This window comes from Heptranchias perlo, chromosome 20 (assembly GCF_035084215.1).
Source record: "Heptranchias perlo isolate sHepPer1 chromosome 20, sHepPer1.hap1, whole genome shotgun sequence".
Classification (NCBI taxonomy): domain Eukaryota; kingdom Metazoa; phylum Chordata; class Chondrichthyes; order Hexanchiformes; family Hexanchidae; genus Heptranchias; species Heptranchias perlo.
The window spans coordinates 2181551-2323504 of NC_090344.1; the positions used below are offsets into that span (position 1 = coordinate 2181551).

General features: G+C 47.8%; 1 protein-coding gene and 13 non-coding genes across 14 annotated transcripts; 10 read left to right on the plus strand and 4 right to left on the minus strand.

The window, feature by feature from the left end:
* Nucleotides 1–306: 306 nt before the first annotated feature.
* On the minus strand, nucleotides 307–91629 carry LOC137335560 (zinc finger protein 850-like). Its single transcript, XM_068000876.1, has 3 exons — nucleotides 91587–91629; nucleotides 27888–29836; nucleotides 307–378 (listed from the first exon to the last, which is right to left on the minus strand). The coding sequence occupies exons 1-3, from the start codon at nucleotides 91627–91629 to the stop codon at nucleotides 307–309; spliced, it is 2064 nt and encodes a 687-aa protein (XP_067856977.1).
* trnas-uga (transfer RNA serine (anticodon UGA)) lies at nucleotides 1056–1137 on the plus strand. Its single transcript has one exon. It is a non-coding gene; the product is annotated as a tRNA-Ser (tRNA).
* On the minus strand, nucleotides 5291–5364 carry trnat-agu (transfer RNA threonine (anticodon AGU)). The gene has a single exon. It is a non-coding gene; the product is annotated as a tRNA-Thr (tRNA).
* trnay-gua (transfer RNA tyrosine (anticodon GUA)) lies at nucleotides 81515–81608 on the plus strand. The gene is made up of 2 exons: nucleotides 81515–81551; nucleotides 81573–81608. It is a non-coding gene; the product is annotated as a tRNA-Tyr (tRNA).
* Nucleotides 91630–96343: 4714 nt separating the features above from the next.
* On the minus strand, nucleotides 96344–96429 carry trnak-uuu (transfer RNA lysine (anticodon UUU)). Its single transcript is given in 2 exon segments — nucleotides 96344–96379; nucleotides 96393–96429. It is a non-coding gene; the product is annotated as a tRNA-Lys (tRNA).
* Nucleotides 96430–104014: 7585 nt separating this feature from the next.
* On the plus strand, nucleotides 104015–104086 carry trnaw-cca (transfer RNA tryptophan (anticodon CCA)). Its single transcript has one exon. It is a non-coding gene; the product is annotated as a tRNA-Trp (tRNA).
* Nucleotides 104087–107950: 3864 nt separating this feature from the next.
* trnar-ucu (transfer RNA arginine (anticodon UCU)) lies at nucleotides 107951–108043 on the minus strand. Its single transcript has 2 exons — nucleotides 108007–108043; nucleotides 107951–107986 (listed from the first exon to the last, which is right to left on the minus strand). It is a non-coding gene; the product is annotated as a tRNA-Arg (tRNA).
* An 11722-nt stretch (nucleotides 108044–119765) lies between these two features.
* trnak-cuu (transfer RNA lysine (anticodon CUU)) lies at nucleotides 119766–119838 on the plus strand. The gene has a single exon. It is a non-coding gene; the product is annotated as a tRNA-Lys (tRNA).
* A 1017-nt stretch (nucleotides 119839–120855) lies between these two features.
* Nucleotides 120856–120928, plus strand: trnaf-gaa (transfer RNA phenylalanine (anticodon GAA)). The gene has a single exon. It is a non-coding gene; the product is annotated as a tRNA-Phe (tRNA).
* A 2839-nt stretch (nucleotides 120929–123767) lies between these two features.
* trnak-cuu (transfer RNA lysine (anticodon CUU)) lies at nucleotides 123768–123840 on the plus strand. The gene has a single exon. It is a non-coding gene; the product is annotated as a tRNA-Lys (tRNA).
* Nucleotides 123841–124843: 1003 nt separating this feature from the next.
* Nucleotides 124844–124916, plus strand: trnaf-gaa (transfer RNA phenylalanine (anticodon GAA)). Its single transcript has one exon. It is a non-coding gene; the product is annotated as a tRNA-Phe (tRNA).
* A 3928-nt stretch (nucleotides 124917–128844) lies between these two features.
* trnaf-gaa (transfer RNA phenylalanine (anticodon GAA)) lies at nucleotides 128845–128917 on the plus strand. Its single transcript has one exon. It is a non-coding gene; the product is annotated as a tRNA-Phe (tRNA).
* Nucleotides 128918–132855: 3938 nt separating this feature from the next.
* On the plus strand, nucleotides 132856–132928 carry trnaf-gaa (transfer RNA phenylalanine (anticodon GAA)). Its single transcript has one exon. It is a non-coding gene; the product is annotated as a tRNA-Phe (tRNA).
* Nucleotides 132929–135777: 2849 nt separating this feature from the next.
* Nucleotides 135778–135850, plus strand: trnak-uuu (transfer RNA lysine (anticodon UUU)). Its single transcript has one exon. It is a non-coding gene; the product is annotated as a tRNA-Lys (tRNA).
* Nucleotides 135851–141954: the final 6104 nt, after the last annotated feature.

A 141954-nucleotide genomic window follows, 5' to 3' on the forward strand; every position in this document is an offset into this window, starting at 1 on the left:
TAATACAACTCGCACATTCGAAACGAATGTGGTAAAGAGAGGCTAATATTGTTGATATGAAATAGTTAATGTACGTCTTCACATTGCCGTACATCGGAATAGAAAAAGTGATAGGATGGACAGAATGGTGGCCGATCGGCTGTGGGTGGCACAGAATTCAGCATTGGTTTCACCCCTCTGTTATCAGTGGCTCGTTGGTCTTCGGGTATGATATCTCGCTTTGGGGATTTGCCGATTGTGATGTGAGAGATCCCGGACGAGCCCTGCGGTGTTACCATTTTTAGTCCAAAATCACTAATTGGCTTCTCACGTCTTGTCAGCGGTGTAGTCGGCAGGATTGTCTTCATTCCAGTTCATGGAGGACAGAATGCCGAGGTTCTGTCGACGACAACACACATGGAGAAAGGAAAATGTCACAAGATGGTGTTCAAATTCAAGCTGAATGTGAACGGATCCGAATTCACGTGACCACATGAATGGAGAATGAAAAATGCTCCTCTATTGGGCGGTGATCGAACTCGGGCCTCCCGCGCAGAAAGCAAGAATTTAATCACTGAAATAACAAAGTCCGCAAAGCAGCCGGCGGTCTGCGCTCAATTCGAAACCTGTCTAAAAGAACATACAGTCTCAAAGTTCTCCTGTCATAACCTTCTTCATTCTCTTCTGCAGCGGTGTCGGATTTGTCGCTTGCAGCTGCGATGACCCAATGATTAAGGCGTTAGACTTGCAATGTGATTTTCCAACCCAGCTTCGACGCAACACAAGTGGAGAATGGAAAATGTCTCAAATGGTGCGCAGATTTAAGCTGAGGGCGAATGTTGCACAATTCACGCGATCTTATGAATGGAGAATGAAAATAATCCGAAACGAACCGGAAATCGAACCCCGGTTTCTCACGTGATTAATGAGAATTCTATCACCGAGACAGCAAAGTCAGCACATGAACAAGCTGGAAGTTTCCAGTTGGAAACCTGTCTGAGAGAACAAAGTGTCACAGATCTCGTGTGATAACCCTCCGCATTCTGATTTATAGCTGTGCATCATCGGTGTTCGCAGCTGCGATGGCCGAGTGGTTAAGGCGTTGGACTTGAAATCCAATGGGGTTTCCCTGCACAGGTTCGAATCCTGTTCGCAGCGCTACTTTTTAATGTTTGTTCAGTGTTCAAATTAATATGAACTTGAACGAACGGACCTTGTTCGCTCCCTCAGAGAGGTGCTCCATCGCCAACGACGCTTTTAACTCGGAGCCCAATGATCTCTCGCAAAATTGCAAGACACGTGAAGGAATCTCTCCCAAGCTCCATTCTAAATTCTGCTCGTTCGCAGAAGTTGACATTGATACAACTTATTTCTATGTTTTAATCTCTCCCTATCTCTGTCTCTTGACTTTGCCTGTTTTCTCCTGATGGACTTCTCAGGCATCGTGAACAGCGAAGAATGATGGAACCTGCAACACCAGCAGAGAAGGGTAAAGATGGAAAGACTGAGACGGTAGGAAAAGAAAAGGTGCAACCCAGCTGATGAATTCGTAATTAATGTCCACACGTTTATGTTTCTTCCCCTCACAATGAAAAAATCAGCAATTTGAGTACAGTACACTTATGGTAGAGTGTATAATATGCGGATGTTGAGACCGACAATCGAACCATTGCCGTGGTGATGAAAGCGCCGAATCCTAGACACTAAACCCCAAGGAAACGCTGAAAATTCGTTGCTGCAAACAAGCAGAGCAACGCGGCCTTTCCGACTTGGCCCTTTGTAATTCAGGTCATTTTCCTGCCAGACAAACTGCTCGCACAAAATGGCATTTTCTGTTCGAAATAATATCGCGACAGAGGTGATGTTCAGGCAATGACATCACCAAGTGCAAGTAGGCATGTACATGAAATGGAAAGTGAGGTAAAATACCACCACAAGCTGCTGATGGACATGTTTCCATTTCCAAAATTCACGAACCTGAATGCAGCTCCTTGGAAAACTGCAAGGCCACGCAGGTCCATCGAGAATCGTTTGAAGCAACTGACAATTTAAAGTGACATCTCCTGCTGCTTCTGTGGGGAGTGAGAGAGAGGCACTGTCGGTATTTGCGTACAGTTTGATTTTGCACAGAACTGCACAGAGAAACAGCAAATATACCGGGGCTGTGAGATGTTCTATATTATTCATATTTAGACACAGGAATATCCGCAGTCAGAAGCTGAAAAGAAGGGAGAGATAAGAGGCCTGAGAATAAACACAGAGCTGAATGAATCATGAAAGAGCGAAAGAAAAACTAATGTCATCATTTCCACTTTCTCTCGTGCGCAATCTTGGGAGTACCCCAATGGCCTGGTGGTGAGAATTCGGTCCTCTCACCGCCGCGAGGTTCGATTCCCAGTTAGGGAATTAACTTTAAAAAGAGTTAGGAACTTATAAAATTGATTACATGAAGCTAATTAAATCCTGTTCGTCGTTGAATCCCTGTTTTGATCACCATGAATCAATCGATAACTTTCTATTTCAGACTGAAGGAGATGTTGACGTGGTTACCGAGAGACAGTCAAAACTTTAATAAGATTTTATGCTTTGAATGTGATGATTTTTTTTCATTTTATAGACTGCATCTTAAGAGTGGGATTTAAAACGCAGTGGAGTCGTTGTTAAATTTAACATTAACTGGCAATTGTCGCTGTTTATCACAGGGACGCCCGAACTGGTTCTCCGATCAAGGTGAAAGTAACGCAACGAGGAACATCAGATACAACAGGAGAGGCATTGGGCTATGACAAAAATCCCCACAGTTTTGCTTTTCCAAAATAAAGGGTGTGAAATTTATTCTCTGAACATAGGAACAGTCTGGTCTCACTCACTACAGAAATCTCCATGTCACAGCGAACCAGCTCTCCTGCTGCGAATGCGGCCTCCCTTCGGGCCTTTCGGGGGCTTGTCTGTCAAGGAGAATTGTAATTACCGTGAAGCCAATGTTCCATTCCTTTATATGATTCATGTGCCTGATTCCCGACCGCAGGGTAAATGGTGGAATATCAGCCCTGCACAGCTGGCAATGATTCCGGTACATTTTCTTGATTCCAAAACATGCGTTGAAACCCTGGAACTTTGAGACGATGAATCCTGAGGATAAATAAAATAAGGGCTCGAACAATCAAACTTTCACGCTAACGGATAACACCGCCGAGAACAGGTGAAGAGATCACCTGCTAAACCAATAATTCACTGGGCTAAACTTTGAGATTGCTGCGACCAATATAACAACTGTCTACAGTCAGTGAAAAATGAATGATTAAAGCTTGTTGGAGTGAAAATCCAACCAGCCAGTCTTCACTCTTAAACCAGCAACTATGAAGAAAAACATGCCGGAGAAATACTCGATTTCAGTGCGGCGACACTGGGCCAGAGTAAAGTTCATTCAATATGATTGCCGAGTGGCTGGAGGGTGGATTTGGAACTACTGACCGATTGCACCACGCATTTTCCAGATCTGCTTGGATCACCAATCCCTTCAGCTCATCACTTAGAGGGACAACTAGATTCTCGGTTTCTTTTTCCTGACGATTGATGAAATTTTACAAATTGGAAGCGATCAATATCAAATGTAAAGACGCCACCGACATGCTCACAGATGCAAAGCGGCCACACTCTGCTTCAGTGAGATGAAAGTCAAGAGCGATTTTACGGTCGAATGCAATGGCTAACACAATTCATTCAACGAAAGTTCAGGTCGTTGAGGTGCCTTTAAAGTCCTGATTGTTTCTATTGGACTTCTTCCCAAAGCATTTGAGATTCACGTGGGACGATTTGGGGACGTTATTTTCTTTTGTGCAAAAGTTTCAACTGCAGTTCAAGATCATAAATTCCTGGGACGACAGTTGTTCACAATTTATCGGTGCTGGGACCACTGCTGTTCACAATTTATTGGTGCTGGGACCAAGGTTGTTCACAATTTATCGATGCTGGCACAACTGTTGTTCACAATTTATCGGTGCTGGGACCACTTTTGTTCAAAATTTACATTCATGATTTGGACACGGGAATCGGAAGTACAATTTCAAAACTTAGGGACGACACCTAATTGCGAGCTGTCGTTAATACAAAGAAAATGCGAATAATAAAGGAAGACATTAGTAAATTCGCAGAATGGGCGTGTAAATGGCAAATTAATTGCAATATTTATTATATACTCCCTTGCCTTTTTGCCCCCCCCCACCAAATGCATTACCTCACATTTCTTCAGATTGAATTGCATTTGCCACTTTTCTTTCCACCTGTCTGCTCTATGGATATCTTCCTGCAGTCGACAGCTTTCCTCCTCACTCTCAACCACAGGAACATTTTTTGTATCATCTGCAAATTTCTTCATCATGCCCCCTACATTTAATTCTAAATCAATGATCTGTCCCATGAAAAGCAGGGACCTAGTACGAAGCCGCATGGAACCCCACTCGAAACACCCTTCCAGTCACAAAAGCACCCGTCGACCACAACCGCTTGCTTCCTGCTACTCAGCCAATTTTGGATTCAACTTGCCAATGTCCTTTGCATCCAATGGGCTTTTACATTTTTGACAAATCTGCCCTGTAGGACTTTGTCAAAAGCCTCGTTAAAATCCATGTTGATTTCATCAATCGCGATACCCTCATCGATCCTCCTTGATACCTCCTCAAGTAATTCAATTCAAACGACCATCCCTTAACAAATCCACGCTGACTGTCCTTGATTAATCCGTGCCTTTCTAAATGACGATTCATACTTCAGCTCGAGTTCAGGCCGACTGGCCTGTATTTCCTCGATCTATCCCTGTCTCCCTTTTTCAACAATGGTACAACGTTAGCAATCCTCAAATCCTCCTGCACGACACCTTTTGCCAGGGTGGATTGGAAAATGATGGTCAGAGCCTCCGCTATTTCCTTCCTTGCTTCTGTTAACATCCTGGGATATATTTAATCTGGGCCTGCAGATTCAGGTCGAGCGATTTGAGGACTTCTTTTTCCTCTTTGCAAACGTTTGTCCGGCAGGTCAAGATCACAAGTCTTGGTCCAAATTCGGACGACGTCCGGCTTTGAACCTCAAATCGTGAATTATACCCCGATCCCAACGAGCCCAGAAACAAGAACGTGTCCTTTCATTAACGTGTTGCAGACACATTCTCTGAGAGGTCTGTCTGTGGAATGAAAGGGCGTTTTTGAACAGTCATTCTGTTATCCGTTTCCTCCTGAAACCTGAACAAACACGAACACCACATTGTTATTTTGTCGCTTTATTGCATAAATTAGGTAAAGTAATGAGCTGCACAAGGCGCTGCTGGGAGTTGAACCCAGGATCTCCTGTTTACTAAACAGATGCTTTAACCAACTAAGCCACAGCGCCAATTGATGACAGGGTGCCCCCACCTCCTCACTAATATCTATCAGCGACACTTCACTGTTGGGGGTTCAGGCCGTTTTATCTCTGTCCATTTCGCTTGTCCGTTCACCTGTGCATCCCGACACTGACTGCATTTCTCGCTGTGTTTATCTTTGTGTATCCTTCAGTGCGTTGATAAATGGATGATTATGTGTGATTGTATTTGTGACATTAAATAAATCAGGGCTTCAGAGAATTCTCGCTCTGACATTGGAGAACTATTGAGCCGAACTTTACAGCGGAGTGTTGTTTATTGTGGTGCTGAAACTAAAAAAAAGCGTAAGAGGAGCAAAAAGGGAAAAGGAGAAAAACTTGTGAGGGAAAATGTGGACAACTCTCAAGGTTTTTACGAGTATATTAAGAGAAAGAAGGGAGGCTGAGAGTAATGTGGGCTGCTTAAAGACAGATGGAGGTGATATTGTAATTGAAAATCAGGAAATGGCAGAGTTGCTAATTTTTTACTTTGCATCGCTCGTCACAGAAATGGATGACGCTAACATACCAGAGACACGAGGAAAACTGTTAATAAATCAAGGGGATTCAGTAAAAGTAAAATAATGGCAATGGAGAAAAAGAGGAGGCGAAAGATCGACAAATCTCCAGGACCTGATGGTTTCCACCCCAGGGGATGAAATGGAACAGGTGAGGAAATTGTACACACTTTAGTCATGATCGATCAAAACTCTCTTGATTTAGGAATTGTTATTTAACGAAGCGCATCTTGATTGGAGGCTTCTGTTTGAGAAAGATCTCGAAGTGATAATTGAGAGACCGAAAATAAAGCTGTTTGGCAGGAGCGCTGATGCTGTCGGTTGTTCGCTGCTCTCGTATTGTACAATTGTTAAGCGTGCGTTACTTATTTATAGCAGTATGGGCTCCAGAAATGACCAGGTTGTGAGTTCGAGCGTCTTCTAAAACAATCAAACCTTTTTCTCTGAACATTTTGATCGGAGTTCAAGGTACAAATGGTATCTTCCATAACGCATCTTGTTAACAACCAGTCGTTTTTACAACACGCCCTTGTGGGACAAACGTATGGAGGTCAACAATCGGCTTCTTAGTTTTCCCATGTGGGCACTTGGGTTCCTCTGGCCTACCGTCTTTCAATAGCAAGTGCCAGTTTACTTGTTCAAAGGGGGAGAGGGGGCTTTTAGCGGCAGCTCATATGGCAAAGGGGCCGGTACAAGATCTTTAAATCTAAAGAACCAAACAAACAATTATTTTCTTTAAGCCGATTTTGATCGGTTGGAAGTTTCGTGTGGGGAAAATTTGGAAGAAAAATATGCTGCCTGGTTTCACTGTGTAACGGGTGAAATTATTCAGCTCACAGATGTTAATACGCTGAAAGGTCGAGAGGCCGTTTCCAGCTCCCGTGTGGGACAAGTTCAGCTTTTGAGCCGGTGGGTAAAGTGTTATTTTAATTGCTGCTAACGAATGACAAGACATTTGGCACAAACAAGAAGAATTGTAAACTCACGAGTTCACTGTTCATGTTTCTTACATCTTGTTCAACAGAAACAAGGATTCTCCTCAACACGTTGCTGAGAATTTTATCAAACGGTCCTCACCCTTGCTCGACGGCTGCAGGGTTAATTCAGAGATCTCCCATGAATATGTACGATGGGAGCTTATGTAGTATCGAGCCTGGGTAGCTCAGTCGGTAGAGTATCAGACTTTTAAAGTGGGTAGTGAGCTGAAGGTCCAGCGTTTAACTCCATGTCCAGGCTCCAAATTTCGGAACAGCTGGCAAGCTGTGTCTTTGCAGGGGGACCTGCGATGTGTTGTCAAAGTTTCGATAGTATCTTGTTTCCCAGGGATGGGCAGTAATGCGCTGTCTGAGGCGGTTTCCGATCAGGAATTGAACTTTATTGTGTTAGTTCACTGTATTAATTTCGCAAAACTCATTCAACTCTGTAAAAAAGACGAATATTTGTTCAAATCGCCATTGATCATCCAGTAACTTTCTGTTTCCGGCTGAAAGAATTGCTTACTTTTTTTATCCGCTCATTCACCAGGCCGAATTTAGGGAGTTCAGTGGGGAAGTGAAAAAGGAAATGAGAGGCAAGGAGAATTATGACTATAGACTGACGGCCAACATAAAAGGGAACCCAAGAGACTTCGACAGGCATGCAAACAGTAAACGGGTAGTCAGAGGAGGGGTGAGGCCGATTAGGCACGACAAAGGAGATCTACTCCTGGAGGCAGAGGGGATGGCCTTGGTACCAAATGAGTACTTTGCATCTGTCTTTACCAAGAAGACAGATTCTCAGCAAAGGAAGTTATCGTTGAGATACTGGATTGTCTAAAAATTGATAAAGAAGAGGCACTTGAACGGCTGGCTGTACTTAAAGTAGATAAGCCACCACGTCCGGATGGGATGCATGCTCGGTTGCTGAGGGAAGTAAGGGTGCAAATTGCAGAGGTACTGGCCATAATCTACCAACATCCTGAGATATGTGTGTGGTGCCAGAGGACTGGAAAGTTACAAAGATTACACCCTTGTCCAAAAAAGGGTGTACGATTAAACCCAGCAACTATAGGTCAGTCAGTTTAACCTCAGTGGTGGGGAAACGTTTCGAAACGATAACCCGGGACAGAATTAACAGCCACTTGGACGAGGGTGGATTGATTAGGGAAAGGCAGCACGGATTTGTTAAAGGCAAATTGTGGTTAACAGGCCTGTTAGAGTTTTTTGATGAGGTAGCAGAGAGGATAGATGAGGGCAATTTGGTTGATGTGGTGTATGAGGACTTTCAAAAGGTGTTTGCTGAAGTGCCGCATGGTCTGCTTCTGATCAAGATTGCGGCCCATGGAATAAACGGGGCAGAAACAACATAAATGCAGAATTGACGAACAGAAGGAAACAGATTACTGGTGAACGGTTGTTTTTCGAACTGGAGAGAGTTGTACAGTGGTGTTCCCCAGGGATCATTGCTGGGACCACTGCTTTTCTTTTATATATTAATGACTTGGACTTGAGTGCACAGAGCACAATTTCAACATTTGCAAATGAAACAAAACTTGGAAGAGTCGTAAAAAATGATAAGGATAGCGATGAACTTCAAATGATATAGACATACTGGTGGCATGGGCGGAGACGGGTCAGATGAAATTTAACGCAAAAAAAATGCGAAGTGATACATTTCGGTCGGAAAAACGAGGAGAGGCAAAATAAACTCCAGGGCACAAATGTAAAAGCGGTAGAGGAACAAAGAGGGGTTTATGTGTACAAATCGTTGAATGTGGCAGGGCAGGTTGAGAAAGCGGTTAAAAAGCATACGGGATCCTGGGCTTTAGAAATAGATGTATAGAGTACAAAAGTATAAAAGTATAGAAGTCAGGATGAAACTTTATAACACACTGGTTCGAACACAACTGAAATTTTGTGTGGGGTTCTGGACACCGCACTTCAGGAAAGATGTGAAGGCCTTCGAGGGGGTGCAGAAAAAAAATACTATCATAATTCCAGGGATGAGGGACTTTAGTTATGTGGATAGACCGGAGAATCTGAGGTTGTTCTCCTTGGAACAGAGACGGTTTTGTAGAGATTTGATAGAGGTATTCAAAATCATGAAGGATCTGGGCATGGAAGATGGAGAGAAACTGTTCCCATTGGCGGAAGGGTCAAGAACCAGAGGACATAGATTTAAAGTGATTGGCAAAATAACCAAAGGTGACATGAGGAAAAACTTTTTTACACAGCGAGAGGTTCGGATCTCAATGCACTGCCCGAGGGTGTGATGGAGGCAGATTCAATCATGGCCTTCAAAGGGGAGCTGGATCAGTACTTGAAAGGAAAAAAAATGCAGGGATTCGGGGAAAGGCGGGGTAATGGTTCTAGCTGTATTGCTCTTGCAGAGATCTCGCACGGACTCGATGGCGCGAATGGCCTCTTTCCGTGCTGTAAGCTTTCTATGATTCAATTCTATGTGTTGGTTGCAATGCAAAGGGAACAGAGCGTGCCATAAATCGACACGACTCTGAGTTACCTCACAAGCAATGTATTTTAAGAGCAACTAATTCTGAAACGTCTTACTTGATATCTCAAGTCGTGCACTCGAAAGCAATTTGGTAAAGGGAGACTAATATTGGTGAATGGAAATAGTTAGTGCACAACTTGATATTGCTGTCCACCCGAACAGAAAACGAGATTGAATGGATCGATGTGGTCTGAAAGGATGGCCGATCGGCTGTGAGACGCAACCAACTTTTACACTGGCTGCACAACTAAAGCAACAGCGGTTCGTTGGTCTAGGGTTATGATTCTTGCTTAGGGAATTTCATTGAGTGATATGCGAGTGGTCCCGGGTTCAAATCCCGGACGAGCCCTCATGTGTTTTTCCTTTTAGTGAAAAGTCACCAATTGTCTTCTCACATCTTTTCAGTTTTGCTGTTGGTGGAACTGAATTATATCCGGAGGATGTTTGAGCTCCAGTGGACTGAATGCCGAAGTTTCGTCGACGCAATACACATGAAGCAAATAAAATGTCTCAAGATGACGAGGAGATTGAAACTGAATTTGGATTTTTCCCAATTCAGGCGGATATTAGATGACGGGATAGAAAGCCACATATCCAAGTTTGCCGATGACACCAAGATGGGCAGCATTGTAAGCAGTGCAGATGAAAGCATAAAATTACAGAGAGGCATTAATATAATAAATGAATGTGCAAAATTGTAGCAAATCGATATGAATTTCGTCAAGTGTGAGGTCATCCACTTTGGAACTAAAAGGATAAATCAGAGTACTTTCGAAATGGTGAAAAGCTCGAAACAGTGGAGGTCCAAAAAGACTTAGGGGTCCATGAACACACGTCATTAAAATGTCATGGACAGGTACAAAAAATAATCAAAAAGGTTAATGGAATGTTGGTCTTTATATCCAGAGGACTAGATTCCAGGGGATAGGGATTATGATACAGTGACAAAACTCTGGTTCGACCACACCTGGAGTATTGCCTTCAGTTCTGGGCAACGCACCTTAGGAAGGATATATTGGCTATGAAGGGAGTGCAGCGTCGATTTACTAGAATGTTGCCTGGACTCCACAGTTTAAATTACGCGGAGAGATTACATAAACTCGGGTTTGCTTCGAATTCAGTAGATTAAGTGCTGATTTGATCGAACATTTCAAAATATTAAGGGGAACTGATGGGGTAAATAGAAAAAAAAAGATTTCCGCCCGTTAGCGTGTCTCGGACTCGGGGAAGCAGCCGAAATATTAGGGTCAGGACTTTCAGGAGTGAAGTTGGGAAACACCTCTGCAAGCAAAGGGAGGTAGAAGTTTGGAACTCTCTTCCGCAAACGGCAGTTGATGCGAGCTCAATTGTTAATTTTAAAACTGAAATTGATAGATTTTTGTCAACCAAAGGCATTAAGGGACATGGGGCTAAGGCGATAATATGCAGTTAGGTTAAATATCAACCAGGATCTCACTGAATTGCGCATAAGGCTCGAGGGGCGAAATAGTATACTTTTGCTCCTCAGCTCCTCATTGTTACAGAATGATCCTGCATTGTATCGGGAATCGAACCAAGGTCTCCAGCGTAATAAGTAAGAATTCGACCCCAAGCACCATCAATGCGCGCGTTTGTAACAGCAACATGTGTCCATTTGGAATCCGATCTGAATGAACATGCCGTTTGCAGCTGCGGTGGCCGAGTGTTTGAAGCGTTGGATTCAAAATTCAATTGAGGTTTTCCTGCCCAGGTTTGAATTCTGATCGCAGAGCTACTGTTTAAAGATCCCTTCAGTGCTGAAATAGATTAATTGGAGTTAATTGTCCGCATTTATCTCCCTCCAAGAATGAGAGATTCTCCAGCGTGGCGGGTGCTTTTAATTCGTGTCAGATCTTCTCTTGCAAGATTTCAAGACCAGAGAAGGAATCTCTCCCAATCTGTAACTTAAATTCTGGTAGTTTGCAAAACCTGACATTTATACTCTTTATTTTCTTTGCATGCATCTCTCTTTCTCTCCCTGTCTCTGTCTCTTGTCTCTCTGTGTTGTCCCCGATGGACTTCTCAGGCTTCCTTGATCGGCGATGGCTGATCCAACCTGCAATAATAGCAGAGAAGGGTAAAGAAAAAAAAGACTGAGGTAGTAGGAAAAGGAAAGGTACAACCCAGCTGATAAATTCATAGCTAATGTATCCACATTCATGGATCTTCACTCTCATAGTGAATGAAAGCAGCAATTTGAGTAAAGTATACTTATCGTAGAGTGTAAACTATGACCGTGCCGAGACAGACGACAATGTCGTTTCAGAGCAATTCATTCTGTAAAGTGTTACTTGATAATAAAAGTCGTACATTCAAAACGAATTTGATAAAGAGAGACTAATATTGTTGATTTGAAATAATTAGTGTGGAATCTGAAATTGCTCCACACGGTATATCGTACAAGAAAGCGAGATTGGATGGCCATGGTGTGCTGAAAGGATGGCGGATCGGCTGCGTGGCAGCGAAATTTTACACTGGCTGCACGGCTCTGTTGCCAGTTGATCTTTGGATCTGATTCTCGCTGAGGGAGTTTTACTGGCTCAAATCCAGGATGACCCCTATTGTGTCCCCGTTTTTGCTCAAAAATCACCAATTGGCTTCTCAGCGATGCAAAAGGCAGGTTTGACTTATCTCCAGCAGAGCATGTTTGAACACGAGAGGAGAGAATGCAGAGGGTTTGTCCACGAAAGACACGTGGACGAAATGAAGATAATCTTTCAAGAAGTTGGACAGATTGAAGCCGGCACATGAATTTATCCCAATTCAGGCGATCTCATGGGTACAGATGCAAAAGGTAAAGGAAGCTGCATTGGCCTGGAACCAAACGCCTGGTTTCGCCGTCGGCAGGCGAGGGTTCTACACTCAACCACCAATCCACACACGGCTGCAGGCTGCACGTGTAGCGTTGGATACAAGTCTGGAACATGCAGTCTGGCAGAGTTCCTGTGATGAGCCTGCGCAGTCTCCAACCGCGTGCTACCTGTGGGTGACCAAACGAGTGGGTCAAGCATGGTCTTGAAATTCACTGAGATTCGAAATCACTTCACACCGCCACTGTAAAATGGTTAAATCAATAAGAGCTGTAGTTACCAGGCAGTATTTACTTCTCTCAGAAATAAAGTTATAATCCAGCCCTACATACACCTCTAAGATTTCACGACATGCGAAGAATTTCCTTTAAGCTGCAGCTGAAATTCTGTTGAATCACACAATTGGAGATTTATACTATTTTTCTTTTCATGTATCTCTCTATCTCTGCGTTTCTTCACTTTCGGTTTTGCTCCCTAATGGACTTATCAGGCTTCCTTCAACGGCCAGGTCTGGAAACCCCGGATGGGAAAAGGCTTGTCGGATCTTCGTCCAATTGTTGGATTTCGACGGAATGAGTTTTGCTATTTTCCGTCTCCGTTTGCGGAAAATATAAACCCAGATGGGATTTCCCCTCCTCGGGTCCCGTCACCTTCGGGTAATGGGAATGAACCCGATCGATCACTCGGTCTTAATATCTGTATTCTCATTGTTTAACAATAAAATTACTGGGTTACAGTTAATTTCAGGACACATTTTAGAAATTAATACATAACAGACATATTCGAAAACTAGAAGCACGTGGGATTAAAGGGTCGGTGGTAACGTGGGCAAGTAATAGGCTGAGGGATAGGAGGCAGAGGTTAGTAGTGAACGGATGTTTTTCTGACTGGGGAGAAATATGCAGTGGAATCCCCTCGGGGTCGGCATCAGGACTATTGCTTTTCATGTTATATTTAAATGACTTGGATGTGGGAATAGGGAGTACAATTTCAAAGTTTGCGGATGATACAAAACTTGGCAACGGAGTAAATAGTGACGAAGATAATAGCAGACTTCAGGAGGACACAGACAGACTGGTGAAACGGTCAGTCACGTGACAGATTTAACGCCTATCAGTGTGAAGTGATGCACTTTTGGATGAAGAACATGGAGAGGCAGTATAATCTGAATGGAACAATTTATGGGGGTTCCAAGAGCAGAGGGACCTGGGAGTTCATATTCATAAAACAGGGCAAGTTGATAAGGCGGTTAAGAAAGCGTAAGGGATACTTGGCTTTGTAAATAGGGGCATTGAATATAAAAAAGGAAATCATGCTAATCCTTACAAATCAGTGGTTAGGCCTCAGCTGAAGTATATTGTACAGGTCTGGGCACTACACTTTAGGATAAAAAGGCATTGAAGAGGATTCAGAGCAGGTTGACCTGGATGACACCAGTGATGAGGGACTTCAGTTATTTGGAGAGATTGGAGAAGCTGGGATTGTTCTCCTTACAGCAGAGATGGTTAACGGGAGACCTAATAGAGATATTCAAAATAGTGAGGGGTTTTGAAAGAGCAAGTAGGGAGAAACTGTTTCCGTCTGGCAAGTGGGTCGGTAACCAGAGATCACAGATTTAAAATAATTGGGAAAAGAACGAGAGGGGAATTGAGGAGATTTTTTTTCACACAGAAGGTTGATAAGATCTGGAACGCACTTCCTGAAAGGGTGGTGGAAGCAGATTCCATGGGATCACTCAAAAGGCAATTGGACATAATTGAAGAGGACTAATTTGCAGGATTATTGGGAAAAATCTGGGGTGTGGGTCTAATTTGGACAGGTCTTCGAAAACGCCGACACTGGCACGACGGCCAAATGGCCTCCTTCTGTGCTGTAAGATTCCATGATTCTATGATTACCTGATGAATCATTGCAATTGATGCTATTCAGCGTTGAGCAACCAAGAAAATTATAACCGTGATATTCGGCTTCTCCATTCCCTTATGAATATCGCAGCTTATAATGTCCAGGCGGGGGTGGGTCTGAATGGGGGATAGAGTGCGGAGATTGGAATGGAAGTCCAGCAGAATGAACTTGGCCTCATCAGTTTTTGTTACTTTTCCAACCAGTTGCCCGAAGCAGGCGGTGAACCTTCTTCTCGAGAGAGGATCGTCATTTCAGTTCAGAAGGAAAAAGGTATCAAGAAAATCGGGTAAAACGCACACAGAATGATCCGGGGCTTTTTGCACATCCCTTTTAAACAGACACAGACACGGAATAATCCGGAACTTTCAGGACGTCCCTTTTTAACAGATACAGACACGGAATGATCCGGGACTTACAGCACATCCCTTTTTAACAGACACAGACACGGAATGATCCGGGACTTACAGCACATCCCTTTTTAACAGACACAGACACTGAATGATCCGGACATAAATCATCATGATGGTACATACGTTTCTCTTAGGTTGAACATAAGATTTACTCTTTTTACAATGACACCACTGTACAATCTGATACTTCGCGACCTTACAATCTCAACACCTTCCTGGAAGGAACTGTTGCTGATTTCAGCAAATAATGCAAAACCCTCTGTCTGCCGTTTCGAGAAGGATGGGACTTTGACCAGACCTTCTGTGTGGATTGAAGGAGAGAAACAAAACTTAAACACGGTGTGCGGATATTACACAGTGTGCTGAGTGTTCGGTTAGTGTGGGAGTTGAAGGGTTAATCTCTTTAAATCTAGTGCATATTGCTTCAACTGTTTAAGGTCAATTTAAAAGTTTAAATTTCTAAGTTTCTGTCAGGCTTCAGCAGAGAGCTGCTGTAGCAAGTTAATTGGTTAGCTAGATTCAATTGGTCCCTGAAGGTGGGGCAGGCCTGACTCATCTGAGTCTCAACTGTAGAAATACAGGGGCCTGTCAGTGCGGACTGCACGGTGTGCGGATATTACACAGTGTGCTGAGAGTTCGGTAAGTGTGGGAGTTTGGTGAAGTGGGGGAAGGAGGTGCTGCTTTGCCTTGCTTTTCCAAACTTTTCCTGCAGAGCGGTAGTGGACCTGAGAGTAGAAGACTGAGATTGTGGAATAAAAGCAGCAGCAGACCTGCACCAAGAGACAACTACTGTGCGACATCACAGGGACTTAACTCCTGGACCTGAGATAAATAAGAAGCAAAAAGTAATCCAAGTGGGACTTCACCAAGGAAGAGGTAAGTGATTGGCTGGTGAGTATTTTCCTGCTGAACTTGTCTTAGGTTAGAGTTTGTGGATTCTCTGGTCTCTGTTGTGTAGTGGGGGACTGCTGTTCAGCAAGGGCCCTTGAGTATACCTTTTTAATTGAAGTGAAATTGGTGGGATTCATTTAATTTGAATTAATTAGTGAAAGGGTAAGTCATGTCAGGACAGCCCAGCCCCGTGTTATGCTCTTCCTGCTCTATGTGGGAAATCAGGGACCCTTCCGGTGTCCCTGACGACCATGTGTGCGGGAAATGCATCCAGCTGCAGCTACTGACAAACCACATTGCGGCACTGGAGCTGCGGATGGATTCATTATGGAGCATTCGCGATGCTGAGAACGTCGTGGATAGCACGTTTAGTGAGATGGTCACACCGCAGGTAAAGGTTGTACAGGCAGGAAGTAATTGGGTGACCACCAGGCAGAGTAAGAAGAGCAGGCAGGCAGTGCAGGGGTCCCCTGTGGCCGTCCCCCTCTCAAACAAATATACCGCTTTGGATATTGTTGAGGGGGATGACTTATCAGGGGAAGGCAGCAGCAGCCAACTTCCTGGCACCAGGGGTAGCTCTGCTGCACAGGCTGGGAGGAAAAAGAATGGAAGAGCTATAGTGGTAGGGGATTCTATCGTAAGGGGAACAGACAGGCGTTTCTGTGGCCGTAAACGTGACTCCAGGATGGTTTGTTGCCTCCCTGGTGCCAGGGTCATGGATGTCACTCAGCGGCTTCAGGGCATTCTCAAGGGGGAGGGGGAGCAGGCAGAGGTCGTGGTCCACATTGGGACCAACGACATAGGTAGGAAGGGAGATGAGGTCCTGCATCAAGAATTTAGGGAGCTAGGTAGCAGATTAAAGAGCAGGACCTCAAAGGTTGTAATCTTTGGATTACTCCCAGTGCCACGGGCTAGTGAGTATAGAAATAGGAGGATAGAACAGATGAATGCGTGGCTAAAGAGTTGGTGCAGGAGGGAGGGTTTCAGTATCCTGGATCACTGGGCCTGCTTCTGGGGAAGGTGGGACTTGTACAAGTCGGACGGGTTGCATCTGAACCGGAGCGGAACAAATATCCTTGCGGGGAGGTTTGCTAGCACTGTTGGGGGGGGTTAAACTAACTTGGCAGAGGGATGGGATACAGAGTGGAGCTACAATAGGGGGTGATGTGCAGCCAAATATAGAGAAAAAAACAAGTCAGCTTGGAAGACACGGCAAATATGTAAGAGCAAGGCTGGATGGCATCTATTTTAATGCAAGGAGTCTTGCAAATAAGGTGGATGAACTGAAGGTGTTGATAAACACATGGGAGTATGATATTGTTGCTGTCACAGAGACAGGGTTGAGGGAGGGGCAAGACTGGCAGCTCAATATTCCGGGGTACAGAATCTTCAGGTGAGACAGAGGGGGAGGTATAAGAGGAGGGGGGGTCGCAATATTAATTAAAGAATCAATTACTGCCAGAAGGAGGGATGATATATTAGCAGGTTCCTCAAATGAGGCCATATGGGTGGAGCTTAAAAACAAAAAGGGGGCAAGCACTTTGATGGGAGTGTACTATAGACCCCCAAACAGTCAGGGGGAGATAGAGGAACAGATATGTAGGCAAATCTCAGAAAATTGTGCAAATAATAGGGTAATAATAGTGGGGGATTTCAACTTCCCCAATATTAACTGGGATACTCAGAGTGTAAAAGGCTGAGAGGGTACAAAATTCTTAACGTGCATCCAGAAGAGCTTTTTGAGCCAGCATGTAGAAAGTCCTACAAGAGAGGGGGCGGTACTGGACCGAATTCTAGGGAATGTGGCCGGCCAAGTGGAAGAAGTGCTAGTAGGTGAGCACTTTGGTGACAGTGACCATAATTCGGTGAGATTTAAGGTGGTCATGGAAAAGGACAGGGAGGGGCCGGAAATAAAGGTTCTAAATTGGGGGAAGGCCGATTTTAATAGGATAAGGCAGGATCTGGCCAAAATGGACTGGGATCAGCTGCTAGTAGGAAAATCCGCATCGGAGCAATGGGAGTCTTTCAGAAGGGAGATTGAGACCATACAATGGCAACATGTTCCCGTAAAGGTCAAGGGTGGTTCCAAGAACTCCAGGGAACCTTGGATGTCAGGGGATATACGAGAATGGATTAGGAAAAAAAGGAGGGCTTTTGGCAGATACAAAAGGCTAAAGACGGAGGAAGCCCTAGAGGAGTACAAAAAGTGCAGGGGGATACTTAAAAAAGAAATTAGGCGATCAAGGAGGGGCCATGAAATAACACTGGCGAGCAAAATAAAGGAAAATCCTAAGATGTTTCACAAGTATATTAAGGGTAAGAGGATGACTAGGGAAAAAATAGGGCCCATTCGGGACAAAAATGGCAATCTGTGTGTGGAGCCGGCAGATGTAGGAGGGGTTCTAAATGAATTTTTTGCATCTGTTTTCACTATGGAGAAGGACGATGTAGACATAGAAATACGGCAGGGGGACTGTGATATACTCGAACATATTAACATCGAGCGGGAGGAGGTATTGGCAGTTTTAGCAGGCCTAAAAATGGATAAATCCCCAGGCCCGGACGAAATGTATCCCAGGCTACTGGGTGAGGCAAAGGAGGAGATTGCGGGGGCTCTAACACATATATTCAGAACCTCTCTGGCCACAGGGGATGTGCCAGAGGACTGGAGAACCGCTAATGTAGTACCATTATTCAAGAAGGGGAGTAGGGAAAAACTGGGGAACTACAGGCCAGTGAGCCTAACATCAGTGGTAGGAAAATTATTGGAAAAAATTCTGAAGGTCAAAATTAGTCTCCACTTGGAGAAGCAAGGATTAATCAGGGATAGTCAACATGGCTTTGTCAAGGGAAGATCATGTCTGACTAATTTGATTGAATTTTTTGAGGGGGTGACTAGGCGTGTGGATGAGGGTAACGCAGTGGATGTGGTATACATGGATTTCAGTAAGGCCTTCGATAAAGTCCCCCACAGGAGACTGGTCAAGAAGGTACGAGCCCATGGAATCCAGGGTGCCTTGGCACTTTGGATACAAAACTGGCTTAGTGGCAGAAGGCAGAGGGTGATGGTCGAAGGTTGTTTTTGTGACTGGAAGCCTGTGGCCAGTGGGGTACCACAGGGATCGGTGCTGGGTCCCTTGCTGTTTGTGGTCTACATTAATGACTTGGATATGAATGTGAAAGGTATGATCAGTAAGTTCGCTGATGATACAAAAATTGGTAGGGTGATAAATAGCGAGGAGGATACCCTCAGTCTGCAGGACGATATAGATGGGTTGGTCAGATGGGCGGAACAGTGGCAAATGGAATTTAACCCGGAAAAGTGCGAGGTGATGCACTTTGGAGGGACTAACACGGCAAGGGAATACACAATGAATGGGAGGACCCTAGGCAAGACAGAGGGTCAGAGGGATCTTGGTGTGCAAGTTCACAGATCGCTGAAGGCGGCGGAACAGGTAGATAAGGTGGTAAAGAAGGCATATGGGATACTTGCCTTTATTAGCCGAGGCATAGAATATAAGAGCAAGGAGGTTATGATGGAGCTGTATAAAACACTGGTTAGGCCACAGCTGGAGTACTGTGTGCAGTTCTGGTCGCCACACTACAGGAAGGATGTGATCGCTTTGGAGAGGGTGCAGAGGAGATTCACCAGGATGTTACCAGGGCTGGAGCGCTTCAGCTCTGAAGAGAGACTGGGAAGATTGGGTTTGTTTTCCTTGGAGCAGAGGAGGCTGAGGGGGGACATGATTGAGGTGTACAAAATTATGAGGGGCACAGATAGGATGGATACTAAGGCGCTTTTTCCCTTCGTTGAGGGTTCTATGACAAGGGGACATAGATTCAAGGTAAAAGGCGGGAGGTTTAGAGGGGATTTGAGAAAGAACTTTTTCACCCAGAGGGTGGTTGGAGTCTGGAACTCACTGCCTGAAAGGGTTGTGGAGGCAGGAACCCTCACAACATTCAAGAAGCATTTGGATGAGCACTTGAAATGCCATAGCATACAAGGCTACGGACCAAATGCTGGAATATGGGATGAGAGTAGACAGGGCTTGATGGCCGGCGCGGACACGATGGGCCGAAGGGCCTCGATCCGTGCCGTATAACTCGAAAAGTCATCACTGTAAATACAGGATCGAAATTCAGAACAGACAATTCTAGTTTTTATGGAAAATCCTTTCCTCTCTTGTTCCCCAAAGCTGTAAATCCCCGTCCCACACACTCTCCCTCCTCCCTGTGCTGAAATCCAAACCCATCCCACCATCTCCAATATTTCTTCCCTCCACTCCCAGTTTTCTCCCTCCCTCTCCTCTGGTTAGGTTCAGTTCTAAACCCGCTGTGGGCAGAGTGAGAATAAAATAAATGAGGCACTGGCACCCTGAAGCCCCGCCCACTCTTTGTTCCCGGTCACTGGGACCCTGAAGCCCCGCCCACTCTTTGTTCCCGGTCATTGGGACCCTGAAGCCCCGCCCACTCTTTTCTCCCGGTCACTGGGACCCTGAAGCCCCGCCCACTCTTTGTTCCCGGTCACTGGGACCCTGAAGCCCCGCCCACTCTTTTCTCCCGGTCACTGGGACCCTGAAGCCCCGCCCACTCTTTGTTCCCGGTCACTGGGACCCTGAAGCCCCGCCCACTCTTTGTTCCCGGTCACTGGGACCCTGAAGCCCCGCCCACTCTTTTCTCCCGGTCACTGGGACCCTGAAGCCCCGCCCACTCTTTGTTCCCTGTCACGGGGACCCTGATGCCCCGCCCACTCTTTGTTCCCGGTCACTGGCACCCTGAAGCCCCGCCCACTCTTTGCTCCCGGTCACTGGCACCCTGAAGCCCCGCCCACTCTTTGTTCCCGGTCACTGGGACCCTGAAGCCCCGCCCACTCTTTGCTCCCGCTCACTGGGACCCTGAAACCCCGCCCACTCTTTGTTCCCGGTCACTGGGACCCTGAAGCCCCGCCCACTCTTTGTTCCCTGTCACTGGGACCCTGAATCCCCGCCCACTCTTTTTTCCCGGTCACTGGGACCCTGAAGCCCCGCCCACTCTTTGTTCCCGGTCACTGGGACCCTGAATCCCCGCCCACTCTTTTTTCCCTGTCACTGGGACCCTGAAGCCCCGCCCACTCTTTGTTCCCGGTCACTGGGACCCTGAAGCCCCGCCCACTCTTTGTTCCCTGTCACTGGGACCCTGAAGCCCCGCCCACGCTTTGTTCCTGGTCACTGGGACCCTGAAGCCACGCCCACTCATTATTCGTGGTCACTGAGTCCCTGAAGCCTTGCCCACTCTGTCACCTGTCACTGGCACCTTGATACCCCGCCCACTCTTTGTTCCCGGTCACTGGCACCCTGAAGCCCCGCCTACTCTTTGTTCCCGGTCACTGGGACCCTGAAGCCCCGCCCACTCTTTGTTCCCGGTCACTGGCACCCTGAAGCCCCGCCTACTCTTTGCTCCCGGTCACTGGGACCCTGAAGCCCCGCCCACTCTTTGTTCCCGGTCACTGGGACCCTGAAGCCCCGCCCACTCTTTGCTCCCGCTCACTGGGACCCTGAAGCCCCGCCCACTCTTTGTTGCCGGTCACTGGGACCCTGAAGCCCCGCCCACTCTTTGTTCCCGGTCACTGGGACCCTGAAGCCCCGCCCACTCTTTGTTCCCGGTCACTGGCACCCTGAAGCCCCGCCCACTCTTTGTTCCCTGTCACTGGGACCCTGAAGCCCCGCCCACTATTTATTCCCGGTCACTGGGACCCTGAAGCCCCGCCCACTCTTTGTTCCCGGTCACTGGGACTCTGAAGCCCCGCCCACTCTTTGTTCCCGGTCACTGGGACACTGAAGCCCCGCCCACTCTTTGTTCCCGTTCACTGGGACCCTGAAGCACCGCCCACGCTTTGTTCCTGGTCACTGGGACCCTGAAGCCCCGCCCACGCTTTGTTCCTGGTCACTGGGACCCTGAAGCCCCGCCCACGCTTTGTTCCTGGTCACTGAGTCCCTGAAGCCCCGCCCACTCTGTCACCTGTCACTGGCACCTTGATGCCCCGCCCACTCTTTGTTCCCGGTCACTGGCACCCTGAAGCCCCGCCTACTCTTTGCTCCCGGTCACTGGGACCCTGAAGCCCCGCCCACTCTTTGTTCCCGGTCACTGGGACCCTGAAGCCCCGCCCACTCTTTGCTCCCGCTCACTGGGACCCTGAAGCCCCGCCCACTCTTTGTTGCCGGTCACTGGGACCCTGAAGCCCCGCCCACTCTTTGTTCCCGGTCACTGGGACCCTGAAGCCCCGCCCACTCTTTGTTCCCGGTCACTGGCACCCTGAAGCCCCGCCCACTCTTTGTTCCCTGTCACTGGGACCCTGAAGCCCCGCCCACTATTTATTCCCGGTCACTGGCACCCTGAAGCCCCGCCCACTCTTTGTTCCCTGTCACTGGGACCCTGAAGCCCCGCCCACTCTTTGTTCCCGGTCACTGGGACTCTGAAGCCCCGCCCACTCTTTGTTCCCGGTCACTGGGACACTGAAGCCCCGCCCACTCTTTGTTCCCGTTCACTGGGACCCTGAAGCACCGCCCACGCTTTGTTCCTGGTCACTGGGACCCTGAAGCCCCGCCCACGCTTTGTTCCTGGTCACTGGGACCCTGAAGCCCCGCCCACGCTTTGTTCCTGGTCACTGAGTCCCTGAAGCCCCGCCCACTCTGTCGCCTGTCACTGGCACCTTGATGCCCCGCCCACTCTTTGTTCCCGGTCACTGGCACCCTGAAGCCCCGCCCACTCTTTGCTCCCGGTCACTGGCACCCTGAAGCCCCGCCCACTCTTTGTCACCTGTCACTGGGACCCTGAAGCCCCGCCCACTCTTTGTTCCCAGTCACTGGGACCCTGAAGCCCCGCCCACTCTTTGTTCCCAGTCACTGGGACCCTGAAGCCCCGCCCACTCTTTGTTCCCGGTCACTGGGACCCTGAAGCCACGCCCACTCTTTGCTCCCGGTCATTGGGACCCTGAAGCCCCGCCCACTCTTTGCTCCCGGTCACTGGGACCCTGAAGCCCCGCCCACTCTTTGTTCCCGGTCACTGGGACCCTGAAGCCCCGCCCACTCTTTGTTCCCGGTCACTGGGACCCTGAAGCCCTGCCCACTCTTTGTTCCCGGTCACTGAGTCCCTCAAGCCCCGCCCACTCTGTCACGTGTCACTGGCACCTTGATGCCCCGCCCACTCTTTGTTCCCGGTCACTGGCACCCTGAAGCCCCGCCCACTCTTTGTTCCCTGTCACTGGGACACTGAAGCCCCGCCCACTCTTTGTTCCCGGTCACTGGGACCCTGAAGCCCCGCCCACGCTTTGTTCCTGGTCACTGGGACCCTGAAGCCCCGCCCACGCTTTGTTCCTGGTCACTGAGTCCCTGAAGCCCCGCCCACTCTGCCACCTGTCACTGGCACCTTGATGCCCTGCCCACTCTTTGTTCCCGGTCACTGGCACCCTGAAGCCCCGCCCACTCTTTGCTCCCTGTCACTGGCACCCTGAAGCCCCGCCCACTCTTTGTTCCCGGTCACTGGGACCCTGAAGCCCCGCCCACTCTTTGTTCCCGGTCACTGGGACCCTGAAGCCCCGCCCACTCTTTGCTCCCGGTCACTGGGACCCTGAAGCCCCGCCCACTCTTTGTTCCCTGTCACTGGGACCCTGAAGCCCCACCCACTCTTTGCTCCCGGTCACTGGGACCCTGAAGCCCCGCCCACTCTTTGTTACCAGTCACTGGGACCCTGAAGCCCCGCCCACTCTTTGTTCCCGGTCACTGGGACCCTGAAGCCCCGCCCACTCTTTGTTCCCGGTCATTGGGACCCTGAAGCCCCGCCCACTCTTTGTTCCCGGTCACTGGGACCCTGAAGCCCCGCCCACTCTTTGTTACCGGTCATTGGGACTCTGAAGCCCCGCCCACTCTTTGCTCCCAGTCATTGTGACCCTGAAGCCCCGCCCACTCTTTGTTCCCGGTCACTGGGACCCTGAAGCCCCGCCCACTCTTTGCTCCCGGTCACTGGGACCCTGAAGCCCCGCCCACTCTTTGTTACCAGTCACTGGGACCCTGAAGCCCCGCCCACTATTTGTTCCCGGTCACTGGGACCCTGAAGCCCCGCCCACTCTTTGTTCCCGGTCATTGGGACCCTGAAGCCCCGCCCACTCTTTGCTCCCGGTCATTGGGACCCTGAAGCCCCGCCCACTCTTTGTTCCCGGTCACTGGGACCCTGAAGCCCCGCCCACTCTTTGTTCCCGGTCATTGGGACCCTGAAGCCCCGCCCACTCTTTGCTCCCGGTCATTGGGACCCTGAAGCCCCGCCCACTCTTTGTTCCCGGTCACTGGGACCCTGAAGCCCCGCCCACTCTTTGTTCCCGGTCACTGGGACCCTGAAGCCCCGCCCACTCTTTGTTCCCGGTCACTGGGACCGTGAAGCCCCGCCCACTCTTTGTTCCCGGTCACTGGGACCCTGAAGCCCCGCCCACTCTTTGTTCCCGGTCACTGGGACCCTGAAGCCCCGCCCACTGTCTGCTCCTGTACCAAGATGGCCGCGCACGCGCAATAATTCCACCATGACTTCCTCTCGCACGATGGCGGCCAATCACACTGGTAATCGGGGCGGCCGCCGGACGGGCCTCGAACCGAAGTGCCAACACGGGGCATTTTACTCTTATTTCTGGCCTCAAGCCGCCTCCAGGTGTTTGTGAAATTTCCACGCCCACTCACAGATCCAATTCCTCCCCGGCCTCCGACTCGACTGTTTCCACCACTCGCACTGCGCATGCTCATATCGCAGTCCAGTCCTGCCCCTGGGCACTGGCCTCCTGTCGTCATTGATAGGGCACATTCTGAACCGCGGGGGATTCTGGGGAAATACCCCGCCATTGCAAGCCGGAATTGCTGAACAGAAAATTAATTATTGTCATCCCATCGAGGTTGGCGCCATAGAAGCAACAAACAAAATAATTAAATAAATTGTGCAGAAACCCGAGTGCTCGGGCCCTCCCCCGTGGTGCGAAGTTAACTTGCCGCCACCTTTCCGTTACTAATTCGCACCCCAGGCCCGCACCGCCCAATCTGGTTCAATTGCTCAATGTTCTCAAACTTGAATTCAGACCTGTCATTCTCAGGGAAACTTAGGAGGTCACATTTTTTCTATGCCCTACCAGAGAGCCAGTTAATGGCTTTAATAAGCTGGTAACAATTTTTGTAAAGGTGGAAAGAGGAGAAAAATACCACGAGCGATGCCTCAAAACACAAGGGACCACTTACACTGTGACACCAAATCAAGGGACCACTTCACTGGGACACCAAATCCGGGGACCAATTACACTGGGACACCAAATCCGGGGACCAATTACACTGGGACACCAAATCCGGGGACCACTTGCACTGGGGCACCAAATTAAGGGACCACTTGCACTGGGACACCAAATTAAGGGACCACTTACACTGAGACACCAAGTCCAGGGACGACTTCCATTGGGACACCAAGTACAGGGAAAACAAAGATGGTGACATCCATTTGAATCCTTTTTTTGCACCTTCTCCAGTGCCTCTATATCCTTTTTTTAATATGGAGAACAAAACTTTTCACAGTACACCACGTGCAGTCTAATCAAGGTTCTCTCCAAGTTGAAGATAACTTCTCTGCTTTTCAACTATGCTCCAGAAATGAACCCCAGTGCTTGGTTTGCTTTTTTGTGGCCTTTTCAACATGTGTCACTACTTTTAGTGATTTGTGTTTCTGTGCCCCGAGAACTCTTTGCTCTTCTAACCCCCTTTTAGACTTATTATCCATGCATTATGTGGCCTCCTTGATCTTGCTACCAAAATGCTCGACTTCACACTCATCTTTTCAAAATTCCTTTGCCAATTACATCCCCATTCTGCAAGTTTATTATTGTCTTCTTGTATTTTGTCTTAGTCTTCATCAGTATTAATTATACCCACCCCTCCAATCAGGTGTCATCTGTAAATTTTAAATTGTACATCCGATTCCCGAGTCCAAATCGTTTATATAAATTGTGATCATTGTGCAACACCAACTTCCACCTTTTACCAGTCTGAGTAGAGCAGTGATCAAGAGAAACTTCTTTACAGAGGGAGTTGTGAGACTGTGGAATTCACTTCCAAAGTTCTGTCATGACAAGTTCTCCTCGTGTTTTTATCCAAAGCAGGCCTCAGCCCAGTCATTTACTCCAAATGTTGATGGAATGATTCAAGCTAAGAGGCACCAGGTATCGGGAGCAGCAGCAGCTGTAAATAAAATCTAAATGTAATTAAGTACCAATATAGTTCATCATCATCTATTTCTAGTTGAATAACTTTTGCTGAATGTGGCCCAGGCCAAGTGCCAGGATATCGGGTCAGGCTCACCATAGAAAATGAGTTTGACACCCCTGAGATAGACAATGTGAACCAGATTACCCTCATACACTAACCCAGCAACTTCTTCAAAAAACTCAAGCAAGTTTGAAAGACACAAACTTCTTTTCCAGAAGCCGTGTGGAGCATCTCGAATGGTCCCTTCTCTTTCCCCGTGATCATAAACAGCATCTCTTAGGATCCATTCAAGCATCTTCCCTCTGATTGAGGTCACACTGATGGGCCTGTCATTCCCCGGCTCTGACTTATCCCCTTTCTTGAAAATGGGAACTACGTGAGCTACCTTACAATCTCAGGGGACAATCCCTGACTCTATTGAGCAGTTGAAGATACAGGCATGGGGCTCACAGAGCACCTGTCCCATCTCTTTAAACACCCGTGGGTGGATATCATCTGGATCTGGAGCACAAAGTATTTTGAGATTTCATATTTTATCCAAGATGACATCCCGCTATTATTCCCACAATTGTGCACCATCTTCTTTTCCAAAAATCTCTGAGTTTCTCCAATGGCTGCTTGTGTCTCCCTCGATTGTGGGTGGTATTTGTCCCAATTCTCCTGTAAACTGAATTCATCCTGATCCGTTCTGGGTTAAATGTAAGACAGTTCAGGGAGTCAGGAATCATTCACCCCGAGACCCACACTGAGAGGTAAAATCCCAGACGGTTCCTTAGTAAGGATTCCTCTTGTTCCTCAGCATATATTTGTCAGGACACTGAAACCCAGCTTTCTTACAGTCCACTCCTGGAGGCCCCACTCCCTGAGTCTGCAACCTTGAGCAGGGTCAGTGGTGGAGTTCTGCAGTGGGAGTGATCCCAGAGTAACTGTCGGGATCGCCCCCACCCTATGGATGGTCCGGGTTGTGTATTTTTAGTGATCCTGGTGTCGAACACGCACACAGCAATAAAACCATGAATTCTGGAAACACACTGCAGGTCCTTCTTTATCTGGAGATCGAATGACTGTTGTATAATTGTACCAGCAGTTAACAGGCTCCTGTAAACTCCTCCCTCTGCTATTTTAATGCAGACTTTAACATTTATTTTTAACGGGTTTATTTTAAATGAGTTAACGCCTGCCTTAAATTGTAGACTCAGGACTGTCACACAAACAGTTGAAATCTCCATAGAATAATTACCACAGTCATTTTTAGACTAGACGCCGCACAGTGACTTTGCTGTCAGTGAAGAGAGATGAGAAAGACCAAAGTGCCGTTTGCCCCTCTCAGTGTGCCCTGAAGGACTGTGTCCAGGCTGAAGTTCTGCTCCCCCCGGACGATCCTCCCCCCAGATGGTCCTTTCTGAGCTCCAGTCAGGTGATGCTAAACACTCAGGTGGGAAAGACCAAAATCTACAACAAGGGTTTAAAATAAAGCTGATTTATTTTGCAGATATCCAGAATATTAAACTCCAGCCCAGTTATAGCGGTTATTAACATCAGCAGAAACAAACCCCAACTGTCAGAATGAACATGGTTCAGTCCTGGATGTGATTAACAGCAGAATCCAACCCCTGCAGTCATATGTGAACTCGCTGGTGTCTCAGCACGTGTGATGACTGAGTGAATCCCTTCCCACACACGGAGCAGGTGAACAGTCTCTCCCCAATGGGCGTGAGTTGATGTGTCAGCAGATCATTTCTGCTTTCAAAGCTCTTCTCACAGTCAGTGAATTAACAGGTCACTCAATAGTGTGAACAAGTTGATGTCTCAGAAGGTGGGATGAATGAGTGAATCTCTTCCCACACACAGAGCAGGTGAACAGTCTCTCCCCAGTGTGAGTGTGTTGGTGTTTCAGCAGATCATTTGTGCTTTTAAAACACTTCTCACAGTCAGAACATTTAAAGGTGTTTCCCCAGGGTGAGTACGTTGGTGTGTCAGAAGGTGGGATGACCGAGTGAATCTCTTCTTACACACGGAGCAGATGAACGGCCTCTCCCCAGTGTGAGTGCGTTGGTGTCTCAGCAGTTCGTTTCTGCTTTTAAACCTCTTCTCACAGTCAGAACATTTAAAAGGTCTCTCATCAGAGTGAACTCGCTGGTGTGACAGAAGGTGGGATGACCGAGTGAATCTCTTCCCACACACAGAGCAGATGAACGGCCTCTCCCCAGTGTGAGTGCGTTGGTGTCTCAGCAGTTCGTTTCTGCTTTTAAACCTCTTCTCACAGTCAGAACATTTAAAAGGTCTCTCTTCAGAGTGAACTCGTTGGTGTGACAGAAGATGGGATGACCGAGTGAATCTCTTCTTACACACGGAGCAGCAGAATGGTCTCTCCCCAGTGTGAGTGCGTCGATGTCTCAGCAGTTCGTTTCTGCTTTTAAAGCTTTTCTCACAGTCAGAACATTTAAAAGGTCTCTCATCAGAGTTAACTCGCTGGTGTCTCAGCAGGGTGGATGACCGAGTGAATCTCTTCCCAAACACGGAGCAGGTGAACGGCCTCTCCCCAGTGTGAATGCGTTGGTGTGTCAGCAGATTAACTTTGCTTTTAAACCTCTTCTCACAGTCAGAACATTTAAAAGGTCTCTCATCAGAGTTAACTCGCTGGTGTCTCAGCAGGGTGGATGACCGAGTGAATCTCTTCCCAAACACGGAGCAGGTGAACGGCCTCTCCCCAGTGTGGGTGCGTTGGTGTGTCAGCAGATTAACTTTGCTTTTAAACCTCTTCTCACAGTCAGAACATTTAAAAGGTCTCTCATCAGTGTGAACTCGCTGGTGTCTCAGTAGGTGGGATGACCGAGTGAATCCCTTCCTACACACGGAGCAGGTGAACGGCCTCTCCCCAGTGTGAACTCGCTGGTGTGACAGAAGGTGGGATGACCGAGTAAATCTCTTCTTACGCTTCGAGCGGGTGAACGGCCTCTCCCCAGTGTGGGTGCGTTGGTGACTCCACAGTTCGTTTCTGCTTTTGAAGCTTTTCTTACAGTCAGAACATTTAAATGGTCTCTCATCAGAGTGAACTCGCTGGTGTGTCAGCAGGGTGGATGACCGAGTGAATCTCTTCTTACGCTTAAAGCGGGTGAACGGTCTCTCCCCAGTGTGAGTGCGTTGATGTCTCAGCAGTTCGTTTCTGATTTTAAATCTCTTCCCACAGTCAGAACATTTAAAAGGTCTCTCTTCAGTGTGAAATCGGTGGTGTGTCAGAAGATTGGATAACTGAGTGAATCTCTTCACACACACAGAGCAGGAGAACGGCCTCTCCCCAGTGTGAGTACGTTGGTGTGTCAGCAGATTACTTTTGCTTTTAAAACTCTTCCCACAGTCAGAACATTTGAAAGGTCTCTTATCAGAGTGAACCCGCTGGTGTATTAGCAGGATGGATGACTGAGTGAATCTCTTCTTACACACAGAGCAGGAGAACGGCTTCTCCCCAGTGTGAACTCGCTGGTGTTTCAGAAGGCTGGATAACTGAGTGAATCTCTTCCCACACACAGAGCAGGAGAACGGCTTCTCCCCAGTGTGAACTCGCTGGTGTGTCTGCAGTTCCTTTCTGCTTTTAAATCTCTTCTCACAGTCAGAGCATTTAAAAGGTCTCTCCCCTGTGTGAACTCGCTGGTGTGACAGAAGGTTGGATGACTGAGTGAATCTCTTCTTACACACGGAGCAGGTGAACGGCCTCTCCCCAGTGTGAACTCGCTGGTGTGTCAGAAGATTGGATAACTGAGTGAATCTCTTCACACACACAGAGCAGGAGAACGGCCTCTCCCCAGTGTGAACTCGTTGGTGTGTCAGCATATTGTTTCTGCTTTTAAATCTCTTCCCACAGTCAGAGCATTTAATAGGTCTCTCAACAGAGTGAACTCGTTGGTGTCTCAGAAGGTGGGATGAATGAGTGAATTTCATCTTGCACACGGAGCAGGTGAACGGTCTCTCCCCAGTGTGAACTCGCTGGTGTGTCAGCAGCGTGGATGACTGAGTGAATCTCTTCCCACACACGGAGCAGGTGAATGGCCTCTCCCCAGTGTGACTGCGTCGATGAATTTCCAGCTGTGACGGGGAATTGAATCCCTTCCCACAGTCCCCACATTTCCACGGTTTCTCCGTGGTCCGGGTGTCCTTGTGTCGCTCCAGGTTGGACGATCAGTTGAAGCCTCGTCCACACACAGAACACGTGTACGGTTTCTCCCCGCTGTGAATGGTGTGATGTTTTTTCAGGCTGTGTCACTGGTTAAAGCTCTTTCCACAGTCAGTGCACTGGAACACTCTCACTCGGGTGTTTGAAATCTTCTCCCAGAGACAGAACAGACGAACATTTCTCCTTCCACATTCAAAGGCCGATGATATTCAGGTGCTGATGATTCGAATGACTCTGTCAGATCTTGACATGAAGAGGTTTAAAAGTCATCACTGTAAATACAGGATCGAAATAAAGAACAGGCTGTGTTAGTGTCTACGGAACATTCTTTCCTCTCTTGTTCCCTCAAAGCTGCAAATCCCCCATCCCGCGCACTCTCCCTCCTCCCTGTGCTGAAATCTAAACCCATCGCATCATCTTTCAGTGGTCCTAAACCATGAGTGAAAGAAAGAGAGGGTGAATGTGAGAGAGTGAATGTGAGAGGGTGAATGTGAGAGGGTGAATGTGAGAGGGTGAATGTGAGAGGGTGAATGTGAGAGGGTGAATGTGAGAGGGTGAATGTGAGAGGGTGAATGTGAGAGGGTGAATGTGAGAGGGTGAATGTGAGAGGGTGAATGTGAGAGGGTGAATGTGAGAGGGTGAATGTGAGAGGGTGAATGTGAGAGGGTGAATGTGAGAGAGGGAATGTGAGAGAGGGAATGTGAGAGGGTGAATGTGAGAGGGTGAATGTGAGAGGGTGAATGTGAGAGAGGGAATGTGAGAGAGGGAATGTGAGAGAGGGAATGTGAGAGAGGGAATGTGAGAGAGGGAATGTGAGAGAGGGAATGTGAGAGAGGGAATGTGAGAGAGCGAATGTGAGAGAGCGAATGTGAGAGGGCGAATGTGAGAGGGGGAATGTGAGAGAGCGAATGTGAGAGAGCGAATGTGAGAGTGAAAGTGAGAGAGCGAATGTGAGAGCGAAAGTGAGAGAGCGAATGTGAGAGTGCGCATGTGAGACGGCGAATGTGAGAGGGCGAATGTGAGAGGGCGAATGTGAGAGGGCGAATGTGAGAGGGCGAATGTGAGAGGGCGAATGTGAGAGGGCGAATGTGAGAGGGCGAATGTGAGAGGGCGAATGTGAGAGGGCGAATGTGAGAGGGCGAATGTGAGAGGGCGAATGTGAGAGGGCGAATGTGAGAGGGCGAATGTGAGAGGGCGAATGTGAGAGGGCGAATGTGAGAGAGGGAATGTGAGAGAGGGAATGTGAGAGAGGGAATGTGAGAGAGGGAATGTGAGAGAGCGAATGTGAGAGGGCGAATGTGAGAGGGCGAATGTGAGAGGGCGAATGTGAGAGAGGGAATGTGAGAGAGGGAATGTGAGAGAGGGAATGTGAGAGAGGGAATGTGAGAGAGGGAATGTGAGAGAGCGTGAGAGAGCGAGTGTGAGAGAGCGAATGTGAGAGGGCGAATGTGAGAGGGCGAATGTGAGAGGGCGAATGTGAGCGAGCGAATGTGAGAGGGCGAATGTGAGAGGGCGAATGTGAGAGGGCGAATGTGAGAGAGCGAATGTGAGAGTGCGAATGTGAGAGGGCGAATGTGAGAGAGCGAATGTGAGAGAGGGAATGTGAGAGTGCGTGAGAGAGCGAGTGTGAGAGAGCGAGTGTGAGAGAGCGAATGTGAGAGAGCGAATGTGAGAGAGCGAATGTGAGAGGGCGAATGTGAGAGAGGGAATGTGAGAGAGGGAATGTGAGAGAGGGAATGTGAGAGGGTGAATGTGAGAGGGTGAATGTGAGAGGGCGAATGTGAGAGAGCGAATGTGAGAGAGCGAATGTGAGAGGGTGAATGCGAGAGAGTGAATGCGAGAGAGTGAATGTGAGAGAGGGAATGTGAGAGGGCGAATGTGAGAGGGCGAATGTGAGAGGGCGAATGTGAGAGGGCGAATGTGAGAGGGCGAATGTGAGAGGGCGAATGTGAGAGGGTGAATGTGAGAGGGGGAATGTGAGAGGGTGAATGTGAGAGTGCGTGAGAGAGTGAATGTGAGAGAGGGAATGTGAGAGGGTGAATGTGAGAGGGTGAATGTGAGAGGGTGAATGTGAGAGGGTGAATGTGAGAGGGTGAATGTGAGAGGGTTAATGTGAGAGGGTGAATGTGAGAGAGAGAATGTGAGAGAGAGAATGTGAGAGAGAGAATGTGAGAGGGTGAATGTGAGAGGGTGAATGTGAGAGGGTGAATGTGAGAGGGTGAATGTGAGAGGGTGAATGTGAGAGGGTGAATGTGAGAGGGTGAATGTGAGAGTGCGTGAGAGAGTGAATGTGAGAGGGCGAATGTGAGAGAGTGAATGTGAGAGAGAACGTGAGAGAGAGAACGTGAGAGAGAGAACGTGACAGTGCGAATATGAGAGAGTGAATGTGAGAGGGTGAATGTGAGAGAGGGAATGTGAGAGAGGGAATGTGAGAGGGTGAATGTGAGAGGGTGAATGTGAGAGGGTGAATGTGAGAGAGTGAATGTGAGAGAGCGAATGTGAGAGTGAATGTGAGAGTGAATGTGAGAGGGTGAATGTGAGAGGGTGAATGTGAGAGGGGGAATGTGAGAGGGGGAATGTGAGAGGGGGAATGTGAGAGAGGGAATGTGAGAGGGTGAATGTGAGAGGGTGAATGTGAGAGGGTGAATGTGAGAGGGTGAATGTGAGAGAGGGAATGTGAGAGAGCGAATGTGAGAGAGCGAATGTGAGAGAGCGAATGTGAGAGAGCGAATGTGAGAGAGCGAATGTGAGAGAGTGAATGTGAGAGGGTGAATGTGAGAGGGTGAATGTGAGAGGGTGAATGTGAGAGGGTGAATGTGAGAGGGGGAATGTGAGAGGGGGAATGTGAGAGAGCGAATGTGAGAGGGTGAATGTGAGAGTGAAAGTGAGAGAGCGAATGTGAGAGTGAAAGTGAGAGAGCGAATGTGAGAGGGCGAATGTGAGAGGGCGAATGTGAGAGGGCGAATGTGAGAGGGCGAATGTGAGAGAGCGAATGTGAGAGGGCGAATGTGAGAGGGCGAATGTGAGAGGGCGAATGTGAGAGAGCGAATGTGAGAGAGGGAATGTGAGAGTGCGTGAGAGAGCGAGTGTGAGAGAGCGAGTGTGAGAGAGCGAGTGTGAGAGAGCGAGTGTGAGAGAGCGAGTGTGAGAGAGCGAGTGTGAGAGAGCGAATGTGAGAGAGCGAATGTGAGAGAGCGAATGTGAGAGAGGGAATGTGAGAGAGGGAATGTGAGAGTGCGTGAGAGAGCGAGTGTGAGAGAGCGAGTGTGAGAGAGCGAGTGTGAGAGGGCGAATGTGAGAGGGCGAATGTGAGAGAGGGAATGTGAGAGAGGGAATGTGAGAGGGCGAATGTGAGAGAGAGAATGTGAGAGAGAGAATGTGAGAGGGTGAATGTGAGAGGGTGAATGTGAGAGGGTGAATGTGAGAGGGTGAATGTGAGAGTGCGTGAGAGAGTGAATGTGAGAGAGGGAATGTGAGAGGGTGAATGTGAGAGGGTGAATGTGAGAGGGTGAATGTGAGAGAGAGAATGTGAGAGAGAGAATGTGAGAGGGTGAATGTGAGAGGGTGAATGTGAGAGGGTGAATGTGAGAGTGCGTGAGAGAGTGAATGTGAGAGGGCGAATGTGAGAGAGTGAATGTGAGAGAGAACGTGAGAGAGAGAACGTGAGAGAGAGAACGTGACAGTGCGAATGTGAGAGAGCGAATGTGAGAGCGAATGTGAGAGAGTGAATGTGAGAGAGTGAATGTGAGAGAGTGAATGTGAGAGGGTGAATGTGAGAGAGGGAATGTGAGAGAGGGAATGTGAGAGAGGGAATGTGAGAGAGGGAATGTGAGAGAGGGAATGTGAGAGGGTGAATGTGAGAGTGCATGAGAGAGCGAATGTGAGAGTGCGTGAGAGAGCGAGTGAGAGAGCGATTGTGAGAGGGTGAACGAGAGAGAGTGAACATGAGAGAGAGAACGTGAGAGAGAGAACGTGAGAGAGAGAACGTGACAGTGCGAATGTGAGAGAGCGAATGTGAGAGCGAATGTGAGAGAGTGAATATGAGAGAGTGAATGTGAGAGGGTGAATGTGAGAGAGGGAATGTGAGAGGGTGAATGTGAGAGGGTGAATGTTAGAGAATGAATGCGAGAGAGTGAATGCGAGAGGGTGAATGTGAGAGGGTGAATGTGAGAGGGTGAATGTGAGAGGGTGAATGTGAGAGGGTGAATGTGAGAGGGTGAATGTGAGAGGGTGAATGTGAGAGGGTGAATGTGAGAGGGTGAATGTGAGAGGGTGAATGTGAGAGGGTGAATGTGAGAGGGGGAATGTGAGAGGGGGAATGTGAGAGGGGGAATGTGAGAGGGGGAATGTGAGAGAGCGAATCTGAGAGGGTGAATGTGAGAGTGAAAGTGGAGAGCGAATGTGAGAGTGAAAGTGAGAGAGCGAATGTGAGAGGGCGAATGTGAGAGGGCGAATGTGAGAGGGCGAATGTGAGAGGGCGAATGTGAGAGAGCGAATGTGAGAGGGCGAATGTGAGAGGGCGAATGTGAGAGAGGGAATGTGAGAGAGGGAATGTGAGAGAGGGAATGTGAGAGAGGGAATGTGAGAGTGCGTGAGAGAGCGAGTGTGAGAGAGCGAATGTGAGAGGGCGAATGTGAGAGAGCGAATGTGAGAGGGCGAATGTGAGAGGGCGAATGTGAGAGAGGGAATGTGAGAGAGGGAATGTGAGAGAGGGAATGTGAGAGAGGGAATGTGAGAGTGCGTGAGAGAGCGAGTGTGAGAGAGCGAATGTGAGAGGGCGAATGTGAGAGAGCGAATGTGAGAGGGCGAATGTGAGAGGGCGAATGTGAGAGAGCGAATGTGAGAGAGCGAATGTGAGAGAGCGAATGTGAGAGAGGGAATGTGAGAGTGCGTGAGAGAGCGAGTGTGAGAGAGCGAATGTGAGAGGGCGAATGTGAGAGGGCGAATGTGAGAGGGCGAATGTGAGAGAGGGAATGTGAGAGGGTGAATGTGAGAGGGCGAATGTGAGAGGGTGAATGTGAGAGGGCGAATGTGAGAGGGTGAATGTGAGAGGGTGAATGTGAGAGAGCGAATGTGAGAGAGCGAATGTGAGAGGGTGAATGTGAGAGAGGGAATGTGAGAGAGGGAATGTGAGAGAGGGAATGTGAGAGAGGGAATGTGAGAGAGGGAATGTGAGAGGGTGAATGTGAGAGGGTGAATGTGAGAGAGTGAATGTGAGAGTGCATGAGAGAGCGAATGTGAGAGTGCGTGAGAGAGCGAGTGAGAGAGCGAATGTGAGAGAGCGATTGTGAGAGGGTGAACGAGAGAGAGTGAACATGAGAGAGAGAACGTGAGAGAGAGAACGTGACAGTGCGAATGTGAGAGAGCGAATGTGAGAGCGAATGTGAGAGAGTGAATATGAGAGAGTGAATGTGAGAGGGTGAATGTGAGAGAGGGAATGTGAGAGGGTGAATGTGAGAGGGTGAATGTTAGAGAATGAATGTGAGAGAGTGAATGTGAGAGGGTGAATGTGAGAGAGCGAATGTGAGAGAGCGAATGTGAGAGGGTGAATGTGAGAGGGTGAATGTGAGAGGGGGAATGTGAGAGGGGGAATGTGAGAGGGGGAATGTGAGAGGGGGAATGTGAGAGGGGGAATGTGAGAGGGGGAATGTGAGAGGGGGAATGTGAGAGAGCGAATGTGAGAGGGTGAATGTGAGAGTGAAAGTGAGAGAGCGAATGTGAGAGTGAAAGTGAGAGAGCGAATGTGAGAGTGCGCATGTGAGACAGCGAATGTGAGAGGGCGAATGTGAGAGGGCGAATGTGAGAGGGCGAATGTGAGAGGGCGAATGTGAGAGAGTGAAAGTGACAGTGCGTGAGAGAGTGAATGTGAGAGGGTGAATGTGAGAGGGTGAATGTGAGAGGGTGAATGTGAGAGAGAGAATGTGAGAGGGCGAATGTGAGAGGGCGAATGTGAGAGGGCGAATGTGAGAGGGCGAATGTGAGAGGGCGAATGTGAGAGAGTGAAAGTGACAGTGCGTGAGAGAGTGAATGTGAGAGGGTGAATGTGAGAGGGTGAATGTGAGAGGGTGAATGTGAGAGAGAGAATGTGAGAGGGTGAATGTGAGAGGGTGAATGTGAGAGGGTGAATGTGAGAGGGTGAATGTGAGAGGGTGAATGTGAGAGGGTGAATGTGAGAGGGTGAATGTGAGAGGGTGAATGTGAGAGGGTGAATGTGAGAGGGTGAATGTGAGGGAGGGAATGTGAGAGAGGGAATGTGAGAGTGCGTGAGAGAGCGAGTGTGAGAGAGCGAATGTGAGAGAGCGAATGTGAGAGGGCGAATGTGAGAGAGCGAATGTGAGAGAGCGAATGTGAGAGGCTGAATGTGAGAGGGTGAATGTGAGAGAGTGAATGTGAGAGGCTGAATGTGAGAGGGTGAATGTGAGAGAGTGAATGTGAGAGGGTGAATGAGACAGTGCATGAGCGAGTGAATGTGAGAGAGCGAATGTGAGAGGGCGAATGTGAGAGAGCGAATGTGAGAGGGCGAATGTGAGAGAGCGAATGTGAGAGAGCGAATGTGAGAGGGCGAATGTGAGAGGGCGAATGTGAGAGGGCGAATGTGAGAGGGCGAATGTGAGAGAGCGAATGTGAGAGGGTGAATGTGAGAGAGCGAATGTGAGAGAGCGAATGTGAGAGAGCGAATGTGAGAGGGTGAATGTGAGAGAGTGAATGTGAGAGGGCGAATGTGAGAGGGCGAATGTGAGAGGGCGAATGTGAGAGGGCGAATGTGAGAGGGCGAATGTGAGAGGGCGAATGTGAGAGGGCGAATGTGAGAGGGCGAATGTGAGAGGGCGAATGTGAGAGAGCGAATGTGAGAAGGTGAATGTGAGAGAGTGAATGTGAGAGGGCGAATGTGAGAGAGGTAATGTGAGGGGGCGAATGTGAGAGGGCGAATGTGAGAGGGCGAATGTGAGAGGGCGAATGTGAGAGGGCGAATGTGAGAGGGCGAATGTGAGAGAGTGAATGTGAGAGGGCGAATGTGAGAGGGCGAATGTGAGAGAGCGAATGTGAGAGGGCGAATGTGAGAGGGCGAATGTGAGAGAGCGAATGTGAGAGGGCGAACGTGAGAGGGCGAACGTGAGAGGGCGAATGTGAGAGGGCGAATGTGAGAGAGCGAATGTGAGAGGGCGAATGTGAGAGAGGTAATGTGAGGGGGCGAATGTGAGAGAGGTAATGTGAGGGGGCGAATGTGAGAGGGCGAATGTGAGAGGGCGAATGTGAGAGGGCGAATGTGAGAGGGCGAATGTGAGAGAGCGAATGTGAGAGAGTGAATGTGAGAGGGCGAATGTGAGAGAGCGAACGTGAGAGGGCGAACGTGAGAGAGCGAACGTGAGAGAGCGAATGTGAGAGGGCGAATGTGAGAGAGCGAATGTGAGAGGGCGAATGTGAGAGGGCGAATGTGAGAGAGCGAATGTGAGAGGGCGAATGTGAGAGGGCGAACGTGAGAGGGCGAACGTGAGAGGGCGAATGTGAGAGAGCGAATGTGAGAGGGCGAACGTGAGAGGGCGAACGTGAGAGAGGGAATGTGAGAGGGCGAATGTGAGAGGGCGAATGTGAGAGGGCGAATGTGAGAGGGCGAATGTGAGAGGGCGAATGTGAGAGAGCGAATGTGAGAGGGCGAATCTGAGAGAGCGAATGTGAGAGGGCGAATGTGAGAGGGCGAATGTGAGAGGGCGAATGTGAGAGAGGGAATGTGAGAGGGCGAATGTGAGAGAGCGAATGTGAGAGAGGGAATGTGAGAGAGGGAATGTGAGAGAGGGAATGTGAGAGAGGGAATGTGAGAGTGTGTGAGAGTGCGTGAGAGAGCGAATGTGAGAGAGCGAATGTGAGAGAGCGAATGTGAGAGAGCGAATGTGAGAGGGCGAATGTGAGAGGGCGAATGTGAGAGAGCGAATGTGAGAGGGCGAATGTGAGAGGGCGAATGTGAGAGAGCGAATGTGAGAGAGGGAATGTGAGAGTGCGTGAGAGAGCGAGTGTGAGAGAGCGAATGTGAGAGGGCGAATGTGAGAGAGGGAATGTGAGAGAGGGAATGTGAGAGAGGGAATGTGAGAGAGGGAATGTGAGAGGGCGAATGTGAGAGGGCGAATGTGAGAGAGAGAACGTGAGAGAGAGAACGTGAGAGAGAGAACGTGAGAGAGAGAACGTGACAGTGCGAATGTGAGAGAGCGAATGTGAGAGCGAATGTGAGAGGGTGAATGTGAGAGGGTGAATGTGAGAGGGTGAATGTGAGAGGGTGAATGTGAGAGGGTGAATGTGAGAGGGTGAATGTGAGAGGGTGAATATGAGAGGGTGAATGTGAGAGAGCGAATGTGAGAGTGAATGTGAGAGGGTGAATGTGAGAGTGAAAGTGAGAGAGCGAATGTGAGAGTGAAAGTGAGAGAGCGAATGTGAGAGGGCGAATGTGAGAGGGCGAATGTGAGAGGGCGAATGTGAGAGGGCGAATGTGAGAGGGCGAATGTGAGAGGGCGAATGTGAGAGGGCGAATGTGAGAGAGAAAATGTGAGAGGGAGAATGTGAGAGAGGGAATGTGAGAGAGCGAATGTGAGAGAGCGAATGTGAGAGAGTGAATGTGAGAGAGCGAATGTGAGAGAGCGAATGTGAGAGGCTGAATGTGAGAGGCTGAATGTGAGAGGCTGAATGTGAGAGGGTGAATGTGAGAGAGTGAATGTGAGAGAGTGAATGTGAGAGGGTGAATGAGACAGTGCATGAGCGAGTGAATGTGAGGGAGCGAATGTGAGAGAGCGAATGTGAGAGGCTGAATGTGAGAGGGTGAATGTGAGAGAGTGAATGTGAGAGAGTGAATGTGAGAGGGTGAATGAGACAGTGCATGAGCGAGTGAATGTGAGAGAGCGAATGTGAGAGAGTGAATGCGAGAGGGTGAATGAGACAGTGCATGAGCGAGTGAATATGAGAGTGCGTGAGAGAGTGAAAGTGACAGTGCGTGAGAGAGTGAATGTGAGAGGGTGAATGTGAGAGGGTGAATGTGAGAGGGTGAATGTGAGAGGGCGAATGTGAGAGGGCGAATGTGAGAGAGTGAATGTGAGAGAGCGAACGTGAGAGGGCGAACGTGAGAGGGCGAATGTGAGAGAGTGAATGTGAGAGAGCGAATGTGAGAGAGCGAATGTGAGAGAGCGAATGTGAGAGAGCGAATGTGAGAGAGGGAATGTGAGAGGGCGAATGTGAGAGAGCGAATGTGAGAGAGGGAATGTGAGAGAGGGAATGTGAGAGGGCGAATGTGAGAGAGCGAATGTGAGAGAGCGAATGTGAGAGAGGGAATGTGAGAGTGTGTGAGAGTGCGTGAGAGAGCGAGTGTGAGAGAGCGAATGTGAGAGAGCGAATGTGAGAGGGTGAATGTGAGAGGGTGAATGTGAGAGGGTGAATGTGAGAGAGCGAATGTGAGAGGGTGAATGTGAGAGAGCGAATGTGAGAGGGCGAATGTGAGAGGGTGAATGTGAGAGAGCGAATGTGAGAGGGCGAATGTGAGAGAGCGAGTGTAAGAGAGCGAATGTGAGAGGGCGAATGTGGGAGAGGGAATGTGAGAGAGGGAATGTGAGAGAGGGAATGTGAGAGAGGGAATGTGAGAGGGCGAATGTGAGAGAGTGAATGTGAGAGGCTGAACGTGAGAGAGTGAATGTGAGAGAGGGTGAATGTGAGAGGGTGAATGTGAGAGGGTTAATGTGAGAGGGTGAATGTGAGAGAGCGAATGTGAGAGGGCGAATGTGAGAGGGCGAATGTGAGAGGGCGAATGTGAGAGGGTGAATGTGAGAGGGTGAATGTGAGAGAGCGAATGTGAGAGGGCGAATGTGAGAGAGTGAATGTGAGAGGGCGAATGTGAGAGGGCGAATGTGAGAGGGCGAATGTGAGAGGGCGAATGCGAGAGGGCGAATGTGAGAGAGTGAATGTGAGAGAGTGAATGTGAGAGAGTGAATGTGAGAGGGCGAATGTGAGAGAGGTAATGTGAGGGGGCGAATGTGAGAGGGCGAATGTGAGAGGGCGAATGTGAGAGGGCGAATGTGAGAGAGCGAATGTGAGAGAGTGAATGTGAGAGGGCGAATGTGAGAGAGCGAACGTGAGAGGGCGAACGTGAGAGAGCGAACGTGAGAGAGCGAATGTGAGAGGGCGAATGTGAGAGGGCGAATGTGAGAGAGCGAATGTGAGAGGGCGAATGTGAGAGGGCGAACGTGAGAGGGCGAATGTGAGAGGGCGAATGTGAGCGAGCGAATGTGAGAGGGCGAACGTGAGAGGGCGAATGTGAGAGGGCGAATGTGAGAGGGCGAATGTGAGAGGGCGAATGTGAGAGGGCGAATGTGAGAGAGCGAATGTGAGAGGGCGAATCTGAGAGAGCGAATGTGAGAGGGCGAATGTGAGAGGGCGAATGTGAGAGAGGGAATGTGAGAGGGCGAATGTGAGAGGGCGAATGTGAGAGAGGGAATGTGAGAGAGGGAATGTGAGAGTGTGTGAGAGTGCGTGAGAGAGCGAATGTGAGAGAGCGAATGTGAGAGAGTGAATGTGAGAGAGCGAATGTGAGAGGGCGAATGTGAGAGGGTGAATGTGAGAGAGCGAATGTGAGAGGGCGAATGTGAGAGAGGGAATGTGAGAGTGCGTGAGAGAGCGAGTGTGAGAGAGCGAATGTGAGAGGGCGAATGTGAGAGAGGGAATGTGAGAGAGGGAATGTGAGAGGGCGAATGTGAGAGGGCGAATGTGAGAGGGCGAATGTGAGACGGCGAATGTGAGAGGGCGAATGTGAGAGAGTGAATGTGAGAGGGCGAATGTGAGAGAGTGAATGTGAGAGAGTGAACGTGAGAGAGTGAACGTGAGAGAGTGAATGTGAGAGAGGGAATGTGAGAGGGTGAATGTGAGAGGGTTAATGTGAGAGGGTGAATGTGAGAGAGAGAATGTGAGAGGGTGAATGTGAGAGGGTTAATGTGAGAGAGAGAATGTGAGAGGGTGAATGTGAGAGGGCGAATGTGAGAGAGGGAATGTGAGAGGGCGAATGTGAGAGGGCGAATGTGAGAGGGCGAATGTGAGAGGGCGAATGTGAGAGAGCGAATGTGAGAGAGCGAATGTGAGAGAGGGAATGTGAGAGGGTGAATGTGAGAGGGTTAATGTGAGAGGGTGAATGTGAGAGGGTGAATGTGAGAGAGAGAATGTGAGAGGGTGAATGTGAGAGGGTTAATGTGAGAGGGTGAATGTGAGAGAGAGAATGTGAGAGGGTGAATGTGAGAGGGTTAATGTGAGAGGGTGAATGTGAGTGAGAGAATGTGAGAGGGTGAATGTGAGAGTGCCTGAGAGAGTGAATGTGAGAGAGGGAATGTGAGAGTGCGTGAGAGAGCGAGTGAGAGAGCGAATGTGAGAGAGCGATTGTGAGAGGGTGAACGAGAGAGAGTGAACGTGAGAGAGAGAACGTGAGAGAGAGAACGTGAGAGAGAGAACGTGAGAGAGAGAACGTGAGAGAGAGAACGTGAGAGAGAGAACGTGAGAGAGAGAACGTGAGAGAGAGAACGTGAGAGAGAGAACGTGACAGTGCGAATGTGAGAGAGCGAATGTGAGAGGGTGAATATGAGAGGGTGAATGTGAGAGAGCGAATGTGAGAGAGCGAATGTGAGAGGGTGAATGTGAGAGTGAAAGTGAGAGAGCGAATGTGAGAGTGAAAGTGAGAGAGCGAATGTGAGAGGGCGAATGTGAGAGGGCGAATGTGAGAGGGCGAATGTGAGAGAGAAAATGTGAGAGGGAGAATGTGAGAGAGCGAATGTGAGAGAGCGAATGTGAGAGAGTGAATGTGAGAGAGCGAATGTGAGAGGCTGAATGTGAGAGGCTGAATGTGAGAGGGTGAATGTGAGAGAGTGAATGTGAGAGAGTGAATGTGAGAGGGTGAATGAGACAGTGCATGAGCGAGTGAATGTGAGAGAGCGAATGTGAGAGAGCGAATGTGAGAGGCTGAATGTGAGAGGGTGAATGTGAGAGAGTGAATGTGAGAGAGTGAATGTGAGAGGGTGAATGAGACAGTGCATGAGCGAGTGAATGTGAGAGAGCGAATGTGAGAGAGTGAATGCGAGAGGGTGAATGAGACAGTGCATGAGCGAGTGAATACGAGAGTGCGTGAGAGAGTGAAAGTGACAGTGCGTGAGAGAGTGAATGTGAGAGGGCGAATGTGAGAGGGTGAATGTGAGAGGGTGAATGTGAGAGGGCGAATGTGAGAGGGCGAATGTGAGAGAGTGAATGTGAGAGAGCGAACGTGAGAGGGCGAACGTGAGAGGGCGAACGTGAGAGGGCGAACGTGAGAGGGCGAATGTGAGAGAGCGAATGTGAGAGAGCGAATGTGAGAGAGCGAATGTGAGAGAGCGAATGTGAGAGAGGGAATGTGAGAGGGCGAATGTGAGAGGGCGAATGTGAGAGAGCGAATGTGAGAGAGGGAATGTGAGAGAGGGAATGTGAGAGAGGGAATGTGAGAGGGCGAATGTGAGAGAGCGAATGTGAGAGAGCGAATGTGAGAGAGGGAATGTGAGAGTGTGTGAGAGTGCGTGAGAGAGCGAGTGTGAGAGAGCGAATGTGAGAGAGCGAATGTGAGAGAGCGAATGTGAGAGAGCGAATGTGAGAGGGTGAATGTGAGAGAGCGAATGTGAGAGGGTGAATGTGAGAGAGCGAATGTGAGAGGGCGAATGTGAGAGGGTGAATGTGAGAGAGCGAATGTGAGAGGGCGAATGTGAGAGAGCGAGTGTGAGAGGGCGAATGTGAGAGGGCGAATGTGAGAGGGCGAATGTGAGAGAGGGAATGTGAGAGAGGGAATGTGAGAGGGCGAATGTGAGAGGGCGAATGTGAGAGAGCGAATGTGAGAGAGTGAATGTGAGAGGCTGAACGTGAGAGAGTGAATGTGAGAGGGTGAATGTGAGAGGGTGAATGTGAGAGGGTTAATGTGAGAGGGTGAATGTGAGAGAGAGAATGTGAGAGGGTGAATGTGAGAGGGTGAATGTGAGAGGGTGAATGTGAGAGAGAGAATGTGAGAGGGTGAATGTGAGAGGGTGAATGTGAGAGGGTTAATGTGAGAGAGAGAATGTGAGAGGGTGAATGTGAGAGGGTGAATGTGAGAGTGCGTGAGAGAGTGAATGTGAGAGAGGGAATGTGAGAGTGCGTGAGAGAGCGAGTGAGAGAGCGAATGTGAGAGAGCGATTGTGAGAGGGTGAACGAGAGAGAGTGAACATGAGAGAGAGAACGTGAGAGAGAGAACGTGAGAGAGAGAACGTGAGAGTGCGAATGTGAGAGAGCGAATGTGAGAGTGAATGTGAGAGAGTGAATGTGAGAGAGTGAATGTGAGAGGGTGAATGTGAGAGGGTGAATGTGAGAGAGCGAATGTGAGAGAGCGAATGTGAGAGAGCGAATGTGAGAGTGAATGTGAGAGGGTGAATGTGAGAGTGAAAGTGAGAGAGCGAATGTGAGAGTGAAAGTGAGAGAGCGAATGTGAGAGGGCGAATGTGAGAGGGCGAATGTGAGAGGGCGAATGTGAGAGGGCGAATGTGAGAGGGTGAATGTGAGAGAGGGAATGTGAGAGAGCGAATGTGAGAGAGCGAATGTGAGAGAGCGAATGTGAGAGGCTGAATGTGAGAGGCTGAATGTGAGAGGGTGAATGTGAGAGAGTGAATGTGAGAGGGTGAATGTGAGAGGCTGAATGTGAGAGGGTGAATGTGAGAGAGTGAATGTGAGAGAGTGAATGTAAGAGGGTGAATGAGACAGTGCATGAGCGAGTGAATGTGAGAGAGCGAATGTGAGAGAGCGAATGTGAGAGAGTGAATGCGAGAGGGTGAATGAGACAGTGCATGAGCGAGTGAATATGAGAGTGCGTGAGAGAGTGAAAGTGACAGTGCGTGAGAGAGTGAATGTGAGAGGGTGAATGTGAGAGGGTGAATGTGAGAGGGTGAATGTGAGAGGGTGAATGTGAGAGGGTGAATGTGAGAGAGCGAATGTGAGAGAGCGAATGTGAGAGGGTGAATGTGAGAGGGTGAATGTGAGAGGGTGAATGTGAGAGGGGAAAGTGAGAGAGCGAATGTGAGAGGGCGAATGTGAGAGGGCGAATGTGAGAGGGCGAATGTGAGAGGGCGAATGTGAGAGGGCGAATGTGAGAGGGCGAATGTGAGAGGGCGAATGTGAGAGGGCGAATGTGAGAGGGCGAATGTGAGAGAGTGAATGTGAGAGAGCGAATGTGAGAGAGTGAATGTGAGAGGGTGAATGTGAGAGGGTGAATGTGAGAGGGTGAATGTGAGAGAGCGAATGTGAGAGTGCGTGAGAGGGTGAATGTGAGAGGGTGAATGTGAGAGGGCGAATGTGAGAGGGCGAATGTGAGAGGGCGAATGTGAGAGGGACGAATGTGAGGGAGTGAATGTGAGAGGGCGAATGTGAGAGGGCGAATGTGAGAGGGCGAATGTGAGAGAGGGAATGTATGAGAGGGAATGTGAGAGGGTGAATGTGAGAGGGTGAATGTGAGAGGGCGAATGTGAGAGAGTGAATGTGAGAGGGTGAATGTGAGAGGGCGAATGTGAGAGAGTGAATGTGAGAGGGCGAATGTGAGAGAGGGAATGTGAGAGGGCGAATGTGAGAGGGCGAATGTGAGAGGGCGAATGTGAGAGGGCGAATGTGAGAGGGCGAATGTGAGAGAGCGAATGTGAGAGGGCGAATGTGAGAGGGCGAATGTGAGAGGGCGAATGTGAGAGGGCGAATGTGAGAGGGCAAATGTGAGAGGGCGAATGTGAGAGGGCGAATGTGAGAGAGCGAATGCGAGAGGGCGAATGTGAGAGGGCGAATGTGAGAGGGCGAATGTGAGAGGGCAATTGTGAGAGAGGGAATGTGAGAGGGCGAACGTGAGAGGGCGAATGTGAGAGAGGGAATGTGAGAGGGCGAACGTGAGAGGGCGAATGTGAGAGAGGGAATGTGAGAGGGCGAACGTGAGAGAGGGAATGTGAGAGGGCGAATGTGAGAGGGCGAATGTGAGAGAGGGAACGTGAGAGGGCGAACGTGAGAGGGCGAATGTGAGAGAGGGAATGTGAGAGGGCGAATGTGAGAGGGCGAATGTGAGAGGGCAATTGTGAGAGAGGGAATGTGAGAGGGCGAACGTGAGAGGGCGAATGTGAGAGAGGGAATGTGAGAGGGCGAACGTGAGAGGGCGAATGTGAGAGAGGGAATGTGAGAGGGCGAACGTGAGAGGGCGAACGTGAGAGAGGGAATGTGAGAGGGCGAATGTGAGAGAGTGAATGTGAGAGGGTGAATGTGAGAGGGTGAATGTGAGAGGGTGAATGTGAGAGAGTGAATGTGAGATGGCGAATGTGAGAGTGCGAATGTGAGAGGGTGAACGTGAGAGGGCGAATGTGAGAGGGCGAATGTGAGAGGGCGAATGTGAGAGAGTGAATGTGAGATGGCGAATGTGAGAGTGCGAATGTGAGAGGGTGAACGTGAGAGGGCGATTGTGAGAGAGTGAATGTGAGAGAGTCAATGTGGGAGCGTGAATGTGAGAGAGTGAATGTGAGAGGGTGAATGTGAGAGGGCGAATGTGAGAGAGCGAATGTGAGAGAGTGAATGTGAGAGCGAATGTGAGAGGGCGAATGTGAGAGAGCGAATGTGAGAGAGCGAATGTGAGAGGGCGAATGTGAGAGGGCGAATCTGAGAGTGAATGTGAGAGAGTGAATGTGGGAGGGCGAATGTGAGAGAGTGAATGTGGGAGCGTGAATGTGAGAGAGTGAATGTGAGAGGGTGAATGTGAGAGGGTGAATGTGAGAGGGTGAATGTGAGAGGGCGAATGTGAGAGGGCGAATGTGAGAGGGCGAACGTCAGAGGGCGAATGCGAGAGGGCGAATGCGAGAGGGCGAATGCGAGAGGGCGAATGTGAGAGAGCGCATGTGAGAGAGTGAATGTGGGAGGGCGAATGTGAGAGAGTGAATGTGGGAGCGTGAATGTGAGAGAGTGAATGTGAGAGAGTGAATGTGAGAGGGTGAATGTGAGAGGGCGAATGTGAGAGGGCGTGAGAGGGTGAATGTGAGAGGGCGAACGTGAGAGGGCGAACGTGAGAGGGCGAACGTGAGAGTGAATGTGAGAGGGTGAATGTGAGAGAGTGAATGTGAGAGGGTGAATATGAGAGAGTGAATGTGAGAGAGGGAATGTGAGAGTGAAAGTGAGAGAGCGAATGTGAGAGAGGGAATGTGAGAGAGGGAATGTGAGAGAGGGAATATGAGAGAGGGAATGTGAGAGAGCGAATGTGAGAGGGTGAATGTGAGAGAGGGAATGTGAGAGTGGGAATGTGAGAGGGTGAATGTGAGAGAGCGAATGTGAGAGGGCGAATGTGAGAGTGAAAGTGAGAGAGCGAATGTGAGAGTGAAAGTGAGAGAGCGAATGTGAGAGGGTGAATGTGAGAGAGGGAATGTGAGAGGGTGAATATGAGAGGGTGAATATGAGAGGGTGAATGTGAGAGAGCGAATGTGAGAGGGCGAATGTGAGAGGGCGAATGTGAGAGAGCGAACGTGAGAGGGTGAATGTGAGAGAGGGAATGTGAGAGGGTGAATGTGAGAGAGCGAATGTGAGAGGGTGAATGTGAGAGAGTGAATGTGAGAGAGTGAATATGAGAGAGCGAATGTGAGAGGGTGAATGTGAGAGAGGGAATGTGAGAGAGTGAATGTGAGAGGGCGAACGTGAGAGGGCGAACGTGAGAGGGCGAACGTGAGAGGGCGAACGTGAGAGGGCGAATGTGAGATGGCGAATGTGAGAGGGTGAATGTGAGAGGGTGAATGTGAGAGGGTGAATGTGAGAGAGCGAATGTGAGAGAGGGAATGTGAGAGGGTGAATGTGAGAGAGTGAATGTGAGAGGGCGAATGTGAGAGGGCGAATGTGAGAGGGCGAATGTGAGAGGGCGAATGTGAGAGGGCGAATGTGAGAGGGCGAATGTGAGAGAGGGAATGTGAGAGGGCGAATGTGAGAGGGTGAATGTGAGAGGGTGAATGTGAGAGGGTGAATGTGAGAGGGTGAATGTGAGAGGGTGAATGTGAGAGAGGGAATGTGAGAGAGGGAATGTGAGAGAGGGAATGTGAGAGGGCGAATGTGAGAGGGCGAATGTGAGAGGGCGAATGTGAGAGAGTGAATGTGAGAGAGCGAATGTGAGAGGGTGAATGTGAGAGGGCGAATGTGAGAGAGTGAATGTGAGAGAGTGAATGTGAGAGGGCGAATGTGAGAGGGCGAATGTGAGAGGGCGAATGTGAGAGAGCGAATGTGAGAGAGTGAATGTGAGAGGGCGAATGTGAGAGGGTGAATGTGAGAGAGTGAATGTGAGAGGGCGAATGTGAGAGAGTGAATGTGAGAGGGCGAATGTGAGAGGGCGAATGTGAGAGGGCAATTGTGAGAGGGTGAACGTGAGAGGGCGAATGTGAGAGAGGGAATGTGAGAGGGCGAATGTGAGAGGGCGAATGTGAGAGAGGGAACGTGAGAGGGCGAACGTGAGAGGGCGAATGTGAGAGAGGGAATGTGAGAGGGCGAATGTGAGAGGGCGAATGTGAGAGGGCGAATGTGAGAGAGGGAACGTGAGAGGGCGAACGTGAGAGGGCGAATGTGAGAGAGGGAATGTGAGAGGGCGAATGTGAGAGGGCGAATGTGAGAGGGCGAATGTGAGAGGGCAATTGTGAGAGGGCGAATGTGAGAGGGCGAATGTGAGAGAGCCAATGTGAGAGGGCGAATGTGAGAGAGTGAATGTGAGAGGGTGAATGTGAGAGGGTGAATGTGAGAGGGTGAATGTGAGAGAGTGAATGTGAGATGGCGAATGTGAGAGTGCGAATGTGAGAGGGTGAACGTGAGAGGGTGAACGTGAGAGGGCGAATGTGAGAGGGCGAATGTGAGAGGGCGAACGCGAGAGGGTGAATGTGAGAAAGCGAATGTGAGAGAGCGAATGTGAGAGGGTGAATGTGAGAGGGTGAATGTGAGAGGGCGAATGTGAGAGGGTGAATGTGAGAGGGTGAATGTGAGAGGGTGAATGTGAGAGGGTGAATGTGAGAGAGTGAATGTGAGAGGGCGAATGTGAGCGGGCGAATGTGAGAGGGTGAATGTGAGAGGGTGAATGTGAGAGAGTGAATGTGAGAGGGCGAATGTGAGCGGGTGAATGTGAGAGGGCGAATGTGAGAGGGCGAATGTGAGAGAGCGAATGTGAGAGAGCGAATGTGAGAGGGCGAATGTGAGAGGGCGAACGCGAGAGGGTGAATGTGAGAGGGCGAACGCGAGAGGGTGAATGTGAGAGAGCGAATGTGAGAGGGTGAATGTGAGAGAGCGAATGTGAGAGGGTGAATGTGAGAGGGTGAATGTGAGAGGGTGAATGTGAGCGTGAATGTGAGAGGGTGAATGTGAGAGAGTGAATGTGAGAGAGCGAATGTGAGAGGGTGAATGTGAGAGAGCGAATGTGAGAGGGTGAATGTGAGAGAGTGAATGTGAGAGAGTGAATGTGAGAGGGCGAATGTGAGAGGGCGAATGTGAGAGGGCGAATGTGAGAGGGCGAATGTGAGAGAGCGAATGTGAGAGAGCGAATGTGAGCGGGCGAATGTGAGAGGGCGAATGTGAGAGGGCGAATGTGAGAGGGCGAATGTGAGCGGGCGAATGTGAGAGGGCGAATGTGAGAGGGCGAATGTGAGAGGTCGAATGTGAGAGGGCGAATGTGAGAGGGCGAATGTGAGAGGGCGAATGTGAGAGAGCGAATGTGAGAGGGCGAATGTGAGAGGGTGAATGTGAGAGGGTGAATGTGAGAGGGCGAATGTGAGAGGGCGAATGTGAGAGGGTGAACGCGAGAGGGCGAACGCGAGAGGGTGAATGTGAGAAAGCGAATGTGAGAGAGCGAATGTGAGAGGGTGAATGTGAGAGTGAATGTGAGAGGGCGAATGTGAGAGGGCGAATGTGAGAGGATGAATGTGAGAGGGCGAATGTGAGAGGGCGAATGTGAGAGAGCGAATGTGAGAGAGCGAATGTGAGAGGGCGAATGTGAGAGGGTGAATGTGAGAGGGCGAATGTGAGAGGGCGAATGTGAGAGGGTGAACGCGACAGGGCGAACGCGAGAGGGTGAATGTGAGAGAGCGAATGTGAGAGGGTGAATGTGAGAGGGTGAATGTGAGAGGGTGAATGTAAAAGGCGAATGTGAGAGGGTGAATGTCAGAGGGTGAATGTGAGAGGGTGAATGTGAGAGGGTGAATGTGAGAGGGTGAATGTGAGAGAGCGAATGTGAGAGAGCGAATGTGAGAGGTTGAATGTGAGAGGGTGAATGTGAGAGGGTGAATGTGAGAGAGCGAATGTGAGAGGGTGAATGTGAGAGAGCGAATGTGAGAGGGTGAATGTGAGAGAGTGAATGTGAGAGAGTGAATGTGAGAGGGCGAATGTGAGAGGGCGAATGTGAGAGGGCGAATGTGAGAGGGCGAATGTGAGAGGGCGAATGTGAGAGAGCGAATGTGAGAGAGCGAATGTGAGCGGGCGAATGTGAGAGGGCGAATGTGAGAGGGCGAATGTGAGAGGGCGAATGTGAGCGGGCGAATGTGAGAGGGCGAATGTGAGAGGGCGAATGTGAGAGGTCGAATGTGAGAGGGCGAATGTGAGAGGGCGAATGTGAGAGGGCGAATGTGAGAGAGCGAATGTGAGAGGGCGAATGTGAGAGGGTGAATGTGAGAGGGTGAATGTGAGAGGGCGAATGTGAGAGGGCGAATGTGAGAGGGTGAACGCGAGAGGGCGAACGCGAGAGGGTGAATGTGAGAAAGCGAATGTGAGAGAGCGAATGTGAGAGGGTGAATGTGAGAGTGAATGTGAGAGGGCGAATGTGAGAGGGCGAATGTGAGAGGGCGAATGTGAGAGGGTGAATGTGAGAGGGTGAATGTGAGAGGGTGAATGTGAGAGGGCGAATGTGAGAGGGCGAATGTGAGAGGGCGAATGTGAGAGGGCGAATGTGAGAGAGCGAATGTGAGAGAGCGAATGTGAGCGGGCGAATGTGAGAGGGCGAATGTGAGAGGGCGAATGTGAGAGGGCGAATGTGAGAGGGCGAATGTGAGAGGGCGAATGTGAGAGGGCGAATGTGAGAGGGCGAATGTGAGAGGGCGAATGTGAGAGAGCGAATGTGAGAGGGTGAATGTGAGAGGGTGAATGTGAGAGGGCGAATGTGAGAGGGCGAATGTGAGAGGGTGAACGCGAGAGGGCGAACGCGAGAGGGTGAATGTGAGAAAGCGAATGTGAGAGAGCGAATGTGAGAGGGTGAATGTGAGAGTGAATGTGAGAGGGCGAATGTGAGAGGGCGAATGTGAGAGGGCGAATGTGAGAGGGTGAATGTGAGAGGGTGAATGTGAGAGGGCGAATGTGAGAGGGCGAATGTAAAAGGCGAATGTGAGAGGGTGAATGTGAGAGGGTGAATGTGAGAGAGCGAATGTGAGAGAGCGAATGTGAGAGGTTGAATGTGAGAGGGTGAATGTGAGAGGGTGAATGTGAGAGTGAATGTGAGAGGGCGAATGTGAGAGGGTGAATGTGAGAGGGTGAATGTGAGAGGGTGAATGTGAGAGAGTGAATGTGAGAGGGCGAATGTGAGCGGGCGAACGCGAGAGGGTGAATGTGAGAGAGCGAATGTGAGAGGGTGAATGTGAGAGGGTGAATGTGAGAGGGTGAATGTGAGAGGGTGAATGTGAGAGGGTGAATGTGAGAGAGTGAATGTGAGAGGGCGAATGTGAGCGGGCGAATGTGAGAGGGTGAATGTGAGAGGGTGAATGTGAGAGAGAGAATGTGAGAGAGCGAATGTGAGAGGGTGAATGTGAGAGAGCGAATGTGAGAGGGCGAATGTGAGAGGGCGAATGTGAGAGGGCGAATGTGAGAGGGCGAATGTGAGAGAGCGAATGAGAGAGAGCGAATGTGAGAGAGCGAATGTGAGAGAGCGAATGTGAGAGAGCGAATGTGAGAGGGCGAATGTGAGAGAGCGAATGTGAGAGGGCGAATGTGAGAGGGCGAATGTGAGCGGGCGAATGTGAGAGGGTGAATGTGAGAGGGCGAATGTGAGAGGGCGAATGTGAGAGGGCGAATGTGAGCGGGCGAATGTGAGAGGGCGAATGTGAGCGGGCGAATGTGAGAGGGCGAATGTGAGAGGGCGAATGTGAGAGAGCGAATGTGAGAGAGCGAATGTGAGAGAGCGAATGTGAGAGGGCGAATGTGAGAGGGCGAATGTGAGAGGGCGAATGTGAGAGGGTGAACGCGAGAGGGCGAACGCGAGAGAGCGAATGTGAGAGAGCGAATGTGAGAGGGTGAATGTGAGAGGGTGAATGTGAGAGTGAATGTGAGAGGGTGAATGTGAGAGGGTGAATGTGAGAGGGTGAATGTGAGAGGGTGAATGTGAGAGGGCGAATGTGAGAGGGCGAATGTGAGAGGGCGAATGTGAGAGGGTGAATGTGAGAGAGTGAATGTGAGAGAGTGAATGTGAGAGGGCGAATGTGAGAGGGCGAATGTGAGCGGGTGAATGTGAGAGGGCGAATGTGAGAGGGCGAATGTGAGAGAGCGAATGTGAGAGAGCGAATGTGAGAGGGGGAATGTGAGAGGGCGAACGCAAGAGGGTGAATGTGAGAGGGTGAATGTGAGAGGGCGAACGCGAGAGGGTGAATGTGAGAGAGCGAATGTGAGAGGGTGAATGTGAGAGAGCGAATGTGAGAGGGTGAATGTGAGAGGGTGAATGTGAGAGGGTGAATGTGAGTGTGAATGTGAGAGGGCGAATGTGAGAGGGCGAATGTGAGAGGGTGAATGTGAGAGAGTGAATGTGAGAGAGCGAATGTGAGAGGGTGAATGTGAGAGGGTGAATGTGAGAGAGCGAATGTGAGAGGGTGAATGTGAGAGGGTGAATGTGAGAGGGTGAATGTGAGTGTGAATGTGAGAGGGCGAATGTGAGAGGGCGAATGTGAGAGGGTGAATGTGAGAGAGTGAATGTGAGAGAGCGAATGTGAGAGGGTGAATGTGAGAGAGCGAATGTGAGAGGGCGAATGTGAGAGGGCGAATGTGAGAGGGCAATTGTGAGAGAGGGAATGTGAGAGGGCGAACGTGAGAGGGCGAATGTGAGAGAGGGAATGTGAGAGGGCGAACGTGAGAGGGCGAATGTGAGAGAGGGAATGTGAGAGGGCGAACGTGAGAGAGGGAATGTGAGAGGGCGAATGTGAGAGGGCGAATGTGAGAGAGGGAACGTGAGAGGGCGAACGTGAGAGGGCGAATGTGAGAGAGGGAATGTGAGAGGGCGAATGTGAGAGGGCGAATGTGAGAGGGCAATTGTGAGAGAGGGAATGTGAGAGGGCGAACGTGAGAGGGCGAATGTGAGAGAGGGAATGTGAGAGGGCGAACGTGAGAGGGCGAATGTGAGAGAGGGAATGTGAGAGGGCGAACGTGAGAGGGCGAACGTGAGAGAGGGAATGTGAGAGGGCGAATGTGAGAGAGTGAATGTGAGAGGGTGAATGTGAGAGGGTGAATGTGAGAGGGTGAATGTGAGAGAGTGAATGTGAGATGGCGAATGTGAGAGTGCGAATGTGAGAGGGTGAACGTGAGAGGGCGAATGTGAGAGGGCGAATGTGAGAGGGCGAATGTGAGAGAGTGAATGTGAGATGGCGAATGTGAGAGTGCGAATGTGAGAGGGTGAACGTGAGAGGGCGATTGTGAGAGAGTGAATGTGAGAGAGTCAATGTGGGAGCGTGAATGTGAGAGAGTGAATGTGAGAGGGTGAATGTGAGAGGGCGAATGTGAGAGAGCGAATGTGAGAGAGTGAATGTGAGAGCGAATGTGAGAGGGCGAATGTGAGAGAGCGAATGTGAGAGAGCGAATGTGAGAGGGCGAATGTGAGAGGGCGAATCTGAGAGTGAATGTGAGAGAGTGAATGTGGGAGGGCGAATGTGAGAGAGTGAATGTGGGAGCGTGAATGTGAGAGAGTGAATGTGAGAGGGTGAATGTGAGAGGGTGAATGTGAGAGGGTGAATGTGAGAGGGCGAATGTGAGAGGGCGAATGTGAGAGGGCGAACGTCAGAGGGCGAATGCGAGAGGGCGAATGCGAGAGGGCGAATGCGAGAGGGCGAATGTGAGAGAGCGCATGTGAGAGAGTGAATGTGGGAGGGCGAATGTGAGAGAGTGAATGTGGGAGCGTGAATGTGAGAGAGTGAATGTGAGAGAGTGAATGTGAGAGGGTGAATGTGAGAGGGCGAATGTGAGAGGGCGTGAGAGGGTGAATGTGAGAGGGCGAACGTGAGAGGGCGAACGTGAGAGGGCGAACGTGAGAGTGAATGTGAGAGGGTGAATGTGAGAGAGTGAATGTGAGAGGGTGAATATGAGAGAGTGAATGTGAGAGAGGGAATGTGAGAGTGAAAGTGAGAGAGCGAATGTGAGAGAGGGAATGTGAGAGAGGGAATGTGAGAGAGGGAATATGAGAGAGGGAATGTGAGAGAGCGAATGTGAGAGGGTGAATGTGAGAGAGGGAATGTGAGAGTGGGAATGTGAGAGGGTGAATGTGAGAGAGCGAATGTGAGAGGGCGAATGTGAGAGTGAAAGTGAGAGAGCGAATGTGAGAGTGAAAGTGAGAGAGCGAATGTGAGAGGGTGAATGTGAGAGAGGGAATGTGAGAGGGTGAATATGAGAGGGTGAATATGAGAGGGTGAATGTGAGAGAGCGAATGTGAGAGGGCGAATGTGAGAGGGCGAATGTGAGAGAGCGAACGTGAGAGGGTGAATGTGAGAGAGGGAATGTGAGAGGGTGAATGTGAGAGAGCGAATGTGAGAGGGTGAATGTGAGAGAGTGAATGTGAGAGAGTGAATATGAGAGAGCGAATGTGAGAGGGTGAATGTGAGAGAGGGAATGTGAGAGAGTGAATGTGAGAGGGCGAACGTGAGAGGGCGAACGTGAGAGGGCGAACGTGAGAGGGCGAACGTGAGAGGGCGAATGTGAGATGGCGAATGTGAGAGGGTGAATGTGAGAGGGTGAATGTGAGAGGGTGAATGTGAGAGAGCGAATGTGAGAGAGGGAATGTGAGAGGGTGAATGTGAGAGAGTGAATGTGAGAGGGCGAATGTGAGAGGGCGAATGTGAGAGGGCGAATGTGAGAGGGCGAATGTGAGAGGGCGAATGTGAGAGGGCGAATGTGAGAGAGGGAATGTGAGAGGGCGAATGTGAGAGGGTGAATGTGAGAGGGTGAATGTGAGAGGGTGAATGTGAGAGGGTGAATGTGAGAGGGTGAATGTGAGAGAGGGAATGTGAGAGAGGGAATGTGAGAGAGGGAATGTGAGAGGGCGAATGTGAGAGGGCGAATGTGAGAGGGCGAATGTGAGAGAGTGAATGTGAGAGAGCGAATGTGAGAGGGTGAATGTGAGAGGGCGAATGTGAGAGAGTGAATGTGAGAGAGTGAATGTGAGAGGGCGAATGTGAGAGGGCGAATGTGAGAGGGCGAATGTGAGAGAGCGAATGTGAGAGAGTGAATGTGAGAGGGCGAATGTGAGAGGGTGAATGTGAGAGAGTGAATGTGAGAGGGCGAATGTGAGAGAGTGAATGTGAGAGGGCGAATGTGAGAGGGCGAATGTGAGAGGGCAATTGTGAGAGGGTGAACGTGAGAGGGCGAATGTGAGAGAGGGAATGTGAGAGGGCGAATGTGAGAGGGCGAATGTGAGAGAGGGAACGTGAGAGGGCGAACGTGAGAGGGCGAATGTGAGAGAGGGAATGTGAGAGGGCGAATGTGAGAGGGCGAATGTGAGAGGGCGAATGTGAGAGAGGGAACGTGAGAGGGCGAACGTGAGAGGGCGAATGTGAGAGAGGGAATGTGAGAGGGCGAATGTGAGAGGGCGAATGTGAGAGGGCGAATGTGAGAGGGCAATTGTGAGAGGGCGAATGTGAGAGGGCGAATGTGAGAGAGCCAATGTGAGAGGGCGAATGTGAGAGAGTGAATGTGAGAGGGTGAATGTGAGAGGGTGAATGTGAGAGGGTGAATGTGAGAGAGTGAATGTGAGATGGCGAATGTGAGAGTGCGAATGTGAGAGGGTGAACGTGAGAGGGTGAACGTGAGAGGGCGAATGTGAGAGGGCGAATGTGAGAGGGCGAACGCGAGAGGGTGAATGTGAGAAAGCGAATGTGAGAGAGCGAATGTGAGAGGGTGAATGTGAGAGGGTGAATGTGAGAGGGCGAATGTGAGAGGGTGAATGTGAGAGGGTGAATGTGAGAGGGTGAATGTGAGAGGGTGAATGTGAGAGAGTGAATGTGAGAGGGCGAATGTGAGCGGGCGAATGTGAGAGGGTGAATGTGAGAGGGTGAATGTGAGAGAGTGAATGTGAGAGGGCGAATGTGAGCGGGTGAATGTGAGAGGGCGAATGTGAGAGGGCGAATGTGAGAGAGCGAATGTGAGAGAGCGAATGTGAGAGGGCGAATGTGAGAGGGCGAACGCGAGAGGGTGAATGTGAGAGGGCGAACGCGAGAGGGTGAATGTGAGAGAGCGAATGTGAGAGGGTGAATGTGAGAGAGCGAATGTGAGAGGGTGAATGTGAGAGGGTGAATGTGAGAGGGTGAATGTGAGCGTGAATGTGAGAGGGTGAATGTGAGAGAGTGAATGTGAGAGAGCGAATGTGAGAGGGTGAATGTGAGAGAGCGAATGTGAGAGGGTGAATGTGAGAGAGTGAATGTGAGAGAGTGAATGTGAGAGGGCGAATGTGAGAGGGCGAATGTGAGAGGGCGAATGTGAGAGAGCGAATGTGAGAGAGCGAATGTGAGCGGGCGAATGTGAGAGGGCGAATGTGAGAGGGCGAATGTGAGAGGGCGAATGTGAGCGGGCGAATGTGAGAGGGCGAATGTGAGAGGGCGAATGTGAGAGGTCGAATGTGAGAGGGCGAATGTGAGAGGGCGAATGTGAGAGGGCGAATGTGAGAGAGCGAATGTGAGAGGGCGAATGTGAGAGGGTGAATGTGAGAGGGTGAATGTGAGAGGGCGAATGTGAGAGGGCGAATGTGAGAGGGTGAACGCGAGAGGGCGAACGCGAGAGGGTGAATGTGAGAAAGCGAATGTGAGAGAGCGAATGTGAGAGGGTGAATGTGAGAGTGAATGTGAGAGGGCGAATGTGAGAGGGCGAATGTGAGAGGATGAATGTGAGAGGGCGAATGTGAGAGGGCGAATGTGAGAGAGCGAATGTGAGAGAGCGAATGTGAGAGGGCGAATGTGAGAGGGTGAATGTGAGAGGGCGAATGTGAGAGGGCGAATGTGAGAGGGTGAACGCGACAGGGCGAACGCGAGAGGGTGAATGTGAGAGAGCGAATGTGAGAGGGTGAATGTGAGAGGGTGAATGTGAGAGGGTGAATGTAAAAGGCGAATGTGAGAGGGTGAATGTCAGAGGGTGAATGTGAGAGGGTGAATGTGAGAGGGTGAATGTGAGAGGGTGAATGTGAGAGAGCGAATGTGAGAGAGCGAATGTGAGAGGTTGAATGTGAGAGGGTGAATGTGAGAGGGTGAATGTGAGAGAGCGAATGTGAGAGGGTGAATGTGAGAGAGCGAATGTGAGAGGGTGAATGTGAGAGAGTGAATGTGAGAGAGTGAATGTGAGAGGGCGAATGTGAGAGGGCGAATGTGAGAGGGCGAATGTGAGAGGGCGAATGTGAGAGGGCGAATGTGAGAGAGCGAATGTGAGAGAGCGAATGTGAGCGGGCGAATGTGAGAGGGCGAATGTGAGAGGGCGAATGTGAGAGGGCGAATGTGAGCGGGCGAATGTGAGAGGGCGAATGTGAGAGGGCGAATGTGAGAGGTCGAATGTGAGAGGGCGAATGTGAGAGGGCGAATGTGAGAGGGCGAATGTGAGAGAGCGAATGTGAGAGGGCGAATGTGAGAGGGTGAATGTGAGAGGGTGAATGTGAGAGGGCGAATGTGAGAGGGCGAATGTGAGAGGGTGAACGCGAGAGGGCGAACGCGAGAGGGTGAATGTGAGAAAGCGAATGTGAGAGAGCGAATGTGAGAGGGTGAATGTGAGAGTGAATGTGAGAGGGCGAATGTGAGAGGGCGAATGTGAGAGGGCGAATGTGAGAGGGTGAATGTGAGAGGGTGAATGTGAGAGGGTGAATGTGAGAGGGCGAATGTGAGAGGGCGAATGTGAGAGGGCGAATGTGAGAGGGCGAATGTGAGAGAGCGAATGTGAGAGAGCGAATGTGAGCGGGCGAATGTGAGAGGGCGAATGTGAGAGGGCGAATGTGAGAGGGCGAATGTGAGAGGGCGAATGTGAGAGGGCGAATGTGAGAGGGCGAATGTGAGAGGGCGAATGTGAGAGGGCGAATGTGAGAGAGCGAATGTGAGAGGGTGAATGTGAGAGGGTGAATGTGAGAGGGCGAATGTGAGAGGGCGAATGTGAGAGGGTGAACGCGAGAGGGCGAACGCGAGAGGGTGAATGTGAGAAAGCGAATGTGAGAGAGCGAATGTGAGAGGGTGAATGTGAGAGTGAATGTGAGAGGGCGAATGTGAGAGGGCGAATGTGAGAGGGCGAATGTGAGAGGGTGAATGTGAGAGGGTGAATGTGAGAGGGCGAATGTGAGAGGGCGAATGTAAAAGGCGAATGTGAGAGGGTGAATGTGAGAGGGTGAATGTGAGAGAGCGAATGTGAGAGAGCGAATGTGAGAGGTTGAATGTGAGAGGGTGAATGTGAGAGGGTGAATGTGAGAGTGAATGTGAGAGGGCGAATGTGAGAGGGTGAATGTGAGAGGGTGAATGTGAGAGGGTGAATGTGAGAGAGTGAATGTGAGAGGGCGAATGTGAGCGGGCGAACGCGAGAGGGTGAATGTGAGAGAGCGAATGTGAGAGGGTGAATGTGAGAGGGTGAATGTGAGAGGGTGAATGTGAGAGGGTGAATGTGAGAGGGTGAATGTGAGAGAGTGAATGTGAGAGGGCGAATGTGAGCGGGCGAATGTGAGAGGGTGAATGTGAGAGGGTGAATGTGAGAGAGAGAATGTGAGAGAGCGAATGTGAGAGGGTGAATGTGAGAGAGCGAATGTGAGAGGGCGAATGTGAGAGGGCGAATGTGAGAGGGCGAATGTGAGAGAGCGAATGAGAGAGAGCGAATGAGAGAGAGCGAATGTGAGAGAGCGAATGTGAGAGAGCGAATGTGAGAGAGCGAATGTGAGAGGGCGAATGTGAGAGAGCGAATGTGAGAGGGCGAATGTGAGAGGGCGAATGTGAGCGGGCGAATGTGAGAGGGTGAATGTGAGAGGGCGAATGTGAGAGGGCGAATGTGAGAGGGCGAATGTGAGCGGGCGAATGTGAGAGGGCGAATGTGAGCGGGCGAATGTGAGAGGGCGAATGTGAGAGGGCGAATGTGAGAGAGCGAATGTGAGAGAGCGAATGTGAGAGAGCGAATGTGAGAGGGCGAATGTGAGAGGGCGAATGTGAGAGGGCGAATGTGAGAGGGTGAACGCGAGAGGGCGAACGCGAGAGAGCGAATGTGAGAGAGCGAATGTGAGAGGGTGAATGTGAGAGGGTGAATGTGAGAGTGAATGTGAGAGGGTGAATGTGAGAGGGTGAATGTGAGAGGGTGAATGTGAGAGGGCGAATGTGAGAGGGCGAATGTGAGAGGGCGAATGTGAGAGGGTGAATGTGAGAGAGTGAATGTGAGAGAGTGAATGTGAGAGGGCGAATGTGAGAGGGCGAATGTGAGCGGGTGAATGTGAGAGGGCGAATGTGAGAGGGCGAATGTGAGAGAGCGAATGTGAGAGAGCGAATGTGAGAGGGGGAATGTGAGAGGGCGAACGCAAGAGGGTGAATGTGAGAGGGTGAATGTGAGAGGGCGAACGCGAGAGGGTGAATGTGAGAGAGCGAATGTGAGAGGGTGAATGTGAGAGAGCGAATGTGAGAGGGTGAATGTGAGAGGGTGAATGTGAGAGGGTGAATGTGAGTGTGAATGTGAGAGGGCGAATGTGAGAGGGCGAATGTGAGAGGGTGAATGTGAGAGAGTGAATGTGAGAGAGCGAATGTGAGAGGGTGAATGTGAGAGGGTGAATGTGAGAGAGCGAATGTGAGAGGGTGAATGTGAGAGGGTGAATGTGAGAGGGTGAATGTGAGTGTGAATGTGAGAGGGCGAATGTGAGAGGGCGAATGTGAGAGGGTGAATGTGAGAGAGTGAATGTGAGAGAGCGAATGTGAGAGGGTGAATGTGAGAGAGCGAATGTGAGAGGGTGAATGTGAGAGGGTGAATGTGAGAGAGTGAATGTGAGAGAGTGAATGTGAGAGAGGGAATGTGAGAGAGGGAATGTGAGAGGGCGAATGTGAGAGGGCGAATGTGAGAGGGCGAATGTGAGAGGGCGAATGTGAGAGAGCGAATGTGAGCGGGCGAATGTGAGAGGGCGAATGTGAGAGGGCGAATGTGAGAGGGCGAATGTGAGAGGGCGAATGTGAGAGGGCGAATGTGAGAGGGCGAATGTGAGAGGGCGAATGTGAGAGGGCGAATGTGAGAGGGTGAATGTGAGAGGGCGAATGTGAGAGGGCGAATGTGAGAGGGTGAATGTGAGAGGGCGAATGTGAGAGGGTGAACGCGAGAGGGCGAACGCGAGAGGGTGAATGTGAGAAAGCGAATGTGAGAGAGCGAATGTGAGAGGGTGAATGTGAGAGGGTGAATGTGAGAGGGCGAATGTGAGAGGGTGAATGTGAGAGGGTGAATGTGAGAGGGTGAATGTGAGAGGGTGAATGTGAGAGAGTGAATGTGAGAGGGCGAATGTGAGCGGGCGAATGTGAGAGGGTGAATGTGAGAGGGTGAATGTGAGAGAGTGAATGTGAGAGGGCGAATGTGAGCGGGTGAATGTGAGAGGGCGAATGTGAGAGGGCGAATGTGAGAGAGCGAATGTGAGAGAGCGAATGTGAGAGGGCGAATGTGAGAGGGCGAACGCGAGAGGGTGAATGTGAGAGGGCGAACGCGAGAGGGTGAATGTGAGAGAGCGAATGTGAGAGGGTGAATGTGAGAGAGCGAATGTGAGAGGGTGAATGTGAGAGGGTGAATGTGAGAGGGTGAATGTGAGCGTGAATGTGAGAGGGTGAATGTGAGAGAGTGAATGTGAGAGAGCGAATGTGAGAGGGTGAATGTGAGAGAGCGAATGTGAGAGGGTGAATGTGAGAGAGTGAATGTGAGAGAGTGAATGTGAGAGGGCGAATGTGAGAGGGCGAATGTGAGAGGGCGAATGTGAGAGGGCGAATGTGAGAGGGCGAATGTGAGAGAGCGAATGTGAGAGAGCGAATGTGAGCGGGCGAATGTGAGAGGGCGAATGTGAGAGGGCGAATGTGAGAGGGCGAATGTGAGAGGGCGAATGTGAGCGGGCGAATGTGAGAGGGCGAATGTGAGAGGGCGAATGTGAGAGGTCGAATGTGAGAGGGCGAATGTGAGAGGGCGAATGTGAGAGGGCGAATGTGAGAGAGCGAATGTGAGAGGGCGAATGTGAGAGGGTGAATGTGAGAGGGTGAATGTGAGAGGGCGAATGTGAGAGGGCGAATGTGAGAGGGTGAACGCGAGAGGGCGAACGCGAGAGGGTGAATGTGAGAAAGCGAATGTGAGAGAGCGAATGTGAGAGGGTGAATGTGAGAGTGAATGTGAGAGGGCGAATGTGAGAGGGCGAATGTGAGAGGGCGAATGTGAGAGGGTGAATGTGAGAGGGTGAATGTGAGAGGGTGAATGTGAGAGGGCGAATGTGAGAGGGCGAATGTGAGAGGATGAATGTGAGAGGGCGAATGTGAGAGGGCGAATGTGAGAGGGCGAATGTGAGAGAGCGAATGTGAGAGAGCGAATGTGAGAGGGCGAATGTGAGAGGGTGAATGTGAGAGGGCGAATGTGAGAGGGCGAATGTGAGAGGGTGAACGCGACAGGGCGAACGCGAGAGGGCGAATGTGAGAGAGCGAATGTGAGAGGGTGAATGTGAGAGGGTGAATGTGAGAGGGTGAATGTAAAAGGCGAATGTGAGAGGGTGAATGTCAGAGGGTGAATGTGAGAGGGTGAATGTGAGAGGGTGAATGTGAGAGGGTGAATGTGAGAGAGCGAATGTGAGAGAGCGAATGTGAGAGGTTGAATGTGAGAGGGTGAATGTGAGAGGGTGAATGTGAGAGTGAATGTGAGAGGGCGAATGTGAGAGGGTGAATGTGAGAGGGTGAATTTGAGAGGGTGAATGTGAGAGGGTGAATGTGAGAGGGTGAATGTGAGAGAGTGAATGTGAGAGGGCGAATGTGAGCGGGCGAACGCGAGAGGGTGAATGTGAGAGAGCGAATGTGAGAGGGTGAATGTGAGAGAGCGAATGTGAGAGGGTGAATGTGAGAGGGTGAATGTGAGAGGGTGAATGTGAGAGGGTGAATGTGAGAGAGTGAATGTGAGAGGGCGAATGTGAGCGGGCGAATGTGAGAGGGTGAATGTGAGAGGGTGAATGTGAGAGAGAGAATGTGAGAGAGCGAATGTGAGAGGGTGAATGTGAGAGGGCGAATGTGAGAGGGCGAATGTGAGAGGGCGAATGTGAGAGGGCGAATGTGAGAGGGCGAATGTGAGAGAGCGAATGAGAGAGAGCGAATGTGAGAGAGCGAATGTGAGAGAGTGAATGTGAGAGAGCGAATGTGAGAGAGCGAATGTAAGAGGGCGAATGTGAGAGGGCGAATGTGAGAGGGCGAATGTGAGCGGGCGAATGTGAGAGGGTGAATGTGAGAGGGCGAATGTGAGAGGGCGAATGTGAGAGGGCGAATGTGAGCGGGCGAATGTGAGAGGGCGAATGTGAGCGGGCGAATGTGAGAGGGTGAATGTGAGAGGGTGAATGTGAGAGGGTGAATGTGAGAGTGAATGTGAGAGGGTGAATGTGAGAGGGTGAATGTGAGAGGGTGAATGTGAGAGGGTGAATGTGAGAGGGGCGAGAGGGTGAATGTGAGAGGGTGAATGTGAGAGGGCGAATGTGAGAGAGTGAATGTGAGAGAGTGAATGTGAGAGGGCGAATGTGAGAGGGCGAATGTGAGCGGGTGAATGTGAGAGGGCGAATGTGAGAGGGCGAATGTGAGAGAGCGAATGTGAGAGAGCGAATGTGAGAGGGGGAATGTGAGAGGGCGAACGCGAGAGGGTGAATGTGAGAGGGTGAATGTGAGAGGGCGAACGCGAGAGGGTGAATGTGAGAGAGCGAATGTGAGAGGGTGAATGTGAGAGAGCGAATGTGAGAGGGTGAATGTGAGAGGGTGAATGTGAGAGGGTGAATGTGAGTGTGAATGTGAGAGGGCGAATGTGAGAGGGCGAATGTGAGAGGGTGAATGTGAGAGAGTGAATGTGAGAGAGCGAATGTGAGAGGGTGAATGTGAGAGAGCGAATGTGAGAGGGTGAATGTGAGAGGGTGAATGTGCGAGAGTGAATGTGAGAGAGTGAATGTGAGAGAGGGAATGTGAGAGGGCGAATGTGAGAGGGCGAATGTGAGAGGGCGAATGTGAGAGGGCGAATGTGAGAGAGCGAATGTGAGCGGGCGAATGTGAGAGGGCGAATGTGAGAGGGCGAATGTGAGAGGGCGAATGTGAGCGGGCGAATGTGAGAGGGCGAATGTGAGAGGGCGAATGTGAGAGGGCGAATGTGAGAGGGCGAATGTGAGAGGGCGAATGTGAGAGGGTGAATGTGAGAGGGCGAATGTGAGAGGGCGAATGTGAGAGAGCGAATGTGAGAGGGTGAATGTGAGAGGGCGAATGTGAGAGGGTGAACGCGAGAGGGCGAACGCGAGAGGGTGAATGTGAGAAAGCGAATGTGAGAGAGCGAATGTGAGAGGGTGAATGTGAGAGGGCGAATGTGAGAGGGCGAATGTGAGAGGGCGAATGTGAGAGGGCGAATGTGAGAGGGCGAATGTGAGAGGGCGAATGTGAGAGAGCGAATGTGAGAGAGCGAATGTGAGAGGGTGAATGTGAGAGGGCGAATGTGAGAGGGCGAATGTGAGAGGGTGCACGCGACAGGGCGAACGCGAGAGGGTGAATGTGAGAGAGCGAATGTGAGAGCGAATGTGAGAGGGTGAATGTGAGAGGGTGAATGTGAGAGTGAATGTGAGAGGGCGAATGTGAGAGGGCGAATGTGAGAGGGTGAATGTCAGAGGGTGAATGTGAGAGGGTGAATGTGAGAGGGTGAATGTGAGAGGGTGAATGTGAGAGGGTGAATGTGAGAGTGAATGTGAGAGGGCGAATGTGAGAGGGTGAATGTGAGAGGGTGAATGTGAGAGAGTGAATGTGAGAGAGTGAATGTGAGAGGGCGAATGTGAGCGGGCGAACGCGAGAGGGTGAATGTGAGAGAGCGAATGTGAGAGGGCGAATGTGAGAGGGCGAATGTGAGAGGGCGAATGTGAGAGGGCGAATGTGAGAGGGCGAATGTGAGAGGGCGAATGTGAGAGGGCGAATGTGAGAGGGCGAATGTGAGAGGGCGAATGTGAGAGGGCGAATGTGAGAGGGCGAATGTGAGAGGGCGAATGTTAGCGGGCGAATGTGAGAGTGAATGTGAGAGGGCGAATGTGAGAGGGCGAATGTGAGAGGGCGAATGTGAGAGGGCGAATGTGAGAGGGCGAATGTGAGAGGGCGAATGTGAGAGGGCGAATGTGAGAGAGTGAATGTGAGAGGGCGAATGTGAGAGGGTGAATGTGAGAGTGAATGTGAGAGGGCGAATGTGTGAGGGCGAATGTGAGAGGGCGAATGTGAGAGGGCGAATGTGAGAGGGCGAATGTGAGAGGGTGAATGTGAGAGGGCGAATGTGAGAGAGGGATAGTGAGAGGGTGAATGTGAGAGGGTGAACGCGAGAGGGCGAATGTGAGAGGGCGAATGTGAGAGGGCGAATGTGAGAGGGTGAATGTGAGAGGGCGAATGTGAGAGGGTGAATGTGAGAGGGTGAACGCGAGAGGGCGAACGCGAGAGGGCGAAGGTGAGAGGACGAATGTGAGAGGGTGAATGTGAGAGGGCGAATGTGAGAGAGGGATAGTGAGAGGGTGAATGTGAGAGGGTGAACGCGAGAGGGCGAATGTGAGAGGGCGAATGTGAGAGGGCGAATGTGAGAGGGCGAATGTGAGAGGGCGAATGTGAGAGGGTGAATGTGAGAGGGTGAACGCGAGAGGGCGAAGGTGAGAGGGGGAATGTGAGAGGACGAATGTGAGAGGGCGAATGTGAGAGGGCGAATGTGAGAGAGGGTGAATGTGAGAGGGTGAATGTGAGAGGGCGAATGTGAGAGGGCGAATGTGAGGGAGTGAATGTGAGAGGGTGAATGTGAGAGAGCGAATGTGAGAGAGCGAATGTGAGAAGGTGAATGTGAGAGAGCGAATGTGAGAGGGCGAACGTGAGAGAGTGAATGTGAGAGAGAGAATGTGAGAGAGCGAATGTGAGAGGGCGAATGTGAGAGGGCGAATGTGAGAGGGCGAATGTGAGAGGGCGAATGTGAGAGGGCGAATGTGAGAGAGCGAATGTGAGCGGGCGAATGTGAGAGGGCGAATGTGAGAGGGCGAATGTGAGAGGGCGAATGTGAGAGGGCGAATGTGAGAGGGTGAATGTGAGAGGGCGAATGTGAGAGGGCGAATGTGAGAGAGCGAATGTGAGAGGGCGAATGTGAGAGGGTGAACGCGAGAGGGCGAACGCGAGAGGGTGAATGTGAGAAAGCGAATGTGAGAGAGCGAATGTGAGAGGGTGAATGTGAGAGGGTGAATGTGAGAGGGCGAATGTGAGAGGGTGAATGTGAGAGGGTGAATGTGAGAGGGTGAATGTGAGAGGGTGAATGTGAGAGAGTGAATGTGAGAGGGCGAATGTGAGCGGGCGAATGTGAGAGGGTGAATGTGAGAGGGTGAATGTGAGAGAGTGAATGTGAGAGGGCGAATGTGAGCGGGTGAATGTGAGAGGGCGAATGTGAGAGGGCGAATGTGAGAGAGCGAATGTGAGAGAGCGAATGTGAGAGGGCGAATGTGAGAGGGCGAACGCGAGAGGGTGAATGTGAGAGGGCGAACGCGAGAGGGTGAATGTGAGAGAGCGAATGTGAGAGGGTGAATGTGAGAGAGCGAATGTGAGAGGGTGAATGTGAGAGGGTGAATGTGAGAGGGTGAATGTGAGCGTGAATGTGAGAGGGTGAATGTGAGAGAGTGAATGTGAGAGAGCGAATGTGAGAGGGTGAATGTGAGAGAGCGAATGTGAGAGGGTGAATGTGAGAGAGTGAATGTGAGAGAGTGAATGTGAGAGGGCGAATGTGAGAGGGCGAATGTGAGAGGGCGAATGTGAGAGGGCGAATGTGAGAGGGCGAATGTGAGAGAGCGAATGTGAGCGGGCGAATGTGAGAGGGCGAATGTGAGAGGGCGAATGTGAGAGGGCGAATGTGAGCGGGCGAATGTGAGAGGGCGAATGTGAGAGGGCGAATGTGAGAGGTCGAATGTGAGAGGGCGAATGTGAGAGGGCGAATGTGAGAGGGCGAATGTGAGAGAGCGAATGTGAGAGGGTGAATGTGAGAGGGTGAATGTGAGAGGGCGAATGTGAGAGGGCGAATGTGAGAGGGTGAACGCGAGAGGGCGAACGCGAGAGGGTGAATGTGAGAAAGCGAATGTGAGAGAGCGAATGTGAGAGGGTGAATGTGAGAGTGAATGTGAGAGGGCGAATGTGAGAGGGCGAATGTGAGAGGGCGAATGTGAGAGGGTGAATGTGAGAGGGTGAATGTGAGAGGGTGAATGTGAGAGGGCGAATGTGAGAGGGCGAATGTGAGAGGATGAATGTGAGAGGGCGAATGTGAGAGGGCGAATGTGAGAGGGCGAATGTGAGAGAGCGAATGTGAGAGAGCGAATGTGAGAGGGCGAATGTGAGAGGGTGAATGTGAGAGGGCGAATGTGAGAGGGCGAATGTGAGAGGGTGAACGCGACAGGGCGAACGCGAGAGGGCGAATGTGAGAGAGCGAATGTGAGAGGGTGAATGTGAGAGGGTGAATGTGAGAGGGTGAATGTAAAAGGCGAATGTGAGAGGGTGAATGTCAGAGGGTGAATGTGAGAGGGTGAATGTGAGAGGGTGAATGTGAGAGGGTGAATGTGAGAGAGCGAATGTGAGAGAGCGAATGTGAGAGGTTGAATGTGAGAGGGTGAATGTGAGAGGGTGAATGTGAGAGTGAATGTGAGAGGGCGAATGTGAGAGGGTGAATGTGAGAGGGTGAATTTGAGAGGGTGAATGTGAGAGGGTGAATGTGAGAGGGTGAATGTGAGAGAGTGAATGTGAGAGGGCGAATGTGAGCGGGCGAACGCGAGAGGGTGAATGTGAGAGAGCGAATGTGAGAGGGTGAATGTGAGAGAGCGAATGTGAGAGGGTGAATGTGAGAGGGTGAATGTGAGAGGGTGAATGTGAGAGGGTGAATGTGAGAGAGTGAATGTGAGAGGGCGAATGTGAGCGGGCGAATGTGAGAGGGTGAATGTGAGAGGGTGAATGTGAGAGAGAGAATGTGAGAGAGCGAATGTGAGAGGGTGAATGTGAGAGGGCGAATGTGAGAGGGCGAATGTGAGAGGGCGAATGTGAGAGGGTGAATGTGAGAGGGCGAATGTGAGAGAGCGAATGAGAGAGAGCGAATGTGAGAGAGCGAATGTGAGAGAGTGAATGTGAGAGAGCGAATGTGAGAGAGCGAATGTAAGAGGGCGAATGTGAGAGGGCGAATGTGAGAGGGCGAATGTGAGCGGGCGAATGTGAGAGGGTGAATGTGAGAGGGCGAATGTGAGAGGGCGAATGTGAGAGGGCGAATGTGAGCGGGCGAATGTGAGAGGGCGAATGTGAGCGGGCGAATGTGAGAGGGTGAATGTGAGAGGGTGAATGTGAGAGGGTGAATGTGAGAGTGAATGTGAGAGGGTGAATGTGAGAGGGTGAATGTGAGAGGGTGAATGTGAGAGGGTGAATGTGAGAGGGGCGAGAGGGTGAATGTGAGAGGGTGAATGTGAGAGGGCGAATGTGAGAGAGTGAATGTGAGAGAGTGAATGTGAGAGGGCGAATGTGAGAGGGCGAATGTGAGCGGGTGAATGTGAGAGGGCGAATGTGAGAGGGCGAATGTGAGAGAGCGAATGTGAGAGAGCGAATGTGAGAGGGGGAATGTGAGAGGGCGAACGCGAGAGGGTGAATGTGAGAGGGTGAATGTGAGAGGGCGAACGCGAGAGGGTGAATGTGAGAGAGCGAATGTGAGAGGGTGAATGTGAGAGAGCGAATGTGAGAGGGTGAATGTGAGAGGGTGAATGTGAGAGGGTGAATGTGAGTGTGAATGTGAGAGGGCGAATGTGAGAGGGCGAATGTGAGAGGGTGAATGTGAGAGAGTGAATGTGAGAGAGCGAATGTGAGAGGGTGAATGTGAGAGAGCGAATGTGAGAGGGTGAATGTGAGAGGGTGAATGTGCGAGAGTGAATGTGAGAGAGTGAATGTGAGAGAGGGAATGTGAGAGGGCGAATGTGAGAGGGCGAATGTGAGAGGGCGAATGTGAGAGGGCGAATGTGAGAGGGCGAATGTGAGAGAGCGAATGTGAGCGGGCGAATGTGAGAGGGCGAATGTGAGAGGGCGAATGTGAGAGGGCGAATGTGAGCGGGCGAATGTGAGAGGGCGAATGTGAGAGGGCGAATGTGAGAGGGCGAATGTGAGAGGGCGAATGTGAGAGGGCGAATGTGAGAGGGTGAATGTGAGAGGGCGAATGTGAGAGGGCGAATGTGAGAGAGCGAATGTGAGAGGGTGAATGTGAGAGGGCGAATGTGAGAGGGTGAACGCGAGAGGGCGAACGCGAGAGGGTGAATGTGAGAAAGCGAATGTGAGAGAGCGAATGTGAGAGAGCGAATGTGAGAGAGCGAATGTGAGAGAGCGAATGTGAGAGGGTGAATGTGAGAGGGCGAATGTGAGAGGGCGAATGTGAGAGGGTGAACGCGACAGGGCGAACGCGAGAGGGTGAATGTGAGAGAGCGAATGTGAGAGCGAATGTGAGAGGGTGAATGTGAGAGGGTGAATGTGAGAGGGTGAATGTGAGAGTGAATGTGAGAGGGCGAATGTGAGAGGGCGAATGTGAGAGGGTGAATGTCAGAGGGTGAATGTGAGAGGGTGAATGTGAGAGGGTGAATGTGAGAGGGTGAATGTGAGAGGGTGAATGTGAGAGTGAATGTGAGAGGGCGAATGTGAGAGGGTGAATGTGAGAGGGTGAATGTGAGAGAGTGAATGTGAGAGAGTGAATGTGAGAGGGCGAATGTGAGCGGGCGAACGCGAGAGAGCGAATGTGAGAGAGCGAATGTGAGAGGGCGAATGTGAGAGGGCGAATGTGAGAGGGCGAATGTGAGAGGGCGAATGTGAGAGGGCGAATGTGAGAGGGCGAATGTGAGAGGGCGAATGTGAGAGGGCGAATGTGAGAGAGTGAATGTGAGAGGGCGAATGTTAGCGGGCGAATGTGAGAGTGAATGTGAGAGGGCGAATGTGAGAGGGCGAATGTGAGAGGGCGAATGTGAGAGGGCGAATGTGAGAGGGCGAATGTGAGAGGGCGAATGTGAGAGAGTGAATGTGAGAGGGCGAATGTGAGAGGGTGAATGTGAGAGTGAATGTGAGAGGGCGAATGTGTGAGGGCGAATGTAAGAGGGCGAATGTGAGAGGGCGAATGTGAGAGGGCGAATGTGAGAGGGCGAATGTGAGAGGGCGAATGTGAGAGAGGGATAGTGAGAGGGTGAATGTGAGAGGGTGAACGCGAGAGGGCGAATGTGAGAGGGCGAATGTGAGAGGGCGAATGTGAGAGGGCGAATGTGAGAGGGCGAATGTGAGAGGGCGAATGTGAGAGGGCGAATGTGAGAGGGCGAATGTGAGAGGGCGAATGTGAGAGGGTGAATGTGAGAGGGTGAACGCGAGAGGGCGAAGGTGAGAGGGGGAATGTGAGAGGACGAATGTGAGAGGGCGAATGTGAGAGGGCGAATGTGAGAGAGGGTGAATGTGAGAGGGTGAATGTGAGAGGGCGAATGTGAGAGGGCGAATGTGAGGGAGTGAATGTGAGAGGGTGAATGTGAGAGAGCGAATGTGAGAGAGCGAATGTGAGAGGGTGAATGTGAGAGAGCGAATGTGAGAGGGCGAACGTGAGAGAGTGAATGTGAGAGAGAGAATGTGAGAGAGCGAATGTGAGAGAGCGAATGTGAGAGGGTGAATGTGAGAGAGCGAATGTGAGAGGGCGAATGTGAGAGGGCGAATGTGAGAGGGTGAATGTGAGAGAGCGAATGTGAGAGAGCGAATGTGAGAGGGCGAATGTGAGCGGGCGAATGTGAGAGGGTGAATGTGAGAGGGCGAATGTGAGAGGGTGAATGTGAGAGGGCGAATGTGAGAGAGCGAATGTGAGAGGGTGAATGTGAGAGGGTGAATGTGAGAGTGAATGTGAGAGGGTGAATGTGAGAGGGTGAATGTGAGGTGGCGAATGTGAGAGGGCGAATGTGAGAGGGCGAATGTGAGAGGGCGAATGTGAGAGGGCGAATGTGAGAGGGTGAATGTGAGAGGGCGAATGTGAGCGGGCGAATGTGAGAGGGTGAATGTGCGAGGGCGAATGTGAGAGAGCGAATGTGAGAGAGCGAATGTGAGAGAACGAATGTGAGAGTGAATGTGAGAGAGCGAATGTGAGAGGGCGAATGTGAGAGGGCGAATGTGAGAGGGTGAATGTGAGAGGGCGAATGTGAGAGGGCGAATGTGAGAGGGTGAATGTGAGAGTGAATGTGAGAGGGCGAATGTGAGAGGGCGAATGTGAGAGGGCGAATGGGAGAGTGAATGTGAGAGGGCGAATGTGAGAGGGCGAATGTGAGAGGGCGAATGTGAGAGGGCGAATGTGAGAGGGCGAATGTGAGAGAGGGATTGTGAGAGGGTGAATGTGAGAGGGTGAACGCGAGAGGGCGAATGTGAGAGAGGGTGAATGTGAGAGGGTGAACGCGAGAGGGCGAATGTGAGAGAGGGTGAATGTGAGAGGGTGAATGTGAGAGGGCGAATGTGAGGGAGTGAATGTGAGAGGGTGAATGTGAGAGGGTGAATGTGAGGGCGAATGTGAGAGGGCGAATGTGAGAGGGTGAATGTGAGAGGGTGAATGTGAGAGAGCGAATGTGAGAGAGCGAATGTGAGAGTGCGTGAGAGGGCGAATGTGAGAGGGCGAATGTGAGAGGGCGAATGTGAGAGGGCGAATGTGAGAGGGCGAATGTGAGAGGGTGAATGAGAGAGGGCGAATGTGAGAGGGTGAATGTGAGAGGGCGAATGTGAGAGGGCGAATGTGAGAGGGTGAATGAGAGAGGGCGAATGTGAGAGGGTGAATGAGAGAGGGTGAATGTGAGAGAGTGAATGTGAGAGGGTGAATGTGAGACCGTGAATGTGAGACAGCGAATGAGAGAGTCCGAGTGCGAATGTGAGAGGGTGAATGTGAGAGAGCGAATGTGACAGTGCGCGAGAGCGTGACTGTGAGAGTGAATGTGAGAGGGCGAATGTGAGAGGGCGAATGTGAGAGGGCGAATGTGAGAGGGCGAATGTGAGAGAGGGAATGTGAGAGAGGGAATGTGAGAGAGGGAATGTGAGAGAGGGAATGTGAGAGGGCGAATGTGAGAGGGCGAATGTGAGAGGGCGAATGTGAGAGAGTGAATGTGAGAGAGTGAATGTGAGAGGGCGAATGTGAGAGTGCGAATGTGAGAGAGGGAATGTGAGAGAGGGAATGTGAGAGAGGGAATGTGAGAGAGGGAATGTGAGAGTGCGAATGTGAGAGTGCGTGAGAGGGTGAATGCGAGAGGGTGAATGCGAGAGGGCGAATGTGAGAGAGCGAATGTGAGAGGGTGAATGTGAGAGAGTGAATGTGAGAGGGTGAATGTGAGAGGGTGAATGTGAGAGGGTGAATGTGAGAGGGTGAATGTGAGATAGCGAATGTGAGAGTGAAAGTGAGAGAGCGAATGTGAGAGCGAATGTGAGAGTGCGCATGTGAGAGAGCGAATGTGAGAGGGCGAATGTGAGAGGGCGAATGTGAGAGGGTGAATGTGAGAGAGGGAATGTGAGAGGGTGAATATGAGAGAGGGAATGTGAGAGAGCGAATGTGAGAGGGTGAATGTGAGAGGGTGAATGTGAAAGGGTGAATGTGAGAGGGCGAACGTGAGAGGGCGAATGTGAGAGGGCGAATGTGAGAGGGCGAATGTGAGAGGGCGAATGTGAGAGGGCGAATGTGAGAGAGGGAATGTGAGAGTGCCTGAGAGAGCGAGTGTGAGAGAGCGAATGTGAGAGAGCGAATGTGAGAGAGCGAATGTGAGAGAGCGAATGTGAGAGAGGGAATGTGAGAGTGCCTGAGAGAGCGAGTGTGAGAGAGCGAATGTGAGAGAGCGAAAGTGAGAGAGTGAATGTGAGAGGGTGAATGAGACAGTGCATGAGCGAGTGAATGTGAGAGAGCGAATGTGAGAGGGCGAATGTGAGAGGCTGAATGTGAGAGGGTGAATGTGAGAGAGTGAATGTGAGAGAGTGAATGTGAGAGGGTGAATGAGATAGTGCATGAGCGAGTGAATGTGAGAGTGCGTGAGAGAGTGAAAGTGAGAGGGTGAATGTGAGAGGGCGAATGTGAGAGAGCGAATGTGAGAGAGCGAATGTGAGAGGGTGAATGTGAGAGTGCGTGAGAGGGCGAATGTGAGAGGGCGAATGTGAGAGGGCGAATGTGAGAGGGTGAATGTGAGAGAGCGAATGTGAGAGGGTGAATGTGAGAGGGTGAATGTGAGAGAGCGAATGTGAGAGAGCGAATGTGAGAGAGCGAATGTGAGAGGGTGAATGTGAGAGGGTGAATGTGAGAGGGTGAATGTGAGAGAGCGAATGTGAGAGGGTGAATGTGAGAGGGTGAATGTGAGAGGGTGAATGTGAGAGAGCGAATGTGAGAGAGCGAATGTGAGAGGGTGAATGTGAGAGGGCGAATGTGAGAGGGCGAATGTGAGAGAGCGAATGTGAGAGAGCGAATGTGAGAGAGCGAATGTGAGAGGGTGAATGTGAGAGAGTGAATGTGAGAGTGCGTGAGAGGGTGAATGTGAGAGAGCGAATGTGAGAGGGCGAATGTGAGAGAGTGAATGTGAGAGGGCGAATGTGAGAGGGCGAATGTGAGAGGGCGAATGTGAGAGGGCGAATGTGAGAGGGCGAATGTGAGAGGGCGAATGTGAGAGAGCGAATGTGAGAGAGTGAATGTGAGAGGGTGAATGTGAGAGAGTGAATGTGAGAGGGCGAATGTGAGAGGGCGAATGTGAGAGAGGGAATGTGAGAGAGTGAATGTGAGAGGGCGAATGTGAGAGAGCGAATGTGAGAGAGCGAATGTGAGAGAGCGAATGTGAGAGAGCGAATGTGAGAGAGCGAATGTGAGAGAGCGAATGTGAGAGGGCGAATGTGAGAGGGCGAATGTGAGAGGGCGAATGTGAGAGAGCGAATGTGAGAGAGGGAATGTGAGAGAGTGAATGTGAGAGAGCGAATGTGAGAGAGCGAATGTGAGAGAGTGAATGTGAGAGGGCGAATGTGAGAGGGCGAATGTGAGAGGGCGAATGTGAGAGGGCGAACGCGAGAGGGTGAATGTGAGAGGGAGAATGTGAGGGGGCGAATGTGAGAGGGCGAATGTGAGGGGGCGAATGTGAGAGGGCGAATGTGAGAGGGCGAATGTGAGAGGGCGAATGTGAGAGGGCGAATGTGAGGGGGCGAATGTGAGAGTGCGAATATGAGAGGGCGATTGTGAGAGAGCGAGTGTGAGAGGCTGAATGTGAGAGAGTGAATGTGAGAGGGTGAATGTGAGAGAGTGAATGTGAGAGGGTGAATGTGAGAGGGTGAATGAGACAGTGCATGAGCGAGTGAACGTGAGAGAGCGAATGTGAGAGAGCGAATGTGAGAGGGCGAATGTGAGAGGCTGAATGTGAGAGAGTGAATGTGAGAGGGTGAATGTAACAGGGTGAATGTGAGAGGGTGAATGTGAGAGGGTGAATGTGAGAGGGTGAATGTGAGAGAGTGAATGTGAGAGGGTGAATGAGACAGTGCATGAGCGAGTGAATGTGAGAGTGCGTGAGAGAGTGAATGTGAGAGGGTGAATGTGAGAGGGTGAATGTGAGAGGGTGAATGTGAGAGGGTGAATGTGAGAGAGCGAATGTGAGAGTGAGAATGTGAGAGGGCGAATGTGAGAGGGCGAATGTGAGAGAGCGAATGTGAGAGAGCGAATGTGAGAGAGTGAATGTGAGAGTGCGTGAGAGGGTGAATGTGAGAGAGCGAATGTGAGAGGGCGAATGTGAGAGGGCGAATGTGAGAGGGCGAATGTGAGAGAGTGAATGTGAGAGAGTGAATGTGAGAGGGCGAATGTGAGAGGGCGAATGTGAGAGGGCGAATGTGAGAGGGCGAATGTGAGAGGGCGAATGTGAGAGGGCGAATGTGAGAGGGCGAATGTGAGAGGGCGAATGTGAGAGGGCGAATGTGAGAGAGTGAATGTGAGAGGGCGAATGTGACAGTGCGTGAGAGAGTGAATGTGACAGTGCGTGAGAGAGTGAATGTGAGAGAGTGAATGTGAGAGAGTGAATGTGAGAGGGCGAATGTGAGAGGGCGAATGTGAGAGGGCGAATGTGAGAGGGCGTGAGAGAGTGAATGTGAGAGAGTGAATGTGAGAGAGTGAATGTGAGAGAGCGAATGTGAGAGGGCGAATGTGAGAGGGCGTGAGAGAGTGAATGTGAGAGAGTGAACGTGAGAGGGCGAATGTGAGAGGGCGAATGTGAGGGAGCGAATGTGAGAGAGCGAATGTGAGAGGGCGAATGTGAGAGGGCGAATGTGAGAGGGTGAATGAGAGAGTGCGAATGTGAGAGGGCGAATGTGAGAGAGCGAATGTGAGAGGGTGAATGTGAGAGAGTGAATGTGAGAGTGCGTGAGAGGGTGAATGTGAGAGGGTGAATGTGAGAGGGTGAATGTGAGAGGGTGAATGTGAGAGGGCGAATGTGAGAGTGCGAATGTGAGAGGGCGAATGTGAGAGAGCGAATGTGAGAGAGCGAATGTGAGAGGGTGAATGTGAGAGAGTGAATGTGAGAGTGCGTGAGAGGGTGAATGTGAGAGAGCGAATGTGAGAGGGCGAATGTGAGAGAGTGAATGTGAGAGGGCGAATGTGAGAGGGCGAATGTGAGAGGGCGAATGTGAGAGGGCGAATGTGAGAGGGCGAATGTGAGAGGGCGAATGTGAGAGGGCGAATGTGAGAGAGTGAATGTGAGAGGGCGAATGTGACAGTGCGTGAGAGAGTGAATGTGAGAGAGTGAATGTGAGAGAGTGAATGTGAGAAGGCGAATGTGAGAGGGCGAATGTGAGAGGGCGAATGTGAGAGGGCGAATGTGAGAGGGCGAATGTGAGAGGGCGTGAGAGAGTGAATGTGAGAGAGTGAATGTGAGAGAGTGAATGTGAGAGAGCGAATGTGAGAGAGCGAATGTGAGAGAGCGAATGTGAGAGAGCGAATGTGAGAGGGCGAATGTGAGAGGGCGTGAGAGAGTGAATGTGAGAGAGTGAACGTGAGAGGGCGAACGTGAGAGGGCGAATGTGAGAGTGCGTGAGATGGCGAATGTGAGAGGGCGAATGTGAGAGGGCGAATGTGAGAGGGCGAATGTGAGAGGGCGAATGTGAGAGGGCGAATGTGAGAGGGCGAATGTGAGAGGGCGAATGTGAGAGGGCGTGAGAGAGTGAATGTGAGAGAGTGAATGTGAGAGAGTGAATGTGAGAGAGTGAATGTGAGAGAGTGAATGTGAGAGGGCGAATGTGAGAGGGCGAATGTGAGAGGGTGAATGTGAAAGGGCGAATGTGAGAGGGTGAATGTGAGAGTGAAAGTGAGAGAGCGCATGTGAGAGGGTGAATGAGAGAGTGGGAATGTGAGAGAGCGAATGTGAGAGGGTGAATGTGAGAGGGCGAATGTGAGAGGGCGAATGTGAGAGTGGGAATGTGAGAGGGCGAATGCGAGAGGGCGAATGCGAGAGGGCGAATGCGAGAGGGCGAATGCGAGAGGGCGAATGCGAGAGAGCGAATGCGAGAGGGCGAATGCGAGAGGGCGAATGCGAGACAGCGAATGTGAGAGAGCGAATGTGACAGTGCATGAGAGGGTGAATGTGAGAGGGTGAATGTGAGAGGGTGAATGTGAGAGCGAATGTGGGAGAGCGAATGTGGGAGAGTGTGAGAGTGACTGGGATAGAGTGACTGGGAGAGAGTGACTGGGAGAGAGTGACTGGGAGAGAGTGACTGGGAGTACAGCAGTGGGCTGGGTGTGGAGAATGAAGTGGGGCAGGTGGAGTATGTTTCAGTGGGGCAGCAGTGATCATAATCTCATTAGGTTTAGAATAGTTCTGGAAAGGACAAGGAACAATCAAATGTGAAAATACTTAACTGGAGGAGGGCTAATTCCAGTGAGTTAAAAAGGGATCTTGTCCAGGTGGATTGGAATCAAAAATTGGCAACAAAACAGTAATTGAACAATGGGAGGCCTTGAAGGAGGAGTTGGTTCAGGTACAGAGCAGACAGATCCCCACGAGGGAGAAAGGAAGGGCATCCAAAGCTCGAGCTCCCTGGATGACGAAAGAGATAGAGATTAAAATGAAACAGAAAAATGAGGCTTATGACGAATGTAAGGTTCATAATATAGTCGTGAACCAAGAAAGTACAGAGGAGATCTAAAAAAGGGAATAAGAGGTGCAAAGAGAGAGTATGAGAATAGATTGGTGGTTAACATAAAAGGGAATCCAAAAGTCTTTTATAAACATACAAACAGTAAAATGGGAGTCAAAGGAAGGGTGGGGTCGATTAGGGACAAAAAAGGAGATCTTTTTGTGGAGGCAGAGGGCATAGCTGAGGCACTAAATGAATACTTTACATCCGTCTTCACCAGAGAAGAGGATTCTGCCATTGTACAGTAAAGGAGGAGGTCGTAGTGATATTGAAGACGATAAAAATAGATAAAGAGGAGGTACTTAAAAGATTGGCAGTGCTCAAAGTAAAAAAGTCTTTCGGTCCAGATGTGATGCCTCCTAGATTACTGAGGGAAGTCAGGGTGTAGATAGCGGAGGCTCTGACCACAATCTTCCAATCCTCCTTGGTATGGGAGTGGTGTCTGAGGACTGGAGGATTGCAAGTGTTACACCCCTGTTCAAGAATATGGGAGAGGGATAAACCCGGCAATTACAGGCCAGTCAGCCTAACGTCGGTGGTGGGAAACTTCTCGAGACCAGAATCCGGGACAAAATTAATTCTCACTTGGAAGAACGTGAGTTAATAAATGACAGTCAATATAGATTTGTTAAAAGTAAAATCATGTCTGACTAATTTGATTGAGTTCTTCAATGAAATAACGGAGAGGGTTGATGAGGGTCGTGCACTCGATGTTGTGTAAACGGACATTTAAAAGGCGTTTGGTAAAGTACCACCGAATGGACCTGTTGGTAAAATTGAAGCCCATGGCAGCATGGATACAAAATTGGCGGAGAGACAGAATGCAGAGAGCAGTGGTGAACCATTGTTTTACAGACTGGAAGGAAGTATACAGTGAAGTTCCGCAGGGATTGGTATTAGGACCATGCCTCTTTTTGATATATATTAATGACCGAGACGTGTAACTAGTGGGGTGCTGCAAGGATCAGTGCTTGGGCCTCAGCTATTTACAATATATATCATTGACTTCGATGATGGGACCGAGTGTAAAGTATCCAAGTTTGCTGATGATATAAAACTAGATGGGAAAGTAAGCTGTGAGGAGGACAAAGAGTCTGCAAAGGGATATAGACAGGTTAAGTGAGTGGGCAAGAAGGTGGCAGATAGAGTATAATGTGGGGAAATGTGAGGTTATTCACTTTGGTAGGAAGAATAGAAAAACAGAATTTTTTTTAAATGGTGAGAAATGATTAAATGTTGGTGTTCAGAGAGATTGGATGTCCTCGTACAAGAAACACCGAAAGATAACATGCAGGTACAGCAAGCAATTCGGAAGGCAACTGGAATGTTGGAATTTATTGCAAGGGGGTTGGAGTAGAAGAATAAGGAAGTCTTGTTGCAATTGTACAGGGCTTTGGTGAGACCACATCTGGAGTAATGTGTACAGTTGTGCTCTCCTTATCTAAGGAAGGATATACTTGCCTTGGAGCCGGTGCAGCAAAGGTTCACTAGATTGATTCCTGGGATTAGAGGGTTGTCCAATGAGGAGAGATTGAGTAAAATGGGCTAATTCATTCTCTCTGGAGTTTGGAAGAATGAGACGTGATTTCATTGAAACTTATAAGATTCGGAGAGGGCTTGAGAGGGTAGATACTGAGAGGATGTTTCCCCTGGCTGGAGAGTGCAGAACTAGGGGCATAGTCTCAGGATAAGGGGACGGCCATTTAGGACTGAGAAGAGGAGGAATTTCTTCACTCAGAGGGTTGTAAATCTTTGGAATTCTCTACCTCAAAGGGCTGTGAATGGTCAGTCGTTGAGTATTTGCAAGGCTCAGATCGATAGATTTTTGGACTCGAAGGGAATCAAGGGATATGGGGATCGGGCAGTAAAGTGAAGTTGAGGTCGAAGATCAGCCTTGATCTTGTTGAATGGCAGAGCAGGCTCAAGGGGGCGTACAGCCTACTCCTGCTCCTATTTCTTATGTTCTTATGAACCGTCATGTTTTCTTCCTCATTTACAGACTCTCCCTGACATTCAACATTTCTCCTTCATTTACAAACAATTCCTGACCAATCACCATTTCTCCTTCATTTGCAGATGCTTCCTGACCGATCACCAGTTCCCCTTCATTTGCAGACTCCCTGACCTTCACCATTTCTCTTTCATTTACAGATGCTCCCTGACCGATCCACATTTCTCCATCATTTACAGACGATGCCTGACTGATCACCATTTCTCCTTCATTTACCGACGTGCCCTAACTGATCTCCATTTCTCCTTCATTTACAGACGCTCCCTGACCGAGCACCACTTCTCCTTCATTTACAGACGCTCCCTAACTGATCTCCATTGTTCCTTCATTTCCAGACGCTCCCTGACCGTTCACCATTTCTCCTTCATTTCCAGACGCTCCCTGACCGATCAACATTTCTCCTTCATTTACAGACGCTCCCTGACCGATCACCATTTCTCCTTCATTTACCGACGTGCCCTAACTGATCTCCATTTCTCCTTCATTTACAGACTCTCCCTGACCGAGCACCACTTCTGCTTCATTTACAGACTCTCCCTGACCCATCACCATTTCCCCTTCATTTACAGACGCTCCCTGACCGATCTCCATTTCTCCTTCATTTACAGACGCTCCCTGATTCGATGAGTCACGAGGTTTGACGCTGACTCTGCGCATGCTCGGAGGCCGCGGGCCGTGTGTTGAGTTTCGGGTCTGATCTAAACCGGAGCCCCCGGAGTGTAGAGAGAGAGAGGAGAATGTTCACTGTTTGATATTCGGGCCCGGGGCCGCACTCGGGGTTTGTGAAGCCCCCGCCCCCTCCCCCGGGGTTTATTAACCCGCTCCCCCCGCCCATCTCTCACCTGTTGCGGACACGATCTCGGCCTCACTCCCCGCCCGCCGCGCATGCTCAGCTCACACTGCCCGGGTGATTGACGGGAGCTCCGGACCAATAGGAAGAGCGGAGAGGGACTGGAGGACCGAGCGGGCGGTTGGTCCTCCAACCAATGGGAGTGTGTGAGGGGCGGGACTTGCGGCACCGAGTGGGCGGGGCTGAGCCCGGATCTCCCTCATTGGCTGAAACTCTGCCTCATTTTGAAAGCTGATTGGTGTGAAACTCTTGGGGAAAACTGGCCCTTTGTGTTGTGGAGAAAAACCGATGGAACCGAGTGGGTGGAGCAAAGATTTCAACATTGGGAATGAAATGGATTAATTCAGGACAGACAGCAGGGATTATTGGAGGGAATAACACAGTGTGGGGATAAAATGCAATGGAGGTTGTGAAGATGGATTGTTAAAAAGTGTTTGAGAAGATGCCGGACAGGAGGCTTGTTGATCAGATTCAAGCTCCAGATCCCTTTCAACCCTCACACAACACAAACCCATCAATCTCAATATTAAACATTTCAATCGAGCCCCAACATCCACAGCCTTTCGGGGAAGTGAGTTTATGATTTCCACCACCATTTGTGTGAAAAATTACTATCTTATTTTGCTCATAAATGACCTCGCTCTAATGTTAAGATCATCAAGAAGTTGGCAGATGGAGTATCATGTGGGGAAATGTGGAAATTATTCACTTTGGTGGGAAGAATAGAAAAGCAGAATATTTTTTTAAAAGGTGAGAGACTAAGAAATGCTGTTGTTCAGAGGGTTTTGGGTGTCCTTGTACACGGATCACAGGAAGTTAATACGCAGGTACAGCAAACAATTAGGAAAGCAAATGGTATGTTGGCCTTTATTGGAAGGGGGTTGGAGTATCAGAGTAAGGAAGTCTTGCTGCAATTATATGGGGCTTTGGTGAGACCACACCTGGAGTACTGTGTACAGTTTTGGTCTCCTTACCGGAGGAAGGATATACTTGCCTTCGAGGGGGTGCCACAAAGGTTCACTGGATTGATTCCTGGGATGAGATGGTTGTTGTGTGAGGAGAGATTGAACAGAATGGCCCTATAATCTCTGGAATTTAGAAGAATGAGAGGTGATCTAATTGACACGTCTAAAATTCTTAGAGGGCTTGACAGGGTAGATGCTGAGAGGCTGTTTCCTCTGGCTGGAGAGTCTAGAACTAGGAGGCATAGTCTCAGGATAAGGGATCTGCCATTTAGGACAGAGATAAGGAAACATTTCTTCACTCAGAAGGTGGTGAATTTTTGGAATCCTCTACCCCAGAGGGCTGTGGACGCTCAGACGTTGAATATATACAAGAATGAGATCGAGAGATTTTTGGACACAGAAGGACTCAAGGAATCAGGCAGGAAAGTGGAGTTAAGGTAGAAGATCAGCCATGTACTTACTGAATGGCAGAGCAGGCTCGAGGGGCCCACTCATGCTCCTATTTCTTATGCCCTCTTGTTCTGGATTCCCCCTCCAGATTAAATCATTTCTCTGTATCTACCTTATTGAATCCCTTTATTATTTTAATCATCTCGATGAGATCACATCTCAATGTTTTAAACTCATTGGAATAAAAACCAAGTTTATGCAACCCGTCCTCATAATTTAATCCTTTTAACCCCGGCGTCATTCTGGTGAATCTGCACTGTATCTTTCCCAAGGCCGATTTATCTCTCCTTAGGTTCGGTGCCCTGTTCTCCAGGTGGGGTCTGACCAAGGTTCTTTACAACTGAAGCATCACTTCTGTATTCCAACCCCACTCAAGATAAAGATCAACATTAAATTAGACTTGTTGATTATTGTCAAGATTTGAAAGGTATTTGCAAAGGATTCGAGGGGATCTTAGAGTTGGGATTTTTCTTTATTCTGTCCACTCAAGGAGTTTGATAACAGACTTACTCCTTTGAATTTAGTGCTGGATTATTGGGCCATGATGTGTTTGCTTGTTTGTATTTTGTTAAATACATTTGCAGAGTGGATTTAAATCGAAGCCGAGATTCCCAGACCTGATGCTCTATTCACACATCGAAGTTGAGAGAGATGCTGTGGGACACACGATAAGTCCAGTAGCTGAAAGTGATTCACAGACTGGGTTTTGTGTTTAGTGATCCCGGGTACATTACTGATACCTTCCCTGGATCCCAAGGCTGGGAGAGGCACTCGGGAAGGACCGGGGAATTGGGACTTGGCCATGAGAGTAATTGAAGATATGAGAACTGAAATCATCTGAAGTGAGAAAGGAGAAAAGGCATAATAATCGGTAATTAGGACATCAATTAGTCTCTTATCTTGAATTCATCAAGTAATTGACCCATTCTGTTTTAAACAAAGTTGATTTATTTGACATAGATCCAGAATATTGAATTTCAGCCCAGTTACAGCGGTTATTAACATCATCAGAAACAAATCCCAACTGCCAGAATGAAGTTCTGCTGCTGAAACCCTCATCCGTGCCTTTGTTTACCTCCAGACTCGACTATTCCAATGCTCTCCAGGCCCGGCCTTCCACTTTACATCCTCCGTAAACTTGAACCCACAATCTCCAGATCAATAATCAGTCGCATTATTCATTGTGTCACTGGCCCAGGCTGTGGAGAACACGGAGCAGCTCACACTCCCACAGCACTGCGGTACCGAGTCAGCCTCAGTCATGATCACTGGAATCCACGAGTCCGGGTGTGTCAAAGGTGCACGGTGAACAATCACCAAAGTGAAACATTTTTGCCGCTTCCCTTCGATACCTCAGCTGGTCGAGCGACAAGACTGTCGTGGAAAATAAGATAAAGTCATCCTTACGTGATTTGTTCAATTCCTGCTCGAAGGAGTACGCATGCTTTTGCAATAAGCAGCAATTAGTTCAAGGTCACTCTCTTAACTTTACAGGCAACTTACAGATTAACATGTTGCCATGAAGACACAGGACGCCTCTTTTCCTTTCTCAAACCTTAAAACTTTCTGTGTCTGCCCAAACAAGGCTGTTTTGCCTCTGCTCACCAGCAGAGAGTGCTTTTGAGCAGCAATACTTCAAAACACTCAGCTCTGGCTTTCAGGCAAAAGAAGTCTTCGATCAGCACCGGACTCCATGAGTCTGAACATGTCAACAGAAGCACGGTGAACAATCACCAAAGACAATTCTTTGTATCGCTTCCCTTCGATAGCTCAGCTGGTAGAGCGGAGGACTGTAGTGAATTAAACAAAGTAAAGTCATCCTTAGGTCGCTGGTTCAATTCCGGCTCGAAGGAGTGAGTGTGCTTTTGGAATAAGCAGCAATTACCTCAAGGTCGCTCTCTTCACTTTACAGGCAGTTTACAGATTAACATGTTGCCACTAAGTCACAGGACACCGCTTTTAATTTCTTGAAGCTTTCTGTGTCTGCCCGAGCACGGCTGTTTCACTCGAGCATTTGCCTCTGCTCACCAGCAGGGAGTGCCTTTGAGCAGCAACACTTCAAATCGCCCTCAATTTCAGGCAAAAAGGTCTTCGATCAGTCAGTCAGACAGGGCTCACGCTGCTCCCTCAGGCTCGGGCGGCTGTTGCTTTCCGGTGACCTCGTCTTCCTTCCGCAGGCTCGGGCTCTTCTCAGCATCATTCATGATTACTGTGGCTTCCCGTTCTGCTGTTCCTCACTTGCTGATGCTCGATACCGCCGATTGCAGCAAAGTATTTGATATATTCAGGGAGCGTCAACCCAAGGCAAGATTTCTCTGCTGGTCGTGGAGCAGCTTGGAGGTGAGTGCGAGGCGGGAACTGTGAAGGGCAATTTACAAACAGCAAACGAGGAATTAGCTCAACTGGTAGAGCGCTCACTTGGCATGTGAGAAGTAGCGGGATCGTTGATTATATTCTCCACTCACCGATTGTCTTGGTGCAATTATACAGAAACAAGAGTGTTGTCACTGAGTCCATAGCCCATGAACTTCCTAAATTTCACTGTGTGTTTGGGTACAGAGAGGTCAAGGGGCAGCAAATCTTTTGATGTGCTGCAGTCAGCAAAAGCTCTTGATTTTGCTATGCAGAAAGATGGAAAGATGAGGTGAGAGATGGAAAAAAATCTTCGTAATCCCTGATGCCTTCTCTGAAGATTGAATTCATGACTTTCAGATTAAAACACTGAACCATTGCTTGCTGCACTAAGAAGGCACTTACCAGGTATGCAGCCAGGCAGCACCAGCAAGTAGGACAGCTTGCAAGGTATTGAATGTGATAAAATAAAGCAGAGTTTGCAAAAAAAAATTCCAAGCCCGATAGGAGTCGAACTTATAATCTTGTGATTTTTAGTCAAATGCGTTATCCATTGCACCACTGGCCCCAGTTATAGTGAGTAAGTAGCAGTGGGAGACAGTGGGCATGGCGGAGGTACTAAATAAATACTTTGTATCTGTCATGGAAGAAAATGCTGCCAAAGTGTCAGTAAAGGAAGATGTAGTTGAGATACTGGATTGGCTAAAAATTCATAAAAAGGAGGTACTTGAATGGCTGGCTGTACTTAAAGTAGAAACGTCACCTGGTCCGGATGAGATGCATCCTACGTTGCTGAGGGAAGTAATGGTAGAAATTGCAGAGGTGCTGGCCATAATCTTCCAAACATCCCTAGGTATGGGGGTGATGCCAGAGGACTGGAGAATTGCAAATGTTACACCATTGTTCAAGAAAGGGTGAAAGATAAAACCCAGCAACTGCAGACCAGTCAATTTAACCTCGGTAGTGGGGAAAGTTCTAGCAACGATAATCCGGGATAGAATTAGCAGTCATTTGGACAAGGATTAGGGAAAGCCAGCACGGATTTGTTAAAGGCAAATCTTGTTTAACTAACTTGATAGCGTTTTTTTGATAAGGTAACAGAGAGGGTCAATGAAGGCAATGCAGTTGATGTGGTGTATTTGGACTTTCAAAAGGCGTTTGATAAAGTGTCGCATAATGGGCTTGTCATCAAGATTGAAGCCCATGGAATAAAATGGGCAGTAGCAGCATGGATATAGAATTGGCTAAATAACAGGAAACAGAGAGTAGTGGTGAAGAGTTGTTTTTCGGAATGGAGGGAGGTGGGCAGTGGTGTTCCCCAGGGGTCGGTGCTGGGACCACTGCTTTTCTTGATATATATTAATGACTTGGACCTGGGTATACAGGGCACAATTTCCAAATTTGCAGATGACACAAAACTTGAAAGTGCAGTGAACAGTGAGGATAATAAACTGTGAGGAGGAGAGTGATTTACTTCAAGAGATTCCCAATTTGATTCGGAAATGCAGCGGATCCGTGGCTCTAACGCAGGCGGACACCCTAAATGGGAAGATATGGAGGACAAATTAGGATAAATTGGATGGTGGCCGGGGATGAGACGGGATATTAAAGATCTTGTGGTGGGATGTGTGATTGGTGCTCGGTGGATGGGGTGCCAATCAACCGGGCTGCTTTGTCCTGGATGGTGTCGAGCTTCTTGAGTGTTGTTGGAGCTGCACTCATCCAGGCAAGTGGAGAGTATTCCATCACACTCCTGACTTGTGCCTTGTAGATGGTGGAAAGGCTTTGGGGAGTCAGGAGGTGAGTCACTTGGCGCAGAATACCCAGCCTCTGACCTGCTCTTGTAGCCACAGTATTTATATGGCTGGTCCAGTTAAGTTTCTGGTCAATGGTGACCCCGAGGATGTTGATGGTGGGGGATTCGGTGATGGTAATGCCATTGAATGTCAAGGGGAGATGGTTAGACTCTCTCTTGTTGGAGATGGTCATTGCCTGGTACTTGTCTGGCGCGAATGTTGCTTGCCACTTATCTGGCCAAGCCTGGATGTTGTCCACGTCTTGCTGCATGCAGGCACAGACTGCTTCATTATCTGAGGGGTTGCGAATGGAACTGAACACTGTGCAATCATCAGCGAACATCTGCATTTCTGAACTTATCATGGAGGGAGGGTCATTAATGATGCAGCTGAAGATGGTTGGGCCTAGGACACTGCCCTGAGGAACTCCTGCAGCAATGTCCTGGAGCTGAGATGATTAGCCTACAACAACCACTACCATCTTCCTTTGTGCTAGGTATTACTCCAGCCACTGGAGAGTATTCCCCCGATTCCCATTGACTTCAATTTTGCTGTTCAATTTTGTCCCCGTTAATGAAAATTGGAACTATGTGAGCTACCTTCTAATCTCAGGGGACTATCGCTGACTCTATTGAGCTGTTGAAGATACAGGCAATGGGCTCACAGAGCACCCGTCCCATCTCTTTGAACACCCGGGGGTGGATATCATCTGGACCTGGAGCACAATCCATTTTGAGATTTCATATTTTATCCAAGATCACATCCCTTTCTATTTTAATATTTATGATGTTATTGTTGACAGCACATCCCACAGCTGGAATCTGAGCATCATCCACAGGAGTGTAGACTGATGAGAAATAGTCATTTAACAGCTGTACCATAGCCCAGGGATCTGTCCTGAACTGTCTTTCAGTGGACCTAAACCATCTTTAATGGTCTTCTGAATCCTGACGGAGCTGGAAAATCTTTTACTATTATTACCACAATTGTGCACCATCTTCTTTTCCAAAGATCTCTGAGTTTCTCTAATGGCTGCTTTTGTCTCCCTCGATTGTGGGTGATATTTGTCCCAATTCTCCTGTAAACTGAATTGATCCTGATCCGATCTGGGTTAAATGTAAGACAGTTCGGGGACTCAGGAATCATTCACCGCTAGACCCACACTGAGAGGTCAAACCCCAGACGGTTCCTTAGTAAGGATTCCTCTGGTTCCTCGGCATATATTTGTCAGGACACTGAAACCCAGCTTTCTTACAGTCCACTCCTGGAGGCCCCACTCCCTGAGCCTGCAACCTTCAGCAGGGTCAGTGGTGGAGTCCCGCAGCGGGGGTGATCCCAGAGTAACTGTCGAGATCGCCCCCACCCCGTGAATGGTCAGGGTCGTGTATCTTTCATTATCCTGGTGTCTAACACAAAGACATCAATAAAACAGGGAGTTCTGGAAACACACTGCAGGTCCTTCTTTACCTACAGATCAAATGACTGTTGTATAATTGTACCAGCAGTTAACAGGCTCCTATGAATTAACTCTTCTGCTATTTTATTGCACGCTTTAACCCACTGATTTTAAATGGGTTTATTTTCGCCTGCCTTAATTGGTAGACTCAGGACTGTCACACAAACAATTTAAATCTTCATAGAATAATTACCAGTTATTTTTAGACTGGAGACTTAAACCTGCCGTTTCACTTCCAATCAGGAATCGATCACAGTTTTACACCAATCTCTGATTTGACAGCACTTTTCCAGCATTCACCATTGTCCTTCTTGACTCCATTGGAAAGGACCCTTCTGTTCCGTGCCGAGGAGATCGGAACCATGAAAGAGAGCGGCTGGGACACATTTCTTACACGCAAGATAAACCCGCACGGCAACTTTACTGTCAGTGAAGAGAGACGAGAAAGACCAAAGTGCCGTTTGCCCCTCTCAGTGTGGCCCTGAAGGACTGTGTCCAGGCTGAAGTTCTGTTCCCACCGGACGATCCTCCCCCCAGATTGTCCTTTCTGAGCTCCAGACAGGCGATGCTAAACACTCAGGTGGGAAAGACCAAAATCAACAATAAAGTGTTTAAAATAAAGCTGATTTATTTTACAGATATTCAGAATATTAAACTCCAGCCCAGTTATAGGGGTTATTGACATCAGCAGAAACAAACCCCAACTGTCAGAATGAACATGGTTCAGTCCTGGATGGGATTAACAGCAGAATCCAACCCCTGCAGTCATATGTGAACTCGTTGGTGTCTCAGCACGTGTGATGACTGAGTGAATCCCTTCCCACACACGGAGCAGGTGAACAGTCTCTCCCCAATAGGTGTGAGTTGATGTGTCAGCAGTTCATTTCTGCTTTTGAAGCTCTTCTCACAGTCACTGAGTTTAAAGGTCACTCAATAGTGTGAACAAGTTGATGTTTCAGAAGGTGGGATGAATTAGTGAATCCCTTCCCACACACGGAGCAGGTGAACAGTCTCTCCCCAGTGTGAGTGTGTTGGTGTTTCAGCAGATCATTTGTGCTTTTAAAGCCCTTCTCAGTCAGAACATTTAAAGGTGTTTCCCCAGGGTGAGTACGTTGGTGTGTCAGCAGATTCCTTTTGATTTTATATCTCTTCCCACAGTCAGAACATTTAAAAGGTTTCTCATCAGCGTGAACTCGCTGGTGTCTCAGCAGGTTGGATGACTCAGTGAATCTCTTCCCACACACAGAGCAGGAGAATGGCCTCTCCCCAGTGTGAACTCGCTGGTGTATCAGCAGGGTGGATGACTGAGTGAATCTCTTCTTACACACGGAACAGGAGAATGGCCTCTCCCCAGTGTGAATTCGCTGGTGTCTCAGCAGGGTGGACGAACGAGTAAATCTCTTCTTACACACAGAGCAGATGAACGGCCTCTCCCCAGTGTCACCGTGCTGATGTCTCAGAAGTTTGTTTCTGCTTTTAAAGCTCTTCCCACAGTCAGAGCATGTAAAAGATCTCTCATCAGAGTGAACTCGTTGGTGTGTCAGCAGGTGGGATGACTCAGTGAATCTCTTCCCACACACGGAGCAGGTGAACGGCCTCTCCCCGGTGTGTCTGCGTCGATGAATTTCCAGCTGTGACGGGTAATTGAATCCCTTCCCACAGTCCCCACATTTCCACGGTTTCTCCGTGGTCCGGGTGTCCTTGTGTCTCTCCAGGTTGGACGATCAGTCGAAGCCTCGTCCACACACAGAACACGTGTACAGTTTCTCCCCGCTGTGAATGGTGTGATGTCTTTTCAGGCTTTGGAACTGGTTAAAGCTCTTTCCACAGTCAGTGCACTGGAACACTCTCACTCGGGTATGTGTGTCTCGGTGCTTTTCCACTCACACTGATGTTTCAAATCTTTTCCCAAAGACAGAACAGACAAACATTTCTCCTTCCACATTCAAAGGCCGATGATATTCAGGTCCTGATGAATCGAGTGACTCTGTCAGATCTTGACGTGGTCTTTGGTTTGAGTTTCCTGTCTGCAAATCCACCCCTTCAAATACCCTGGAAAAGGAGTTTATAAAAGTTATCACTGTAAGGACAGGATAAAAATTTAGAACAGACAATTCTAGTTTCTATGGAACATTCTTTCGTCTCTTGTTCCTCAAAGCTGTAAATCCCCGTCCCACACACTCTGCCTCGTCCCTGAGCTGAAATCCAAACTCATCGCATCATCTTTCAGTGGTGCTGAACCATGAGTGAAAGGGTGAGAGAGTGAATGTGAGAGAGTGAATGTGAGAGAGTGAATGTGAGAGAGTGTGAAAGAGTGAATGTGAGAGAGTGAATGTGAGAGAGTGTGAAAGAGTGAATGTGAGAGTGAGCGTGAGAGTGACTGTGACAGAGTGAATGTGAGAGAGTGAATGTGAGTGCAGCAGTGGGCTTGGTGTGGAGAATGAAGTGGGACAGGTGGAGCATGTTTCAGTGGGGCAGCAGTGATCATAATCTCATTCGGTTTAGAACAGTTATGGAAAAGGACAAGGGACAGTCAAATGTGAAAATTCCGAACTGGAAGAGGGCGAATTTCAGTGAGTTAAAAAGGGATCTTGTCCAGGTGGATTGGAATCAAAAATTGGCAACAAAACAGTAATTGAACAATGGGAGGCCTTCAAGGAGGAGTTGGTTTGAGTACAGAGCAGACAGATTCCCACGAGGAGGAAAGGAACGGCCTCCAAAGCTGGAGATCTCTGGATGACAAAAGGTGTCGAGATCGTTATTTCTCCTTCATTTTTAGACGCTCCCTGACCGATCACTATTTCTCCTTCATTTACAGACACTCTCTGACCCACCATTATTTCTCCTTCATGTATAGACACTCCCTGACGGATCAGCATTTCGACTTCATTTACAGACGCTCCCTGACCGATCACCATTCCTCCTTCATTTACAGACGCTCCCTGACCGATCACCATATCTCCTTCATTTACAGACGCTCCCTGACGGATCAGCATTTCTACTTCATTTACAGACGCTCCCTGACCGATCACCATTTCTCCTTCATTTACAGACACTCCCTGACCGATCACCATTTCTCCTTCATTTACAGACGCTCCCTGACCGATCACCATTTCTCCTTCATTTACAGACGCTCCCTGAGAATTCCCAGTTTACACCGCGCATGCGCGGGTCCGCGGCCTTTTGTTCAGAGTTGGTCCGGAACGAAACGGGAGAAACCGGAAACCGGCGGGGAGTGAGGGGGGATAATGTTCACTGTTTTATATTCGGGTCTGGGGCCGCACTCGGGGTTTGTGAAGCCTGAGCCTGGGCCTGAGCCCGGACCCGGGCCCCGGGGTTTATTGAGCCTCTTGCTCCGATCCTCTCACCTGCACCGAACGCGCTCCTCCCGCAGCCTCGACTGACCGCGCATGCTCAGGACACACTGCCCGATAATGAGTCACTATTGCGCCTGCGCACTGTGCTCCTCTGATTCAGATAGGGCACAATCTCTACCGCGCTGCATGCTGGGTGATACATCCGCAATTGGTTATCGTAATATCTGTCCGACAAGCAAAAACATTTGAAGCAGGGAGAGCGCGTTTGGATCAAGGATAATGAAATAAACTGAAAGCCCAGCCCTTCGTGCCATTTAAACCGGCACAAACACACGGCACAGAAGCCCCCCCACACACATTTTGGTGAACTCCAGAAAATATTTTATTCGGTAACTTGTATTAATTTCGTTTTATTAATTGTTGCAACTGACGGGTTCAATTAATGTTTATTTTCCAACTGCACCTCAGAACCGTCAGTTTCTCCATTAATCCCGCCATGGTGATTAACGAGATATCCGGCCCAAAAGGAGCAGCAGGAATTTATTGCAATTTCCTGTAACGAGTGGGATGCCACAGCGATCAGTGCTGGGGCCTTAACTTTTTACAGTATATAATAATGGCTTGGATGAAGGAACAGAGTGTCTTGTGGCCAAATTTGTTGATGATACAAAGATAGGTGGAAAAGCAAGTTGCGATAAGGACACAAAGTGACTGTAAAGAGATATTGACAGGTTAAGCGGATGGGCAAAAATTTGGTAGATGGAATATAACGTGGGAAAATATGAAGTCATGCACTTTGGGAGGAAAAATAAAAAAGCAAAATATTATTTGAATGGAGAAATACTACAAAATGCTGCGGTACAGAGGAATCTGGGTGTCCTCGTACATGAAACATAAAAAGTCAACATACAAGTGCAGCAGGTAATCCGGAAGGCAAATGGAATATTGGCCTTTATTTCGAGGGGGTTGGAGTGTTAAAGCAGGGAAGTCATGCTACAACTGTACAGGGTGCTGGTGAGACCACATCTGGAGTACTGCGTACAGTTCTGGTGACCTTATTTAAGGAAGGGCATACTTCCATTGGAGGCAGTTCAGAGAAGGTTCACTCGGTTGATTCCGGGTATGGAAGGGCTGTCTTATGAGGAAAGATTGAACAGGTTGGGTCTATACTCATTGGAATTTAGAAGAATTAGAGGAGATCTTATTGAAACATACAAGATTCTGAGGGGACTCGACAGGGTAGATACTGAGAGGTTGTTACCCCTCATTGGGAATCTAAAACTAGGAGGCATAGTCTCAGAATAAGTGGTCGCCCGTTTAAGACGGAAATGAGGAGGAATTTCTTCTCCCAGAGGGTTGTGAATCTTTGGAATTCTTTACACCAAAAAGCTGTGGAGGCTGAGTCATTGAATACATTCAAGGCTGAGTTCGACAAATTTTTGATTCGCAAGGGAGTCAAAGGATATGGGGAAAGGGCGGGTAAGTGGAGTTGAGGTAAACATCAGATCAGCCATGATCTCATTAAATGGCGGAGCAGGCTCGAGGGGCCGAATGGCCTACTCCTGCTCCTATCTCTTATGATCTTATGGTCTTATGGTAAATTGACTGGAGGGATGAGAGAACAGTTGGTCCTCCAACCAATCGGAGTGTGTGAGGGGCGTGAGTTGCGGCACCGAATGGGCGGGTCTGAGCCCAGATGACGCCATTGTCTGAAGCATCATTTAAAAAAATAATTTATCTTAAGCTCCAGGAGCAAACTCGACCTTTCTGTTGTGGCTTGAAACAGATGAAACCAGATGAGGTGGAGCAAACATTTCAACATTTGTTGGATAAACACATTAATTAAGAATAGCCAACATGGATTATTTGAGATAACTCGAGTCTACCGTTAAAGGGAATGTAGTGGATGTTGTGTAGATGGATTGTGAAAAGGTGTTTGATAAGATGCCGGACAGGAGGCTTGTTGATAAAATTAATACTCACGGTATTAAAATGAATGGGGCAGTGTGGATAGGAAGTTGTGTAAAGGGCAGAAAACAGAGAGTAGTGGTTAATGGATGTTCTTCAGACTGGAGGGATGTAAAAGGTGGTGTCCCCCAGGGTCAGTGTTGGGACCGTTGCTCTTCTCAATACAGAGAATGATCTGAGCTTGGGTATGTGGGACACAAGGTGAAAATCTCCAGATGACGCCAACATTGGCAGCGTGGGGAACTGTGGAGAGGAGTCAGTGACTTCATTGTGACGTCCACAGGTTCGGAATCAGGCGGGTGAAGTTTAATGGAGAGAAATGTGACGTCATACATTTTGAGAGGAAGAAAAATGAGATGAAATCTACACTAAATGGTCAAAGTTTAAAATAGAGGAGCAGGGAGCCTTAGTGGTGGAAGGTTCTAACTAATACGTTGTCTTATTAATTAACAAGTCTAAGAGTCAGCAACTTTAATACCTTATCAAGAAATATATGAGCAAATTCTCTTTCCTCTACCGTACCAGAGTAAACATGCAAGTCCCCCGTGTACACGAGATGATCCCTCTGGATGGAACCTCAGGCGCCCTGAGATTGATCTCCGGTGTCTCCAGTCCAGACTGCCCCTTACATCAGTATCCGCTCACTTTTATACACTGTTGTGACCCATCCCTGTCACTGGAGCTGGAGCTTCCCGAGTCTGTGGTTTACAGGGGCACATTGCTTGGTTCCCAGCAGTTATTTTTCTTCAGTAGCTTTCTCATGACCCCGAAACTACCCTGCTTACTGTTAATTAGAATCAAAGAATCATAGGAATTTACGGCACAGAAAGAGACCGTTCGGCCCATCGTGTCTGTGCCAGCCGAAATAGAGCTGTCCAGCTTAATCCCACTTTCCAGCTCTTGGTCTGTCGCCTTATAGTTTACAGCGCTTCAAGTACATACCCACGTACTCTTCAAATGCGATGAGGGTGTCCGCCTCTACCATCCTTTCAGGCAGTGAGTTGCAGACCCCACAACCCTTGGGCGAAAGAATTTCTCCTCAGCTCCACACTAATCCTCCTACCAATCACTTTAAATCTATGCCCCTGGTTACTATCCTATCTGTGAATGGATATGGGTCCTTCCAATCCACACTAGGCCCCTCATAGTTTTGTACAACTCAATTAAATCTGCATTCAGCCTCTTCTGTTCCAAAGAAAACATCCCCAGCCTATCCAATCTTTCCTCTTGGCTAAAATTCTACAGTCCAGGCAACATCCTTGCAAATCTTTCTTGCCTTGTATAAAATGTCTGCTATTTGAAAGTCGTGACATTGATCAAAGTCCGCGTTCCTTTTTCTTGCCATTTCTGTCAAGATTTGGAAAAGATCTGTTACCTGACACTTTAAATGTTGCCGACCTTTAACTGTAGCTCACAGTGTCTGAACAGTCCCTGTTATCATTGGACTTTTATGTATCTTCTTGTGCTCCATCTCCTTAACAACACAAGCTGATCACAGCAATGTTTTCTTCAAATGGAATCCTAGTGTAAAAAAATGCACAATTTCAGAGCGAAGCAACATATGCAAGATTGGTGGGAGATGCGACTGGAGATAATGGGCCTGGGGCTGTGGGAACATCTCTTGAGCATTAAGATATTCAGTATCCGAAGAAGCAGGGAGATGAGGTCGTTGTGTCTATTTATCCAGGTATCTGCAAAATCCATCGTCTCTCAATACCAACACCATTCTTCCCCTCTCCTCATTTCCAGTTGAGGTTTTTTTCTCGTTAAGTCTCTGTATTTACTTTGAACATCTAATTCACCGGCATGTGGAGGTGCAGAGGAAGCTCGAGATAAAGTAGTGACAGAAACAGAAGGAGATGGCAGGTGATGGCAGAATCTTGTGTGTGTCAGTTGCTTCATGTGAGACATGACAGCCCTGCGTTGCGTTGTAAATTTCCGAGGAGTTTCACTGATTCGGTGCGTGCGTTTTGGAAATGGAAACAGTTGCACCAGCAGCTTGTGGTAATATTTCCCCTCATTGTCCATTTCATGTACCTGCCGACCCGCACTTGGTGCTGTCGTTGTCAGAGAAAGGCTTTCATGTTCTAACAGTAAATTCCATTTTGTGCGAGCAACTTGTCTGGGCGAAAGTGACGTGAGTTTCAAAGGGACAAGTCGGAAAGGCAACGTTGGTCTGCTTGCTTTAATGAAAATTGCAGCGGATTCGCTGGTGGTTTAGTGCTGAGGATTCGGCGCTCTCGCCGCCGCGGTACCATGTTTGATTCCCGATCAGGGAACTTGACTTTCCTGGTGTGGTTCAAAATAGCACCAACCAAATTCCCCCGACTGAGCACAAAGCTCGCTCCTGATCAACATGAGTAATTTCACCGCTCCTGCCTGAACAGCCAGCAGCCCATCATTCTTCAATTTTACAACCCATAAGAGCGATAAACAATGCACTTTCTTGCCTTCTGTAAAATGCCTCCTGTTCGAAAGTCGTGCCGTTGATCAAAGTCTGCATGAAATTTTCTTGCCATTTCTGTCATGATTTGGAAAAGATCTGCTGCCTGACACTTTAAATGATGAAGAACCTTTAAATGTAGCTCACAGTGTTCGAACAGTCACTGTTATCATCAGCCTTTTATGTATCTTCTTTTACTCCATTTCCGGAACAACACCAGCTGATCACAGCATCGTTTTCTTCAAATTAAATCCCAGTGTGAAAAAATGCATAATTTCAAAGCTAAGCAACGTGTGCAAGATTGGAAGGAGAGTGCGAGTGGAGATAATTGGCTTGGATCAGCGATCTCTTGAGCATTAAGACATTCATTATCTGAAAGAAGCACGGAGATGATATTTTTGTCTCGATTTATCAGTGTCGAAAAGAAGCAGGGAGTTGAGATCCTTTTGTCCATTCATCCTGCTATCTACAAAATCCTTCGCCTCTCAATGCCCAGCATCTTTCTTTCCCACTCCTTGCTCTGCAGGGAAGTCTTGGTTTCATTAATTCTCCGTGTTTGCAGCAAACATCTAATTCACCTGGCAGATCAGGCCGTGTCTTCGAGTCAAACGTCATCCCATCGTGTTGACATCATGTTAGCAACTCAAGATAAGCTGTTTTATGTTGATGGAATGCATTCGAGCCAGTTTTCTAGATCAATATGTCGAGGAACTAACAATGGAACAGGCTATTTTAGATCTAATATTGTGTAATGAGACAGGATTAATTAGTAATCTGAAAGTAAATGATCCTCTGGGGAAGAATGATCATAATATGATAGAATTTCAGATCGAGTTTGAGAATGATGTCGTTAAGTCCGAAACTAGGGTCTTAAATTTAAACAACACCAATAACGGAGTTATGAGGGGTGAGTTGGCTGAGATGGTTTGTGAAATTAGATTAAAAATATGATGGTAGATAATCAATGGCGAACATTTAAAGAAATAATTCATAATTTCTCAACAAAATTACATTCGCTTGAGGATTAAAAACACCACCGGAAAAGTGGAGAAATTAATGATGGAATTCGGGTAAAAGAGGCTTATATTCTTCCCAAAAAGAGTAGTAAGCCTGAGGATTAGGAGGGTTTTGGAAATCAGCAAAGGATGACCAAGAAATTGCTAAAATGGGAGAATATAGAAAGAGGATAAACCAGCAGGAAATGTAAACATGAATTGTAAGAGCTTCTACAAGGGAATTAGGGGTTACGGGGAGCGGGCAGGAAATTGGACATGAATTTAGATTTGAGGTTAGGATCAGATAAGCCATGATCTTATTGAATGGCGGAGCAGGCTCGAGGGGCCGATTGGCCTACTCCTGCTCCTATTTCTTATGTTATTATGTTCTTAAGAATGTTTAAAGGAAGAGATTAGCGTATGTAAACATGGGTCCTTGGAGACAGAGACAGGAGAATTTATATTGGAGAATAAGGAAATGGCAGAGACGTTAAACAAGTATTTTGTATCTGTCGTCATAGTAGAAGACACAAAAATCATACCAGAACTATTGGGGAACCAAGGTTCTAATGAGAGTGAGGAACCTAAAGCAATGAAGTTTAGTAATGAAAAAGTACTGGAGGAATTAATGGGACTAAAAGCTGACAAATTCATTGGCCCTGGTGGCCTACATCCAGGGTATTAAAAGAGGTGGTTGCAGAGATAGTGGATGCATTGGTTTTATCTTCCAGAGTTCCCATGATTCTAGAAAGGTCCCCATGGATTGGAAGGTACCAAAAGTAACCCCGCTATTCAGGAAAGGAGGGAGAGAGGAAACAGGGAACGACAAGCCATTTAGCCTGACAATAGTAGGAGGGAAAATGTTAGAATCTATTACTGGGGACTTGATAACAGGACACTTAGAAAATCATAACATGATTAGGCACATGCAACACGGTTTTGTGAAAGGGAGATCGTGTTTGACAACTCTATTAGAGGTTTTGAGGGTGTAGATAGCAGGGTAGATAAGGGAGAACCGGTGGATCTAGAATATTTGGATTTTCAAAAGGTAATCGATAAGGTGCCACACAAAAGTTTGTTAGACAAGATTAGGGCTCATGGGATAGTGGGTAATATATTAACATGGATTGAGGATTTGTTGATGTACATAAAATAGAAAGTCGGAATTAACAGGTCATTTTCGGGTTGGCAGGTTGTAACTAGTGGGGTGCCGTGAATATCAGTGCTTGGGCCTCAGATATTTACAATCGATATTAATGACTTAGATGAGGGGACCGAGTGTAATGTATCCAAGTTTGCTGACGATATAAAACTAGGTGGGAAAGTAAGCTGTGAGGAGGACGCAAAGAGGATGCAAAGTGATACAGACAGGTTAAGTGAGTGGGCGAGAAGTTGGCAGATGAATTATAACGTGGGGAAATGTGAGGTTATTAACTTTGGTAGGAAGAATTGAAAAGCAGAATATCTTTTCAAAGGTGAGAGACTGCGAAATGTTGGTATTCAGAGGGATTTGTGTGCTCTTGCACACGGATCACAGAAAGTTAACATGCAGATGCAGCAAGCAATTAGAAAAGCAAATGGTATGTTGCCCTTTATTGCGAGGTGGTTGGATTACAAAGATAAGGAAGCCTTGCTGTAATTATATTGGGTTTGGTAAGACCACATCTGGAGTACTGTGTACAGTTTTGATCTCCTTACCTGCGGAACGATACACTTGCCTTCGAGTGGGTGTAGCAAAGGTTCACTCGATTGATTCCTGGGATGAGAGGGTTGTCTTGTGAGGAGAGATTGAGTAGAATGGGCCGATATTCTCTGCAGTTTTCAATAATCAGGTGATCTCATTGAAACATATAAAATTCTTAGAGGGCTTGACAGGGTAGATGCTGGGATGCTGTTTCCCCTTGCTGGAGAGTCTAGAGCTAATGATGATAATCTCAAGATAAGGGGCCGGCCATTCAGTACAGAGATGAGGAATAATTTCTTCACTGAGAAGGTTGTGAACTATTGGAATTCTCGACCCCAGAGGGCTGTGGATGCTGAGCCATTGAATAGATTCAAAACTGAGATAGATAGAATGCTGGACACGAAGGAACTCAAAGGATATGGGGACAGGTCGGGAAAGTGGAGTTGAGGTCGAAAATCAGCAATGACCCAATCAAATTGGCGAAGTCGGATCGAGGGACTGGATGGCCAACTCTTGCTCCTTTCGCTGATTTTGGTCCGCTGGAAAAGCAGAACTTGCCAGCTATTTTAAAAGTTTGCGCCTGAACAGGGACTTGAACCCTGGACCCTCAGATCACTACCCGTTCTTAAAAGTCTGATGCTCTACCGACTGAGCTATCCAGGCTCGCTGTTGGATCAGCTTCCATCATACAGATTCATGGTCGGACTCTGAATTATCCCTGTCGATTTCGAATTCGGGAGAGTGTCCCTTTGAAACAATTTTCAGCAACGTGTTGAGGAGAATCCTTGTTTCTGTTGAACATGATGGAAGAAACATGGACAGCGAACTCGTGATTTTGCAATTCTTCTTGTTTGTTCAAAATGTCTTGTCATTCGTTAGCAGCAATTAAAAACAACACTTTACCCAATGGCTCAAAAGCTAAACTTGTTCCACACGGGAGCTGGAAAATGCCTCTCGACCTTTCAGCCGATCAACAATTGAAAGCTGAATAATTTCACCCGTTACACCGTGACACCAGGCAGCAGACTTACCTCCCGAATTTTCCCGACACGACACTTCAAACCGATGAAAACCTGCTTCACGGAAAGAAGAATTGTGTTTTTGGTTCTTTAGATTTAAAGATGTTGTGCCGGCCGCTTTACCATTTCAGCTGTCGCCAATCGCCCCCTCTCCTCTTATAAACAAATAAACTCTCACCTGCTATTGCAAGACGGTCGGCCAGGGGAGCCTCAGTGCCCACATGGGGACATGAAGAAGTCGATGCGTTATGGAACCGGTTGTACCTTGAACTCCAGTCAAAATGTTGAGAAGTTTCAACGACCTTCGACGGCGCTGGAGCTCACAACCCCAGCATTTCTCGAGCGTATAATTATTGTAGAAATAACGCGCGCTGACCGATTGCACCACTGGAGCCGCGCACGGTCTGTGTCACCAGTGCTCCCATCAAACAGCTTCATCCTCGGTCTCTCAATTATCGCTTCGTGATCTTTCCCACACAGAAGCCTCCAACCAAGAGGCGATTCGTTAAACATCCGCAGTGATCGTTAAAAGCCGTGGAATCTGAAACAAAACCCCAGACCATAAGAACTTTTAATTATATTGTTATTATAATTAACTTAAGGACAATTATTTTCATGCTACTTTGAGGATTTGGGGAAATTGGGAGCTGAAACTAAGAAACTCTCCCTGGGCTGTCGTTGATTGAAGAGATGGGCGTTATTTCATTTGGAAACCGAGGCTCGGAACTTTCTGATGGAGAAGAGTGACAGAAGATTGTGGTTAGTGGCAGTTGTCGGGGAGATCGAGAGGAGAGGGAGAAAAGTCAAAGTCACAGCTGTGACAGCTCAAGTGCTCCGCTTATCTGTAATATTTAAAAAGTAATGTACAGTACAGGACAAAGCGATTTAGTATCGGTTATCAAAAATATTAAAGTCCAGGGTTCAAAGGCGGATTCGTAAAAAGGTTACGGATTTAACCGCCAGACCGAAATCATTCCACATGAATCTGAAGCGTCTTGGGGAAAACGGCAGTGCGAACTGTTATGTTCGTGTCATGACTTGAAAGACCCTCCAATTACCGACAGTATCTTTGAACGAGTTGTGCAGCAAAACCGCGATTGAAGCCGCTTTGCATTCGTCAAACGTGTCGGTGACGATATTGGGGTTGATAAGAGTCGATTTCAATTATTTGAAATCTCACCACGTGACCCGAAGATTGACCGCAGAATCGAGTTTTCCCTGTAAGTCCTGAATTGAAGGAAAAGGCGCAACAAGCAGGTCGGAGAAATGAAGAGCAGAAAATGTGGATGAAACTTGCACGAGTGAAAATCCCTGTATGTTGGAAGACTCAGTCCCCAGTGGTGGAGAGGATTGGTATTTCAAGCTGTTTCACAGCTCACACACACACCATTGGCTCATTTAATCACCTTCAACAACTCGATTACATCATCACTTAATCTTCAATACACAAGGAAATACAAACATTTTCTATTCAACTTGTCCGCATAATTTAACCATTTTAGCTCCGGTATAATTCTGGTGAATCCGCGCTGCACCCCCTCCAAGGCCATTATATCCTCCCTGAGGTGTGGTGCCGAGAACTGAATGCAGGACTCGAACTGTGGTCTCATCAGAGTTTATATAACTGTAACATAACTTCCACCCCTTTGAATTCCAGCTCCCTGAAGATAAAGGCCAAATTTCCATTAGCCTTTTTAATTATTTTTTTGTAACTGTCCACTGACTTTTCATGATTTCTGCACTTGGACCCGTAAACATCTTTCCTCCTCCACAGTTCCTAGTTTCTCACCAGTTAGAAAATATTCTCATCTATCTTGCTTAGGTCCAAAGTGGATGACCTCACACTTCCCCATATTGAAAGATTGAAGAGCCTACGGCTCTTTCCATAGAAAATAGAAGGCTGAGGGTGACATGAAATAGGACTTTAAGATTATGCAAGGGTTTGAGAAGTCAGAGGTGTTTGCAATTTTGTGGGGTGGAGTCCAAAATTGGGGCCATAAATATAAGATCGTCACATTTAATCCAATATGGCATTCAAGAGAACCATATTTACAATGAGGCTCGCTACAATGTGCAACTCACTACCACAAGGAATAATTAAGGCGAAAAGCATGGATGCATTTACAGGGAAGCGAGATAAACACAGGGAGGAGAAAGGAATATTCGAGTTTGCTCATTGGGTTAGATGAAGAGGGGTTGAAGCAGGCGCGTCTGCAGCATAAACACCGGCTTAGTCTAGTTGGGCCGAATTGTCTGTTTCTGTGATGTACATTCTATCTAATTCTATGTAAGCTCCATCTGCCACAGTTTTACCAACTCACTTCATCTATCAATTTCGCTTTGCAACTTTATGCTCCCATCTACATTACTCACTGTGTCACCTAACTTGGTGTCGTCGACAAACTTGGATATATGGCTCTCTATTTCTTCATTTGCCTCATTTATACATATAGTAAAAAGCTGATGCCCCGGTACAGATCCCTGGGGGACACCATTAATCACATCCTGTCAATTTGAGCACAGATCCATTATCCCTGCTCTCTGTCTCCTACCTCCAAACCAACTCCCTTCCCATGTCAATAGGTTGCTTTAATTTCCATGTGATCTCATTTCTGTTAACAGTCTCTTATGTGGTCCCTTATCAATTGCCTCTGGAAGTCAATATACATATAACACCCATAGACACTGCATTATCTACCACATTATTACATCTTCAAGAAGTTCAACTTGCTTTGTTACACTTGACTTACCCTTTACAAATCCATGCCGGCTTCTCTGATCAATTCATCTTCATCCAAGTGCTCAGTCACTCTTCCCTAATAACAGATACTGGTAACTGCCCGACAATAGGCGTCAGACTAATAGGTCTATAATTTCCTACTTTATCTCTCCTCCCATTCCTAAATAATGGAATGACATTGGCAATTTTTCAATCCATGGAACACTTCCTGAAAGAAGAGAGTTTAAACGATCATGACTGAAGCAAGTACAATTACCTCACCAACTCCATTTAATCCCCTGGGATGGTAAACATCAGGTCCTGGAGATTTGTCTATCTTTAATCCAATTTTTTTCTCCAATACCATTATTTTACTTGGACTGAATCTCCTTGATTTATTTCTGGGCTCGATGAGGTCGGGATATAATTCTCGATTCAAGGTTCATACCCCGGAGAAATCCAAATTTCGCCCTCGAATTTTGATCTTCACTTGCGGTTCAAACTTTTGTAAAGAGGGAAAAGAAGTCCCCAAATCACTCCACCTGAAACTCAAGCGCTTTCAGATGAAGTTCAGTTCAAACAATCTGGACTTTAAAGGCACCTCAATGATCTGCACTTTCATTGAACGAGCATTCATCTCACTGAAGCAGAGTTTGGCCGCTTTGTATCTGTGAGCATGTCGGTGACGAGGTTCGCTCTGATATGGGTCGCTTTCAATTTTGAAGATCTCGTCAAGTTCAGGGAAAAGAAACCGAGAATCGAGTGGTCCCTGTAAGCGATGAATTGAAGGGATTGGTGCTCTCAGCAGATCTGGAAAATGCGCAGTGCGATCGATCAGGAGTTCCAAATCCACCCTCTCGCCACTCGGCGATCATATTAACTGAGCTTTATTCTGGCCCAGTGTCACCGCGCTGAAATCGAGTATTTCTCCGGCACGTTTCTCTTAACTTCACAGTTGCTGGTTTAAGAGTGAAGACCAGCTCGTTGGATTTTCACTCCCGCAAGCTTCAACCATTCATTGTGGAAAAGTAAACTGACAGTGGACACCTTTTATATTGGTCACTGCAGCCTCAAGGTTTCGCTCAGTGAATTACTGGTTTAGCAGGTGGACTCTTCACTTGTCTCGATGGTGCTATTGGTTGGATTGATTCGAGCCCTTATTTTATTTCTCCTGAGGATTCATCGCCTCAAAGTTCCAGGGTTTAATGTGTGTTTTGTCTGCAAGAAAATGTACCGTGATCATTGGCGGCTGAGCAGAGCTAATATTCCACCATTTACCCTGTGGAGTAAAAGAAAACCTTGTGATCGCAAAGCAGGCACATGAAACCTATAAAGGAATGGAACATTGGCTTCACGGAAATCACAATTCATCTTGACAGACAAGGTCCCGAAAGGCGAATTCTCTGTGACATGGAGATGAAAAGCAAAATGGTGGGGATTTTTGTCACAGCCCGATGCCTTTCGTGTTGTATCAATTGTCCATCTTTGCGTTATTTTCATCTTGATCGCATAACCAGTTAGGGCGTTCTTGTGATAAACGGCGACAATTGCCTGCTTTGATAAATTTAACAACGGCTGCACCAGATTCCTGGCATCGTAAACACTGAGCTTTTAATCCCACTCTTAAGATACAGTCTGTAAAATGATGAAATTTCATCACATGCAAAGCACAAAAATCAAAGATTCCAACCACTCGCTGTGTAAAGAAGTTTTTCCTCATATCACCTTTGGTTCTTTTGCCAATCACCTTAAATCTATGTCCTTTGGTTCATGTCCCTTCCGCCAATGGGAACAGTTTCACTCTATCTACTCTGTCCAGGCCCTTCATGATTTTGAATATCTCGATCAAATGTCCTCTCAGCCTTCTCAGTTCCAAGGTGAACAATCCCAGGTTCTTCAGTCTATCCATGTAATTTAAGTCCCTCATTCTAGTAAATCTCCTCTGCGCCCTCTCAAGGCCTTCACATCCTTCCAAAAGTGCACTGCCCAGAACTGGACCCAATACTCCATTTGTGGCCGAAATAGTATTTTATAAAGGTTCATCATGACTTCCTCTTTATAAAGCCCAGGACCCCGACTGCTTTTTAAACCGCTTTCTCAACCTGCCCTGCCACTTTCAACGATTTGCGCACATATACCCCCAGGTCCCTCTGTTCCTCTCACCCTTTTAGAATTCTGCTCTCTAGTTTATATTGCCTTTCCTCTTTTTTCACACCGAAATGCATCATCTCGCATTTTTCCGCGTTAAACTTCATCTGCCACGTGTCCGTCCATGTCACCAGCGTGTCCATATCCTATTCATGTCTATCCACCTCACTGTTCTCTACCCGTCCACGTTTTGTGTCATCTGCAAATATTGATATTGTACCATTTACTCCCAAGCCCAAGTAAATAATATATATCAAGAAAAGAAGTTATCGCAGCACCGACCCCTATGGAACACCATTGCCCACCTCCCTCCAGTCCGAAAAACAACCGTTCACCACAACTCTCTGTTTCCTGTCATTTAGCCAGTTCTGTAACCATATTGTTTTTGCCCCCTGTGTTCCATGGGCTGCAATCTTGATCAATAGCCTACCACGTGACACTTGATCAAACGCTTTTTGAAAGTCCATATACACCACGTCAACTGCATTGACCTCATCTACCCTCTCTGTTACCTCATCAAACAACTTTATCAAGTTGGTAAAACACGATTTGCTTTTAACAAATCCGTGCTGGCATTCCCTAATCAATCCACACTCGTCCAAGTGACTGTTCATTCTGTCCCGGATTATCATTTCCAAAACTTTCCCCATCACCGAGGTTAAACTGACTGACCTATAGTCGCTCGGTTTATCTTTACACCCTTTTTTTGAACAAGGTTGTAACCTTTGCAATTCTCCAGTCCTCTGGCACCATCCTCATATATAAGGATGTCTGGAAGATTATGGCCAGTACCTCTGCAATTTTCCCCTTTACTTCCCTCAGCATCCTAGGTTGCATCACATCCGGACCAGTTGACTTATCTATTTTAAGTACAGCAAGCCTTTCTAGTACCTCTTCTTTCTCATATTTTAGCCCATCCAGAATCTTAACTATATCTTACTTTACCTAGAATCTGGCAGCATCTTCTTCCTTGGTAAAGACCAATGCAAAGTAATCATTTAGTACCTCTGCCATGCCCACTGCCTCCATGAGTAGATCTCCTTGATGGTCCCGAATCGTCCCCAACCCTCCTCTTACTACCCGTTTACTGTTAACTTGTCTGTAGAAGACTTTTTGATTCCCTTTTATGTTTTCCGCTTTTTTATGCTCTCTCTTTGCCCCTCTTATTTCCTTTTTCACTTCCCCTCTGATCTTTCTCTATTGTCTCTGGTTGGCACTTGTGTTATCAACCTGACACCTGTCATACGCCACTTTTTCCCGCTTCATCTTACTCTCTATCTCTCTTATTATCCATGGAGCTCTGGCTTTAGTTCCCCTACCTTTCTACCTCGTTGGAATGTACCTTCTCTCTACCCGAATCATCTTTTTAAAAGCCGCCCACTGTCCAATTATAGTTTTGTCAGACAATGTTGGATTCCAATTTACCGGGGCCAGATCTGTTCTCATCCCACTGAAATTGGCCCTCCTCCAATTGAGTATTTTTACTTTAGAGTTGACAGAGTCCATTTCCATAGCTATTCTAATCCTTATGAAACTGATCGCTGCTCCCTAAATGCTCCCCCACTGACACTTGCTCCACTTGGCCCGCCTCATTCCTTTGAACCAAGTCCAGCAATGCCTCCTTCCTCAGTGGGCCAGAAACGTACTGGTCGAGAATGTTATCCTGAACACATTTCAAAAATTCTTCCCCTTCTTTGTGCCTTGTATTATTGTTATCTCAGTCTACATGAGGATATTGGAAATCCCCGGTTATTAATACTCTATGGCTTTTGCACCTCTCTGTAATTTCCCTGCAAATTTGTTCCTCGATATCCGTCCCACCAGCTGTTGGCCAATAGAATACACCAAGTAGTGTAATCGCACCTCTATTGTTCCTTAACTCGAACTCAGTACCCAGGAGAAATTCCCTCGTTCCTGAGCACTTTGTATTAAGCAGAAGTTAGCAGCAATCAGTGTTTGTAGTGGGACTGAGAAATGCATGAACAGGCGGCACCCTGTAAAACAGAGCTCCAAGTATCGGTTTAAATAAAGTCCTGAACTGACAGGGCGGAGGGCAGATGAGGATTGAATTAAATCCCAATTCACTGAATCTGAACAAGGTTTAAATAAGTGAATCTGTCAGGAGTGGGATTCCTGAGTTTGTGTGTGAGCTGAAACTGGATTGGTCCCGTTCTGTGAAGAAAGAATGGCAGGCGGCTCCCAGACAGGGCTCAGGCCGGGACTGGCAGCTCTCCGCTGGGAACGGCTGGATTCGAGAGCGGGGCTCCTGCGCTTTTGCTGTTGCTGCTTCCGCCTCTTCGAGTCCCTGTGGCGGTCGGTACCGATCTCCCTCCTATGGATCCGGATCCAGCTACTTGCTGTAGACCTCGTGGCGCAACGGTAGCGTGTCTGACTCCAGATCAGAAGGATGCGTGTTCGAATCATGTCGGGGTCATTGCATTTTCGCAACGTTTCAGCGTCACTCTGTTTTATCGTGGGGCAGTCTTTCAGGGATGGTCTGTTCACTGTATGTAAAATAATATTTATCACAGAATGAACACACCACAGAAGGAGGCCATTCGACCCATCAATTCCTTACCTGCCTTTTGTAAGAACAATCCCATTGGTCCCATTCCCCGTCCCTTTCCCCGTGGCCCTGCATTTTCCCCTTCAAGTATTTATAAAATTCTTTTTGAAAGCCACGACTGAATCTGCTTCGGGCAGCGCATTCCAGATCATAACCATTCGCTGGGTAAAAAATATATTCCTCATGTCTCCTTTGGTTCTTTTGCCAATCACCTCAAATCTGTGTCCTCTTGTTCCCGACACTTCCGTCAATAGGAACAGCTTCTCTTTTTTAACATTATCTAAACCCTTTATGACTTTGAACACTTCCATCAAATCTCCTCTGAACCTTCTCTGTTCTAAGCAGAACAACCCCAGCACGGCGTAAATGCGGTCAATTAGCTCCAATGTATTTATTTGGGCATTAAACAAAACGTGAAAGACTGGCAAGGCGACTTGCGAACGAAGCTCACTGCTTTAAGACAATAAATCTAATCGCTCTGTGGGCGCTGGGTTCAATTCCAACTACTGATAGAATTTCCGGCAATGTTCATTTTGACCTGTTCGCAGAAAACCCGCTTGTCGTGCGATGGGGCAGAGGATGTGAAAGAAGCTGAAAGTGAAAGTGCAGATATTAGTTTGATCACAGTGACTGGATACGTTTCCACAGGTAAGGACCTCTTACAATTAAGATTCTTTCCAGCAGAGTGGGACAAGAGATCAAAGTGACCGGACTCTCGCGGCGCAATCAGTCAGTGCGCGGTCCTTACATGACAGTACTTGATCGGGAAAGGCAAGATTGTTAATTCGAGTCTCAGCTAAGTCAAACAATCATTTTGATTGTGAACATTTCGACCAGAGTTGAAGGTATAATTGGTCTGTTCCAAAATGCATCTACTTATTTGAATTGCCATGTGGTTCCCCCCGACTACTCTGTTGCAAAGTTTAGTATTTTTTTTTATTCGTTCATGGGATGTGGGCGTCGCTGGCGAGGCCAGCATTTATTGCCCATCCCTAATTGCCCTCGAGAAGGTGGTGATGAGCCGCCTTCTTGAACCGCTGCAGTCCGTGTGGTGACGGTTCTCCCACAGTGCTGTTAGGAAGGGAGTTCCAGGATATTGACCCAGCGACGATGAAGGAACGGCGATAGATTTCCAAGTCGCGATGGTGTGTGACTTGGAGGGGAACGTACAGGTGGTGTTGTTCCCATGTGCCTGCTGCTCTTGTCCTTCCAGGTGGTAGAGTTCGCGGGTTTGGGAGGTGCTGTCGAAGAAGCCTTGGCGAGTTGCTGCAGTGCATCATGTGGATGGTACACACTGCAGCCATTGTGCGCCGGTTGTGAAGGGAGTGAATGTTAAGGCTGGTAGATGGGGTGCCAATCAAGCGGGCTGCTTTGTCCTGGATGGTGTCGAGCTTCTTGAGTGTTGTTGGAGCTGCACTCATCCAATCAAGTGGAGACTATTCATTCACACTCCTGACTTGTGCCTTGTAGATGGTGGAAAGACTTTGGGGAGTCAGGAGGTGAGTCACTCGCCGCAGAATACCCAGCCTCTGACCTGCTGTTTTAGCCACAGTATTTAATTGGCTGGTCCAGTTAAGTTTCTGGTAAATGGTGACCCCCAGGATGTTGATGGTGGGGGATTCGGCGATGGTAATGCCATTGAATGTCAAGGAGAGGTGCTTAGACTCTCTCTTGTTGGAGATGGTCATTGCCTGGCACTTGTCTGGCGCGGATGTTAGTTGCCACTTATGAGCCCAAGCCTGGATGTTGCCCAGGTCTTGCTGCATGCGGGCTCGGACTGCTTCATTATTTGAGGGGTTGCAAATGAAACTGAACACTGTGCAATCATCAGCGAACATCCCTATTTCTGACCTTATGATGGAGGGAAGGTCATTGATGAAGCAGTTGAAGATGGTTGGGCCTAGGACACTGCCTTGAGGAACTCCTGCAGCAATGTCCTGGGGCTGAGATGATTGGCCTCCAACAACCACTACCATCTTCCTTTGCGCTAGGTATGACTCCAGCCACTGGAGATTTTTCCCCCTGATTCCCATTGACTTCAATTTTACTAGGGCTCCTTGGTGCCAGACTCGTTCAAATGCTGCCTTGATGTCAAGGGCAGTCACTCTCACCTCACCTCTGGAATCCAGCTCTTTTGTCCATGTTTGGACCAAGGCTGCAATGATGTCTGGAGTCGAGTGGTCCTGGCGGAACCCAAACTGAGCATCGGTGAGCAGGTTATTGGTGAGTAAGTGCCGCTTGATAGCACTGTCGACGACACCTTCCATCACTTTGCTGATGATTGAGAGTAGACTGATGGGGCGGTAATTGGCCGGATTGGATTTGTCCTGTGTTTTGTGGACAGGACATATCTGGGCAATTTTCCACAATGTCGGGTAGATGCCAGTGTTGTAGCTGTACCGGAACAGCTTGGCTAGAGGCGCAGCTAGTTCTGGAGCACAAATCTTCAGCACTACAGCTGGGATGTTGTCGAGGCCCATAGCCTTTGCTGTATCCAGTGCATTCAGCCGTTTTTTGATATCACGTGGAGTGAATCGAATTGGCTGAAGACTGGCTTCTGTGATGGTGGGGATATCGGGAGGAGGCCGAGATGGATCATCCACTCGGCACTTCTGGTTGAAGATGGTTGCAAACGCTTCAGCCTTGTCTTTTGCACTCACGTGCTGGACTCCGCCATCATTGAGGATGGGGATGTTGGCAGAGCCTCCTCCTCCCGTTAGTTGTTTAATTGTCCACCACCATTCACGACTGGATGTGGCAGGACTGCAGAGCTTTGATCTGATCCGCTGGTTGTGGAATCGCTTAGCTCTGTCGAGCATGTTGCTTCCGCTGTTTAGCACGTATGTAGTCCTGAGTTGTAGCTTAACAGGTTGGCACCTAATTTTTAGGTACGCCTGGTGCTGCTCTTGGTATGCTCTTCTACACTCCTCATTGAACCAGGGTTGATCTCCTGGCTTGTTGGTAATGATAGAGTGAGGAATATGCCGGGCCATGAGGTTACAGATTGTGCTGGAATACAAATCTGCTGCTGCTGATGCCCAGTTTTGAGCTGCCAGATCTGTTCTGAATCTATCCCATTTCGCACGGTGGTCGTGCCACACAACACGTTGGATGATCTCCTCAGTTCGAAGGCGGGACTTGGTCTCCACAAGGACTGTGCAGTGGTCACTCCTACCAATACTGTCATGGACAGATGCATTTGCGACAGGTAGATTGGTGAGGACGAAGTCAAGTAAGTTGTTTACAGGAGGGAGGTTGCGGTTTTGGAGACGCAAACTATGATTTTGATCCATCTATAAATCGTGGGATTTAACTGGAGCTTCAAACCAGCACCTTGGACCGCTCAGCCAGGATGCTTTCCATCCTGCACTGCAGGAGCAGTTCTACAGGAATAGAATTGCAGCAAACAAGAATTCTACCCCTCAAGAACCAATGCTCGCACGGCAGCAGGATGCATGTGTCCAGTTCGAAACCTGTCTGAAGGAACATGCAGTCTGATAGAGCCGGAAGTCCAGCAGATTTACTTTCGGTCTGAGCAGAGGATGAGTCTCCTCCTTGAGAGTGTTTCGCCAATCCAGCTCAGAGTGGATTTAGAATCATAAATTCGGGTGTGACTGGAGCCACTTGTGTAAGATGAAGTGTCGGGGGCAGTTTCCCGTCCTTGACGGACATTAATGATCCTGTTGCGGTTTTGCTGCAAAATTTCACTTCCCAGCTCCCGAAACTAAAATTCAACTCTGGTGGGACTCGAACCCACAACCTTTGAATATCTCTTCCAAATTATTAGGTAGAAGTCCAACACGCTATCCATTGCGCCACAGAGTCAGTTATGCAATAGGTGAGAGAGCGGGGATCCTGTGCTGTGGTTGAGGCTCCTGCTTCCGCCTCTCACATTCCGAGAGCCGCGGCGGCAGTCTGCACCGATCGCCCTCCAATGGATCCGGCTCCAGTCGCTTGTTGTGGGCCTGGTCCAAGAACAGTCGCGTCTGACTCCAAATCAGAAGGCTGCGTGTTTTGAACCAGGTTGAAATCACAGCATTTTCAGTGTGGCTCAGGTTCCTGCCGAATAATTTTAGATCGGGACAGTGTTTTAGGGATGGTCTGTTCAGTGTTTGTGCAACAATATCAAAATTAAATTTGAGACATTAATGAGCTTTTTTTCTGTTACTTTCTGTTTACACCCTCACCAGTTTTATGTCGAAACAGTTCACAATGTTTAAAGGATGTGGTGTACAGTGTTTGTGGAATCAGTGCAATTAAATTTGATACTTTCATTTGTTCCATCTCTAACCCAGACTCTTATCATTCGATTTGTACCTTCACCCTCTTTAAAATAGGTTACTCAGTGATAGAAATAAATCAGTAACAGCCCCGAAGCCTCAGCGGGTATATTTGTTCCAATGCTTTGTGATGGTCGTGATTTCCATGCAAATGTTCAATCAGCAAATCCCAAAGTGTGCTTTGGGTTTAACAAACTAATTTAAGTACTTGACTGATTCCTGGAGATTATCCAATGGGGATTTCCTTACCCGTACAGATATAGAAATAAATACATTCCATCATTTCACAAATGACAGTTGTGTATATAAATATATATTCAACATGGAAAATCAGCTCTTCATATTTTTAAACAGATTTCCTCATTTTATTTTATTAATCCACTTACGTTTCAATGTAGAACACATATTCAGAGCATCTCTCTAAACTTGAAGAATGGTAAAACAATTGCAGATTTTACAAACACATAACACGCTATCGTATAAGTAAGATTAAGGCCGACTTTGTGAAATGTTTATTCTAATTGTCTTTATGATGTTACGAAAAATATTTCTCGATGTACGTCCCCAACTTAACGGAGAAACTAAAATGTAAACCGAAAGTATTTTTCAAAAACGATTTGATCGGTTCCCCTTCTCCTTTCTTTAATTGTTACCTTTTGCTAATTGTTCATCTTGATCCGTTTGCTTCATTTTTTCTCAGTCATTTATGGTGAATTTTCTATCTGTTAACGTTCTTAAATATTTGATTTGTTTGCCCTTTCCATCTTGACTTGTGAATTGTTGATCTCCATGTAAAAGTCTGAAGAAGAAATGTGTTTATATTTAGGCGCGACTTTGAAGTGTGAGACCGAGAGGTGATGCCGCATGTGTGACCGAGAGGCCAACTGCTGGAGGCAGAACTGTCCCTAACCTAACATACCCCCTGTGGCATTGCTCATGGTCGGTCGGATGACAATGTTTTATATTGACTGAACTGCTATGTATATAACACACAACGGATTTACTGCTGCTTTAACTCCACAAAGTATAATCACCAATAATGACCAAAGTCTCAGATCAGTTAGAATTGAATTACTGTTGGTGAGGGGAGTTTGCACATTGGAAGGAGTTTATACATTTACAGCTCCAGGTAAACCTGCAAACCTCTCTCGCCTGTAGGTTACGTCACCATGAAATGTCCACCTTTCTTTGTGCTTCTGGACTTCTGAAGTGTGATTGAACCTTACCAAAAGTTTCCAATAATTAGTGAGGAAGTAAGGTTTCAGTGCAAATGTGAGATATAAACGTGGATGTTTCACTGGGTAACCATGGGAACCTGATACACTGCTCATTCCAGTTATATGTCCAGCAGGAAACAGAAACCATTCTCTTCAACTGTACTCGCCCGAAGAAAAAGGAAACAAACAAAACTGCTCAGTTCTTTGTTTTAGCTTCTTCTGCTGGTTTACGTTCACTCACCGAGAAAGTGACAGAGAGAGAGACTGAGAGATTGGATTCGCTTTTTCTCTTTGTAATCTATTACACTTTGTAATTATTATAAGTGACGGTTCCATCCCAACTGTTTTGTGCGTGACATTCTCATTGATTTTAAGATGTGCTCTAAATGCGTTTCTACACATTGTGGAGAAAAGCTGAACGCCGAAAACTGCTCTCAAACCAGCTTCGCTTCGCAACCTTTAATGGAGATTGGTTGCCGGTTGTAGGTGAAGAAGTTTGTAAAATAAGCCCTGTAGAACAGTATTCGCAGGTCAAACATCTTACATTAAATGGAACGAATATTCAAATACGTCACAAGTGTTAATATTAACGAGGAAGGATCTGGTTCTGGGGAATGAGGTGGGTCAAGTGGAGCAAGTGTCACTTGGGGAATATTTAGGGAACGGTGATCATAGTATCATAAGGTTTAGATTAGTTATGCAAAAGGAGAAGGAGCTATTTTGAGTAAAATACTTGATAGGAGGAGGGCCAATTCAAGTGGGTTGAGAACGTTCCTGGCCCGTGTAAATTGGAATCAAAGATTGGCAGGCTAAAATGTAATCGAACAATGGGTGGCATTTTAAGAGAAGATGTTTCGGGTGCACTCTAAGTAGATTCCCAGTAGGGGGAAGGCAGGGCAACTAAAGCCAGAGCCCGCTGGATGAGGAAAGAGATAGGGGGTTAAATGAAGCAGATAAAGGGGGTTAATGACAGATGTCAGTTTGACAATACAAGTGAGAACCAGGCTGAATATAAGAAGTACCGTGAAAAAGTAAATAAGAGGGGTAATGAGAGAATATGAACATAGATTGGCGGTTAACAGAAGAGGTAATCCAAAAGTCTTCTGTAGGCATATAATTAGCGAAATGGGAATAAGAGGAAGGTTGGAGCCGATTAGTGACCAAAAAAGAGATCGACGCATGGAGGCAGATGGCATGACTGAGGCACTAAATGAGTACTTTGCGTCTGTCTCTACCAAGGAAGAAGATGCTGCCAAAGTCACAGTAAAAAGGGATGTTGTTGAGATACTGGATGGGGTGAAAATTGATACAGAGGAGGCATTTGAAAGGCTGGCTATGCTTAAAGTTGATAAGTCACCCGGTCCAGATGGGATGCTTTCAAGGTTTCTGAGGGAAGTAAGGGTGGAAATTTCAGAGGTGCTGGTCATAATCTTCCAATCCGCCGTGGAAGCGGGGGTGATGCCAGAGGACTGGATAATTACCAATGGAACATCCTTGTTCAAATAGGGTGAAAGGATAAACCCGGCAACTAAAGACCAGTCAATTTAAACTCGGAGGTGTGATGCGTTTAGAAACGATGATCTGGGCCAAAATGAATAGTCACTTGGGCAAGTGTGGATTAATAAAGGAAAGCCAGCATAGATTTGTTAAAGGCAAATCATGTTTGACTAACTTGAATGAGGTAACGGAGAGGGTTGATGACGGCAATGCGGTTGATAAAATGCCACACAACAAGAAGAACAACTTGCATTTATCATAGAATCATAGAATCATAGAATCAAAGAAGTTACAACATGGAAACAGGCCCTTCGGCCCAACATGTCCATGTCGCCCAGTTTATACCACTAAGCTAGTCCCAATTGCCTGCACTTGGCCCATATCCCTCTATACCCATCTTACCCATGTAACTGTCCAAATGCTTTTTAAAAGACAAAATTGTACCCGCCTCTACTACTGCCTCTGGCAGCTCGTTCCAGACACTCACCACCCTTTGAGTGAAAAAATTGCCCCTCTGGACCCTTTTGTATCTCTCCCCTCTCACCTTAAATCTGTGCCCCCTCGTTATAGACTCCCCAACTCACAGGAGCGTAATCAAACAAAATTTCACACCAAGCCACGTAAGGAGGTTTTAAGATAGGTGAATAAAATCTTGGTCAAAGATGGAGGTTTTAAGGAGCATCTTAAATGAGGAGAGAGAGGTAGAGAGGCGGAGAGATTCAGGGCAGGAATTCCAGAGCTTAGGGCCGAGGCAGCTGAAAGCACGGCCGTCAATGGTGGAGCGATTAAAATCGGGGATGCACAAGAAGCAAGAATTGGAGGAGCACAGAGATCTCGGAGGGTTGTAGGGCTGGAGGAGGTGATAGAGATCGGGAGCGGCGAGGCCATGGAAACATTTGACAACAAGAAGGAGAAATGTACGGCTGGTGGAAGTTACAGAGATAGGGAGGGGGAGGCCATGGAGGGATTTGAAAACAAGGACTGGAATTGGTGGGCTGTAGGAGGTTTCAGAGATAGGGAGTGGCGAGGCCATGGAGGGATTTGAAAACAAGGAGGAGAAATGTACGGCTGGTGGAAGTTAGAGAGATCGGGAGGGGTGAAGCTGTGGAGGGATTTGAAAACGAGGATGAGAACTGTAGGGCTGTCGGAGGTGACAGAGATAGGGAGGGGCGAAGCCATGGAGGGATTGGAAAACAAGGATGAGAATTTTAAAATCGAGGCTTTCCCGTACTGGGAATCAATGTAGGTCAGTGATCACAGAGGAGATAGGAGAACGGGGTTAGGTTACGGTCAGCGGAGTATTGGATGTAAGGGGGGAAGATGGGAGGCCAGCCAGGAGACCATTGGAATAGTCCAGTCTTGAGGTAATATAATACGCTTGTCAGCAAAATTGAAGCTATTGGAATAAGTAGGGGCAGTGGCAGCATGGATGCGAATTGGCTAAATGACAGGAAACAGAGTGTAGTGTTGAACGGTTGTTTCTTGAAGATATACAGTGGTGTTCTCCAGTGGTCGGTACGAGGACCGCTGATTTCTTGATATATAATGATGACTTGGACTTGGGTGCACAGGGCACAATTTCAAAAATTGCAGATAACTCAAAAGTTAGAAGTGTAGTAAACAGTGATGAGGATAGTAATAGACTTCAAGAGGACATATACTGGCTGGTGGAATGGGTGGGCACGTGGCAAATGAAATTTAATGCAGAGAAGTGCGAACTGATATATTTTGAAAGGAAGAACGAGGAGAGGCAAAATAAACGAAATGTTACAATACTGAAGGGGGTGCAGAAACAGAGACCTGGTGGGATCTAGGCACAAATCTTTGAAGGTGGCAGGACAGATTGAGAATGAAGTTAAAAAGGAGACTGGATCCTGGGCTTTATAAATAGAGGCGTAGCGCACAAAAACAAGGAAGTTATGTTAAACCTTTATAAAACACTGGTTCGGCCACAACTGGAGCATCTGGACACCACAGTTTAGGAAGGATTTGAAGGAATTAGAGACGGTGCAGAAGCGCTGCAGAAAAGAAGGTGCAGAAATGGTTCCAGGGATGAGGGACTTCATTTCCACGAATAGACTGGAGAAGCTGGGGTTGTTCTCCTTCGAACAGAGAAGGTTGAGAGGAGATTTGATGGAAGTGTTCAAAATCATGACGGCTTTAGATAAAGTAAGTATGGAGAAAGTGTTCCCATTGGCGGAAGGCTCAAGCACCAGCGGACACAGATTTAAGGTGATTGGCAAAAGAACCAAAGGCGACATGAGGAAAAAAGAATAAGCAGCGAGAAGTTATGATCTGGAATGCACTGCCTGAAAGGGTGTTGCAAACAAATTCAATCGTGGCTTTCAAAAGGGAATTGGATAAATAGTGTAAGGGAAAATATTGCAGGTCTGCAGGGAAAGAGCATGGGAATGGGACTAATTGGAATACTCTTACAAAGAGCCGGTACAGACTCGACGGGCCGAATTACCTCCTTCTATGCTCCAACAATTCAATAATTTGTCAAGCTCAAAGTGCTTGCTACTTCAATGAGAGGTCCGTCTGTACAAAGAACAAGCACTTCCGCATTGCAGTTCTGCAGTCCTTTCCTTGTTGGCTCCGGAATTAATACAAATTCCGCCCTGTGTTATTTTGTCGTTTAATCCACAAATGAGGTAAATATCAGGGAGAATAAAACGGCTCCACTGTGAATCGAACCGATGACCACTTGTTACGAAAGAGGCAATTTGCCCAGCTTCGCCAAGGAGACAAATTAAGCTGCAAACGTCCCAGCTCCTCTGACTGACACCGAGCATCTACCTGTCATTGTCTGCGAGCGTTTGAGACAGTTTGTATTTTCCATTTCTCTTGTCTATTTCGCTGTGTTTACCGATACTCTGTATCTCTCGCTCTGTTTAGGGATGCTCTGTATCTCTCGCTGTGTTTACCGATACTCTGTATCTCTCGCTCTGTTCAGGGATCCTCTGTATCTCTCGCTGTGTTTACCGATACTCTGTATCTCTCGCTGTGTTTACCGTTACTCTGTATCTCCCGCTGTGTTTACCGATACTCTGTATCTCCCGCTGTGTTTACCGATAATCTGAATCTGTCGCTGTGTTTAACGATACTCTGTATCTCTCGTTGTGTTTCCCGATATTCTGTATCTCTCGTTTTTTTTACCGATACTCTGTATCTCCCGCTTTGTTTACCGATACTCTGTATCTCTCGTTGTGTTTATCTCTCTGTATCTCTCGCTGTGTTTACCGATACTCTGTATCTCTCGCTGTGTTTACCGATACTCTGTATCTCTCGCTGTGTTTACCGATACTCTGCATCTCTCGCTCTGTTTAGGGATACTCTGTATCTCTCGCTGTGTTTACCGATACTCTGTATCTCTCGCTGTGTTTACCGATACTCTGTATCTCTCGCTGTGTTTACCGTTACTCTGTATCTCACGCTCTGTTTAGGGATACTCTGTATCTATCGCTGTGATCACCGATACTCTGTATCTCTCGCTGTGTTTATCTCTCTGTGTCAATCCGTCGGCTGATTCTGAATGAACAATGAAATAAATGAAGGGTTTTAGACAATTCTCCCTCTGACACTGAGGAATCAATGAGCGAAACTTTATAATAAGATATTGTTTATTGTGATGCAGCGAAGAAAACATTGCATTTTGGATGTTTTAGGTTCAGTTATGTACAAAAAGAAACCGTGTTTGCAACAAGCCGCCTTTTAAGTTGATGTCAGGCTCGCTAACATTGCAGCACGAGGTGTAGACACCGCGCTGATGACCTTCATGTGTATATCGGCCTTTTAGATACTTCGTGTGACACAAGAACTTTCCAATCCCCGATCTCCTGGACACCGACAGATTCGTCGAAACAGCATTCACTGGCAGGACCGATATCGCGCCCCCTTTGCCGGACTTCAGCAAATTTAACGTTGAAAATACAAAGCAGGGCGGACAGTATCTGGAAAACAGTTAAACTTTCAGTGTTCAGACTTTAGTGAGAACTATAAACAGGACATTGGGTAGATATTAAGTGGGTGTGCAGTAGGAGTGCGCTGTTGTTTTATAAAGTGTGGGAGTGTAGATATGAGTGTGATGATCACATATGAACTGTGGATGGGTATATATGAGTTTCTTGTTTATTATGATTGCGGTGTTTATATATGAACAGTGGGAGTGTATCTATGAGTGCGATGTTTATATATGAACTGTGGGTGTCTGTAAATGAGTGCGATGTTTACATTTGAACTGTGGGTGTCTATACATGAGTGCGATGTTTATATTTGAACTGTGGGTGTGTATATATGAGTGCGATGTTTACATTTGAACTGTGGGTGTCTATACATGAGTGCGATGTTTATATTTGAACTGTGGGTATGTATATATGAGTGCGATGTTTACATTTGAACTGTGGGTGTCTATACATGAGTGCGATGTTTATATTTGAACTGTGGGTATGTATATATGAGTGCGATGTTTACATTTGAACTGTGGGTGTCTATACATGAGTGCGATGTTTATATTTGAACTGTGGTTGTCTATACATGAGTGCGATGTTTACATTTGAACTGTGGGTGTCTATACATGAGTGTGATGTTTATATTTGAACTGTGGGTGTGTATATATGAGTGCGATGTTTGTATTTGAACTGTGGGTGTGTATATATGAGTGCGATGTTTATATATGAACTGTGGGTGTGTATATATGAGTGCGATGTTTGTATTTGAACTGTGGGTGTCTATACATGAGTGTGATGTTTATATTTGAACTGTGGGTGTGTATATATGAGTATGATGTTTATATTTGAACTGTGGGTGTGTATATATGAGTGCGATGTTTGTATTTGAACTGTGGGTGTCTATACATGAGTGTGATGTTTATATTTGAACTGTGGGTATGTATATATGAGTGCGATGTTTACATTTGAACTGTGGGTGTCTATACATGAGTGCGATGTTTACATTTGAACTGTGGGTGTCTATACATGAGTGCGATGTTTATATTTGAACTGTGGGTATGTATATATGAGTGCGATGTTTACATTTGAACTGTGGGTGTCTATACATGAGTGCGATGTTTATATTTGAACTGTGGGTGTCTATACATGAGTGCGATGTTTACATTTGAACTGTGGGTGTCGATACATGAGTGTGATGTTTATATTTGAACTGTGGGTGTGTATATATGAGTGCGATGTTTGTATTTGAACTGTGGGTGTGTATATATGAGTGCGATGTTTATATATGAACTGTGGGTGTGTATATATGAGTGCGATGTTTGTATTTGAACTGTGGGTGTCTATACATGAGTGTGATGTTTATATTTGAACTGTGGGTGTGTATATATGAGTATGATGTTTATATTTGAACTGTGGGTGTGTATATATGAGTGCGATGTTTGTATTTGAACTGTGGGTGTCTATACATGAGTGTGATGTTTATATTTGAACTGTGGGTGTGTATATATGAGTGCGATGTTTATATATGAACTGTGGGTGTGTATATATGAGTGTGATGTTTATATTTGAACTGTGGGTGTGTATATATGAGTGCGATGTTTATATATGAACTGTGGGTGTGTATATATGAGTGCGATGTTTATATATGAACTGTGGTTATGCATATCTGAATGCGATGTGTTTATTTCAATTGCGGAATCAACAGGAGGGGCAATTCCTCCTGGGGTTATTTTTTTTAAGACAATGACATAAAGTAAAACGTAAACATGGGGCCGAAATAGCTCAGTTGGGAGAGCGTTAGACTGATGGATCTCAACGTCCTTATTTCAATCCCGAGTTTCGGCAGTTTTTGGTTATTGAGTTTCTTCTTCGATTCTCGCATTTATTTACAGTGAAATTTGATACCCGCCACTGAAGGATTAGGGATGGAATAGAAAGGCATCAAGGATGGGACATATTTATATCGTCTGCAGTTGATTTTTAATTCTCTGTTACCTTCTGCCTTTTTCTCTTGATTTTTTCTCTCTCGGTGCCAGGTGACTATTTAATTTGATGCATTTGTCCGAAACTGATCACTTTTCCAAATCTCGGGGCGGTCAGACTCGCTCTGTCTGTCTGTTGCTGCTGATGATCATTAATGGGAACAGGCCGCGAGTTGAACGTTCAACTGCAAACCACAGAAAAACAAATAAAAAGAAAGACTTGTTTCTCCGGCCCAGAGGTAAAGTTACAATGGATGTGATTCAAAAAGCTGGCCCGTGAATTTGTCTGTGGATATTTTTACAAAGCTTCGATTTTAAAAGTTGCAACAACATGAAATAAATTAAGGTAAATTACAAGAATCGAATCCATCATCACGACATCACCGGAAACTCGATGCAAATGAGTTAACCGGCCCTACTAACGGCACATTCGGCTGTTTAATTAATTTTTGTACCTGCAGCGAATTCTGTACTTGGACCCCGAAATCTCTTTGCTCCTCCACAGCACCGAGTTTCTCACCATTTATAAAATACTCTGATTTATCTTTCTTAGATTTAAAGTGTTTGACCTCCGTCTCCCCCACATTGAACTCTATTTCCCACAGTTTTGTCCACACACTTAATCTATCAATTCCCACTTTTCAATTTCCTGCTACCATCTGCATTACTTCCTGCGTCACCAGAAGGCTGCGTGTTCTGGTTCTCTGGTTCTCAAATTTCAGCAAATCGTTTCATTTTGCACTCGACCTTTGATCTTGTGCTGCGGATGAAACTTTTGCAAAGAGGGAGAAGAAGCCCTCAAATCGCCCCACGTGTATCTCAAACGCGTTGGGAAGAAGTTCTGTGCAAACAATCAGGAATTTAAAGGCACCTCAATGACCTGCACTTTCATTGAATGACTTTTTTTCGCCATTGGAATCGACGTGAGATCGCTGTCGGCTTTCATCTCACTGAAGTGGAGAGTGTGGCCGCCTTGTATCGGTCAATGTGTTAGTGACGAGTTTGGGTTAAGCACGGGTCGCGTTTATTTCTGAAATCTCACCAAGCACCGGGGAAAAGAAATTTAGAATCAAACTGTCCCTGTAAGTGATGAATTGAAGGGAATATCGCTCCAAGCAGATCTGGACAATGCGCAGCGCAGCCGCACAGGAGTTCCAAATCCAACCTCTCACCACTCGGCAATCGCATTAACTGAACTTTACTCTGGCCCGTGTCACCGCGCTGAAATCGAGTCTTTCTCGGCCACATTTTTTGTTGACATAATAATTACTGGTTCAAGAGTGAAGATTGTCGGCTGCTGAACTGTAAGGGCAAGAGACAACTTTGTAGACACCGTGTAGTGTCACAGATCTGCTGGTTTGTCCTGCTCATTTCATCTTACCTCATTTTCAGCAAACCTGAATATTACTGGAACAGAGAATGGCGAATCACAGCTCAAAAATCAATCCTCTCTTCCACGAGCGGACTGAGTCTTTCAACATACAGGTGTTTAATGGCAAGGTGAGCTTAATTTTCAGAAATAATACAGCACAGATTTTCACTCGTGCAAGCTGCACACTATTTTGGAAAAGTAAACTGATTGGAAGAAAGCTGTTACATTGAGCGCGGCAACCTGAAGCTTCAGCTCGATGAATTAGTCCTTGAACATTTGCAAGCTCTGTTTCTGTGGCGCAATTTGTTTGCGCGTTCGGCTGCCAACTGAAAAGTTAGTGGTTCGAACCCACGAGAGGACGCGAAAGCAACCTTTTACCTTAACATTCATTGTCTCGCATTTCTTGGGTTCGAATGTGTGTCTTGTCTGCCAGAAAATGTACCGCAAACATTGCCAGCTGAGTGCGTCTGATTTTCCACCATTTATTCTGCGGTTGGATAAAAGGCATCTGAAAAAATCCAAAAAATCCGAGATTGGCTTGAACGAAGTCGGAACACTTCTTGACAGAGAAGGTTCGAAGGTTGCAGGCGAGCTCCTTCAGCCTGAATCACACTGACATGGATATTTCTGCAGTGAGCGACATCAGACTGTTTCCACAATGAATGTCACTCCCTTTATTTTGGAAAAGTGAAATGGTATTCACATTCCGACTGGTTTCAGTTGATTTGTGAGAGATAGTAAAAGGACAATCTCCGGTTAAGACGGCCTTTTTCTCTCTCTTTGTTGGCCGAATCCAAAATGAAATTGGAGCTGGACTAATCATGCAAGAAATCAGGAATCACTTTTGCAAACAAAATACGGCCGAAAGCTGGAACTCTCTCATCCCAAAGGATGATGATTGTGGCTCAATTCATAACTTGAAATCTGATATTGAGACATCGTTTTTCGATTCGGGTACCAAGGAATATGAGTCCAAGGCGGAGAAACAGAGATGAATTGCAGATCAACTCATGATCGAATTGAATGGGGCAGCAGGTTCGAGGGGCTGAATGGCCTTCTCTTGTCCCGATGTTCCGATACTTCTCAGCGCGGGGCTGGACGAATGGTAAAAGACATCAGACGAGCTCCAGAATGAAAAAACGGGTGTTCAGAAGCAGATACCCTGAGATTGTGGAACGAACTGAACTCCTGCAGCAAAGCCAACAGCTGTCTCTCTGCAATAATAGGATGGGAAGAATTTCAGCAGTCGGCACGGCTAGCTCAGTCGGTAGAGCATGAGACTCTTAATCTCAGGGTCGTTGGTTCGAGCCCCACGTTGGGCGATTTGTGTTCTACTTTTCACACTGTGTGATAAAAGTTTCAAAGTGCAACCTCTTGTCTCCAGATTCGAACCAGACACAACCCTGAGCTGCGTGAAAGGAAACCGTGAGCGTTGCCAAATATCCACTCCCTCCCGATTCGACCTCCTCGTTCCCTCCACATGGGACACGGACATGTTATCGGTTCAATCGGATTCATTTTTTGCTGTTATTAAAAATGTTGAAGGTCTGAAAATGTAATATTTAGGAGATGCCAACTCTGGAACAATTCGCCTCTCTGAGACCTCCTGATCTCCCTTACCCTATTTGATTCTCCCTGCGCTCCTTATCATCGCTGATACGCTCTGTCTCTTCCCTTCTCCGATACCCTCAGAGAGTCCATGATCCACTTTGAACCTTGTCAGCGCCATTCACCTGCTCTGATACCTATTGATTGCCCCTTACACAGATGCGCCCTGAGCCGCCTTACACTCTCCCATACTGGGCAGTCCTTCCCCTCTCTCAGATCTTAAAACACTCTCTGATGCCATCTGACTGCCCGCTCTCCTCTTTGAGCCCCCTTACACTCTCTGATGCCCTCTGATAGTACCTTCCCCTCTCTGAGATGCCCTTGCCACAATGGATCGCCACTAAGAAGCGATTAGACGCCCTGAGGCCTTCTCAGAAGCAATTACCGTCCCTGCTATCAAAGTGCGGTGTAACTTCACAGGTGGATCTACCGGTCTGTGTTAAGGATGAGATCAAGAGTTTCATCGGTCGCTGCTGCTTCCGCCTCTGAGAGCTCTATCGGCGGTCGGTACCGATCTTCCTCCCACAAACTGGGTGTGGATGTATGAGTGCGCTGTTGATTTATAAACTTTGGTAGTTTACGTATGACAACGATGTTTATATATGAACTGTGGGTGTATCTCTCCGAGTACGATGTTTATATATGAATTGTGGAATGAACAGGAGGGGCAATTCCTCCTGGGGTTATATTTTCTTCCACGACAATAACACAAAGTAATCGTTGGGTACAGAGCCGAAATAGCTCAGTTGGGAGAGCGTTAGACTGAAGATCTGAAGGTCCTTGGTTCAATCCCGAGTTACGGCAGTTTTTGTTTGTGTCCTTGCTTCGATTCTCGGATTTATTTGCAGTGAAATTTAATTCCCGCCACTGAAGGATTGGGGATTGAATAGAGAGACATCAAGGATGGGAATTATTTATATCGTTTGTATTTGGCTGTTATTTCACTGTTACCTTCTGCCTTTTTCTCTTGGTTTTGTCTCTCTCGGTGCCAGGTGACTATTTGATTTGTCCGAAACTGTTCCATTTTCCACATCTCGGGGCGGTCAGACCCGCTCTGTCTGTCTGTTGCTGCTGATGATCATTAATGGGAACAGGCCGCGAGTTAAACGTTTATCTGCAAATTGGAGAAAGACAAATCAAAAGAAAGACGTGTTTATCCTGCCCAGGGGCAAAGTTACAACGGATGTAATTCAAAAACGGTCCCCGTGAATTTTTCTGTTGATTTTCTTTTTAAAGCTTCGATTTCAAAAGTTACAAAAACGCGAAATAAATAAAGTAAATTACAAGAATCGAGTCCGTGATCATTATGTTACAGTATACTCTTTGCAAACGAGTTAACCGGTCGTACCAACGGCACATTAGGCTGTTTAATTAATTTTTGTACCTGCAGCGATTTCTGTACTTGGACCCCTAAATCTCTCTGCTCCTCCACAGCACCGAGTTTCTCACCATTTATAAAATACTCTGATTTATCTTTCTTAGATTTAAAGTGTATGACCTCGGTCTCCCCCACATTGAACACTATTTGCCACAGTTTTGTCCACACACTTAATCTATCAATTCCCACTTTTCAATTTCCTGCTACCATCTGCGTGACTTCCTGCGTCACCAGAAGGCTGCGTGTTCAAAACACGGGGGAACCGTTGCCTTTCGAGCTGATAGGATTCTGTATCGTTCCGGAATGAATGTTTCATCTGCTTTTTCTCAATAAACAGAACCTTGCTCTATATTCTGGTTCTCTGGATCTCAAATTTGAGCAAATCGTTTCATTTTGCCCTCGACTTTTGATCTTGTGCTGCGGATGAAACTTTTGCAAAGAGGGAGAAGAAGTCCCCAAATCGCCCCACGTGTATCTCAAACGCTTTGGGAAGAAGTTCTGTGTAAACAATCAGGAATTTAAAGGCACCTCAATGACCTGCACTTTCAGTGAATGACTTTTTTTCGCCATTGGAATCGACGTGAAATCGCTGTCGGCTTTCATCTCACTGAAGTGCAGAGTGTGGCCGCCTTGTATCGGTCAATGTGTTAGTGACGAGTTTGGGTTAAGCACGGGTCGCGTTTATTTCTGAAATCTCACCAAGCACCGGGTAAAAGAAACTTAGAATCAAACTGTCCCTGTAAGTGATGAATTGAAGGGAATATCGCTCCAAACAGATCTGGATAATGTGCAGCGCAGCCGCACAGGAGTTACAAATCCACCCTCTCGCCACTCGGCAATCGCATGAACTGAACTTTACTCTGGCCCAGTGTCACCGCGCTGAAATCGAGTCTTTCTCGGCCACATTTTTTCTTAACATAATAATTACTGGTTTAAGAGTGAAAATTGTCGTCCACTTCACTGTAAGTGCAAGAGACAACTTTGTAGACACCGTGTAGTGTCACAGACCTGCTGGTTTGTCCTGCTCATTTCATCTAATCTCATTTTCCGCAAACCTGAATATTACTGGATCAGAGAATGGCGAACCACAGCTCAAAAATCAATCCTCTCTTCCACGAGCGGACTGAGTCTTTCAACATACAGGTGTTTAATGGCAAGGTGAGTTTAATTTTCAGAAATAATACAGCACAGATTTTGACTCGTGCAAGCTGCACACATTTTATTTTGGAAAAGTAAACTGATTGGAAGAAAGCTGTTACATTGAGTGCGGCAACCCGAAGCGTCAGCTCGATGAATTAGTCCTTGAACATTTGCAAGTTCTGTTTCTGTGGCGCAATTGGTTAGCGCGTTTCGCTGCGAACTGAAAAGTTGGTCGTTCGAGGACACGAAGGCAACCTTTTACCTTAACATTCATCGTCTCTCAAATTCTTGGGTTCGAATGTGTGTCTTGTCTGCCAGAAAATGTACCGCAAGCATTGCCAGCTGAGTGCGTCTGATTTTCCACCATTTATTCTGCGGTTGGATAACAGGCATATGAAAAATATCCAAAAAAACGAGGTTGGCTTGAACGAAGTCGGAATACTTCTTGACAGAGAAGGTTCGAAGGTTGCAAGCGAGCTCCTTCACACTGACATGGATATTTCTGCAGTGAGCGACATTAGACTGTTTCCACAATGAATGTCACTCCCTTTATTTTGGAAAAGTGAAATGGTATTCACATTCCGACTGGTTTCAGTTGATTTGTGAGAGATCGCTAAAGGATCAATCTCCGGTTAAGACGGCCTTTTTCTCTCTCTTTGTTGGCCGAATCCAAAATGAAATTGGAGCTGGACTAATCATGCAAGAAATCAGGAATCACTTTAGCAAACAAAATACGGCCGAAAGCTGTAACTCTCTCATCCCAAAGGATGTGGATTGTGGTTCAATTCATAATTTGAAGTCTGATATTGACAGATCGTTTTTCGATTCGGGTACCAAGGAATATGAGTCCAAGACGGAGAAACAGAGATGAATTGCAGATCAACTCATGATCCAATTGAATGGGGCAGCAGGTTCGAGGGGCTGAATGGCCTTCTCTTGTCCCGATGTTCCGACACTGCTCAGCGCGGAGCTGGACGAATGGTAAAAGACATCAGACTATATCCAGAATGAAAAAACGGGTGTTCAGAAGTCGATACCCTGAGATTGTGGAACGAACTGAACTCCTGCAGCAAAGCCAACAGTTGTCTCTCTGCAATGATAAGATGGGAAGAATTTCAGCAGTCGGCCCGGCTAGCTCAGTCGGTAGAACATGAGACTCTTAATCTCAGGGTCGTGGGTTCGAGCCCCACGTTGGGCGATTTGTGTTCTACTTTTCACACTCGGTGATAAAATTTTTAAAGTGCAACCTCTTGTCTCCAGATTCGAAACAGGCACAACCCTGAGCTGTGTGAAAGGAAACCGTGAGCGTTGCCAAATATCCACTCCCTATCGATTCTACCTTCTCGTTCCCTCCACATGGGGCACGGACAGGTTATCGGTTCAATTGGATTCACTTTTTGTTGTTATTAAAAATGTTGAAGGTCAGAAAATGTAATATTTAGGAGATGCCAACTCTGGAACAATTCGCCTCTCTGAGACCTCCTGATCTCCCTTACCCCATTTGATTCTCCCTGTGCTCCTTATCATCGCTGATACGCTCTGTCTCTTACCTTCTCCGATACCCTCAGAGAGTCCATGATTCACTTTGAACCTTGTCAGCGCCATTCACCTGCTCTGATACCTATTGATTGCCCCTTACACAGATGCGCCCTGAGCCGCCTTACACTCTCCCATACTGGGCAGTCCTTCCCCTCTCTCAGATCTTAAAAACACTCTCTGATGCCATCTGACTGCACGCTCTCCTCTTTGAGCCCCCTTACACTCTCTGATGCCCTCTGATAGTACCTTCCCCTCTCTGAGATGCCCTTGCCACAATGGATCGCCACTAAGAAGCGATTAGACGCCCTGAGGCCTTCTCAGAAGCAATTACCGTCCCTGCTATCAAAGTGCGGTGTAACTTCACAGGTGGATCTACCGGTCTGTGTTAAGGATGAGATCAAGAGTTTGATCGGTCGCTGCTGCTTCCGCCTCTGAGAGCTCTATCGGCGGTCGGTACCGATCTTCCTCCCACAAACTGGGTGTGGATGTATGAGTGCGCTGTTGATTTATAAACTTTGGTAGTTTACGTATGACAACGATGTTTATATATGAACTGTGGGTGTATCTCTACGAGTACGATGTTTATATATGAATTGTGGAATGAACAGGAGGGGCCATTCCTCCTGGGGTTATATTTTCTTCCACGACAATAACACAAAGTAGCCGAAATAGCTCAGTTGGGAGAGCGTTGGACTGAAGATCTGAAGGTCCTTGGTTCAATCCCGAGTTTCGGCAGTTTTTGTTTGTGTCCTTGCTTCGATTCTCGGATTTATTTGCAGTGAAATTTAATTCCCGCCACTGAAGGATTGGGGATTGAATAGAGAGACATCAAGGATGGGAATTATTTATATCGTTTGTATTTGGCTGTTATTTCACTGTTACCTTCTGCCTTTTTCTCTTGGTTTTGTCTCTCTCGGTGCCAGGTGACTATTTGATTTGTCCGAAACTGATCCATTTTCCACATCTCGCGGCGGTCAGACCCGCTCTGTCTGTCTGTTGCTGCTGATGATCATTAATGGGAACAGGCCGCGAGTTAAACGTTTATCTGCAAATTGGAGAAAGACAAATCAAAAGAAAGACGTGTTTATCCTGCCCAGGGGCAAAGTTACAACGGATGTAATTCAAAAACGGTCCCCGTGAATTTTTCTGTTGATTTTCTTTTTAAAGCTTCGATTTCAAAAGTTACAAAAACGCGAAATAAATAAAGTAAATTACAAGAATCGAGTCCGTGATCATTATGTTACAGTATACTCTTTGCAAACGAGTTAACCGGCCGTACCAACGGCACATTAGGCTGTTTAATAAATTTTTGTACCTGCAGCGATTTCTGTACTTGGACCCCTAAATCTCTCTGCTCCTCCACAGCACCGAGTTTCTCACCATTTAGAAAATACTCTGATTTATCTTTCTTAGATTTAAAGTGTATGACCTCGGTCTCCCCCACATTGAACACTATTTGCCACAGTTTTGTCCACACACTTAATCTATCAATTCCCACTTTTCAATTCCCTGCTACCATCTGCGTTTCTTCCTGCGTCACCAGAAGGCTGCGTGTTCAAAACACGGGTGAACCGTTGCCTTTAGAGCTGATAGGATTCTGTATCGTTCGGAATGAATGTTTCATCTGCTTTTTCTCAATAAATATAACATTGCTCTAAATTCTGGTTCTCTGGTTCTCAAATTTCAGCAAATCGTTTCATTTTGCCCTCGACTTTTGATCTTGTGCTGCGGATGAAACTTTTGCAAAGAGGGAGAAGAAGTCCCCAAATCGCCCCACGTGTATCTCAAACGCTTTGGGAAGAAGTTCTGTGGAAACAATCAGGAATTTAAAAGCACCTCAATGACCTGCACTTTCATTGAATGATTTTTTTTCGACATTGGAATCGACGAGAAATCGCTGTCGGCTTTCATCTCACTGAAGTGGAGAGTGTGGCCGCCTTGTATCGGTCAACTGTTAGTGACGAGTTTGGGTTAAGCACGGGTCGCGTTTATTTCTGAAATCTCACCAAGCACCGGGGAAAAGAAACTTAGAATCAAACTGTCCCTGTAAGTGATGAATTGAAGGGAATATCGCTCCAAACAGATCTGGACAATGTGCAGCGCAGCCGCACCGGAGTTCCAAATCCAACCTCTCACCACTCGGCAATCGCATTAACAGAACTTTTCTCCGGCCCAGTGTCACCGCGCTGAAATCGAGTCTTTCTCGGCCACATTTTTTCTTAACATAATAATTACTGGTTTAAGAGTGAAAATTGTCGTCCACTTCACTGTAAGTGCAAGAGACAACTTTGTAGACACCGTGTAGTGTCACAGACCTGCTGGTTTGTCCTGCTCATTTCATCTCATCTCATTTTCCGCAAACCTGAATATTACTGGAACAGAGAATGGCGAATCACAGCTCAAAAATCAATCCTCTCTTCCACGAGCGGACTGAGTCTTTCAACATACAGGTGTTTAATGGCAAGGTGAGTTTAATTTTCAGAAATAATACAGCACAGATTTTGACTCGTGCAAGCTGCACACATTTTATTTTGGAAAAGTAAACTGATTGGAAGAAAGCTGTTACATTGAGTGCGGCAACCCGAAGCGTCAGCTCGATGAATTAGTCCTTGAACATTTGCAAGTTCTGTTTCTGTGGCGCAATTGGTTAGCGCGTTTCGCTGCGAACTGAAAAGTTGGTCGTTAGAGGACACGAAGGCAACCTTTTACCTTAACATTCATCGTCTCGCAAATTCTTGGGTTCGAATGTGTGTCTTGTCTGCCAGAAAATGTACCGCAAGCATTGCCAGCTGAGTGCGTCTGATTTTCCACCATTTATTCTGCGGTTGGATAACAGGCATATGAAAAATATCCAAAAAAACGAGGTTGGCTTGAACGAAGTCGGAATACTTCTTGACAGAGAAGGTTCGAAGGTTGCAAGCGAGCTCCTTCACACTGACATGGATATTTCTGCAGTGAGCGACATCAGACTGTTTCCACAATGAATGTCACTCCCTTTATTTTGGAAAAGTGAAATGGTATTCACATTCCGACTGGTTTCAGTTGATTTGTGAGAGATCGCTAAAGGATCAATCTCCGGTTAAGACGGCCTTTTTCTCTCTCTTTGTTGGCCGAATCCAAAATGAAATTGGAGCTGGACTAATCAGGCAAGAAATCAGGAATCACTTTTGCAAACAAAATACGGCCGAAAGCTGGAACTCTCTCATCCCAAAGGATGATGATTGTGGCTCAATTCATAATTTGAAATCTGATATTGAGACATCGTTTTTCGATTCGGGTACCAAGGAATATGAGTCCAAGGCGGAGAAACAGAGATGAATTGCAGATCAACTCATGATCTAATTGAATGGGGCAGCAGGTTCGAGGGGCCGAATGGCCTTCTCTTGTCCCGATGTTCCGATACTGCTCAGCGCGGGGCTGGACGAATGGTAGAAGACATCAGACGAGCTCCAGAATGAAAAAACGGGTGTTCAGAAGCAGATACCCTGAGATTGTGGAACGAACTGAACTCCTGCAGCAAAGCCAACAGCTGTCTCTCTGCAATAATCGGATGGGAAGAATTTCGGCAGTCGGCACGGCAAGCGCAGTCGGGAGAGCATGAGACTCTTAATCTCAGGGTCGTTGGTTCGAGCCCCACGTTGGGCGATATGTGTTCTACTTTTCACACTGTGTGATAAAAGTTTCAAAGTGCAACCTCTTGTCTCCAGATTCGAACCAGACACAACCCTGAGCTGCGTGAAAGGAAACCGTGAGCGTTGCCAAATATCCACTCCCTCCCGATTCGACCTCCTCGTTCCCTCCACATGGGACACGGACATGTTATCGGTTCAATCGGATTCATTTTTTGCTGTTATTAAAAATGTTGAAGGTCTGAAAATGTAATATTTAGGAGATGCCAACTCTGGAACAATTCGCCTCTCTGAGACCTCCTGATCTCCCCTTACCCTATTTGATTCTCCCTGCGCTCCTTATCATCGCTGATACGCTCTGTCTCTTACCTTCTCCGATAACCTCAGAGAGTCCATGATCCACTTTGAACCTTGTCAGCGCCATTCACCTGCTCTGATACCTATTGATTGCCCCTCACACAGATGCGCCCTGAGCCGCCTTACACTCTCCCATACTCGGCAGTCCTTCCCCTCTCTCAGATCTTAAAACACTCTCTGATGCCATCTGACTGCCCGCTCTCCTCTTTGAGCCCCCTTACACTCTCTGATGCCCTCTGATAGTACCTTCCCCTCTCTGAGATGCCCTTGCCACAATGGATCGCCACTAAGAAGCGATTAGACGCCCTGAGGCCTTCTCAGAAGCAATTACCGTCCCTGCTATCAAAGTGCGGTGTAACTTCACAGGTGGATCTACCGGTCTGTGTTAAGGATGAGATCAAGAGTTTGATCGGTCGCTGCTGCTTCCGCCTCTGAGAGCTCGATCGGCGGTCGGTACCGATCTTCCTCCCACAAACTGGGTGTGGATGTATGAGTGCGCTGTTGATTTATAAACTTTGGTAGTTTACGTATGACAACGATGTTTATATATGAACTGTGGGTGTATCTCTACGAGTACGATGTTTATATATGAATTGTGGAATGAACAGGAGGGGCAATTCCTCCTGGGGTTATATTTTCTTCCACGACAATAACACAAAGTAACCGTTGGGTACAGAGCCGAAATAGCTCAGTTGGGAGAGCGTTAGACTGAAGATCTGAAGGTCCTTGGTTCAATCCCGAGTTTCGGCAGTTTTTGTTTGTGTCCTTGCTTCGATTCTCGGATTTATTTGCAGTGTAATTTAATTCCCGCCACTGAAGGATTGGGGATTGAATAGAGAGACATCAAGGATGGGAATTATTTATATCGTTTGTATTTGGCTGTTATTTCACTGTTACCTTCTGCCTTTTTCTCTTGGTTTTGTCTCTCTCGGTGCCAGGTGACTATTTGATTTGTCCGAAACTGTTCCATTTTCCACATCTCGGGGCGGTCAGACCCGCTCTGTCTGTCTGTTGCTGCTGATGATCATTAATGGGAACAGGCCGCGAGTCAAACGTTTATCTGCAAATTGGAGAAAGACAAATTAAAAGAAAGACGTGTTTATCCTGCCCAGGGGCAAAGTTACAACGGATGTAATTCAAAAACGGTCCCCGTGAATTTTTCTGTGGATTTTCTTTTTAAAGCTTCGATTTCAAAAGTTACAAAAACGCGAAATAAATAAAGTAAATGACAAGAATCGAGTCCGTGATCATTATGTTACAGTATACTCTTTGCAAACGAGTTAACCGGCCGTACCAACGGCACATTAGGCTGTTTAATTAATTTTTGTACCTGCAGCGATTTCTGGACTTGGACCCCTAAATCTCTCTGCTCCTCCACAGCACCGAGTTTCTCACCATTTAGAAAATACTCTGATTTATCTTTCTTAGATTTAAAGTGTATGACCTCGGTCTCCCCCACATTGAACTCTATTTGCCACAGGTTTGTCCACACACTTAATCTATCAATTCCCACTTTTCAATTTCCTGCTACCATCTGCGTTACTTCCTGCGTCACCAGAAGGCTGCGTGTTCAAAACACGGGGTAACCGTTGCCTTTGGAGCTGATAGGATTCTGTATCGTTCCGGAATGAATGTTTCATCTGCTTTTTCTCAATAAACAGAACCTTGCTCTAAATTCTGGTTCTCTGGTTCTCAAATTTCAGCAAATCGTTTCATTTTGCCCTCGACTTTTGATCTTGTGCTGCGGATGAAACTTTTGCAAAGAGGGAGAAGAAGTCCCCAAATCGCCCCACGTGTATCTCAAACGCTTTGGGAAGAAGTTCTGTGTAAACAATCAGGAATTTAAAGGCACCTCAATGACCTGCACTTTCATTGAATGACTTTTTTTCGCCATTGGAATCGACGTGAAATCGCTGTCGGCTTTCATCTCACTGAAGTGGAGAGTGTGGCCGCCTTGTATCGGTCAACGTGTTAGTGACGAGTTTGGGTTAAGAACGGGTCGCGTTTATTTCTGAAATCTCACCAAGCACCGGGGAAAACAAACTTAGAATCAAACTGTCCCTGTAAGTGATGAATTGAAGGGAATATCGCTCCAAACAGATCTGGACAATGTGCAGCGCAGCCGCACAGGAGCTACAAATCCAACCTCTCGCCACTCGGCAATCGCATGAACTGAACTTTACTCTGGCCCGTGTCACCGCGCTGAAATCGAGTCTTTCTCAGCCACATTTTTTCTTCACATAATAATTTCTAGTTTATGAGTGAAAATTGTCGTCCACTTCACTGTAAGTGCAAGAGACAACTTTGTGGACACCGTGTAGTGTCACATACCTGCTGGTTTGTCCTGCTTATCTCATCTCATCTCATTTTCCGCAAACCTGAATATTACTGGAACAGAGAATGGCGAATCACAGCTCAAAAATCAATCCTCTCTTCCTCGAGCGGACTGAGTCTTTCAACATACAGGTGTTTAATGGCAAGGTGAGTTTAATTTTCAGAAATTATACAGCACAGATTTTCACTCGTGCAAGCTGCACACATTTTATTTTGGAAAAGTAAACTGATTGGAAGAAAGCTGTTACATTGAGTGCGGCAACCTGAAGCGTCAGCTCGATGAATTAGTCCTTGAACATTTGCAAGTTCTGTTTCTGTGGCGCAATTGGTTCGCGCGTTTAGCTGTTAACTGAAAAGTTGGTCGTACGAACCCACGAGAGGACGCAAAGGCAACCTTTTACCTTAACATTCATGTCTCGCATTTCTTGGGTTCGAATGTGTGTCTTGTCTGCCAGAAAATGTCCCGCAAACATTGCCAGCTGAGTGCGTCTGATTTTCCACCATTTATTCTGCGGTTGGATAACAGGCATATGAAATATATCCAAAAAAACGAGGTTGGCTTGAACGAAGTCGGAATACTTCTTGACAGAGAAGGTACGAAGGTTGCAAGCGAGCTCCTTCACACTGACATGGATATTTCTGCAGTGAGCGACATCAGACTGTTTCCACAATGAATGTCACTCCCTTTATTTTGGAAAAGTGAAATGGTATTCACATTCCGACTGGTTTCAGTTGATTTGTGAGAGATCGTTAAAGGATCAATCTCCGGTTAAGACGGCCTTTTTCTCGCTCTCTGTTGGCCGAATCCAAAATGAAATTCGAACTGGACTAATCATGCAAGAAATCAGGAATCACTTTAGCAAACAAAATACGTCCGAAAGCTGGAACTCTCTCATCCCAAAGGATGTGGATTGTGGTTCAATTCATAATTTGAAGTCTGATATTGATAGATCGTTTTTCGATTCGGGTACCAAGGAATATGAGGCCAAGACGGAGAAACAGAGATGAATTGCAGATCAACTCATGATCTCTTTGAATGGGGCAGCAGGTTCGAGGGGCTGAATGGCCTTCTCTTGTCCCGATGTTCCTAAACTGCTCAGCGCGGGGCTGGACGAATGGTAAAAGACATCAGACTAACTTCAGAATGAAAAAACGGGTGTTCAGAAGTAGATACCCTGAGATTGTGGAACGAACTGAACTCCTGCAGCAAAGCTAACAGCTGTCTCTCTGCAACTAAAAGATGGGAAGAATTTCAGCAGTCGGCCCGGCTCGATCAGTCGGTAGAACATGAGACTCTTAATCTCAGGGTCGTGGTTTCTAGCCCCACGTTGGGCGATTTGTGTTCTACTTTTCACACTCGGTGATAAAATTTTTAAAGTGCAACCTCTTGTCTCCAGATTCGAAACAGGCACAACCCTGAGCTGTGTGAATGGAAACCGTGAGCGTTGCCAAATATCCACTCCCTCCCGATTCTACCTTCTCGTTCCCTCCACATGGGACACGGACAGGTTATCGGTTGAATTGGATTCACTTTTTGTTGTGATTAAAAATGTTGAAGGTCAGAAAATGTAATATTTAGGAGATGCCAACTCTGGAACAATTCGCCTCTCTGATACCTCCTGATCCCCCCTTACCCTATTTGATTCTCACTGTGCTCCTTATCGTCGCTGATACGCTCTGTCTCTTACCTTCTCCGATACCCTCAGAGAGTCCATGATCCACTTTGAACCTTGTCAGCGCCATTCACCTGCTCTGACACCTACTGTGTGCCCCTTACACAGATGCGCCCTGAGCCGCCTTACACTCTCCCATACTCGGCAGTCCTTCCCCTCTCTCAGATCTTAAAACACTCTCTGATGCCATCTAATTGTCCCTTCCTCTCTCTGAGCCCACTTACACTTTCTGATGCCCTCTGATAGAACCTTCCCCTCTCTGAGATGCCCTTGCCCCAATGGATCTCCATTAAGAAGCGATTAGACGGCCTGAGGCCTTCTCAGAACCCATTACCGTCCCTGCTATCAAAGTGCGGTGTAACTTCACAGGTGGATCTCCCGTTCTGTGTTAAGGATGAGATCCAGAGTTTGATCGGTCGCTGCTGCTTCCGCCTCTGAGAGCTCTATCGGCGGTCGGTACCGATCTTCCTCCCATAAACTGGGTGTGGATGTATGAGTGCGCTGTTGATTTATAAACTTTGGTATTTTTCGTATGACAGCGATGTTAATATATGAACTGTGGTTGTATCTCTATGAGTGTGATATTTATATATGAATTGTGGAATGAGCAGGAGGGGCAATTCCTCCTGGGGTTATATTTTCTTCCACGACAATAACACAAAGTAACAAGTTGGATGTAAAGCCGAAATAGCTCAGTTGGGAGAGCGTTAGACTGAAGATCTGAAGGTCCTTGGTTCAATCCCGATTTTCGGCAGTTTTTGGTTGTTTCCTTGCTTCCATTCTCGCATTTGTTTGCAGTCAAATTTAATTCCCGCCATTGAAGGATTGGGGATTGAATCGAGAGACATCAAGGATGGGAAATATTTATATCGTTTGTATTTGGCTGTTATTTCTTTGTTACCTTCTGTCTTTTTCTCAAGGTTTTGTCTCACTCGGTGCCAGGTGACTATTTGATTTGTCCTAAACTGATCCATTTTCCACATCTCGGGGCGGTCAGACCCGCTCTGACTGTTTGTTGCTGCTGCTGATCATTAATGGGAACAGGCCGCGAGTCAAACGTTTATCTGCAAATTGGAGAAAGACAAATAAAAAGAAAGACGTGTTTATCCTGCCCAGGGGCAAAGTTACAACGGATGTAATTCAAAAAACCGACCCCGTGAATTTTTCTGTGGATTTTCTTTTTAAAGCTTCGATTTCAAAAGTTACAAAAACGCGAAATAAATAAAGTAAATTACAAGAATCGAGTCCGTGATCATTATGTTACAGTATACTCTTTGCAAACGAGTTAACCGGCCGTACCAACGGCACATTAGGCTGTTTAATTAATTTTTGCACCTGCAGCGATTTCTGTACTTGGACCCCTAAATCTCTCTGCTCCTCCACAGCACCGAGTTTCTCACCATTTAGAAAATACTCTGATTTATCTTTCTTAGATTTAAAGTGTATGACCTCGGTCTCCCCCACATTGAACTCTATTTGCCACAGTTTTGTCCACACACTTAATCTATCAATTCGCACTTTTCAATTTCCTGCTACCATCTGCGTGACTTCCTGCGTCACCAGAAGGCTGCGTGTTCAAAACACGGGGTAACCGTTGCCTTTAGAGCTGATAGGATTCTGTATCGTTCCGGAATGAATGTTTCATCTGCTTTTTCTCAATACACAGAACCTTGCTCTAAATTCTGGTTCTCTGGTTCTCAAATTTCAGCAAATCGTTTCATTTTGCCCTCGACTTTTGATCTTGTGCTGCGGATGAAACTTTTGCAAAGAGGGAGAAGAAGTCCCCAAATCGCCCCACATGTATCTCAAACGCTTTGGGAAGAAGTTCTGTGTAAACAATCAGGAATTTAAAGGCACCTCAATGACCTGCACTTTCATTGAATGACTTTTTTTCGCCATTGGAATCGACGTGAAATCGCTGTCGGCTTTCATCTCACGGAAGTGGAGAGTGTGGCCGCCTTGTATCGGTCAACGTGTTAGTGACGAGTTTGGATTAAGCACGGGTCGCGTTTATTTCTGAAATATCACCAAGCACCGGGGAAAAGAAACTTAGAATCAAACTGTCCCTGTAAGTGATGAATTGAAGGGAATATCGCTCCAAACAGATCTGGACAATGCGCAGCGCAGCCGCACAGGAGTTACAAATCCACCCTCTCGCCACTCGGCAATCGCATGAACTGAACTTTACTCTGGCCCGTGTCACCGCGCTGAAATCGAGTCTTTCACGGCCACATTTTTTCTTAACATAATAATTACTGGTTTAAGAGTGAAAATTGTCGTCCACTTCACTGTAAGTGCAAGAGACAACTTTGTAGACACCGTGTAGTGTCACAGACCTGCTGGTTTGTCCTGCTCATTTCATCTCATCTCATTTTCAGCAAACCTGCATATTACTGGAACAGAGAATGGCGAATCACAGCTCAAAAATCAATCCTCTCTTCCACGAGCGGACTGAGTCTTTCAACATACAGGTGTTTAATGGCAAGGTGAGTTTAATTTTCAGAAATAATACAGCACAGATTTTCACTCGTGCAAGCTGCACACCCTTTATTTTGGAAAAGTAAACTGATTGGAAGAAAGCTGTGACATTGAGCGCGGCAACCTGAAGCTTCAGCTCGATGAATTAGTCCTTGAACATTTACAAGCTCTGTTTCTGTGGCGCAATTGATTAGCGCGTTCGGCTACTAACTAAAAGGTTGGTGGTTCAAACCCACTAGAACATGCTAAAGCAACCTTTTACCTTAACATTCATTGTCTCACGTTTTTTGGATTCGAATGTGTGTCTTGTCTATCAGAAAATGTACCGCAAACATTGCCAGCTGAGTGCGTCTGATTTTCCACCATTTATTCTGCGGTTGGATAACAGGCATCTGAAAAATATCCAAAAAAAACGAGATTGGCTTGAACGAAGTCGGAATACTTCTTGACAGAGAAGGTTCGAAGGTTGCAAGCGAGCTCCTTCACACTGACATGGATATTTCTGCAGTGAGCGACATCAGACTGTTTCCACAATGAATGTCACTCCCTTTATTTTGGAAAAGCGAAATGGTATTCACATTCCGACTGATTTCAGTTGATTTGTGAGAGATCGTTAAAGGATCAATCTCCGGTTAAGACGGCCTTTTTCTCGCTCTCTGTTGGCCGAATCCAAAATGAATTTGGAGCTGGACTAATCATGCAAGAAATCAGGAAACACTTTAGCAAACAAAATACGGCCGAAAGTTGGAACTCTCTCATCCCAAAGGATGTGGATTGTGGCTCAATTCATAATTTGAAGTCTGATATTGATAGATCGTTTTTCGATTCGGATACCAAGGAATATGAGTCCAAAGCGGAGAAACAGAGATGAATTGCAGATCAACTCATGATCTAATTGAGTGGGGCAGCAGGTTCAAGGGGCTGAATGGCCTTCTCTTGTCCCGATGTTCCTGTACTGCTCAGCACGGGGCTGGACGAATGGTAAAAGACATCAGACTAACTCCAGAATGAAAAACCGGGTGTTCAGAAGCAGATACCCTGAGATTGTGGAACGAACAGAACTCCTGCAGCAAAGCCAACAGCTGTCTCTCTGCAATAATAGGATGGGAAGAATTTTGGCAATCGGTCCGGCTAGCTCAGTCGGTAGAGCATGCGACTTTTAATCTCAGAATCGTGGGTTCGAACCCCACGTTGAGCGATTTGTGTTTTATTTTCACACTGGGTGATGAAAGTTTCAAAGTGCAACCTCTGATCTCCAGATTCTAACCAGACACAACCCTGAGCTGTGTGAAAGGAAACCGTGAGCGTTGCCAAATATCCACTCCCTCCCGATTCTACTTTCTCGTTCACTCCACATGGGACACCGACAGATTATCGGTTCAATCGGATTCATTTTTTGCTGTTATTAAAATGTTGAAGGTCAGAAAATGTAATATTGACAAGATGACAACTCTGGATCAATTCGCCTCGCTGATACCTCCTGAGCAACCCTCCCCCCACCGCTCTTGCCCTCTTCGATTCTCCCTGAGCGCCTTACCTTTTCCGATGTCCTCAGAGAATCCATTATCCTGTTTGAACCTTTTCACGCCCTTATATGTTTTCTGATACCCGCTAAATGCCCCTTATCCACTTAGACGCCCTGAGCCTTCTTACACTCTCTGATACCCTCTGACACTCCCTTGCCCTTTCTGAGATCCCCTTAGATTCTCTGATACCCTCCGACAGTCCCTTCCCCTCTCTGAGATCGCCTTACACTCTCTAATACCTTATGACACTCCCTTTCGCTCTCTGAGTTCCCATTGCCCCACCGGATCGCCACGAAGAAGGCATTAGACTCCCTGATTCCTTCTCAGAACCCATTACCCTCCCTCATACACAAGTGCGATGCAATGTCACAGGTGGATCTACCTGCCTGTGTTAACGATGAGATCCAGAGGTTGTTCGGCTCCTGCTGCTTCCGCCTCTGCCACTTCTAGAGCTCTAGCGGCGGTGGGAACCGATCTCCCTCCCATAAACTCAGTGTGTAAGTTTTAGTGCGCTGGTGTTTAATAAACTGTGGGAGTGTATATATGGGTGCGATGTTTATTTTTGAACTGTGCGAGTGTATATATGGGTGCGACGTTTATATATGAACTGTAGGTGTATATATGGGTACGATGTTCATATATGAACAGTAGGTGTGTATATATGAGTGCGATGTTTATATATGAACTGTGGCTGTGTATATATGAGCGTGATGCTTATATATGAACTGTGTGTGTATATATATGAGTGCGATGTTTACATATGAAGTGCGGTAATGAACAGGAGCGGCAAGGCCTCGCGGGGGTTATATTTTCTTGCAAGACAATGGCGAAAAGTTGCATTTGCTTTGGTGTCCAAATAGCTCATCTCATTCGGAGTTGCATTAGACTGAAAATTTAAAGGTCTTTGATTCACTCCAGTGTTTGGCAGTTTTTGATTGTTTAATTTCTTCTTCTTTGGGTCAATTCTCACATTTATTTACAGTGAAATTTTATTCCCGCCACTGAAGGATTGGGGCTGGAACAGAGAGACATCAAGGATGGGAAATATTTCTATCGTCTGTATTTGGTTTTTATTTCTCTGTTACCTTTTGCCTTTTTCTCTTGGTTTTGTCTCTCTCGGTGCCGGGTGACTATTTGATTTGATGCATTTGTCCTAAACTGATCCCTTTTCCACATCTCTTGGCGGTCAGACCCTCTCTGTCTGTCTGTTGCTGCTGATGATCATTAATGGGAACAGGCCGCGAGTTAAACGTTTATCTGCAAACCGGACAAAGACAAATAACAAAAAAGACGTGTTTCTCCGGCCCAGGGGTAAAGTTACAATGGATGTTATTCAAAAAACTGATCCCGTGAATTGATCCGTGGACCTGTTTGTAAAGCTTGGATTTTAAAAGTTACGAAAACCCAAAACAAAGCCCCTTCTCAGCCCACACAGTTTTCAATCTTTTTTGTACCTATACTAGTTTGAAATGATTTCTGTACATGGCCCCCAAAATCTCTCTGCTCCTCCACAGTTCCGAGCTTCTCACCATTTAGAAAATACTGTGGTTAATCTTTCTTACATTTAAAGTGGATGACCTCGCTCTCCCCCACATTGAACTCTATTTGCCGCAGTTTTGCCCACTCACTGAATTTATCAATTCCCACTTTTCAACTTCCTCCTTCTATCCACATTACTCACTGCTCCACCAGAAGGCTGCGTGTTCAAATCACACCGGGGGAGCAGTTGCTTTTCAAGCTGATTGGATTCTGGATCGTTCTGGAATGAATGATTCATCTGCTTTTTCTCAATTAACAGAACCTTGCTCTAAACTCTGCTTCACTAGTTCCCAAATTTCAGGAAGGCGTCTCATTCTGCCCTCGACTTTTGATCTTCAACTGCGGATGGAAGTTCTGCAAAGAGGGAAAAGAAGTCCCCAAATCTCTCCACGTGAAGCTCAAACGCTTTGGGAATAATTTCAGTGCAAACAATCTGGACTTTAAAGGCATCTCAATGACCTGCACTTTCTTTGAATGAGTTTTGTTCGCCTTTGCATTCGACCGTGAAATCGCACTCGGTTTTCATCTCAATGAACCAGAGTGTGACCGCCTTGTATCTGTCAGCGTGTAATTGGCGAGGTTGGGGTAAGCACAGGTCGTTTTCAAGTTCTGAAATCTCACCAATCACCAAAGAAAAGAAACGTGGAATCAAATTTTCCCTGTCAGTGACGAACTGAAGTGAATATCGCTCCAAGCAGATCTGGAGAACTCGCAGTGCAGCCGCACAGGAGTTCCAAATCCACCCTCTCGCCACTCGGCAATCATATAATCTGAACTTTACTCTGGCCCAGTGTCACCGCGCTGAAATCGAGTATTTCTCGGCCTCTTTTTTTCTAAAGATTATAGTTACTGATTTAAGAGCGAAAACTGCCGCCCGCCTAAATGTAAGTGCAAGAGACAACTTTGTAGACACCGTGTATTGTCAGAGACCTGCTCGTTGGACCTGCTCATTTCAACTCATCACATTTTCAGCAAACCCGAATATTATTGGGAGAGAATGAAGAATGGCGAATCACAGCTCGAAAGATCAATCGTCTCTCCCACGAGGGGACTAAGTCTTCCAACACACAAGTGTTTAATGGCAAGGTGAGTTTAATGTTCAGAAATAATACAACACAGATTTTAACTGGTGCAAGCTGCACACCTTTATTTTGGACAAGTAAACTGATCGTGGAGAGATGTTAAATTGATCGCCGCAACCTGAATTTTTAGCTCTTTGAGCCGAGCCGAGCGGAGGGAGCGTCCGATAAAAGGCGGGATTTCAGAGCGCTGAGAACAGCTGAGAGGAGCCGAGCCGAGCGGAGGGAGCGTCCGATAAAAGGCGGGATTTCAGAGCGCTGAGAGGAGCCGAGCCGAGCGGAGGGAGCGTCCGATAAAAGACGGGATTTCAGAGCGCTGAGAACAGCTGAGAGGAGCCGAGCCGAGCGGAGGGAGCGTCCGATAAAAGGCGGGATTTCAGAGCGCTGAGAGGAGCCGAGCCGAGCGGAGGGAGCGTCCGATAAAAGGCGGGATTTCAGAGCGCTGAGAACAGCTGAGAGGAGCCGAGCCGAGCGGAGGGAGCGTCCGATAAAAGGCGGGATTTCAGAGCGCTGAGAACAGCTGAGAGGAGCCGAGCCGAGCGGAGGGAGCGTCCGATAAAAGGCGGGATTTCAGAGCGCTGAGAACAGCTGAGAGGAGCCGAGCGGAGCTGCGACCGAGTTCGAAGTGACGTCAGGAATCAGATCGGGACGCGACACAGGGGAGGCACCTGATTGGTGAGTAGGTTCAGGTGAGTATTTCTCCTTATCTACAGTAACTGAAGTAAAAGGAAAGGGAAGGTCTGCAGGTCTTATAGGAAGTAGCGTTTATTTTTTAGTGAATCAAGGTCCCCAGTGTAGTTAACATTCTCTAAATTGAGAACAATTTAAAGGAGTAAACTCCTTAAAGGGAGTGGTAAGTAGTTTTTCTTTCCTTTTTTTTCTCTTGACACTGCAGTTGTTGTTGAGCTAACTAAGGGTTAAGTCATGGCAGGAGATCCCAGCGCCGTGTCATCTTCCTCTTGTGGGATGTGGGAATTCAGGGCTCCTTCCTGTATGCCTGATTCCTTCACCTGCGGGAAGTGTGTCCAGCTGCAGCTATTGTTTGACCGCTTGACGGCTCTGGAGCTGCGGATGGACTCACTTTGGAGCATCCGCGATGCTGAGAAAGTCGTGGAGAGCACGTTCAGTGAGTTGGTCACACCGCAGATAAAAATAACTGCGGGAGATAGTGAATGGGTGACCAACAGACAGAGGAAGAGTAGGAAGGCAGTGCAGGGGTCCCCTGCGGTCATCTCCCTCCAAAACAGGTATACCGTTTTGGATACTGTTGGGGGAGATGGCTCACCAGGGGAAGGTGGCAGTGGCCAGGTTCATGGCACCGTGGTTGGCTCTGCTGCACAGGAGGGCAGGAAAAAGAGTGGCAGAGCTATAGTGATAGGGGACTCGATTGTAAGGGGAATAGACAGGCGTTTCTGCGGACGCAACCGAGACTCCAGGATGGTATGTTGCCTCCCTGGTGCAAGGGTCAAGGATGTCTCGGAGCGGCTGCAGGACATTCTGGAGGGGGAGGGTGAACAGCCAGTTGTCGTGGTGCATATAGGCACCAACGATATAGGTAAAAAACAGGATGAGGTCCTACAAGCTGAATTTAGGGAGTTAGGAGTTAAATTAAAGAGTAGGACCTCAAAGGTAGTAATCTCAGGATTGCTACCAGTGCCACGGGTTAGTCAGAGTAGGAATGACAGGATAGCTAAGATGAATACGTGGCTTGAGAGATGGTGCAAGCTGGAGGGATTCAAATTCCTGGGCCATTGGAACCGGTTCTGGGATCAAGTGGATCCCTTGAAGAGTATAGAGATTGCCGGAGTAGAGTTAAGAGAGAAATCAGGAGGGCAAAAAGGGGATATGAGATTGCTTTGGCAGATCAAGCAAAGGTGAATCCAAAGAGCTTCTACAAATACATAAAGGGCAAAAGGGTAACTAGGGAGAGAGTAGGGCCTCTTAAGGATCAACAAGGTCATCTATGTGCGGAACCACAAGAGATGGGTGAGATCCTGAATGAATATTTCACATCGGTATTTACGGTTGAGAAAGGCATGGATGTTAGGGAACTTGGGGAAATAAATAGTGATGTCTTGAGGAGTGTACATATTACAGAGAGGGAGGTGCTGGAAGTCTTAACGCGCATCAAGGTAGATAAATCTCCGGGACCTGATGAAATGTATCCCTGGACGTTATTGGATGTTAGGGAGGAAATTGCGGGTCCCCTAGCATAGATATTTGAATCATCCACCGCTACAGGTGAGGTGCCTGAAGATTGGAGGGTAGCAAATGTTGTGCCTTTGTTTAAGAAGGGCGGCAGGGAAAAGCCTGGGAACTACAGACCAGTGAGCCTGACATCTGTAGTGGGTAAGTTGTTAGAGGGTATTCTGAGGGACAGAATCTACAGGCATTTGGAGAGGCAGGGACTAATTAGGAACAGTCAGCATGGTTTTGTGAGAGGAAAATCATGTCTCACGAATTTGATTGAGTTTTTTGAAGGGGTAACCAAGAAGATAGATGAGGGCTGTGCAGTAGACGTGGTCTACATGGACTTCAGCAAAGCATTTGACAAGGTACCGCATGGTAGGTTGTTACATAAGGTTAAATCTCATGGGATCCAAGGTGAGGTAGCCAATTGGATACAAAATTGGCTTGACGACAGAAGACAGAGGGTGGTTGTCGAGGGTTGTTTTTCAAACTGGATGCCTGTGTCCAGCGGTGTGCCACAGGGATCGGTGCTGGGTCCGCTGTTATTTGTTATTTATATTAATGATTTGGATGAGAATTTAGGAGGCATGGTTAGTAAGTTTGCAGATGACACCAAGATTGGTGGCATTGTGGACAGTGAAGAAGGTTATCTAGGATTGCAACGGGATCTTGATAAATTGGGCCAGTGGGCCGATGAATGGCAGATGGAGTTTAATTTAGATAAATGTGAGGTGATGCATTTTGGTAGATCGAATCGGGCCAGGACCTACTCCGTTAATGGTAGGGCGTTGGGGAGAGTTATCGAACAAAGAGATCTAGGAGTACAGATTCATAGCTCCTTGAAAGTGGAGTCACAGGTGGATAGGGTGGTGAAGAAGGCATTCAGCATGCTTGGTTTCATTGGTCAGAACATTGAATGCAGGAGTTGGGATGTCTTGTTGAAGTTGTACAGGGCATTGGTGAGGCCA

Excerpts from the sequence above, each read along its gene's own strand:
- LOC137335560 (XM_068000876.1), bottom strand. The coding sequence starts at position 91,629 with ATGGTAGAGGCGGACACCCTCATCGCATTTGAAGAGTACGTGG. Across the intron at positions 29,837-91,586 it reads CGCATTTGAAGAGTACGTGG|GACACAAGGACACCCGGACC; the intron begins GTATGTACTTGA and ends CCAACCTGGAGC. Across the intron at positions 379-27,887 it reads TGAGACACCAACGCACTCAC|AACCTCGGCATTCTGTCCTC; the intron begins ACTGGGGAGAGG and ends TGTCGTCGACAG.